The 122,357-nt window shown below is 53.7% G+C and overlaps 3 protein-coding genes, 1 non-coding gene and 1 pseudogene across 15 annotated transcripts; 3 read left to right on the top strand and 2 right to left on the bottom strand.

Moving 5' to 3' along the window:
• Positions 1–12,226: 12,226 nt before the first annotated feature.
• Positions 12,227–13,284, bottom strand: LOC785843 (spliceosome-associated protein CWC15 homolog; annotated as a pseudogene).
• Positions 13,285–18,248: 4,964 nt separating this feature from the next.
• Positions 18,249–20,511, top strand: LGALS7 (galectin 7). The gene is made up of 4 exons (XM_002694975.6): positions 18,249–18,336; positions 18,733–18,821; positions 19,493–19,694; positions 20,327–20,511. The coding sequence occupies exons 1-4, from the start codon at positions 18,322–18,324 to the stop codon at positions 20,438–20,440; spliced, it is 420 nt and encodes a 139-aa protein (XP_002695021.1). The 5' UTR covers positions 18,249–18,321; the 3' UTR covers positions 20,441–20,511.
• A 6,252-nt stretch (positions 20,512–26,763) lies between these two features.
• On the top strand, positions 26,764–26,835 carry TRNAE-CUC (transfer RNA glutamic acid (anticodon CUC)). Its single transcript has one exon. It is a non-coding gene; the product is annotated as a tRNA-Glu (tRNA).
• Positions 26,836–33,811: 6,976 nt separating this feature from the next.
• CAPN12 (calpain 12) lies at positions 33,812–45,966 on the top strand. The gene is made up of 21 exons (NM_001192697.1): positions 33,812–34,048; positions 34,777–34,846; positions 35,027–35,145; positions 35,331–35,464; positions 36,483–36,660; positions 37,678–37,752; positions 37,825–37,910; positions 37,982–38,056; positions 38,809–38,972; positions 39,056–39,285; positions 39,772–39,783; positions 39,981–40,189; positions 40,426–40,468; positions 40,583–40,642; positions 41,113–41,170; positions 41,533–41,603; positions 41,692–41,754; positions 42,577–42,655; positions 45,588–45,704; positions 45,802–45,860; positions 45,940–45,966. Exons 1-21 carry the CDS (start codon positions 33,812–33,814, stop codon positions 45,964–45,966), a joined length of 2,166 nt encoding a protein of 721 aa, NP_001179626.1.
• Positions 45,967–46,378: 412 nt separating this feature from the next.
• ACTN4 (actinin alpha 4) lies at positions 46,379–120,256 on the bottom strand. Of its 12 annotated transcripts, none has more exons than XM_024978283.2 (22): positions 120,044–120,256; positions 75,136–75,250; positions 74,786–74,905; positions 71,250–71,336; positions 70,346–70,433; positions 68,382–68,460; positions 67,078–67,159; positions 66,270–66,355; positions 61,764–61,856; positions 59,938–60,168; positions 59,219–59,366; positions 55,173–55,323; positions 52,708–52,816; positions 52,454–52,594; positions 52,182–52,364; positions 51,940–52,074; positions 50,745–50,924; positions 49,863–50,009; positions 48,931–49,011; positions 48,560–48,625; positions 47,822–47,980; positions 46,379–47,717 (listed from the first exon to the last, which is right to left on the bottom strand). In XM_024978283.2, exons 1-22 carry the CDS (start codon positions 120,203–120,205, stop codon positions 47,559–47,561), a joined length of 2,802 nt encoding a protein of 933 aa, XP_024834051.1. In that variant the 5' UTR covers positions 120,206–120,256; the 3' UTR covers positions 46,379–47,558.
• Positions 120,257–122,357: the final 2,101 nt, after the last annotated feature.

Genomic DNA, 122,357 nt, shown 5'->3' with positions numbered 1-122,357 from the left:
CTGTTTCTTCACATGCTGCCAACCTGTACGTCCAGACTTGTTTTGATGTTTGGTCAGATATTTGCCTTCAATCTGTCATCAGTTTGATTGCTGGTTCACTTCTCATAACTCAGATATGGACACCCTGGATGCATTCTATCAGTTCTGGAATAATACACTTGGTAGCACTTTTTTTTTTTTCACTTCTAAATAAGCTGGGCTTCCCTGGTGGCTCAGATGGTAAAGTGACTGCCTGCAATATGGGAGGCCCGGGTTCGATCCCTGGCTTGGGAAGATCCCCTGGAGAAGGAAATGGCAATCCACTCCAGTGCTCTTGCGTGGAAAATCCCATGGACAGAGGAGCCTGGTAGGCTACAGTTCTACCAGGGGTCCAAAGAGTCGGACACAGCTGAGCAACTTCACTTCACTTCAAATAAGTGGTGAACGTGCTTATTTCCCAAGACTCTTTTTGTTTCCCCAAGCTGTATGTCACATTCATAAATTATCCAGATTTTAACAGAATACTTCCCTGAGCCTTGACAATATACAGACCTGGGCAACCACTACCCCAGTTAAGGTTTAATCAAGGCAGCTTGACCCCCTCCACCTGCCCCAGGACACAGTGTCATTCCTCAGCAGTTAGGAGCCAACGTGTTCATTTGCCATGAAAATAAAAGAAGGATGCCCAGTGGGCCGAGCATGCTGACTTTCCTCTCCTTCAGGAATAACTGGGGCAAAAAATAAATATTCATTACACCCATGGTGGTTGTGGCAATTGACAAGCCCAGGCTCTGTCCACGTCAGCTTCTTGATGACTTCAGGTCAGTTTTCATATTCAGTGAAGATAATTCAGGGGCTGCTTTGGTATTGTAAATTAGTTTACCAACGAGGAAAGTGGCATGTTTTCAAAATTTGATTAAAGCCCTGCCATGCTTGGCTTGCAGGATCTTATTCCACCACCAGAAACTGACCTCGGACCCTTGGCAATGAAAGCACCAAGTCTTAACCACCGGACCCCCAGGGAATGCAGGGAATGCTCCCAAACCTGACTCTTCCTTAAGCAATTAAGTCCATTGGATAGCTTTTCGTTTTATTTATAAAGATAGTAAGTTGTACCAATCCAATCACTTGCTAAGAAGGAGAATTTTCAGTCATAGTTGGAGGGGGAGGGGACTGAGGGGCGCTGCTCCCCTAGGGCTGGATCAGCTGGGATATCAAAAGGAACCCTGAGAAGGGTGCTCAGTAGAGGCTGACCCTCGGGATAGGAGTAAAGGGAGGACCCCAACCCCACCTGGAGGAGGTGTCCATGCAGGGCAAGGGGGCGGCCAGATGAGAGTCGGGGGAGGAAATGCCCTGTGGTTGTCATGGATGGAGGCAGGTACAAATTCGGACCAAAGAAATGCACCATGATGCTGAACTGGAATTTGAGGTGTCCTTTTGAACTAATGATTTCATGAGTTGGGGGGTTTTTTTGAAGGGGGTTCTTTCAATTTTTTTAAAAAATTCTGTTAAAATAGAAAACCATGGAATTTACCTTTTTTTTTTTTTGGCTGCTAGGCTTGCAGGATCTTAGTTCCCCCGTAGGGATTGAACCAGCACCCCCTGCATTGGAAGGTAAAGTCTTAACCAGGGAAGTCCCTTTCAACCATTTTTTAAAAGTTTATTTATTTTTAACTGAAGGATAATTGCTTTATAGTATTGTGTTGGCTTCTACCAAGCATCAGCATGAATCAGTCATAGGTTTACCCATGTCCCCTCCCACTTGAACATTCCTCCCACCTCCTTCCCCATCTCACTCCTCCAGGTTGTTACCAAGCCTCGGTTTGAGCTCCCTGAGTCATTAACGGTTTTTTAAATGTACAGTTTGGACTTTCCCTGGTGGTCTAGCAAATAAGACTCCACACTCCCAATGCCTGGGATGCAGGTTCTATCCCTGGTCAGGGGAACTAAGCTCTCACATGCCAGGCATGCAGGGGTGGAAGAATAAAAACTAAAAAAATAAATGTACAGTTCAGCGGCACTGGTGGTAGAGAATCCCCCCACCAATGCAAAAGATGCAAGAGACATGGGTTCCATCCCCAGGTAGGGAAGATCTCCTGGAGTAGAAAGTAGTAAACCACTCCTGTATTCTTGCCTGGAAAATCCCATGGGCAGAGGAACCTGGTGGGCTATAGTCCATGAGGCTACGAAGATTTGGACACGACCGAACACATGGACACACACACACAAGCATATTCACACTGAATATCCCCAGATGAGGACTTGGAGAGCAATGGCGACAAGAAGAACCTCCCTGGAGGCGGAACCAGAGCCAGTCTTTGGTCTTCATGTCCAGTGGGCTTGATCTATGCCATGGGCCAGTGTCTGCTGCAAGTTTCCACGCTCCCCTGTTTCTGAATAAGAAGCCTCTCCCACCTTAGTGTATTGGGTGTCTGGGCCCAGACTCAGCTGGGCTTGACAAAGAGGAATATGTCTTCCCCCAAAATCCTGGACTCTGTGTTGGACATGGAGCTTAAACTTGTCTGCCCTGGGCAGGGAGGTGAATGGTCTGGGTAGGAGAAGAACAGTACATGTGAATCTCATTGTAGCCAAAGGGGTCGACTGTAGCAGGAAGCTCCTGTTGACCATCCACTATTTATTATCTTTCGTTCTTTCTTTCTTCCTTACTTCCTCCCTCTCTTCCTTATTTCTTTCTTTCTATTTTTGGCCGCACTGCACAGTCTCCACAGTCAAAGCTCCGAGTCCTTAATCACAGGACCGCCAGGGAATTCCTATCACTTTCTTTCTTAGTCAAAGACTCTTGACTCAATCCAGGATGGCAACGTGGCTGTTGCAGTTCCCAGGGTTCCAGTTACTTTGGTTGTGAAGCTGATTGCCCCAAAGCCTTGCAGCTTCAGATGACCATTGGGGGTGGGGCTCATGGCTGCTATAGGTCAAGAGTTTGGATGGGGCACATGGGAATGGCTTGTCTTAGTCCATGATGTCTGGGCAACCTCTAGTGCTAGAGGCTGGGATCATCTGGACCACCTGCACTTACCCTCCCTAGGAAGCCTGAGCATCCTCAGAGAAACCAGACTACCTCCATGGCAGCCCAGGGCTCCAAAAGCTAGTGCCCCTTCAGCTAACCTGGTGAAACCTGCCTCTTCATTTCTTTTTAATGATTTTTAATTTTTTTTAACATTTACATGATTTGAATGGATATTAATATGATGTGTGCCAATTGCTACTTTATTTACTTATTTATTGGAATTTAGTTGCTTTAAAATGTTGTCTTAGTGTCTGCTATACAGCATAGTGAATCAGCTATATGTTTACATCAGTTCAGTTCAGTTCAGTCGCTCAGTCATGTTCAACTCTTTGGGACCCCATGAATCGCAGCACGCCAGGCCTCCCTGTCCATCACCAACTCCTGGAGTTCACTCAGACTCACGTCCATCAAGTCAGTGATGCCCTCCAGCCATCTCATCCTCTGTCGTCCCCTTCTCCTCCTGCCCCCAATCCCTCCCAGCATCAGAGTCTTTTCCAATGAGTCAACTCTTCGCATGAGGTGGCCAAAGTACTGGAGTTTCAGCTTTAGCATCATTCCTTCCAAAGAAATCCCAGGGCTGATCTCCTTCAGAATGGACTGGTTGGATCTCCTTGCAATCCCCTCTTTTTTGGATTTCCTTCCCATTTAGGTCACCACAGAGCACTGAGTAGAGTTCTCTGTGCTATCCAGTAGGTTTTCATTAGTTATCAATAGTGTATACATGTCAGTCCCAATCTCTCAATTCATTCCACCCTCCCTTTGCCCACTTGGTGTCCATACGTTTGTTCTCTACATCTGTGTCTCTATTTCTGCTTTGCAAATAGGTTCATCTGTACTGTTTTTCTAGATTCCTGGTATATGTGCTAATGTATGATGTTTGTTTTTCTCTAACTTCACTTCGTATATCACTCCCTAGGTCCATCCATTATTTATCATAGATTATAAATAAATAATCTATTTATTGCTACTTCTGGATTTTCTGTAGGGGCATTATATATTGACTCCCACTCAGGTGCGACAGGTGACACTGGTTTAATCCCTGGGTTGAGAAGATCCCCTGGAGGAGGACGTGGCAACCCACTCCAGTATTCTTGCCTGGGAAATCCCACCAACAGAGAAGCCTGGTGGGCTACAGTCCATGGGCTCAATAAGAGTCGGACATGACTAAAGCGACTGAACGGGCACACACAAAAAGGGAGAGGGTGTGGCTCTCTTTCATCTCCTCTCCTCCTCCCTACTGCTGGGTTCATGTGCCCTCTTATCATTTACCAACAGACTTTAAAGTCATCATGGCTAGAGTAGTGTTCAGTGTTCACATTCATGTGACTCTGTTGGCACAATTCTCCAGCCAGCCGTGTGATGTATCTGTGAAGGTTCTCCTTGGTGTATAACTTTGTGTTCTCCCTGGAATTAGCGATCATCTTGTTTTGTATTTGTTTAGCTTTCTCTGTGCGTGCGTGTGTGCTCAGTTGTGTCTGACTCTGCGACCCCATGGGCTGTAGCCCATCAGGCTTCTCTGTCCATGCAGTTTTCCAAGCAAGAATGCTGGAGTGGGTTGCCATTTCCTCCTCCAGGGGATCTTCCTGACCTGGGGATCGAACCCGTCTCCTGCCTCTCCTTCACTACAGGTGAATTCTTTACCTCTGAGCCACAGGGGAAGCCCTCAGTACTTTCAGATGCACCCCATTTTCCATCAGTTTCACTTTCTCAGAGATTTTGCCCAAAACTTCCCTTTACTCCAGTCCTCTATTTCCTCCTCGGTGGAAAGGTGGTTGAAGGCCCCAGGTAGCTGTCTTTGTGCACAGCTGTCACTTCTCAGCCTCACATTTTTAGTCCTGGAGAAGCACCTGGTGCCATGGCTTCCTGGGCTGGGCTGTTCGGCAGTTCTGAATGAATGAGTTTCTTCTCCACTTTTTCAACTCCAGCCTGGGATTCAATTCCTGGGGTCTACTAAGTTACCATATATTCAGTACCTAAATCTGTCTTCTCTCTTTTTCTTTGTCCTTGAGGGCTTACACCTTGAAAAAATCCTTTAGGGACTTCCATGGTGGTCCAGTGGCTAAGACCCTGTGCTCCCAATGCAGGGGTTCCTGGTTCAATCCCTGGTCAGGGAACTAGATCCTGTGTACCGCAATTAAGACCCAGCACAGCCAAATTAATTAATTAAAATATGTTCTAAAAGTCCTTTAAAACATAATGATTTAAGGGCCAGAAGTCTGAGATCATTTTTTTTTTTTTTTGGCTCTGCATCTCCTGACTACGTGAACTGAAGACAGTTGCTTTTCTCTTTATGTTGGTGAATTGGGGGTAACAGTGGTCGCTACTGCATAGATAAGATAATATTAGAGTGAGAGACTAAACGGTGAAAGTCGATAAAGTGCCTAGAGCTGTGTGACACACACCAGGATATGCTGTTTGCACTGGAGTGGCTGCTGCTCGTGGATTTCACATTATACATTATTGCTGATTGGCACATCACTCCAACCTCAAAGCTTAAAATAACCATTTCCTTTTGCTCAAGGATCCTGTGAGTGAGGAATTCAAACAGGGTATAGTTTGTTTCAGCTTTTCAATGTCAGGGGCCGTAGCTGGGAAGACTTAGTGGTTGTGGTTGATGTGAAAGCTTGGGGCTGGATCATCTGGAGACTTATTCACTCAAAAGTCCACCTGTAAGTCAATGCTGGTGGTTGACTGGGATCTCAGCTGCATGGACCGGTGGACATGAACACTTTCTGGATGGCTTGCACTTCCTCATAATATGGCTGCTCACATAGCAGCTCAGGGTTCCAAAAGGACCATCCCAGGTCACAGAATGGCAACCTTTCCTGACACAGTCCCACTTCTGCTGTACTCCATTGGTTACAAATGGATCAGAAGCCCACCCTGACCCAAGCAGAGGTGCTGTAGGATACCCATCCCCCCTCTGTGGGAAAATTGCCAAAGTCGTATATCATAGAAAAGCCTGTGGGACATGAAATAGTCTTGTGGCCATCTTTGGAAACTACAATTCATCATATTTCTCAAACGTTTATATATATATATGTAAATTTTTATTTATTTATTTATTTTTGGCTGTGCTGGGTCTTCATTGCTGCGAGGGCTTTCTCTAGTTGCAGTGCGTGGTCTTCTCATCGCAGTGGCTTCTCTTGTTGCAGAGCGTGGGCTCTAGGGTATGTGGCCTCAGTAGTTTTGGCTCCAAGGCTCTAGAGCACAGGCTCAATAGTTGTGGTGCACAGGCTTAGGTGCTCCGTAGCATATGCCGTCTTCCCAGACCAGGGATAGAACCCATGTCTCCTGCATTGGCAGGTGGATTCTTTACCACTGAGCCACCAGGGAAGCCTGCCTTAAAAAAATTTTTTTTTAATTTATTTGGCTGCATCAGGTCTTAGCTGCTCTGTAGCATGTGGGATCTTAGTTACCCAATCAGGGATCAGACCTGGGTCCCTGCAATGGGAGCATGGAGTCTTAGCCACTGGGACACCAGGGAAAGGGAAGTCCCCTTTCCTAGTTTTCTTGCCTACCAGGGCCACAATGCTTGTAGATACTCAAATGACAGCAGATTATGGTCTGCACATCTCTTGTCTTGCCTGACTTCATGATCAGACCTTTGTAATGCACTTTGTTATTGTCAGAAGGTCCCTGGTGGCTCAGATGGTAGAGAATTTGCCTATAGTATGGAGATCCGGGTTTGATCCCTGGGTCAGGAAGGAAGATCTGGAGAAGGGAATGGCTACCCCCTCCAGTATTCTTGCCTGAAGAATTCCCATGGACAGAGGAGCCTGGCGGGCTACAGTCCATGGGGTCACAAAGAGTCAGACACGACTGAGTGACTAATACTTGTTATTATCATTGGAAACATTTTTTCTCTCAGTTAATTGTATATACCTGTAAATTGTCTCGGAGAAGGCAATGGCACCCCACTCCAGTACTCTTGCCTGGAAAATCCCATGGACGGAGGAGCCTGGTAGGCTGCAGTCCGTGGGATCGCAAAGAGTCGGACACGACTGAGCGACTTCACTTTCACTTTCACTCTCATGCATTGGAGAAGGAAATGGCAACCCACTCCCAGGAACAGAGGAGCCTGGTGGGCTGCCGTCTATGGGGTCACACAGAGTCGGACACAACTGAAGTGACTTAGCAGCAGCAGCAGCAGCAGTAAATTGTCTTACTGTAGAGGTTATCAAGCATACAAAAGTCAACAAAACATAGGAAAATAAATCTCTCTGCACCTCCCAACCAGCACAACAGCTGCCAAACCATAGCCAATCTTGCCTGATCTGCATGTGTACCCACCTTCTATCTAGTAAAGATAATATTCTTTATTTTTGATATAATATTAAAGTCAATCTTTTAAAGTGCACAGTATTGCACCAGGAACTCTGTTCAATATTATGTAACAACCTAAATGGGAAAAGAATTTGAAAAAGAATAGATATACATATTTGATATACAATAGATATACAACTTGAAAAAGAATAGATATACATATTTGATATACAATAGATATACAATTTGAAAAAGAATACATATAACTGAATCACTTTGCTATATATTTGAAACTAACACAACATTGTTAATCAACTACACTCCAATATAAAATAAAAAGTTTTAAAAAGTGCACAATTCGGTGGGTTTTGCTATCTTCACAGGTTGTACAAGCATCACCACTATCTAATTCCAAATATCCTCTCACCCCTCAAAAGACCCCACACATAGCAGCAGTCACTCTCCATTCTCCCCTCCTCCCAGCTTTTGGCAACCACTGTCTCCATGAATTTGTCTTTTCTGGATATTTCCTATGGAATCATGCAATATATGGCTTTTTAGGTCTGACTTCTTTCACTTAGCAGTGCTTTCAAGGATCATCCATCTTTCAGCATGGATTTGTACTTCGTCTGTTTCTACTGCTGATAATTTTCCATTGTGTAGATATACCATATTTATACCATTATTTATACCTTATCCATCATTAGTTGATGGATAATTGGAATGTTTTCACATTTTGATAATGAATACTTTGCTTCAACTATTATAAATAATACTTCCATGAGCATTTTTATTTCTTATTATTTGCCAGGCTGTGCAGCTTGTGGGATCTTGGTTCCCTGACTTGGAATTGAACTGAGGCTCCAGCAATGAAAGTCCAGCAGAGTCTGAGCCGCTGGGCTACCAGGGAATTCCCAATATAAAAGTTTTTGTGTGGATATATGTTACCATTTTTCTTGTGTATCTACCAAGAAAGGGACAACAACCAAGGAACGGGGTTGCTGGTCACTGGGTAAGTTCACGTTTAATCTTTGGGGAACTGCTGGAGTGTTTTCTATAGCTGCACTATTTTACATTCCCACCAGCAAATTAAGAGGGTTCCAGTTTCTCTATATCCTTCTTTAGGAAATGTTTACTTATTTATTTGGCTGTGTAAAGTCTTAGTTGCAGCATGCAGGATCCAGTTCCCTGACCAGGCATCGAACGGCATCGAACCCAGGCCCCTTGCATTGGGAGCTCGGAGTCTTAGCCACTGGACCATCAGGGAAATCCCTTTCTCCATGTCCTTACCTGTACTTGTTATTATCTATCTTTTTTATTGTTGCCATCCTAGTGGGCTAAAATGATTGTTTTGTAAGATGTTAACTTTGATGTATTAAGTATGTGTAAAGTTTTAAAGAACTTTGGCATATTAAAATACCTAACTGAATAGCCTTGTGATTCCAACTTAAAGTATATAACTGAGTTATGGTTTATACTTGTGAATTTTACTTTACAATTTCTAAAAACAGTGCTGGGACATTTAAAAGGACTACAGACTACTTAAGATTCACTATATTTTTTCTTCTTTTTTTTAAATTGAAGGATAGTTGATTTATAATGTTGTGTTAGTTTCAGGTCTACAGCAAAGTGATTAAGTGATAAATACAGGTGTGTATATATATATATGAATATATAGGGCTTCCCTGGTGGCTGAGATGGTAATGAATTCACCTGCAATGCCGGAGACCTGAGTTCGATCCCTGGGTCAGGAAGATCCCCTGGAGAAGGGAATGGCTACCCACTCCAGTATTCTTGCCTGGAGAATTCCAGGGACCGAGGAGCCTGGTGGGCTGCAGTCCATTGGGTCGCTAAGAGTTGGACACGACTGAGTGACTTCACTCTCACTTTTCACTTTCCTGCATTGGAGAAGGAAATGGCAACCCACTCCAGTGTTCTTGCCTGGAGAATCCCAGGGACGGGGGAGCCTCATGGGCTGACGTCTATGGGGTCACACAGAGTCGGACATGACTGAAGTGACTTAGCAGCAGCAGCAGGGCTTCCCTGGTGGCTGAGATAGGAGACCTGAGTTCAATCCCTGGATCAGGAAGATCCCCTGGAGAAGGGAATAGCTACCCACTCCAGTATTCTTGCCCGGAGAATTCCAGGGACCGAGGAGCCTGGCGGGCTACAATCCATGGGGTCCTAAAGAATCAGACATGGCAGAGCGAGTAACACTTTCACTTCACTTTCATGAATTCTTTCTCAGATTCTTTTTCATTATAGCTTATTACATGGTATTGAACATAGTTCCCTGTGCTATACAGTAGGTCCTTGTTGTTCATCTGTTTTAAAAAATAATTGTATTCATTTATTTGGCTGTGCTGAGTCTTCATGGCTACAGGAGGGTTTTTCTCTGGTTGTGGCGAGTGGGGGCTCCTCTGTAGCTGTGGCGCTCAGACTTCTCACTGCAGTGGCTTCTCCTGTTGCAGAACACGGGCTCCAGGGCGCATAGGCTTAGCAGTTGCAGCACGCAGGCTCCAGAGTTCAGGCTCAGTAGTTGTGGCAAATGGGCTCAGTTGCCCCTCGGCATGTGGACTCTTCCCAAAACAGGGATGGAACCTGTGCTCCATGCATTGGCAGGCAGATTCCTTCCCACTGGGCCACTAGGGAAGCCTTGTTTACCCATCTTATATGTAGTGGGGTGTATCTGTTAACCCCAAACTCCTAATTCATCCCTCTCTCCCCCTTTCCCCCTTGATAACTATAAATTTGCTTTCTATGTCTGTGAAGATTCCCTATATTTTGATATCACTGAAACATTTGGAAACAATTGGAAACTTACAGAATAGTTTGTAAGTTTGTATTAGTTTGTATTTGCAAATACAGGACTATGTAAGTCAGTTGCCAATAGACAGCCCCACCATCCTCAAATACGCTAATGAGTGTGTGTGAGGGGTACACAAGGACGCTCACTCACACCCACCAACATCAGGGGTTCACCCTAGAGCCCCTACTGCCACCTGACCTTCAGACCCCATTCCAGTTCTGCCTGTGGTGCCACCGAGCAGCTGGTAGCAGAGGACTCAGTTCAGAAACTGGCATTGATTTGGTTGTCACATATTCTTAGTTTCTGTCCCCTTCAGTCTGGAACAGTTCCTCAGTCTTTCTTTCTTTCAAGACCTTGACATGTTAGAAGGTTACAGGTTGATGTTTCCTTGTCCTTCGATTTTGGGGGCAGAAGCGTCACTGTGTGCACCTATGAAGCTGCTCACAACCTCCAGGTATCCTGTTGCTGGTGATGTGGACTCTGAACATGTGATTAGCAGTACCTGCCAGGTTTCTCCACCATCGAGTTACCCTTTGGTCTTTGGTCATTAGTAAACATTTCATAGGGAAGCACTTAGAACTTAGTGCAAACATTCTTCATTCCATTTTTTATCATTTCTCTCCTTTCCTTATGCACATCTGCTATAGACTGAATGTTTATGTTCCTCCCCCTAAATCCCCATGTTGAAACCTAATCCCCAGTGCCATGGTATTTGGAAGTGGAGCCTTTAGGAGGAGATAAAGGGCTTCCCTGGTAGCTCAGACAATAAAAAATCTGCCTGCAAGGAAAAGACCCAGGTTCAATACCTGGATCCTGAAGATCCCCTGGAAGAGGGTATGGCAATCCACCCCAGTATTCTTGCCAGGAGAATCCCATGGACCGGGGAGCCTGGCAGGCTACAGTCTACGGGGTCACAAAGAGTCAGATACGACTGAGCGACTAATGCATACAAGGTCATGAGACAGAGGCCTTATGAGTGGGAGTCTCTTATAAAGGGACCCAGAGGGTCAGCCTTGATGGTCCAGTGGTTAAGACTCCACGCTCCCAGTGCAGAGGGCCCAGGTTTGATCCCTGGTCAGGGAACTAGAGTCCACATGCCACAGCTAAAGATTTTGCATGCCGTGATGAAGATCAAAGATCCTGTGTGCCGAAACTAAGATCCGGAACAGCCAAATAAATATAAATCTTTAAAAAAAAATCCACCTGCCAATGCAGGGGACCCAGGGTCAATCCCCGGTCTGGGAAGATCCCACACATCGGGAAGCGACAAAGCTCTCGAGCTGCAGTGACTGAAGCCTGTGCACCCAGAGCCCGTGCTCCACAAAAGAAACAGCCACGGCAATGAGAGGCCCGCGTGCTGCAACTAGAGAGCAGCCCTGCTCAACACAACTAGAGAAAACCCACGTGTAGCAACGAAGACCCCGCACAGCCAAAAATAAATAAATAAAAATTTAAAAATAAATAAAGGGACCTAGAGAGTGCCTTGACCCTCTAGTCATGGGGGGATCGGTGAGAACCAGCAATTGAAAGGTTGTTGTTGAATCACGCGAAGACACCGGGATTCTTGGCCCCCAGAGGAGAAGAATTCAATCCGGGGCCAGAGACGAGGCCTGATCGCTCAGAGCTTTTGTGTAATAAAGTTTTATTAAAGTATAAAGGAGATAGAGAAAGCTTCTGACATAGGCATCAGAAGCGGGCAGAAAGAGTACCCGCTTGCTAGTGTTAACAATGAAGTTATATAATCCAAAGGATGTCTGAGGTTGTAAAGACCTCATCAGACCCACTCCCATCATTAACATTTTAAGATAACACTGTCCTCAGGCAGGATACATCCTTGTAAAGACCAGGTCTACTCCCATAATTTACCTTTTAAGATAACAGAAGGTTTAATCCAGAGACTGTCCTTAGGCAGGATACATTATTGTTATACAATCCTAAGGAATGTGGAGAAAGAAAAAGGTTTGTCCTTTCTTCCTCCTTGAGAATTCCAGACCCCTCTCTCCTTGGGGACCCCTAGACTCCCTATCAACCTGCCTAGGAAATGACTCTCTCACAATCAGGCTCTCAGTGATGATAATGGCACCTTGGTCTTGGACTTCTCGGCCACCAGAACCATGAGAAATAAATTTCTTCTTTTTTTTTAATATGCAATGTTTTACTAGCTGCATACATTTCAACAAACAAGTTGGGGACACAGATTTGGCTATTTAGATTATTAAAAGTATTTATTACAAGGTTTCTTTTCCTATATTTAAGAGAAAACACATGACTGGAAATATTGAGATGGAAACTGGGTTAAACCAATTCCCAAGTCCTTATCAAGTAATTCATCAATAAAGGAAAATATACTTTAGAACTAAAAATTAGGGAAGCCTATACACAATTTAGATAGGGGTGGGAGAGAAAAATAAATCAAAATGAAGTCAGATCATTTACATTTTATAGCCTTCAATCCAGCACATAAAACTGTACTATTTAATGTATTTCTCCATGAACTTTTTGTGAAATTCAGATCGGAAGCGTATCATTTACAAATCTTTTGTCTTTCTTCTGATCATGTACACCTTTTGCACAGTTCTTGAAGATAACGTCATCATCTCACCTTCTTTTAACTTTGAAGTTGGCCTGAGGCTGGGATGGGCCAGTGAGATTAAGAAGAACGAATCCTTTCTTCTTTAGCCTTTTGTTCTTGTTCCTTCCTGGCCTGCTCTTCAGCTCTTTCTGTTTTAATTTTTTCCAGCTCTGCAAGAAGAGCTGCAGTATCATCATCATCACTCTCCTCTTCAAAATCTTCATCTTCATCTTCCTCATCTGTCAGTGGATCGTCTGCATCAAGGTTGGCAGCAGGAATCTGGTCCAGTCGAGGCTTCTTTGACACTGAAGAGGAGGTTGTATGTTCTCGGGTTGGCTGACCTCTTGTTTTTTTCTCTTGCAGCAGCTCTCTCTCTCTTCTCCAACTCTCTCCTGAAGTCACGGTTTCGAACCTCTTCAGGGGCATCCCGAGTGGTCTGTCTATATTTTATCTTTGTATGAGAGGGTAGGTCTCTGCTTGAATACTGCTTTGACAGTTGGCTCAAATCACCCTCACCTTTTCCTCTTCCACCTCTTGCAGGTTCAAAAGTTGGCCGAGCTGCTGTTGTCATCTTTTATGTTTGGCCGAACTCTGACGCTTCTACCTCCGGAGATCATACAGACACCATCATGACTCTCTGCTCCCCGAGAAATAAATTTCTGTTGTTTGTAAGCCATCTGGGCAATGATATTCTAGGGCTGTCACAGTGGCCCTAGCAGAATAAGACAACATCAGTACGGGCTCATGGCTTCCTATTCTAGTCATGGTGTTATCACTCAGGAGTCTCATGGTCCCAGATTCAGTCTGTGGGAGTCCTTCAAGTGATTCAAGTGAGTTCATACACCTGCCCCAGATGCCCCATCCTTTTGTAAGTGCTTCCTTCTTCTCTGACACAAGCAGTTGTTCCCAGCACATCTTGTATGCTCCCTGTCTGAGCCTGGGAAGCGGTCATTTCTACAGCAGTTCCTTCAGTAGAGAAAGATACGGTCCTTAGGAACCAAGATCTGGGTGCCAGTGTGTGAAAAGGGAAAGTGTTAGTTGCTCAGTCGTGTCTGACTCTTTGTGACCCCATGGACTGTAGCCTGCCAGGTTCCTCTGTCCATGGGATGCTCCAGCAAGAATACTGGGGTGGGTAGAACTCCCTTCTCCAGGGTATCTTCCCCACCCAGGGATCAAACTCAGATCTCCTGCACTGCAGGCAGATTCTTTACCATTGGAGCCACCAGGGAAGCCTGAGTGCAAGTGTGCTCACTGCCATTCAGATGTCTCTGCTCCCAGGCCCTCTGGGGAGACCAGGTGGGAATACAAGAAGTCAAGTGTATGTCCACATATGGTAGGGTAGGCAAAATTTTACCTCTATCTTCCTTTTTTTTTTCTTTTGGCAAGGCCTGAGAATTAAACTGACATACCAAATCAACACAGAAGAAATGAATACACATTTAAAAGTTTTACATGATCCTGGAGCCCACATAAGGAAATAAACACAAAGAAGCAGCTACACCTACAAGTTAAGAACAATGAAAGGCATTGTGGAAAAGTAACTAAACTAATACGTGGGGAGGTAAAGGAAGATAGGAATCTTTTTTTTTTTTTTGGCTGCAATGGCCATGTATGATCTTAGTTCCCCTGAAGTGGGAGTGCAGAGTCTTAACCACTGGATTGCCAGGGAAGTCCCAGACAAGAATTATTTTAACAAGGCCTCCCTAGGTTCTCACCTTGCTGATAAAATTGTTACTTTCTTAGGGCACAAGTAGAGCATCTTTCACTTGGCAGTTTTTATCTCCTGTTTTCAGGAGAAAAGTGGAGATTAGAATGACCTTCCTGTATTTGCTGTTTTTCAAGTGCTGAAAGCTCAAAATAATCCTTATACCAAAGGGCATATTTTGGGTGACATATTTGTCACCTTTCAACACACACAGGTATTTACAACTGACTTTCTCTTTTGTGTGTATATAATGCTCATCGATCACAGAGGGCAAGTATGACTCCACTTATACAAGGTACCCAGAGCAGCCAAATTCAGAGACAGGAAGTAGAATGGTGGTGGTCAGGGGCTGGGGATAGGGGAAGAGAAAGTGAGTGTTTAGTGGGTACAAGTTTCAGTTGGGGAAGGTGAAAAAGTGCTGGAGATGTTGGTGGTAAGGGGTGCACAACATGGGAATGTACTTAAGGCCACTGAACTGTACATTTAAAAAATAGTTAGAATGGGGGACCCCCCTGGTGGGCCAGTGGATGAGAACCTGCTTTCCAGTACAGGGGACATGGGATCGATCCCTGGTCGGGGAACTAGTCCCACATGCAGCAGGGCAACTAAGCCGCAACTAACACCTGACTCAGGCAAGTAAATACATACATTTTTTAAAAAATAAATTAAAAAGAAAAGTCCAATTTGGGGGCGTTTCCTTGTAGCCTAGTGGTTAGGATTCAGAGCTTTCCCTGTCGAGGGCCCAGGGCAATTCCCAATCCAGGAATAAGATCCTGCAAGCCCAGTGCATCAAGGCCAAAAAAAAGAAAAAAATTAACAAAAAAAGAAAACAATCAGATTTTTAAAACGTCATTTTCCTCACTGGGAAGGTAATTTACAAAACCAAAGCAGCTCCTGGGACATCTTCACTGAATATGAAAACCAACCCAAAGTCGCCAAGAAGCTGACACTGACACACCTGGGATTTTCAATTCCTGGAACCGCTGTGGGGGCACTTAGTATTACTTCTGGCCCCAGTTGTTTCTTTTTATTTTTTCTGATCTGGGTCTTCACGGCTGTGTGCCGGCTTTCGCTAGTTGTACTGCACGGACTTCTCTTGTTGCGGAGTATGGGGTCTAGAGCTCTTAGCAGTGGTAGCACACATCGCCCCAGTTGTTTCTTTTTATGTATTTCATCTTTTGGCTGTGGTGGGTCTTCATTGCTGCACCCAGGCTTTCTCTGTTTGCAGAGAGTGGGGGCTACTCACTAGCTGTGGTGGCCAGCTTCTCACTGCAGTGGCTTCTCTTTTATGGAGGATGGGCTCTAGGCACACAGGCTTTAGTAGTTGAAGCACAAGGGCCCTAGAGCGTGGGCTCGGTAGCTGTGGCCCACGGATTAGTTGCTCCATGGCGTGGGGGCTCTTCCAGGACCAGGGATCAAACCAGTGTCCCTTGCATTGCAAGGCAGATTCTTAACCAACCACTGGACCACCAGGGAAGCCCTCCCCCAGTTATTTCTGCAGGAGGTAATTCTGGAAGGTGGAAGGAGAGACACACACAACCTGCTGGGCATCCTTCTTTTTATTTTCATGGCAAATGAACGTGTTGGCTCAATACTAAGGAATAACGGTGTGTCCTGGGGTAGATGCAAGGGGCAGACTTTTTCAGGAGATAAACCTTGATTGGGGTGGTGGTTGTCCGGGTGTGTATATCATTAAGACTCATGGAACTATTCTGTTGAAACCTGGGTGATCTGATTTATGAGTGTAGCATATGGCTTGGAAAAACAAAAAGAGTATTGGGAAATAACTACATTCACCACTTATTTAGAAGTTAAAAAAAAAGATACTAAGTATATTATTTCCAAACTGATAGAAGATAATCAACACAGATGAATAAGAATGCATCCCACATCTGAATTATGAGAAATAAACCAGGAATCAAACTGGTAACAGATTGAATGCCTCATTTGACCAAACATCAAAAACAAGCCTGGACGTGCAGGTTGGAAGCATGTGGAGAAATATCCAGAGACAATGAAGAAATCAGGAAAAGATAAACTGCCAGGATACACAGCAATATACAGAATGACATATACAAAAGGCACATGATTACTGATCAGAATAACAGAACCCATCATTCTGGGAAACTCTCCATCTGAACAGACGTCGATGTCACCGCCTCAAAACCCACAGTCCTCTCCAGATTGAAAAATACTTTTATTTATTTTATTTTGGGTGTGCTGGGTCTTTGTTGCAGTGTGTAGGCTTCTCTAACTTCAGTGTCCCAGCTGAGCTGCCACGTCTGGGATCTTAGTTCACTGACCAGGGGGCGAACGCAGGCCCTCTGCATTGGAAGTGCAGAGTCTTAGCCATTGGACCAAATAGGGAAGTCCTTGTCCTCTCTATTTAAAATCTCCACGAGGTAGGTGTCCTTGGCACACAGATCAGCTCCAGCCCCTGGCCCCGTCCTCCCCATGAGGCCTTGGGGAGATGCTGGCCCTCTCTAAGCCCACTTTCTCTTCTGCCAAATGGAGGTGACTGTAGCCCCCACCCAAATGCAGTTTCCCACCCTTGCTTTCTGAGACGCTTGCCCCCCCAGCTGCACCAACTGTGCAGTGATGGGGCTGAAGGCTGGGAGGCTGAGGGCGGTGGATCAGGTTCTGACTCTGCTTGTCTCCACCCAAAGTCTCCATTCCCGACTCAGCCCCGGGCCTTTTCTCCCTCTGCTGGGTGGGGCACCAACAGGGGTGGGTGGGGTGGGGAGATGGAAATGGAGTGGTAGGCTGCCCGGGCTTCTAGGAGGAGTTTCTGCTCAGCTCCCCAATGCCCTGTTCCCTGCCTTCCAGAACCCTCTATCAACATTCTCCCTCTCACACCACCCTTCATACCTGCATGCCCCTTCAGGAGCCTTGGGCTGTGGGGACTTGGCCTGGGCAGAGGGGCCACCCTTCCCCCCCCCCACTCCCTTCCCTTATCTTGAACACCAGGTAGGACAGAGGAGGCCATTCTGGGAGGTGGAAGGAGAGAGACTCAAAGAAGAGAAATAGACAGGAACATGTGAGAGAGACAGGGCAGGACAGAGACACAGGACAGCCAGAGACTAGGGCATCCTGGAGAAAAAACCAGAGAGGAACTTCCAGAGATGAAGAAAGCCAGACACACAGTCTACATGGTTCTACTTAGTTGTGTTTCTTGGGCAAACTGCTTCTCCTTTCTGAGCCTCAGTTTCCTTATCTGTCAGATAAGGGTGATCAGGGGCCCTATGCTCAGTGGCCTGTCAGAGATCAGTGGTCTCTCCCACATGCTAGGCAAGCCCGAGGCTTTGTCAGTGGCACTTCTCATTATCTTTCCTTCTTTCTTTCATCCACATTTACTGAGCACTTACTGTGTGCCAGGCACTGCACTAGGCACCAAGGATACAGCTTTGACCACTGGGCAGAATATCCTGTCCTCTTAGCTGCCTTTCCTATCATTATCCTGTTGCCATGGTTATTATTATATTACAGGAGCATCAACTGGAATTTCAGGGGAGACCCATCCTTAGCCCTAGGCAGCAGGTCCTAACCTGGGAGAGAGGGCGCAGAGTTTGAGCTCACAGCTTCGCCTCTCAGGACTCAGATTTTCCATGATGGAATGGATGTGAGTCTTCTCTCTCCACCAGGCAGCAGGAAGGTAGGGCTGGAGGGATGGTGTCTCAACAAGCCTTCCACGCTGTGTGCTGTGCTGGTATGGTTATTATTGTTAACTGTCTCTATCACTATTAGCTCAAAGGGGAGGGACCGTACACCTGGGAATCCTCAGGATGGCAGGGGCATCAGAGGCCCTAGAAAGAGGGTGCTGGGCCAGCATGGCCCCAGGGTCTGTGCCAGGTGTGGGTGGTGGGTGTGGAAAGGCTGAGTCACCAGGGCCAGGCACACCCTGCTTTGATTTAAGGTCCCAGCAGCCACGCCCCCACTGCCACTGCCGTCCCGCTGTTCCAGCCATGGCCGGGAGCTTTGTGAGTGCTCGCAGTGTGGGGGCTTGAGGGGTTTGGACCCAAGGCTGCACTGGCAGAGGGGAGGGGCTGGGGCTTGGCTGAGGGCTCCTGTTTCAGGGAGAAAGCGGGTGTTCCGTTGTGCCAGAATGTTCTGGGCTGCCGTTTCTGGGTTCACCCAATCCATCCCCACGCTCTCCCCCCTCCCCCCATTGGTTCCCCTTACTGTCTATCTTTCTGTCCCTCTGAGTATCTTCCTGCTGAGTCTCTGTGTTCCTCTGCACCCCCGGTTCTCTTTCCCGTGTCTCTGTGCCCTTTCTTCTCTCTGATTCTGCTGCTCTGCATCCTGGTCATGTTCTCCACACAGCTGACCCACTTGTCTCTCTCCTCTGCCTCCCTGATCCACTCTGGCTGCTGCAGAACGTCCCCCACAAGACCTCGCTGCCCGAGGGCATCCGAGTGGGCACTGTGTTGAGAATTCGTGGTTTAGTCCCCGACAAGGCTGGCAGGTGAGACCCCCGAGCCTCAGCGGTAATGGGTGGGAGGTTTCCAGGCTCAGTGAACCCCACTTTTACAGCCCAGAGAACAAAGCCCCAGGCCAACTTTGCCCACCAGGATCTTGGAATCCCCAGGCTATTTCTGCCCTCCTGGAATCTGACGTCCTCACTTATCTGTCCCATGACTGTGCAGGTGGGGTCCCTACATCAAAGAATCTGGGGGTTCCAGGGCAATCTCATGACAAGTCCAAGTGCACAGCCACTCTGGAAATAGAACCTATGAATCACAGGTGCCCTGGGCAGCATGTAGGAGGCCTAGGCAATCAATCCTAGGGCTTCCTGGGTGGGGATCTTCAGGATTTCTGAGAATCTACAGTGCCTGGGAATTTGGGGGTCCCTGGTATTGTCCCAGCCCTCTGGGAAGTGGAAGCACCCTGGTCTTCAGGACCATGAGTCCTTGGCATCTCCCAGACTCTGGAAATGAGGGGGACCCAGGCCCTGGTCTAGGTGAATGTGTGTCCAGGTCTCCCACTGGTTTTTGGGTGCCCTGGGATCTGGGCTCCATGGTCTCCAGTCCATCTCCCCTCTTTCCCTGGTGTGTGGCTCTCACGTTCCTGTAAATATGGATGTGCTCTGGCAAAGGGTAACTCCTCTATCCAATGTTCTTCTCCACCACCTTCCAGGTTCTACGTGAACCTGCTGTGCGGTGAGGAACCAGGCAGTGATGCCGCCCTGCATTTCAACCCCCGCCTGGACGAGTCCACGGTGGTCTTCAACACCCTGGAGCGCGGCACCTGGGGCGCAGAGGAGCGGGGCTCAGGCATTCCCTTCCAGCGAGGGCAGCCCTTCGACGTGCTCCTCATTGCCACTGAAGAAGGCTTCAAGGTGTGTCTCTTCCACAGGGCGGGCTCCAACACCCACATCTCTTCCCTTGGCAAGGCCAGGAAGGCTCTTGGCAGAGGTTGGGATCAAAGGCGTGGCCAAGGTGGGCAGGGCCTCCCCAGTTCCTCACCTCCCCTGGCGCAAGCGCACTACTGTCAGAGGGTAGGCGTGTGTCGGTAGCAAGGACGAGACAGTGAGAGCCAAGTGCTCAAAGGGTGGGAGTCCAGCCGGAAGATATGGACATCCTCTATCCTGTTCCCTGTCCACTGGCGTCTGAGGTAGCAGTTCTGGGACAGGGAAATGGACGACTTGGAAGACAGGACCCCGAATAAGTCCCAGCCGGGGGTGGTCATTGAAGACCTTCCACTACCCGGGCTGTTCTTCACTTTCTGTGCGTCCGAGGAAGGCGATGCATCCAGGAATTCTGGCAACTGCATCACTGCCAAAGCTTAAAAAGCACTCAGGTGTCAACAATGAACTCATTTAATCCTCATGACAAGGGGCTTCATTGAATAATAGACCTCTTTCTCAGTGGGGGCTTGCGTGCGTGCCTAGGTCACGCCGCGTGGGCACGAGCCGGGAATAACCCCGCAGTTGCCTGGGGAACCTTAAGCAGTGTCTCCTCGTCCCTGCAGGCGGTCATCGCAGACTCTGAGTACCACCACTTCCGGTACCGGATCCCGCCAGGGCGCGTGCGCGCGTTGGAGGTGGGCGGGGACCTGCAGCTGGAGTTGGTGAAGATCTTCTGAGCCTTCCCAGGAGGGCTGGCGGAGACCCGGGGCAGGGGTCTTGGATGGCAAATAAAGTCTTTAGTCCCTCATCTGTGCGCCTGTCTTGTGTCAGTGTCTCCTTCATATAGACGAGAGCAGCAAGTTCAGAGAGGTGAAGTTAAAGTCGCTCAGTTGTGTCCGACTCTTTGCGACCCCATGTACTTATACATTCCATGGAATTCTCCAGGCCAGAATACTAGTGGGGAGCATTTCCCTTCTTCAGGGGATCTTCCCAACCCAGGGATCGAACCTAGGTCTTCCGCATTGTGGGCGATTCTTAACCAGCTGAGCCACAAGGGAAGCCCAAGTATACTGGAGTGGGTAGTCTATTCCTTCTCCAGAGGATCTTCCTGACCCAGGAATCGAACCGGGGTCTCCTGCATTGCAGGGGGATTCTTTAACTGCACTATCAGGGAAGAGAGGTAAAGACAATGGCTAATGGTCACAAAGTGGCCCAGGTGGGTCCGACCCTGAATCTCCGAGGGCAATTTCTATTCCTGGAGGCTTGGAGAGGGTGGGGGTGGGGCTTTGACTCGCCTTCCTGCTGCACTTTACGGAGGAGCCAGGTGATAACGCGGTGGAGTTGACTGAGGGAGTCTGGAGGAGCCCAAGCCCTCACCAAAGCGATGGACATGAGTTTGAGTAGGCTCCGGGAGTTGGTGATGGACAGGGAAGTCTGGCGTGCGGCAGTCCATGGGGTCTCAAAGAGTTGGACACGACTGAGCGACTGAACTGAACTGAAGCCCTCCCTTGGGCTTCCCAGGTGGCTCAGTGGTAAAGAACCGACCTGCCAGTGCAGGAGATGCAGGAGACATGGGTTCGATCCCTGGGTCTGGAAGATCTGGAGGAGGAAATGGCAACCCCCTCCGGTGTTCTTGCCTGGGAAATCTCATGGACTGAGGAGCCTGGCGGGCTACGGCCCATGGGGTTGCAAAGAGTCTGAGCACGAATTACTACTAAGCCCACCCTTGCCGCCCCCTCTGAGGGTATAACAGCCACCACCACCTCCCCCCCTCTCCACCCCCCCAGCGGTTGGTCAGCCTGCAAACAGGTCCCTTGGAGACCCCAGTCTCGCGGAGATGATGTGTGAATCTCGGCCTCTCTGCAGTTGCCCCCGCTTCCTGGCTCCCCAGGCTTTCCAGCCCTCCGCTGGGGCGGGTTCAGGCTTGGAAGGGATCTGGGCGTTGCCGGCCTACTTTTCTGTCCCCGAGATGGGACAGTCTCCGCCAGTTCGCGCCCGGAGGCAGACGCACACGGGCGGGGTCCGGAACGCGAAGTGCCGGCTCCTGTGTCCCTGCTGCCCTCTAGGGCGCTGTTCTCACACTTCCTCCTTGGCTCGCCTGATGGCCCTGAACTGCCCCTTCCCCCAGGGATTCTGGAGGGGGAACGAGGGGCGGGGTACAACTTAGAAGCCAAGTCAGCCCCGAGTGCCAGGTGGGGATTTTCTGGCCACTGTGGGGAGAGGAGTCCATACCACGGAGTGCCCCCCTCCCCCGCCGACTCCCGCACCCTCTCTGAGGTGCTCGCAGCGGCGGATGGTCTCAAGCAGTTGATGGAGAGAGGTTGGAGGGAGCGTGCACCGCATACCAGGAGTTGGAAAAGTCCAGAGCCGCTCCCCTGGGGGGATGTTTCTCAGCCTAGTACCTTGCGAAGCCAGTGACATGCTGCCCCCTCCTGGCCGCTGCCCACATCGCAATCTTGGGTCGGGGAAGAGCCCCTCGAGAAGGGAACGGCCACCCACTCCAGTATTCTTACCTGGAGAATCTCATGGACAGAGGAGCCTGGAAGGCTCCATAGGGTCGCAAAGAGTCGGACACGACTGAAGCGACTTACACAAGCACCTTGAAGAGGGGTGCAAAATCCTGTGGGCCGGTTCGAGCCCTTTCATGACCCGAACTTATCCTGCACTTTGCAAACCTCCAACTGCAGGTACCTATCCCCATGGCCAGCCTTTCTGAGTATGTTTCTCAGGGACAGTGGAATAAGGGGTCCCCTGCGGAGACCAGTCTGGCATCCACTGGAACTCCAGGGCTCATTGTTAAGTGAATTAATTTTTATTTTATGTATGTGTTTTCATATCGTTATTGAACATTTTAAAATGTTTGTAGATAACATACCAATACGGTACAAATTTCAGAAAATAGAGTGAAAAGTAAGGCATTTTACTGGCACAACCACAAACGTGGTTAGGTTCTGAGCAGTAGATGGTAATGATTCATCTGTGTTAATTTACTGGTTTCATCTCTGCCTTACCGTATAGATAGTGGAGAATGTTCTTATTTGCACAAAATACAGAGTAAAGTATTTGGAGGTAAAGAGGCAATATATTGGTAACTTATTCATAAATTGCTCAGGAAAAAACTGAAGTTTGTATTGTATTTAAAACTTTTTTTTTCATGTCAAGAAATACATATATATATGAATTATAACATATATATATGATATGATCTTATATGTAGGATTCCCTAAAATTTTCCCCGTGCGTGTGTGCTAAGTCGCTTCAGTCGCGTCCAAGTGTTTGTGACCCCAATGGGCCATAACCCACCAGGCTCCTCTGCCCATGGGATTCTCCAGGCAAGAATACTGGAGTGGTCTGCCATGCCCTCCTCCAGGGAATCTTCCCGACCCAGGATCGAACCCACATCTCCTGTGTCTCCTGCGTTGCAGGCAAATTCTTTACAGCTGAGCCACCCGGGAAGCCCAAAGTTCCCCTCACCCTATTGTTGAAAGCTTAATGAATGAATGCAGCAAAGTAGCAGGACACATAGTCAACACACACAAATCAGCTGCATTTCCCTATACTGAGACTTTTCTTCTTTCATTTTGCTGGCTCCCCAGGGCTCCATTGTAAGGAGTAGCACAACTTAGGCCACTTGAGGCCCCATGGATGTCTACTGGTGTCAAAGCATCCCCTGCATGCAAACTGTACTTTAGTTTTTCAGTTTCCTTGGACTTACATCAGCCCAAAGCTTTCACCTTTTTTTACACACTCCATTGTGATTAGAAAATATATGCATATTTACTGTACAATCTTTAACAAGATTTTTTGAATCACCCACAATTTCACCACTCTGAAATAACCACTCGATATATTAGTGTACTTCCTTCTAGGCATTTTTCTGTAATAATTTATCTACATTGTACATTCTGGGGAAGTTGGAATATATATATATTTATATACATATTTAGCTAATATTTCCTGAGTCCCTACTATGTGTTGTTAGTCACTGTGCTAACCATTCAGTCCTTAAAATGACACTCTGAGATAGATAATTTTTTTTCATTTATAGAAAGACAATAATTTTTTATTTTTTTAATTTTAAAAATTATTTATTTTTCAAAATGAAGTATAGTTGATTTACAGTGTTGTGTTAATCACTGCTGTACACCAAAGTGACTCAGCTTTACATACATATATACATACAGATTCCTTTTTAAAATATTCTTTTCCATTTATGATTTCTCACAGGATATTGAATATAGTTCTCTGTACGACACAGTAAGACCTTGTTATCCTGTATATATCCTCTATTAGCCAGCCTATATATAATAGTTTACATCTGCTAATCCCAACCTCCCACTCCATCCCTCCCCCAACCCCTCCCCCTTGGCAACCACCAATCTACTCTCTATTTCTGTGATTCTATACGTCATCTTTCAGATTCCACATATAAGTGATATCATTTGGTATTTGTCTTTCTCTTTCTAACTTCGTTCGTTTAGTATGATAATCTCTAGTTTCAATCCAAGTTATAATCTAGTTGCATCCAAATTGCTGCAAATCGCCTTATTTCATTCTTTTTTATGGCTGAGTAGTATAGTATGGATGTGAGAGTTGGACTGTGAAGAAAGCTGAGCGCCGAAGAATTGATGCTTTTGAACTGTGGTGTTGGAGAAGACTTGAGAGTCCCTTGGACTGCAAGGAGATCCAACCAGTCCATTCTGAAGGAGATCAGCCCTGGGATTTCTTTGGAAGGAATGATGCTAAAGCTGAAACTCCAGTACTTTGGCCACCTCATGCAAAGAGTTGACTCATTGGAAAAGACTCTGATGCTGGGAAGGATTGGGAGCAGGAGGAGAAGGGGACGACAGAGGATGAGATGGCTGGAGGGCATCACTGACTTGATGGACATGAGTCTGAGTGAACTCCAGGAGTTGGTGATGGACAGGGAGGCCTGGCGTGCTGGGATCACAAAGAGTTGGACACGACTGAGCTACTGAACTGAACTGAGTATAGTATCGGAGAAAGCAATGACACCCACTCCAGTACTCTTGCCTGGAAAATCCCATGGACGGAGGAGCCTAGAAGGCTGCAGTCCATGGGGTCGCACAGAATCGGACATGACTGAAGCGACTTAGCAGCAGCAGCAGCAGCAGCAGCAGTAGCAGCAGCAGCAGCAGCAGCAGCAGCAGTAGCAGCAGCAGCAGTGTAGTATAGTCTTATTATTCCTATTTTGCAAATGAGACATCTGATGCACAAGGAAGTGAAGTGACCTGATCAAGGTTACATATCATGTAGATGGTGGAGCAGGGACCAGAGCTGCTCCATACCTGTCCATATGTTTTGATTAAATACCTGGTGAAGGAGATTCCACAGCTTGGGGTCTAAACCACTGGGAAATCATGTTTTATTTCTTTTCTTGTTTCAATTTTTAATATCAGCTTTATTGAGGTGTATTTTTTTTACAATACATACATATTAATGATTTTTGTATGTCTGATTTTTCTTTTTTAAACTTTTTATTGGAGTATAGCTGTGAGGTATATTGCTCATACAATAAAATTCACCCTGCATGTACAGTGCCGTGAGTTTTGACAAATGCATGTGGTTGTGGGGCTAACATCACAGTCAGGGCACAGAATATTTCCATCACCTCTTCTCAAGCGCTCTTAGCAACTGCTAGCCACTGAAGTGTTTACTATCAGCATAAACTGGTTTTTCTTGCTCTAAACTTGGTATAACAGTGTAGGATGTGCTCTTTTCTGCCTGGCTACTTCTGTCAGCTTGTTTTTGGAGTTCTTTCATGTGTTTGCATGTAGCAGCCACTCATTCTGAATGGTAACCATTGTATGACCACACTGCACTTTACCTATTCACCTGTTGATGGATTTTTGAGTTGTTTCTAGTGTTAGTGATTATGAACTAGAGTGGTATGGACAAATCTTTGTGTGGATGTATTTTCTTTTTAAGATTTTTTTTAATGTGTACAGATTTTAAAGTCTTTATTCAATTTGTTACAATATTGCTTCTATGTTTTGGTTTTTTGTCCACAAGGCATGCGAGATTTTAGGTTCTTGACCAAGGATCCAACTTGAATCCCCTGCATTGGAAGGAAAGTCTTAATCACTGGACCACCAGGGAAGTACCTGTCCATATGTTTTGATTAAATACCTAGGAGTTGAGATGCTGCGTCAAATGATGAGTGTATGCTTGCCTTCTAAGAAACTGTCAAATTGTTTTCCAGTGTACTTGAACCATGCTACATGCTTACTTGCCATGAATGAAAGCTCTGGTACCTCACATCCTTATCAGCATGTAGTATGGCCAGGTTTGTTGGTTTGTTTAATTGTAGCCATTCAAGTCGGAGAAGGCAATGGCACCCCACTCCAGTACTCTTGCCTGGAAAATCCCATGGACAGAGGAGCCTGGTGGGCTGCAGTCCATGGGGTCGAAAAGAGTCGGACACAACTGAGCGACTTCACTTTCACTTTCTACTTTCATGCATTGGAGAAGGAAATGGCAACCCACTCCAGTGTTCTTGCCTGGAGAATCCCAGGGACGAGGGAGCCTGGTGGGCTGCCGTCTATGGGGTCGCACAGAGTCGGACACGACTGAAGTGACTCAACAGCAGCAGCAGCAGCAGCAGCCATTCAAGTGGATCTGTATTTGTGTCTCATTGTAGTTTTAATTTGCATCTTTGCATTTTCCTGTAACTACTCACGTTGAGCATCCTTTTATGTGCTTGCCAGCCATTTGTATATTCTGAGACTTGTTTATTCAAATCTTTTGCCAATTTTAATTGGATTGTTTGCTTTCTTCTTATTAATATATGAGTTTTTTATACTTTCTGGATATAGTTCTTTGCCAAATATATGTATTGTGAATATGTAACATGTATTCTTCTTTGGGTAAACAGACTAAAAACAAAAACCTAAAGTCTTTTCATTGTTTATGCCTTTCTCAGAGCAGAAGTATTTAATTGATGAGTTCCGCAATATCAGGTGTGGGGTTTTTTTTTGTTTTTGTTTTTTTTCTGTCATGGTGTGTGCCTTTGTGTCCTATTTAAGAAATCTTTGGGAATTCCCTGGTGGTCCAGTGGTGAGGACTCAGCACTCTCATAGCCGAGGCCCAGGTTCAATCCCTGGTCAGGGAGTTAAAATCCCATAAGCCACAAAGCAACAGCCAAGGTGGGGTGGGGGTGGGGGGGAATGGGACATAGAAATAAGCATAACGAAAAACTGTAAATCTTCCAAATGAAAGAAAAAAAATTTAATTAAAATTTAAAAAAAAAAAAAGAAGAGGAAGAGACCCCAGAGCTCTCTTCTGTCTGGGAAGATACATCAAGAAGGTGGCCATGTGCAAGCCTGACAGAGAGCCCTCAGCAGAACATGACCACACTGACACTCTGATCTGGGATGCTCAGGCCCCAGACCTGAGAAATAACCATTTGTTGTAGGAGCCCATAGTCTGTGGTGTTTGCTATAGCTGCCAGAGGTGGTGGAGATATCTCTGAAGGTTGGTGTGAGGATTACAGTCACAGCAAGTGCTCGGCAAATAGTAAGCACTTGTTATCCTATTTATAACGAATATCTGCTCTCTATGGGATGTCTTCATTTACATGATAGCATTACAGGCAAAACCTTGTTATTTTTTTCAATTTGGCTCGAGTGAATCCTTAAGTTGATGAGACAGGAACACTCTACTTTGCTGGTTAGGTCAGGAAGCAGGGGTAGAAACTGGGTAATTGGCACCGGACCCCTGACTCCATGGCTGTGTCAGATTCCTTACTCCACAGGGAAATGAGTTAATCGACATTCTGGCTGGTGCACCGCTACAGAGATCATGTCAACTGAATTAGGAAGGTTTTATTTGGTTGCTATTTATTTGGTTGACAAAAGAATAAATAAAATAAAAATGGGAAAGAGAGAATTATTGACTCTGTGAATGTAAAAGTCTGGTTTTGAGCACACCCAGATGGAGGCGTTCTATACTCCAGTAAATCTTATTTCTGGCTCTGCTTCACTCAGCGGCGTCCGCATTCTCAGGCAGGGTCTCCTGACAACATGGCCAAGGTAGAGCTGGGCCACTCGGGGGTTTCATCCCCCCTGCTTAGGGGCCTCAGGGAAAGAGAAGCCCTGTCCTCACTTCCAGGCACTGAAACAAGTAACGTGGGGGCCGGGGGTGGGGGGTGGGCGGGGCCGCCGGGGTAGGGGTGGTGGTGGCGAGGCGCTCTGATTGGCTGGCTTGAATCACATGCATTTCCCTGGAACAGGTGGGAGGGGCCAGCCCAACCAGAGCCATGTGCCTTGAGAATAAGGGACCCGTGGGTCCCCCAAACATAATGAGGTGACTGATTCCAGAAAGAGGTAAGGAGTGCTGGGTTCACAAACAGCCACTACAGTAACATCAGTCTGTTTTTCTTAGCTAGGCTGGGGAAAGCATATTTGACTCTGGGTTCAAGGAGAGATTTGGGGAGTGGTAATCACAAGAACTCTTGGTGGTGTGAGCCCTGCAGCATGGCAGCCAGCGGGGAGCTAAGAAGAGCAGCAGCCTGGAGGGGCCTTTCAGGAGGGGCCAGGGAAGAAGTGGGAAGGAGGCCAGGGCATCTAACAGTTAACAAGATGTCAGTCAAGTTTTACTAAAAGCTTTCCCCTAGGACTGACGCTAAAGCTGAAGCTCCAGTACTTTGGCCACCCCTAATTCAAAGAGCTGACTCATCGGAAAAGACTCTGATGCTGGAAAAGCTTAAGGGCAGGAGGAGAAGGGGACAACAAAAGATGAGATGGTTGGATGGCATCACTGACTCAATGGATATGAGTTTGCGCAAGCTCCGGGAGACGGTGATAGACAGGAAAGCCTGGTGTGCTGCAGTCCGTGGGGTCGAAAAGAGTTGGACACGACTGAGCAACTGAACAACACAAGCAACTGTTAGTGATACTTTGGAGCAAATAAAGGGGAGAGCGCTGTGACCTCGTGGGGTGAGAAGATAGAGAACAGATAGGGAATGGTGGAAGTGACCATGAAAATGGCAGAGATGATCTCCAGAGCCAGTGGTGATAGGTGACCATGGTTGGGATTGCAGGATGTAGTCATGACGTCAAAGGTTCATTGGTCACCAACTATGTGTCAGGCAGTGTTCTGAACATGTCCCACACATCAACTGGTTTGTTTCTCAACACTCAGAGGTAAGTCTTATTATCACCCCCATTACAGAGATGAGGAAACTGAGGCACAGAGAGGTTAAGTGACTTGCTCACAACACACAGTTCTAAGTGGCAGAGCTGAGATTTGAACCCAGGCCCTCTGGCTCCTGAGCTTCCCAGGTGGCGAAAGTGGTAAAGAACCAGCCTGCCAATGCAGGAGATGTAAGAGACACCAGTTTGATCCCTGGATCAGGAAGATCCCTTGAAGTAGGAAGTGGCAACCCAATCCAGCATTCTTGCCTGGAGAATCCCATGGACAGAGGAGCCTGGTGGGCTACCATCTATGGGGTCGCAGGGAGTTGGACACGACTGAAGTGACTTAGCACACACGCATGCCTCTGGCTTCTGACCCTGCCACCTGCCTCATGTGAGGGTTTGGTCTTGGCAATTCTATAGGAAGAAAACCTGTTTATAACCCCTCTTTGGTGGGCATACAACCAGGACACAGACAGTATCTTTTGGTCCATCTGGAGAGAAAGATCCCAGAGGGCTGAAGCTCATCTAGTGTCACAGAGAAGATGAGGCTCTGTTAGGGCAGGAGACCCCCCTGTCTGCTGAGAGTGGACAGGCTTCTGGGATGAAAACTGGTGAATTTTGGCCACTTGAAGCCAATTTTTCCCATTTGTCTCAACAGCTCTAAGATGGGAGGATAGATAAGCCCCAGGCTGAGGCGCTGCAGCTGGTCTCCTGTTAATGCTTTGAGATGGGGTCCCAACAGGAGCACTGGGTCCTGATTCTGTGCATTCTTGTGGATTTCCTGGCCTGACACAAGTGCGGAGAAGGCCCTCAGTTTAGAGGAAGGACAAAGGAAGGAGACGATGCCAGCTGGATGCCATCTTGGCTGAGTGATGGGGGCCCACTCCAGGATAAAATATGAGGATCTTGGGCTAGAAAAACAACCTGGAAAACTGCCCCTATATGAGCAACTTAAGTTGCCCCTGGTCTTCTCTGGTGGCTCAGTGGTAAAGAATCTGCCTGCAATGCAGGAGACGCAGGTTTGATCCCTGGCTCGGGAAGATCCTCTAGAGAAGAAAATGGCAACCCACTCCAGTATTTTTGCCTGAGAAATCCCATGGAAAGAGGAGCCTGGTGGGCTACAGTTCATGGGGTCACAAAAGAGTCGGACACAACTGAGCAACAGAACTGCCGCTATTGCGTGCAGCTCACTCTGGGTTTACCTGTGTGCTCTTCCACATGTACTTTTTTTCTCCCATATGTTTTCTCCTCCATTTTAGACAATCCTCTTTAACCACACCCACCAACTCTCAGGAAGGAAACTGAGCCCCTCCTACTCCTATAAGTTTGTATTCCACTGACCGATCTCCAGTCCCCTATGCTTGTTTACAACGACTGGTACCCCAGGATGAGAAGATTAGTCCTGCTGGGGTGACCTAGAGTGGGACTTCCTATCACCCCGGATCAGGGAAAATATGTCCTCTTAAGGAAGTGGCAAATGGTGAAGACACAGTCAAAGTACATGTGTCTTTCTCCTGCTGCTGCTGCTGCTACTAAGTCGCTTCAGTCTTTCTCCTAATAGACTTTAAAAAATACTTATTTATTTTAAAAATCTTTGGTTGCAGGATCTTTAGTTGCAGAATGTGGGATCTAGTTCCCTGACCAGGGATCAAACCCGCGTGCCCTGCACTGGGAGTGCAGAGTCTCAGCCACTGGACCACTTAGGAGGGAAATCCCCTCCTAGGCAATTTTGGTTGTTGTTCAGTCACTCAGTTGTGTCTGACTCTTTGCAACCCCATGGACTGCAGCGTGCCAGGCCCCCGCCCCCGCCTGCCGTCCCTCATTATCTCCCGGATTTCACCCAAGTTCATGTCCATTGAATTGGTGGTACTATCCAACCATCTCATTCTCTGTCTTCTCCTTTTCCTCCTGCCTTCAATCTTTCCCAGCATCAAGGTCTTTTTCAATGAGTTCACATCATGTGGCCAAAGTATTGAAGCTTCAGCTTCAACATCAGTCCTTCCAATGAGTATTCAGGGTTGATTTCCCTTAGGGTGGACTGGTTTGATCTCCTTGCAGTCCAAGGGACTTTCAAGAGTCTTCTCCAGCACCATAATTTGAAAGCATCAGTTCTTCGGTGCTCAGCCTTCTTTATGGCCTTGGTGTACTTAATGATCAAGATCAAACTGAGGAAGAGGAGGAAAGAGCTCAGTTTGAGAAAAGGCAGGCCAGGGTTCAAGCTCAACTGATAGCAGTTGCTGTCAGCCATGTTTTGCAACCTCAGGACAACCCAGTGTTCAGGAAGATTCACCCATCCATCTGGAGGTAAAACCAACAAGGGGGAATGCTTCAAATGTAAGTCAACTTGCCACCAGGCCTGTGGATGCCAGGAGCCCCCCGGGCCGTTCTCAGCCTGCAAAGAGACCAGGCTCTGGAGAAGGGAGTGACCTCAGTCCCAGATGGGAAAGGAGGGGGCTTCTGCTCCTGAAATGGCCGTGCTGAACAGCTAAGGTGCCCCCAGGGATTCCAGCAGCTCCCTTCTTCCCCCAAGGAGATGTCTATCTCCATCGAGGAATCCTGCATGGTCCTTTTCTTTTTTTTTGCACAGAATACAGGAAATTATTTCCCTGAACAGGGATGGAACCTGAGTCCCCTGCATTGGAAGTGGAAAGTCTTAAACAATGGATCACCAGGGAATTCTCCCTGGGTGGTCCGTAACAGAGCAGATAAGATTAATTTTAAAAATTGTTCTAAAGGAGTTTGGGTTTTTTGTTTATTTTATTTATTTATTTTTGGCTGCACCGGGTCTTTGTTGCTGCACATGGGCTTTCTCTAGTTGTGGTGTGTGGGCTTCTCACTGCAGTGGCTTCTCTTGTTGCAGAGCACAGGCTCTAGGGTGCCTGTGCTTCAGAAGTTGTGACCCATGGGCTTAGCTGCCCCCTGGCATGTGGAATCTTCCCAGACTAGGGATCGAACCCCATGTCCCATGCATTGGCAGGCAGATTCTTAACCACTGGACCAGCAGAGAAGTCCAGAAGATCAATTTTTTAATCAATACCGGAGCCATTTATTCCATCCTGATTTCTCAAAATGGGCTTCTTTCCTCTAAATTTGCTCCGTAACTGGTGTCAGTGGGAAACCTTGAACCCATAACTTCACTGTGCCTCTCACTTGCCAGTTAGAACAGCGTTTGATCTCACATGCCTTTCTAGCTCTTCCTGAGCATCCTACACCACTCTGGGGGAGACTTTCTGGATTCCCTCTGGGCCATGTTAGGGTTAAGAGGGGCCTTGGACAGCCCCTTATCTGAGGGGTAGAGCAAAGGCCTGTTCACAGAGTGATCTTCAACGCTTGTCTTTTTAATCTGCTTGTTAAGTTTGCTTTTTCCAGGTTACAGCAATTCAAGATGATGGTGATAGAGGGATTCCAGTGATTCTCTGAAACCAATCCTGACTCTCCAAACCAAACCAAACAGCAGAAGCTGTGCTGGGGCCCCTTGACAAGAGTGTTCCATGGCCCCAATTAGGTAGGGTGTATAAGCCCAATGTCAGCCTGAAGAAGCTACAGAAGATAGACCACTGTACATCATCCTCCCAATAAGATTTGGGGGGTCCACGTCTCTCAGGAGGGATCTGAGACAGAGGATCAGGCCCCAGGCTGAGCAGCTGCAGCTGGTCTCCTGCTGATGCTCCAAGATAGGATACCAGCAGGAGCAGTGGGCCCTGATTCACTGCATTCTTATGGGTTTCCCAACTCAATGCATGCACAGAGAAGGCCTTCCGTCTAGGGCAAGGACAAAAGGAGGGAGAAGACACAGGCTGGAATCCAATCTTGGTTGAGAGATGCGTGCCCATACCAGGACCATATATGGAGATGACTGGCCAGAAAAAAAAAACAACCCTAATAACTGTCCCTATTCAAGCAACCTAATCCGCCCCTATTGTGCTCAATCCCTGTTGCTCTGCTATAAGTGCTTTGTTCCTAATAAACACTTTTATCTTTTTCATTATTCTTGGTCTCTTCACTGAATTCTTTCTTCAAAGAAGACAAGAACCAAAGTCCTTCTTCCAGCCATTCCACCAAGCTCCATCATCCTTTTGGGAAAACACTGCTCCACTGAGCCCTGAGCCACAGATGGGCAGGATGGGGTGTCATGGCCACTGGTGGGCCTGGCTCCCCATCTAGGACAAGTAGGTGCAGAGCAGCCCCTCCATGGTCAACCTGGGGCAACCAAGTTGAGGTCTGCCTTGTAGAGGAGGGGAGAGACAGGAGTCCTGAGGGCTCAAAGTCCCTTTAGGTGACAGGGGGAAAATGGCGAGGGACAGACAGTGGGGCATGCACAAGATAGATAGATACAGAGAGAGAAAGAGAATCAGGAAGAGGTGCAAAGAGAGAAACGGAGGTAGCAGGAGATATAGAGACACAGATACAGATAAACAAAAAATGGAGAAAAGACAAAATGAGCCAAGAAAGATGGACAGAAAGAGACATGGAGGCCAAAATAGAAAAGAGAGTTATGATGGCAGGTAGAGAGAGAAACTGTCAGATGGAGAGACAGAGAGACACAGAGGTAAAGACGTCTCCCTCCCCAAACCTGCCTTCCTCCCTCCCACAGAGGGAGGCACGCAGGGACAAGCTGGCAGAGACACGCCCTCTACACTGACCTCCTTCTAGGCACTCCCACAATGGCATCTGGTCCTTTCTCAGCTCTGCCCACCTTCCAAACCGACTGCTAGTCAAGCCCATTAAGCTGCTACCCTGGCCACACCTGAAGGGCCCACGCCTTGAGGCAGAAACCACTGAAGAGGCGTCCTTGCTCCCTGGAACCCCAAACCCTCAATTAGTATTAATGAGGGAAGGTTCTTCACTGCTTAAAGACCCCCATCTGCATTCAGATAGACGGGAGGCCCCGCCCCCATGACTCAGGAGGTTAAAGGGCCCAACGCCAGCCTGTGAGCCCACAGTGTCTGGATGGCGTGTGGCAGCAGGAGAGTCACCATCCAGTTGGTTAACGAGGAGACGGGGCCTGAAACCAAGGGCCCAAAGCTCTTTCGGGGCCAGAACTACAAAGCAATCCGAGCAGCCTGCCTGGATGAGGGGATCCTGTTCCAAGACCCCTACTTCCCTGCTGGCCCTGATGCCCTTGGCTACGACCAGCTGGGGCCCCACTCGGAGAAGGCCAAAGGGGTGGAATGGAAGAGGCCCCACGTAATGTGTGGATGGGGTTTGGGCTCCTGGTCTGAGGGAGGAGGGGGCTGAGGACTGGGTTCCTGGTCTGAGGAAGGAGGGAGTTGGGAGCTGGGCCTCTGGTCTGAGGGAAGAGGTTGTGAGCTGGGCCTCTGGTCTGAGGAAGGAGGTTGGGAGCTGGGCCTCTGGTCTGAGGGAGGAGGGAGTTGGGAGCTGGGCCTCTGGTCTGAGGGAGGAGGGAGTTGGGAGGTGGGCCTCTGGTCTGAGGGAGGAGGGGGTTGGGAGGTGGGCTCCTGGTCTGAGGGAGGAGGGGGTTGGGAGGTGGGCCTCCTGGTCTGAGGGAAGAGGTTGGGAGCTGGGCCTCTGGTCTGAGGGAGGAGAGGGTTGGGAGGTGGGCTCCTGGTCTGAGGGAGGAAGGGGTTGTGAGCTGGGCTCCTGGTCTGAGGAAGGTTGTGAGCTGGGTTCCTGGTCTGAGGGAGGAGGGGCTGAGGACTGGGCTCCTGGTCTGAGGGAGGAAGTGTCACTCTGGGACCACCTCAGAGCACAGTCAGCCATCCTGTGTCAGGGGAGGCCCAGAGAAGGCCCAGGAAAGCCAAACGCCTGCCCCAGGCTTTACAAGCCTCTCATGGGGCTGGAGGTGCTCATTACTCCAGAGCTGTGAGGGCAGGAGGGGACCCAGGAATCTCACCTCCTGGCTTCTCCTTCCCTCCCCTTCCTGGCTGAGGCCTGGAATCCCTCATCACCCGCAGGAGTTTTGCACTGAGCCCCAGTTCATCTGTGAGGACATGAGTAGAACAGACGTGTGTCAGGGGAGACTGGGTGAGACCTCTGAACCCATGTTGAGCCCCCAGATCCCGCAAGTCACAGTGGGACACTGCAGCCAGCCCACCTCAGCCTCCCTGCCCCACCCCACGCCACCATTCCCCCTCCATCCCCCTCTCAGCCTCTCCCCCTTGTGCCTTCTTTCCCCACTCCCTTAATCCCAGCCTTTCCTCCCAGGTAACTGCTGGTTTCTTGCGGCTGCTGCCTCCCTCACTCTGTACCCCCGACTCCTGTCCCGAGTGGTCCCCCCGGGACAGGGCTTCCAACATGGCTACGCAGGTGTCTTCCACTTCCAGGTAAAGCTCGGTTCCTTTGTTCATGCCTCATTTTCCCCCAGGGTGACATGGATTTCATAGCTCACGCTGTCCCCTTGGGGCTGGAATTCCTGGACTGGTACAGCCGGGTCAGGGGGCAGGGGCTGGGGGCCCAGCAGGGTTGGAGGAGGGAAGTTGAGCCCCGGCCCTGCCCATCCCCCCACCAGCTCTGGCAGTTTGGCCACTGGGTGGACGTCGTGGTGGACGACAGGCTGCCTGTGTGCAAGGGGAAGCTGATGTTCGTGTGCTCCGATCAGCGGAACGAGTTCTGGGCTCCGCTCCTGGAAAAGGCCTATGCTAAGTAAGGACCCTGATGCCCCCAGCAGCAACCTCAAGTCCTAGCCAGCAGCCCTCAGGCCACAGGGGACCCCTGGAGCCCCCTGACTTCTGGGATCCCCAAGACACTTCGCCAAAGATCTCAAACCAAGGACCCTCATGTTACACCATCACCTAATGACTTCCAAATCATGAACACTTCCCTCCATCCATATTTTACACAAAATATTCTTAGATACCCACTAAACACTCGTAATTGGAGAAGGCAATGGCACCCCACTCCAGTACTCTTGCCTGGAAAATCCCATGGACGGAGGAGCCTGGAAGGCTGCAGTCCATGGGGTCGCTGAGGGTTGGACACGACTGAGCGACTTCACTTTCACTTTTCACTTTCATGCATTGGAGAAGGAAATGGCAACCCACTCCAGTGTTCTTGCCTGGAGAATCCCAGGGACGGGGGAGCCTGGTGGGCTGCCGTCTCTGGGGTCGCACAGAGTCAGACACGACTGAAGTGACTTAGCAGCAGCAGCAGCAAACACTCGTAATTCTGAAGGAGCCTGAAATATCATATGTCAGGCCCCGGTGTCACCCTTGGAGAACCTGTAATCTCAGTCTCTCCTGATCCATCGAGAAACCCAAGATACCTCCAAAATATCAGGTGTAATCCCCGGGACCCTCAGGTCTTTGCTTTCCCCATTCTGCGGCTCTGAAATCCCTGACAAGGCCCACAGGGATCACCCTCAAAGCAGAAATCTCCCACAGACTCAAAATATCAGACACAGCCCCCAGGAAGTCCAGAATTCTGACAGAACTCTCCTATGAGCCCCAAATCATGCAGTCCTGGTGGCCCCAGGAGCCACCGGCCTGATTTTCCAGGGCTTCTAGGATGTGCCTTCTTCAAGAGTCTGCCAATTTCGGGCATAGTCCCCGGGACCGCAGACTGGGACCTCACAGCCTGGGCCCCACCCCACCCTGCACATCCCAGGGGTTGCCCGAGATGCTCATCATGCCTCAGATGTCTGACCCCAGACCTGCTCCCACAGGCTCCACGGCTCCTATGAGGTGATGCGAGGCGGCCACATGAATGAGGCTTTTGTGGACTTCACAGGGGGCGTAGGTGAGGTGCTTTACCTGAAGAAGGACACTCCAAACCCTCCGGGCATCTTCTCCATCCTGCGCCATGCCCTGGCCAAGGAGTCCCTCGTGGGGGCCACTGCCCTGGTGAGAGAGTCAGACTCCCATGACGACCGCCCCCACACCAGGATCTGAGCACAGTCATGACTAGAAGGAGGCAGTGTCCTGTGTCCTTCTCCTCTCTGCTGCTTTCACTGTTGGCTTATTTTCTCCCACAAATATAACACGAGCCAGTCAAAAGGACATCTGTTTGCTCTCAGAACAAGTTAAGTTTCAGCCACAGCTGGATCCAGGTGCTTAGTGGATGTTGTGAATGTTTTTTTTTTTTTTAATTCCTGCTTCTGGGTTAGAGTCACTTGCAAACTTTTCTCTCAAGGGCACAAAAGTGACCCCCACAGAGGCAGGTTCCTCCTACTGCTCAGGTGGTATGTGCTTAGTTGCGCGGTCATATCTGACTCTTTGCGACACCCACGGACTGTAGCCTGCCAGGCTCTGTCCGTGGAATTTTCCAGCCAAGAATACTGGATCAGGTTGCCAGTTCCTACTCCAGGGGATGACTCGGGGGTCTAACCCGAGTCTCTGGGGTCTCCTGCATTGGCAGGCAGATTCTTTACTACTGCACCACCTGGAAGCCCATACTCAGGTGGGAGGAGGGTGAAAAAAAAGTGCCTCTTAGAAGTTCCACGAACGTTCTGTGATTGCTTTTCATGGGCTCAGTTTGGGTCATATGTCCATCTGTGACCTGATCCCATACTCATACACTGAGCCAGTCTAACTCATTCATTTGCTTAATCCTCTGCTCAGTGATTGATTGTCTTGTGCATTTCTCTGCCTCTTTTCCTCTCTGTTCTGTATTTTTCTTTCTGTTCTTGTTCTGTATCTTTCTTTGTTCCCATTTCTCTGTCTCTCTCATCTATTTTAGCCTCTTGTCTCCATCTGCCTCTCTCTCTCCCTTCTCTTGCCTTCCCTCCCCAACTCCCAGACCCTCTCGGAGTTAGGTGCTCTGGGTGACTCTTGTCTTGGTGACAGGAGGTGGCAGTGCAGAAAGGAGCAGCCACCCTCCTGTCCCCCACTGTGGTTCACTGTCCCCTGTCCTCTGCCCAGAGTGATCGGGGTGAATACCGGACAGAAGACGGGCTGGTGAAGGGACACGCATATTCAGTCACGGGCACACACAAGGTGAGGAATCCCCAGGGTGGGCTGGCAAGGTGTGTCTGGGCACCAAACTCCCCACTGACCATGCCTCCTTAGGTGTCACTGGGCTTCACCAGGGTGCGGCTGCTGCGGCTGCGGAATCCATGGGGCCGAGTGGAGTGGAATGGGGCCTGGAGCGACAGGTGGGATGGATCTGGGGTGGGTGGGTGGCTCGGCTCCCCCCCGCCAACCCCTTACACCTCAGTCTCTCCAGCTGCCCACGCTGGGATGCGCTCCCTACAGAGTGGCGAGATGCCTTGCTGGTGAAAAAGGAGGATGGTGAGTTCTGGTGAGTGGGGCAGGGTCCCAGGTCTGCCTGGGCAAGGGGTGCCAGGCTACTGGGGTCAGGGAGGGGGCAAGCCCCACTTGAAGGGACACGGGAGAAGTTCATGGGGATAAGTCCTAAGTGGCAGAGAAACTGACCATATCCGTGGTAATTTGGGAAGCTGGGTTCTATTTTGGGGAGCTGAAGAATTAGCAGTAATATTAGGGGAATTGGGAAGCATAGTAATCTTCAACAGGTTGAAGAGATATTTAGCACAATTGAGGGAGAGTTGGTGACATCGGGGGCATTTCTTGAAATTGGCAAATTGAGGGGCTGAAGGATGCTTGTTAGTAATAGAGAGTCTGAGGTCTCAATATCTGGGGAGAAATCTAGGGGAGCCGGTGGCGCTAGTGGTAAAGAACCCACCCGCTGATGCAGGAGATAAGAAACCTGGGTTCAATCCCTGGGTCGGGAAGATCCTCTGGTAGAGGGCATGGCAACCCACTCCTGTATTCTTGCTGGAGAATCCCATGAACAAAGGGGTCTGGCAGGCTGCAGTCCACAGGATCACAAAGAGCGGGACACCACTGAAGTGATTTTGCACAGCATGCACTAGGGGAGCTGGAGGGGTCTAATTTGGGGGACTGATGTGTAACTGGCAACATTTAAGGAATTCAGGGGGCTTTGTGATTGAGGGGGTCATGGGATAATTTGGGGGACTAGGGCCCTGGGGAGGTGAGGGCCCAGGCAGGGTCTGACCACCAGCCACCGTCCAGGATGGAGCTGCTGGACTTCTTCCGCCACTTCGACACCATCCAGATCTGCTCGCTGAGCCCCGAGGTGCTAGGCCCCAGCCCGGCTGGAGGCGGCTGGCACATCCACACCTTCCAAGGCCGCTGGGTGCGCGGCTTCAACTCTGGCGGGAGCCAGCCTGGTGCCGGTGAGGCCTGAAGGGGGCCCCAAAGGCAAGGAGGGGTGGGGCTGTGGCAGGCTGGGTAACCCTGTCTCTTTGTCCTTTCCTAGAAACCTTCTGGACTAACCCCCAGTTCCGGCTGACGCTGCTGGAGCCTGATGAAGAGGATGAGGAAGAGGATGGGTCCTTGGGGTGCTGGGGGGCAGCAGGGGCACGGGGCCCCGCACGGGGTGCTCGCACCCCCAAATGCACTGTTCTCCTGTCACTCATCCAGCGCAACCAGCGGCGCCTGAGGGCCCAGGGCCTCAGATACCTGACCGTGGGCTTCCACGTGTTCCAGGTGGGACCCCGGGCTGAGCAGAGGCAGTGGGGGGCGAGGGGAAGACACAGAGGCATGGAGGTACAGGAGGCCAAGGCGGGATCCGAGGGGGTGGAGAGGGGCTGGAGAGGCCGAAGGGGTAGTGGATGGGGGCCAAGGGTCAGGGTCAGGAGACAGTTGAGGACGTCAGAGATTCAAGGAGAGGCTGAAGGGCTAGGGAGTGCGCAGAGAGAGACTGAGGGGCAGAGGGCAGAGGGAAAGGAGTCAGAGAAAGGGCTGGAGAAAAGGCTGAGGATTTGGGAGTGGACCCAGGAGCAGAGAAGGCACTTGAGGGCACAGACGGGAGGGGGTGGGCAGGAGGGGCAAGGTCAGGAACTAAGGGGCAGGGCCTTTAGAAGGGGTGGGGTGGGAAGAAAAGAGGCAGGGATGTGGAGGCAGGAGGAAGGGCTCCGCCGTCCCTTGGCTGCCTCCTGGGGCCCTGACTCCCCTGGCTCTTCCTTCTTGCAGATCCCAGAGGAGGTGGGTATCAGAAAAGACCCCAGATTCCATCCATCCCTGAACCAGCCCCAGCGGCTCCTACAACCTGGGGGCCTGAGGCGCGCTTGGGGTGATCGGTGACCAGTGGGTTTGTCCAGGGCGGTGTGGAGGGTGCAGTGGGTCGGAGGTCGGATGGGGTGAACTGGACGGTGGTGGTCACGCTGCCTTATCCCCCCCAGCTACTGGGCCTGTGGGACTCCCCGAGGAGTCGCGCGCATTTGTCCGGCCTGCTGCGCGCCGACCGCTCACCATTCTGCGCCCGCCGCGACGTGAGCCGCCGCTGCCGCCTGCGCCCGGGCCACTACCTGGTGGTGCCCAGCGCCGCCCGTGCCGGCGATGAGGCCGACTTTACGCTGCGCGTGTTCTCTGAGCGCCGCCACACTGCCGCGTGAGCTGGACACCCAGCCCCGCCCCCGGGATCCCCAGCCGCGCCCCCGGGATCCCTAGCCCCGCCCCCGGGACCCCCAGCCCCGCCTCCTGGGATCCCCAGCCCCGCCTGCGTCAGCCCCGGCCCCCAGGATCCCACCTAAACCCCACCTGAGTCTCAGCTGAGACCCCGAGTGCTCCATATCCTCAGCCGTGGGGTAAGAGCCCCCTCCCCCATCTCCCGTCTGTAATTTGCAGGGAGGTAGATGACGTGATCAGCGCCGACCTGCACGCCCTTATGGTGAGGCGCGGCTCTGGGAAAGGGGCGCTATGGTGTGTGTATGTGGGCGGGAGAGGCGGGGGAAGGGGACGGCGTGGAACTTCTTGGCCAGAAGTAAACTACCCAACCCCACAGGTCCCCTACATTCCCCTGGAGCTGGAGTTGCAGCAGCTTTTTCAGGAGCTGGCAGGAGAGGTGAGGAGGTGGGGCAGGGCTAAGTGGATTCCCTCCTCTTCCCTCCCTCGTCATATAACATCTCATTTTACTTTAGTTTCCCAGTCTCTCTGTGCTTAAATATCATGAACTTCTTTTGCCAAAACCCTCACAGCTCTTCCCTGCCACAGGGCCTTTGCTCCGTCTGTATCCTGGACTGCTTTCTCTCCCTTCACAACCCCTGCCAGGCAGAGGCCTTTTCTTTCCCCAGGCTGGCCAGCCACTTGCCCTGTGAGAGTTCCAGCAGCCCAGGGCTTCCCCACTGCAACCCTGACCTCTCTGTGGACACGTCTCTCTCCCTCCATGGACCAGGAGCTCTGCCAGGCCCGGGGCTCTCTCAGGCTCTGCCATGTCCCAGCACCTCCCCGCATGCTGTCTGGGCCCCCCTGCCCTGGGCTATTTGTTGAATGACTACCTGAGTGCAGCCTCACAACCCTCTCTGTCCTCGCCAGGAGGAAGAACTTGGCGCCCCTCAGCTCCAGATCTTGTTAAGCATCGCCCTGGAGCCTGGTGAGTTGGGGACCAAGAGTGGATCCCCGGAACCCCCATGTGTGTCCAGCCACGATGCTGCTGGGAGAAAGGCCACGGGAACCCTGGCTTCAGCTTGCCAGCACCTCCCCTGTGGCCAGAACTGTGGATCCTGTGATGGGACCTGTGGCCAAGGCCATGGCCACTCATAAGCCTCCGTTCCTCTAAGGGAGAAGCAGGGAGTGTCGCTGCCCTAAGCACTGACTCAGACCGCCTTGCCTGGGTTCAAATCCCAGCTCTGCTAGTTTCCATCAGTTGCAGGACTTTCAGAGATAACAATAATCCTGAGCACTTACCATGATGACCAGGATGTGGGAAGTGCTATCTTTTTGTTTTCCCTGTAGCCAGGGCCCATGCCCAGACCCCCAGAGAAATCGGGCTCAGGACCTGTGAGCAGCTGCTGCAATGTTTTGGGGTATACGATGGGGCAGTGCCCAGGGAGGGGGAATGGCCTCGGCTCCCCTTCTGGAGACACTCACCCTAACCAGATGCTCCCTCCCCAGCATGGGGGAAGCCTGGACTTGTACCACTTCCAGCAGCTCTGGGGCCACCTCCTGGAGTGGCAGGTAAGGTGGGGCCCTGGGCAGGGCACCTCCTCCTGGAGGGCCAGGAACCTTTACTAATAGACCTAGGTGCGCTGTGGGCTAGCGGGATCCCAGGGGAGAAGGGGGAACCGGCCAGCACCACACCAACCTCAAGGATGCCCCTGCCCCTACCACCCTAGTTGCCCCTTTGCATGTGTGTGCCAAGTCGCTTCAGTCGTGTCTGAGTTTGTGACCCTATGGACAATAGCCCGCCAGGCTCCTGTGTCCATGGGATTCTCCAGGCAAGAATACTGGAGTGGGTTGCCATGCCCTCCTCCAGGGGATCTTCCCGACCCAGGGATCGAACCGCGTCTGTCTCCTGCATTGGCAGGCAGGTTCCTTACCACTAGCGCCACTTTGTCCCTTTAGGGGGCACTAAAATAGCTCAAGGGTCAAGAGCAAACTCTGATCCTGGGCTGGAACCCCAGCTCCCAGCTCAGCCCCTTGCTGGCTGTGTGACCTGAGCAGGCCTTTGCTGGTGTATGGCTGGGAGGCTGTCATTCCTGCTGCTCTGGACTTCTGTGAGGAGAAAACGGTCGCAGGCCTTCACACACACAAGTGACAAGCTACTGTTCATGAGCCCTTTGTGGATAGAGTCTCACCTTGTCCCCACAACCCCTCTATTACCGCTGGTGCTGGTATTCCCACGTTACAGAGTGGGCAACAGAGACCCAAAGTGGTTCAGCTGCTGGCATGGAAAAGCCAGGAAGAAAGGGAGACGGGTGGGAACTCAGGCCCGCTTTCAGCCTTCTTGTGGGTGCTCTGGGACCTGGGGGTGGGACTGACCCAGACCTCCCTGCCCAGGCCACATTCGATAAGTTCGACGAGGACGCCTCTGGAACCATGAACTCCTATGAGCTGAGGCTGGCGCTGAATGCGGCGGGTATGGACAGAGGTCCTGGGGGCTCCTGGGGATGGATCTGCTCCCCTACCTCCCCCACACCCCTCCCCCGCACCCACAAAGCCCACACCTTAGTTTGTGTAGGAACTGGGTGACCCTAAAAGAGGTCCGAAGGGGGGACTCCTCTGTGTGGGGGGAGGAGGGCGCTGTGGGAGTGGGGCCTTCCCCAAGAGGAAGGTGAGGCCTTGGGAACTGGTGTCTGAGAGTCCCCAGCCCACAAGGCCTCAGAGTAGAATGTCCTGGACTCCTTGGGTGGCCCTGGGCTCTTGAGTCCACCTCCTGGAGCTTCTGTTTTCCTCTCTGCAAAATGGCTCATACAGAGGGTGGCAGGAAGGAACCTGTGGAATGGCGCCCACAGGGCTTAATGCTGGGAACTAAGCTTCTGTTCACTCAGGCCAGGTCACCTAAATGAAGGCTCTCACTGGAGCCTTCCCGAGTTCTTGCAGGAGACATAAAACAATCCCCTTCTATTTGCGTGGGAGCACAAATCCCTAGCCACGGCACAGAGTCAGAGACCCACACTTTTCCAGGGCCACACAGTTAGAAAAGGTGTGCGAGTGTGATTTGCCCCCCATCTCACCTTGCATGGAAGGAGTGGAGGCTGGGGTCAGGCACAGAACTGCCAGACCCCACCCCCCACCCCAGGGCTCATCGGCCATAGCAAAAGGAAGGATGCAACATGGAGGGATGGGAGGCTGGGGGGATGTGACCCAGAGTCTGAGAGGCAGAAGGGCGGGGTCAAACGTCCAGGGAGATACAAGAAAAGAAAGGAACTCAAGAGCCGACTCATTAGAAAAGACCCTGATGCTGGAAAAGATTGAGGGCAGGAGGAGAAGGGGACGACAGATGAGATGGTTGGATGGTATCACTGACTCGATGGACATGAGTTTGAGCAAGCTCCAGGAGATGGTGAAGGACAGGAAAGCCTGGCGTGCTGCAGTCCATGGGGTCGCAGTCAGTCAGACGTGACTGAGCAACTGAACAAGAAGACAGAAGGGGAGATGGAGTCAGAGAAGATGGGGAGATGTGAGCCTGAGAAAGAGCCCCAGGTAGACAGGAGGGGAAGATGGAAGGCTGTGCTATTCACTCAGTATCCCTCGGTAGGGGGTTGGTGTCAGTCTAGGCAGAAAAAAGTGCTCTCATAAGGCTGACATTCTGGTGGTGCAGATACACCAAGCAGAATGTCCGCTGGTGAGGAGTTCTGTGGTGGAAAAGGAAGCAGGCCAGGGTGCTGGGACATGTAGCGAGTGGGGTGTGGGTTGAGACAGGGCGGGCAGGGAAGGCCTCGCTGAAGTGATGGTTGAGCAGAGATCTGAAGGACGGGGAGTGAGCCTCGGGGACGCTGAGGAAGAGCCGTCCAGACAGAGGGAAAGGCAGTGAAAAGGCGCTATGGAGGCCAGTGTGAAGACAGAGGAGTGAACGACTGGGCTCAATGATGGAGAGGACTGAGGAGGGGTTGGGGGGGATGGTATGGCTGGGGCCAAGTAGGGAGGAAGAGGTGGTCAGAGAGGAGATTGGTGGGGGAAGACAGGAGAGCCTCGGGAGGACAGCTCTTTAGTACTTATCAGCCGGAGGAGGGAGAGACAAGTCCAGGATCAGGGTGTGTGTGAGGCTGGAGCTGGCAGGCAAGCGGAAGGCTGCGTGTAGTGGAGGGAATGCCAGGGAGTGGCCAGCAGGAAGCCATGGCAGGAAGACCCTGGCAGCTCTGCGCTGGGGGGCCTGGCAGAACCTGCTCTGACCTTATCCTGTCCACTGCTCCAGGAACACTCCCGAATCCCGCCCTGCTCCAGGCCCTGTGCTGGCTGATGCTGGGGATTCTGTGGTGACCAGGCACCTTTTCCAGACCTCTCCCCTGCTTATTCCCAGAGCCACTAATGCCAGTGACAGTCACTAATGCCAGTGACAGCTGGGAAGGGGTATGGTCAGGGCAGGGACGTGGAGGCGCAGGGAGCTGTGGGAGCCCAGAGGGGGAGCTTGATGCTGCTTGTGGGGGTGGGGCTGAATATCTGAGAGGACTTCCTGGAGGAGGTGTGTACCAGAGTAGGACATGGTGTTCTGGGCGGAGGGACCATCAAGTGTTGAAGGCAGCAAGACAAAGCCCTAGGTCAAGTGGGGGTGGGTGGGTGAAGGGAGCAGGAGATTAGGCATAGCCTGTGTGGGCCACCAGGTGCCTCGGGACAATGAGGGCCCTGGGGAGGGGTAACCAGGAGGTCATGGTCACTAGGGCCCAGCAACCTTAGTAAGGGGGTTCACAAGTACCAGCTTTTAAAGGCCTCTCTTGAAATTCCTTGTCAAAGAAGCCTTAAATACATACACACACACACACACACACACACACATATATATATTTTTTGCTTTATTTTTGGCCATGCCTCATGGCATGTGGGATCCTAGGTCCCTGACCAGGGACCAGAGATTGAACCCATGCCCCGTGCAGTGGGAGAGCAGGAGTCTTAACCACTGGCCCAGCAGGGTAGAACCCCAGAGATATTTCTAAACTCCAGAAATGGCACCTGATGTGGAGTGTCAAGATATTGACTCCATATGGGACTGGCAAAAATGCTTTGCTGCACGGAGGTATTGTCCAGTGTCTATTAGCAGAAATTCTCAGAGTTTAAAGGGATAACGACACTGACATAGTTAACAATGTGCTGGCGGATACTGTCCTAAGCTCTCGACATCTAACACCTTCACACGCTCATGGGGTCAGGGCTGACCTAGTTCCCGTGACAGGCCCAGAGAAATGAAGGGAGTTGCCCCAAGGCCTCAAAGTTGGGATGAGACAGAACCGGAACTGCAGAGATGGGACCAGGCCCCCTGAAGTGTGCCTGCATTCCCTGGGTAGTCAGAGTGGGTGGTGCGACCCGGAGGTGGGCTCAGGGGGCAGCCGGGCCTCAAAGGTGGCCTCCCCCAGGCTTCCACCTGAACAACCAGCTGACCCAGGCTCTCACGAGCCGATACCGTGACAGCCGCCTGCGTGTGGACTTTGAGCGCTTCGTGTCCTGCATGGCCCAGCTCATCTGCGTCTTCCGTGAGTGCCCTCCCCGGCGCCGATGGGGCAAAAGGAGGTGGTCTCCGCAGCTGCGGGACCAGGGAGGTGGGCCCTCACCTCACCCCTCTCTGCACAGGCTACTGCAGCCAGCACCTGGATGGGGGCGAGGGGGTCGTCTGCCTGACCCACAGACAGGTGAGCCTGGAATGCAGGGTGCGGGTGGGGGAGTGCCGGGAGCCCCCTAGCCTCATCTCTGCTGTCTCCTCTCGCCCAGTGGATGCAGGTGGCCACCTTCTCCTAGATCTCAGCCCCTGGAGCCCTGCCTCTCCCCCATCCCAGCCTGGACCGCGGGGAGGGAACAGCTGCTCTGACAGTGGGCAAGCGCGGCCTTGGGCGCCAGCCTGCCTGGAGCGGATTTCAGGCCCCACCCCTCACTGGCTGGGTGACACTGGGCAAGTCCCTGCACCTCTGTTTTGTCCTCGGGCAGGGTCATGGCGCCTGCCCTGTGCGGGCTGCATGAGTCTGCCCACATTACACGCTGAGAACAGTGGCTGGCCCAGAGTGGGTCCCCAGAGGCACCCCTATGCTCACACACTCACGGGAACAAGGACTAGGGCGCGCCCAAGCCCCCACTTCGCTCTGGGAAGGGGTGCTCCGTCATCACTCTCCAAAGAAGTGGAGAACAGGGATAGAAAAACAGGACGCTGTAGGAATCCTTCTTAAAAATATTACATGTTTTATTATCTTGTTCCCAGAAGGGAGGTTTATCCAGAAACCGGGGGAAAAAAAAAAAATCAAGAATAAACTCAAAAAAATAAGGCGGAGGGTGGTGGTTAGGGAAGGGAGAGCAAAACCATCCACTAACAGGCAGCTAGGGCAGCAGCCCACCCTCCACCTCAGGAGCGTCCCCAGAGACCCATGCCCGACGGCAGACATCAGAGAGAATCGGGGAGGGGCTGGGGGAGGGGAGCCAATCAGCTATGTCTTCATTATGAGAGCAAGAGGCGGCGAAGATATGTTGCTAGGTGAATATATATTTATATAATAAATCCGTAAGTTAATAAAGTAAATAGGAATTTTCTGAAAGGTTGATTTTTTTTTTAATAGCTTTTGTTTTTTTGTAAATTTGTGTGTGTGTGTGTGTCGGGAAGGGGGGTGGTTTGGGGAAGGGAGGTGGTCCTTAGAAAATCTGAAGAGATACACAGGTCCAGACAAAGCAAAGAGGGGGGTGTCTGGGGGTGAGGGCCGGAGGCTGCTCTGCCTGGCCCCACTCCTATCGCAGAAGAGGAGGAGACTGAGCTGAAGCCCCTCACGTCCTGGCAACACCAAGTTGGAGGGGAGGGGAGACGGAGCAGGCAGGTCCTCTTTCCTGCCGGGCGGCCCGGGCACCCTCTGCGGGGCCCATCGCAGGCTCGGCGGTTCCTGGACAAGGCACGTCGGGCTTTGGCCTGGATGTGGGAGGCCGTGAAGGGACCTCGGGGGAGAAGGGGTGGGGGTGCCGTTTCTAGGGCTTGGAGGGGGCCTGTTTTGCTGTGAGGATCCACTGTTCCCTCCACAAAGTTAGGAAAAAAAAAAAAACCCAAAACGAAACAATACATCATATATATTTACCAGACCAGAAGCGCTGACCCCGGTAAGCCTCCCGGCCCCCATCCAGGGGGAGGGAGAGCCTTGCGGCCGACCACAGAGAGAGAGGAGAGAGCCTGCCCCAGCCCCTCCCTGCCCACCCGCCCCCCCAGCAAGACCGACAGAGAGTGCTTTGCATAGATACAGAGTCAGAGGAGCGGGGCCGGGGGCCCTCGTGGTGGGGAGGTGGGATGGAAGGGCTCCCCCAGCCCCTCCGGGAGGCTGTGAGGAGGGGGGCGTTTGGTCGGGGGTTCTCCGAGCGGGGCCTCACAGGTCGCTCTCTCCGTACAGGGCTGTGGAGAAGGACTTATAGTCGAGGGCGCCAGGCACGGCGTCAGGGCCCTGGTAGGGCGCCATGCGGGCGATGCAGTACTCGGCCTGGTCGGGCGGCAGCTCTCTCCGCAGCTCCTCGGCTGTGATGAAGTTCTGGGGGGCAGCAGGGCAGGAATCTGGGTCACCCCCACCCGCCCCTGGCATGTATGCTGGCCCACCCGGCCCCCGAGTGCCTGCCTGCTGGGTGTCTGGCTCACCTTGTCCCCAGCCAGGACCTTGAAGGAGGCGATGACCTGGTCGGCCGTGTCTGTGTCGGTGGTCTCCCTCGACATGAAGTCGATGAAGGCTTGGAAGGTCACGAGGCCGCTGTGGTTGGGGTCCACTACGCTCATGATGCGGTTGAACTCGGCATCGCCCTGCGAGGGGGGGTGGGCGGGGGACAGGTGGCTCTTGAGTAGCACAGGGCAGGCCGGGCCTGGCCCAGTGGCTAGAACGTGGGGCCGGGAGAGCAGGGCCTAGCCCCAGCACACGGGACCGGTGGCATCGGCAGGCCTCTGAGGGTCCCGGTTCCCCCAGGGCCCGCCGCCCCATGCGCCCTCCGCTCCGCCCCTCCCATGATCCTGGGAAGTGGGGAGTTGGGGTGAGGATCAAACAGGCCTACTGCTCCTCAGCCCTGGCTCACAAGTTAGCTCTGGAGGGCGAGGAAGAAAAGAGAGAAAGAGAGAGAAAGAGAAGCGGGGAGCGTGGGAGGCCTGGCCTCCTCTCTCCGGAGATTTCCAGGGCAGGAGGTGGGAGGCTCTGGGGGGCGGGGGCGTCGTCGGAGGGACCCCACCCAGCAGAGGCAGCGGAGGAGGAGGAGGAGGGAGGCCAGGCTGCGCTGCTCTGGTGGAGGAGGGTCCCCGAGGACACGGAGACTCTGGAGGCGGTGAGGAGGGTGAGAGGGGGGCAGGGGTGGGGGGGAAGGCCGAGCAGCAGGGCAGGCAGAGGCGGCATACCAGGCTGTATCCTGTGGAGATAAGCAGAGCCCTGAAGTCATCGGAGTCCATGCTGCCTGTCTGCTTCTGCTCCAGGACCCAGGGACAGCAGAGGAGGCCGGGCCCAGAGTAGGCAAGAGGGGCGGCCCCGTGCGCACAGCGGGGAGACAGGACAGTGGCGGGAGCAGGGTAGACAGAGGCGGCCCCGAGAGACCAGGTAAGGGGGCAGGCGTCCGGAGAGACACAGGGCAGGGAAGAGGAGGCAAGAGAGCCGGTGAGATGGCACACGATGGTGAGGGGTGGGGTGGCCAAGGGAAGGGAGACAGAGAGAAGGAGAGAGAGAGAGAAGAGCAGTTAATGCCACGGTCCGCTGGGGCCCCGGGGGCGCGTACCTGCCGGTCGTTCTCCACGTCGTAGCCCAGGCTGATGAGGCAGGCCTTGAACTCCTCCGGCCCCAGCGCCCCGCCGTGGTCCTGCCGGCGGCATCCGGAGGCAGGTGTGCACGAGGGGTGGGCGGTGTGGAGACCAGGCCGGCAGAGGCGGGGCCGGGGGCCGGGGTCACATGCAGAGGGCAGGGGAGGGGGACACACGGGGGGAAGGGAAACACAGAGTTAGAGGTGACGAGGACACAGTGATGGCCGGGGTGGGGGCCTGGAGGGTGGTCAGAGGCCTCACCCCGCCTCCTCTGGGCCAGGGCAGGGGCGGGGGCTGAGAGATGCAGGACTCAAGACCCAGGACTCCTGGGAGGGAACGGGGGAGCTGTCCTGGCCTCCAGGATCTGGGGTGGGAGAGAGGGGACTGCCCCTCCTGTGTGGAATGCAGGGCCCTGCTAACCCCTGGAGTACATCCTTCCCACGGAGGGCAGGCGGACGACACCTCAGGTCCAGCAGGGAGGGCCTGGGGCGAACTGGCGTTCGGGGCCCCTCTAACGGGGCTACCAGACCACGTCTGACTTTTAAGAACAGTGAGTGTGTGTGTCTTGGATCCCTGGGGGTGCTGGCACTTGTCTGTGTGTCTGTCTGTCTTGGATCCTCGGGGGTGCTGGCACCTGTCTGGATGTCTGTCTGTCTTGGATCCCCAGGGTGCTGGCACTTGTCCGTTCAGGGTTGCCCTGGCAGGTGGGTGAGGAGACACAGCCCCAGGGACAGAGCCAGGGGTTCCCCTTTCTTCTCCTGAGGGAAGCTGGGTCCCTGTCAACCCGTGAGTGGCCTCTGATACTCAGGGACCGTGATGTGAACAGACAGACAGATGTGAAGACGGAGGGGGCGGGGTGGGAGGTGACAGCGGGGAGGGAGGGAAGACGGGGGCTGAGGGAGCCGCTCACCTTGTCGAAGTGGTTGAAGGACGCCCGGAACTCCTGCATCTGCTCCTGGCTGATGCCCTTGGCGTCGCGGGTGAGGATCTGGTTCTCGACCTCGTTGATGGTGCGGGCGATGGTGGTGAGCAGCTGCTCCCAGCCCACCCGGATGTGCTGGGGAGGAACCAGGGCGTGAGTGCGGGCTGGGCCAGTGGTACCACAGTAGCTGCAGCTCAGGGGGGTCAGACTTGGGTTTCTCCTAACCCTCTCCCAGTGCCAACCCAGCCCCACGCACTCCCGTGCACACAGGGACACAGCCACACGCCTGCCTCTGCCCAACCACCAGGGCCCTGGTTCACGTCCCGCTGTGCACGTCCCGGTCACGAGGCAGCAGAGGACTGGGGCCTGACACCCATGCCAGGATCCTCGTGGGAACTCTGCAGAGATGTTCCAGGCAACGCTTATCTAGCTTTCTGGGGAAACTCCTCTCCATTCCTTTTATTTAGTGGCACCCTCGGATTTGCATGGTCTCAGGGCTTATCACTGGGGATCATTTCAAGCTGCCAGTCTGACAGCAACCAGCCCTATGCTGGGACTTCTGCACACTTTGGCTGGACCCACGCCCTCAAGCAAGAACCAAAGGATCAAATGGCTGAGGCCATATGAGGGGGCAGGTGCTGCTGCCCTCCCGGCTCTCCAGGAGCTTGTCCTGAAATGTGTGTTATCGTGGTGATGGGAGAGTACTGGTAAGGAAGTCAACTTTTCAAAAAATATGAACATGGGATCCAGTCTCTGCGGTCAGAGTGAAAGAGGAGAGAGAGGAAGCGGGAGCCGGCTTTTCTACAGGGCAAAAACCACTCGGAAGAAGGCGGCAGCCTGGCTCGGGCTGGCAGGGCGAGCAGGGCGCACCTCCATGGTATAGTTGGTGTGCTTGTTGTCGAAGATGAGGGCCTCCTGGATGAGCTGGTGCTGCTGCTCGAGCAGGTCCAGGTTGGGCTTGTAGTCCACAATGCTGCGCTCATACTGCTTCAGGTGGCTCAGCTGGTCCTCCAGCGTCCCATTCATCTCGATAGAGATGCGCCCGATCTCCTGCACAGAGGACGGCGGCGCTGGGCTGGGGCTGGCGGGCCCTCGGCCACCACCAGCCACCAGGAGGAGGCCTGTCGCTGGCCACCGCAACGCGGACTGGTGGTGGTGGTGGCGGCAGCAGAGAGGCCGCCTCCAGCCTGGGGGTCCTCTCCCAGAAGGCCTGCCGCTCACCGACTGTCCCCCCAGCCCCGCCCTCCAGCGCAGCAGCAGTGATCAGTTTCTGCCCCAGCGCTTCACAGGTCCACCCCCACAGCTCCCTCCCTGTGAAGCCCAAGCCTGGGACAAGCCCCTTCTGCAGAGCTGGAAACTGAGGCCAGGAAAGGGCAGCTTATCACAGTACAAGGCAGAGCCGGGCTGGGAACCCAGGCCTGGCCCGCTTCAGAACCCAGGCTCCTGAGCGCCCCCACGCCTCGCCCCGCCACGGCGGCTGGTACTATGCCCTGGGCTGCCTGCCCAGACCTCTCGGACTGGTCGTGAGTTTCAGTGACGCCGCTTGGTCAGCAGTAGCCCAAAGGGCATTGAGGGGCATGGTTACAAGCGTCCCCGGGGCTGGATCACCAGGGCGGAATGCGTGTGCTCATGAGGGTCTGAGCTCGGACCACCTTGGTCACAGCGACACCGCGGTGCTCACGATGGGGCTGGCGCAGGGCGGTGCCCAACTGTTCGCTGAGAAAATGAAGTAACAGTCCCCGTCCCCTTTCAGGGATGACAACACTGAGGAACAGAGGTTACATGTGCCTGACTCCAGAGCAGCAGCTGAGGGCAGAGTCGACTTGAGACCGCCTCTCCCTGACCCCTAGCACAGTCTTGCGCTGGACAGCACTGCCATTTCCATCGATATAACCTTCCCGATCCCATGAGGCCCCCAAGTCCACTGGCCCCACAGAGCACTGCGGACCTCCTGCCAGGGGTGGGCAGCCTCCCATTCAGCGGGGGCTCTTGCTCAATTTTGCCAAGAGATTCTTGGGGTGTGGCGGGGGGGCGGGGTAGCAGGGCTGGGACGACTGGCCCTCACCTCCATCTTCGTCTGGATCCAGGGCCCCACAATATTGGCCTGGCTGGCGAACTGGCGGCGGAGGTGCTCGTTGGACTGTTGTTTGCTCTGCTCCTCCAGGAGGGCGTGGTCCCGCTTGGGCACCAGCTGCTGCACCTGGTGGGGGGGAGGGGGGCATGTGGGCAGGGGCAGTCAGGGGTCAGCCCTTCGCCTGGCAGCCCCTCCTCGGCATGCCAGTGGATGGGTGGTTGGGTGTCGCCTACCTTCTCCCACTTGGAATTGATGATCTGGGGAGTGACGGTGGTGTAGGGGTTGCTGCCCGAGAGCTTGATGTGGTTGCTCTCGGCGATCCGCTGGGCTTCCTTGTGGATGGCCAGGATGGCCTCCCGCTCCCTGTCGGCATCTGGCAGCGTCGACTTGAACTGGTCGTGGGCTGAGATCAGACCCTGGGGGACATGAAGAGAAGGGGTGAGGGGGCAGCCCGGCCCCCAGAGGGCCCACGAGCCCTGAAAAGGGTGGAGGGCCGGGGGCGGACCTCGATTTCCTCGATGGTGTGGACGATGAACATGTCCTGGAGGTCCTCCATGGCGCTCTCCATCCAGTTGTTGAAGGGGGCTGCCCGCTTGGCGTACTCCAGGTGCAGCTGGTCGATGGTCTCTAGCTGCTTCTCCGTTTTCTGGTGCGACAAGGACAGAGGAGGGAGGTCAGTGGGCCAGCAGGGGCTGTGCATGGTGGGCTGGGATCTGGGAAGCTCTGAGGGCACCCACCCCAACCCCCGCCACCGCTCACCTCCAGGGCTTCCCTGCGACTGTGGGTCAGAGAGCCAAGGGCGTCCCACTGGTCACAGATCTTCTGGCAGCGCGTGTTGACGTTGTGGGAGTCGTAGTAATCCAGCTCGCTGTGGACCGGGCAGAAGGTGGTGAGACCCGGTGCGGGCAGGGATTGCCGGACCCGCCCACCCACACGTGTCCCAGGCCCTGGTGCTGGGGGACACCACCCCTCTGGGCTGAGGCAGGAGGAACTGGCGAGGGGGTTGGCGGGGAGAGGACAACAGAGCTTCCTGTCAAGAGCCGCTGACGCAGGGCTCCCAGACTGTGACCCTCAACCACGCCTTATCTGGATTGTTTTTTGGGCTGTGCCATGTGGCTTGTGGGATCTGAGTTCCCCGACCAGCAGTCAAACCCAAACCCGCGGCAGTGGAAGCACAGAGTCCTGACCAGTAGACCCCCAGGGAAGTCCCCTGGACTTGCTTTTTCCATTTAAACAAAGTCTAGCAGGGCATGCTGGTTAAAGGACAAGGCTCTGGAGCCAAGTTCCCTAGGCGTGAATTCCAGCTCCTGATTTTGAACCTGTGTGACCCTGGGCAAGTGAATTCCCTCTGGATACTTCGGTTTTCTCATCTGTGAGACGGGGGTGGGGTTGTGAGGACACCAAGTTACTTAACACGTGTCAAGTGCTGAGAGCAGTCCTTGGAGCCCAGTGGGTAAAAGCAGGAAGTTAATAAAGGATATGTTTTTATGGGTATTAGGAAAAAAGTGTGTGACTAGCCTGCAATCTCATGCTAAGCAACTAAGAATATATTCAAGAAAAAAAACAAACAAACAAGCTGATCAGAGAATGGGTATTACTGTTGCCTTGACTGAGGTTGGGAACACTGAGCTGATACCATAGCTCTTGCCCCCCGACCCCACTCCTGAGCCCCAGGCCTCCTGCCTCCTGGGGTCACACTTGGGCACTCCCAGCAGGAGGCTCCTAGTCGGTGCACAGGTCTAGGGTGACCAGACGGTCAGGCAGGATACAGAGGCCAGGGGAGCAGGCAAGGGCTGGAGAAGCAGCCAGGCAGCGTTCCACGCAGGGGCCGGGCCGGCCTGGGTTCCACTCGCATCTCACTCACTCCCTAGCTGTGTGATCCGGGGCAGGCCCCTTGGCCTCAGGGTGCCTCAGTCCAGCTCTGTAACAGACGATCAATGGGACTGACGAGCTGGCACATGGAGGGCCCTGAGTGCTCTGAGCTTTCGTCATTATTATTATCAATCGATGCCCAGCCGGTCTGCCCATCCAGGCTCAGCCCAGGCGGCCCTTGGCCTCTGACTCATCTGTAGGGGAACGGACGGCACCCCATACAACCCTCCCCCCTTCCTCCAGGGCAACTGTCCAGAGAGTTGCCTGGGGGACCGTCAGCTCCCTGGCTCAGGGCGATGGGTTTCACATGGCCATTCCCAGTGTCCGAGCAGTGGGCTGGCCTAGCGCTGACTGCAAGTCTGTTGCCAACCAGCGTCCAGGGGCTCGCCTGTCCCACCCCCACAACCCCTGCAGATGGTGGGCGTCTGTATCCGTGACCTCACTCTCCTTGGCCTGGACGTGCCAGGTACAGGGAGCTTGATCCTAGAGGAGCTGCAGGACCCCCAACAGTGCCCAGTGAGGGTGTGTGTACCCAGGACTGTGCCTGCTAGTACTTCTGCCCCTGGGCAAGCACATGGGGAGCCCCAGAGCAGCTGGGCAGTGCGGAGGGAGTGAGTCAGGGAGACAGCCCTGCCCGGTGTGGGGCTCCTCCAGGCCTCGCCGCTGGGCCCCCGCCTTGGAGGAACAGGCAGAACTTCGGGGATGACTGTGACAGGGTGGGAGGTGTCTGTCGAAAGGCCAACTCCAGCCAAGGATCCTATTTTTGAGCAGACAGCTATTTTGGGAGCCCTGCCGCCCCTCCAGGGCCTTTGGATTTTCCATGAAGTAATGGCTGGGGCCTCCCGCTCCCTGGGCCTTGCCTGCTGCTGGCCGCTCCGATGGGGGAATAAGGCTCCCTTTCACTGTGCTGGAGACTCAGTGTACTAATTGTGTGCACGAGTTTATCTGACTGGGGTGGGGCGGGGAGGGCAGAGAACCGGCTGCCTGGAAGCTCTTACAATAAGTGTATTCTGAGCAGCAGAGGGAAGAGGCCGGGCCGAACAATGGGCTCTCTGTGCAGCCCAACTCCCTTGGGGAGCCATGGGTGGGGGCCGTGGAGGTTAGGCCGCCCACCACCTCAGGGGGCCAGAGACCTCCCTTCTGCTGGGGAACGTAGATCCCACTATGGGTCTCATCTGGGGTTAAGACAGGCGGACAAAAGGCATCACCCCGTAAGGCTCCTTCCTGGCATGGGAAAGGAAGGGGTGAGGGTGGAAAGGACCAGGGGAACCCCTCCACCACTGCCCCACCACCGCTCTGGGCCAGGCGCTGGCAGGGAAGCAGATGACGGGGGACCGTGAGCCCACACATACTTGAGCTCCTGGGCGATGGCGGCAATCTGCTCCACGCGGTCCTGGTGGGCGGCCAGGTCGCTCTCGAAGGCTTCGTGCTTGCGGATGAGGGCCTTGATGTCCGACAGGGTGGCCGTCTCATAGTCCCGGTGCTTCAGCATGGCCTCCTTCCCTGAGGTGGGGCGGAGGGCAGGGGTGCTTGGTCAACAGCATCGCGGGCATCCAGAGGGGGTGTCCAACCAGAGGGAGGGGAGTGGGGTACAGACCCCATGCCCTGCCTTAGCGAGGATGCTGCCATGAAAGCCGGAAACCCCGGGAACCTTTTCCCTTGCTCCTTCGCAGGTATTTCTAAGCTATAACACCTCCTGGATGGGGCTGGGAGACACTGTGGGGTTGGTGGGCGTGAGTCAGATATCCCAACTCAGGCTCTGTATTCTAGACTTAGTGTCTTTTATTGGTGCACGCCAAGTCGCTCAGTCGTGTCCGATTCTTTATGACCCTATGGACTGCAGAACACCAGGCTCCTCTGTCCATGGGGTTCTCCAGGCAAGAACACTAGAGTAGGCGGCCATTTCCTCCTCCAGGGGGTATTTCTAACCCAAAGATCAAACCCACATCTCAACGTCTCCTGCATTGGCAGGTGGGTTCTTGACCACTATGCCACCTGGGAAGTCCTTTATTGGTAGAATGTAAGAATCTGGACAGTGCTACCAAGGCTGGAAACATCAACACCCACCTGCAGAGGGCCTAACTGGGCCTCAGCAGTGCAGGGGGGTGGCGGGGTGCAGAGGGGAGGGGAAGTCTGACTTGGGGCTCTTCCGGGATCCTGACCCCTATGCCTGCTCCCTGGCCCTTGGGCGCCACGCCCCCTCAGGGAGGGAGTCCTATCACACATCTGCTCCATGCTACCCTAAGGGCTTTCTGTGTGCAGTGAGGCAGGGCCCATGTCAGGCCCTTTGAAGGAAGGGAGGAACACTGTTATTAGGCCCGGAGCCTGGCTAATTATACACCCTGGGACAGAAGCTCAGGCGAGGAGCCCTGCACACTCAGTACCGCAAAGAACTGAGGGGGAGATGCTGGGACCCCTAACCTCTAAAGCAACCTCGGGCTATCCCCAGAGTGCATACTCAGAGACCAAACCCTCCTCAGCTGGCACCAGAAAATCCCAATAGCTGCCTGCCGAGTGCAGCCAAGCAGGCAGTCTCTCCTGGCCTGCTCCTTCTTCTGTAAAATGGGGCCAATGCCAGCCCTTGGCTAAAGCCCCAGTGAGGTGATCTCGAAAAGGGTGGGCACCAGCCAGGCCCACCCCACCGCAGCCGTCCCAGGGATGGAGCCCCGAACCAGCGGGCAGAGGGTGGTGCGGCCTGGGAGCCTGACTCCATGGGGCCCTGCCGCCCCAGCCCCGGGGCAGTGGGCCCAACCACAAAGGCAAGCTTGCAATTCCCTTCTCCAGATCGCTTTCTCCCAAGGGTGGGAACCAGAAATAGCAGGTTACCACTTCTCTGCCTCAGCAGAGCTGCCGCAAGGGAGCTGCCAGGGGGAAGAAGGGGGAGGAGGGGGCCGCGGCCAGGGCTGCCTGGGACCCGGGCCAAGGGGCAGCCAGGCCGAAGGAGGGGGGGGGGGGGGGGCTCATTTTTGCTTTCTCCCCAGACAATCTGAGACCCTGTGAGGAGCCTCCACGTGGAGGCTCACACACTCCTGCAGGCTGCAGTGGATGGTGAGGGGGTTACAGGGTAGCGGCAGCTCAATCTGCCCTCTGCCCCCGCTGCACACACAGGTAAGGAGCCTGCTCCACCCGATCCCAGGGGTACAGCGGGGCCGGTCTGCCCTGTGGTGTGTAATTGGTGGTTCAGAGGATGGAGGCTTCAGGTCTCGGGAATGAGAATGGATAGCCCTTCCCAGTGGCTCCGGGCCGACGCGAGGGGGAGGGCTGGATGCCAGAGTGCCTGAGGGGAGGCGGGGCCAGGGCATGTGAAGGCCGATGGAGCGGCTGGGCCCTGGCTGAAGCCTGGACCCACTTCTAAACGCCTTCAGGTGAAGGCCGGCCAGGTTCCAGGGAAGCAGCTCTGAGGGCCCATCACCCCTCCTCCCCTGGGCCTCAGGAGACCCTCTTCCAGGCCTCTTGGAGTCCCAGGAGAGAGGCTGAAGGGCTGACAAGAGGCCCCCAGGAGGCAAACACACAGGGATGGTCCTCAGAGACCAAAGAAGGATGATGGAGAGAGATGACACGGATAATGGCAGATGGTTCAGTCCAAGTGGGGGACACGGGTGCTCTAAAACCCACTTAAACGACAAGGGACCTCTGACGAGAGAAATGGCAAAACTGGCTGGTCTCTGAGCTCCCTGGGCAGGAACCTTTCCCCACCTGGGAAACTGCTGAGCACAGCGAAGGGGCTCGAGAGATGTTTGTTGACTGAGTGAATGAAGAACCAACAAATGAACTACACGTCAATGCCCCTCCCCTCAGGTCTGAGGGGCAGAACCCACGAGCGTGGCTTCTGCGAGGCAGAGGGAGGCACCTGCCTCCCAGCACGGACTCTGTGGTCCTCGCCTGGCCTTCCAGCTCCCCCTGCTCTGCATCCCTCCCCTGGCACAGGAGGGCCAGGATCCTCAGGAGCTCCTGTGAGGAGGGCATTCGCTGGGCAGCGGCCAGGAACATGGATGACATGGGCCCCAGTCAGCACAGCCCACAGAGCCTCGTGTCCACGTGCCGGCAGAGGTGGGCAGGCTCCATGTGGGCGCCTCTGGGTGGTCTTAGCAACTGGCCAGGGTTGGGGCTGCCTGCCAAAGGGCTTCCCAGGTGGTGCTAGTATTAAAGAACCTGCTGGTCAATGCGGGAAATGCAGAAGACCCAGGTTTGATGCCTGGGTCGGGAAGATCCCCTGGAGGAGAGCGTGACAACCCACTCCAGTATTCTTGCCTGGAGAATCCCATGGACAGAGGAGACTGGTAGGCTACAGCCCATGGGGCTGCAAAGAGTTGGAACAACTGAAGCAACTGAGTATGCAAGCATGCACACCAAATAGCTGGGCGGTGGGGGTGGGGGGGGTGCTGGAGGAGCCCCCGGGGGCTCAGTGAGGATCTCGTGGGGGACCAGGAGGGTGGGAGGAAGAACCCCACTGAGCAATACAAGGAAGCATGAAGCCAGTTCAGCAGAGTGGTGGCAGGAGGACAAAACAGAGCGGGAAGGAGGCGGCCAGAGTGGGAGGGTGGGAGCCCCGTGGAAGGCCCTCCGCGTTCCCAGGCGCTGGCCGTTTCCTGAAGGCTCTCAGGCCCTTGGGATCTGGGATCTCAGCCTGGTGTGGGTCCCAGCTGAGGGCCAGGACGTGATGGAATCCCGCAGCCCGAGCCAAGAGAACAGGCAGCTGTGGAGCTGCCGAAAAACTGGAGTCACCGCAGCCCTTCTGGGAGAAGGCATCCCGTGGGGGGCAAGCCCCCCAGGGGGAGGCACGGGATGGGGCGGAGGTGAGAAAGAGCTCCCATGGGGGGCCACACCGAAGGCTGGTCAGTGAGCGGCACCTGCAAGTCGGGCAGCAGGGCCAGGAGGTGGCTCTGTGGCCCGGTCTAAGGACCGTGCTTTGGATCCCAGGCTGGCCAGGACAGACTCTTCAGCGTGAGGTTCATGGTCTCAAAGGGTGAGGGGGGCGGAAGGCAGGCTGTGTGAACCCAGGCTGCCGGAGCAGGGCGAGCCTGCCCCCGGCCCCACTGGCCTGGAGGGGTGCTGTCCTCAGGGCAGACGGGCAGGCCTGGGGGTCACGTCCCTAAACAACCAACCCAGGGCTGCATTCTCAGATGACCCAGGAAGGGGCCCACCTGTGAGTGATCTCCAGGCCAGAGCAGCCTGGGGAGACCTGGCCCCAAGCTGTTCCTTGCTGCCCAGGACTGGATGCACCCAAAGCGTCATTTGTGACACGTGTATTCCGAGGCAGCAAAAAAGGGAGCCTAAGAAAGAGACAAACCCTACACAGGCAGCAGGGGCTCTGTGTGTGCAAGTGTCTGCGTGTATTGTGAGCACGTGCGTGTGTCTGAGAGCCAGGAAAGGAGGGCGGGAGTGGGGAGGGCTGTACCATCGGTCCAGGCCTCGTGGATGGAGGCCTTCTGCCGGAACTTCTCTGCCAGGTGGTCGAGCCGCTCCAGCCGGCGGATCTCGTTCAGCAGCCACTCCTCGTAGCCCTTCTCGGCCTGCTCCAGGTGCTGCCAGCCGTTGTTGATGTCCTGTGGGGGCAGGAGAGGGCGGGGCTACATGGGGGGCTGGGGTACCCAGCGGGGCAGTGCCTCCCAGAGGGATGTTCACAGAAGGCAGAGAAACGGGCCGGGGTCACACGTCACCCTGCTCTGCTGTACCTGCACGCCTGCACAGGGCCCCACACGAGGCAGGTGCAGTCTACACTTTCCGATTAAACGAATGAGTGACAAGGAATGAATGAATGCCCCCATGGTGCTATGGGAGTCAAAAGGTGCCTGTGCAGTGACTATCACCCTCTCCTGGAAAGGGATCTCAAGCACTTGGAGGTCTGGGAGTCCCAGCTAAATGAAGGTCCAAATTCAAATGACTCCAAACTATGGTGTGGTCTTGGGATGAGAGTAAACCTCCAGGGAGTGATGCGGGGAAACGAAACAGTCAAATGCCAAGTGTATGCCCCACGGCGCCTTGTACCCGGATCTGTGCGTTCTAGTTCAGAAAGACTGCAGGCCAGACAATACGCCTGGGGTTGGCCTGGAGCTGCCCCTCCACCCCTCACGGGGCCTCTGTGGCTCCGTAGGCCTCCTGGGCCCCGGCACTCACCGACACCATCTTGCCCTCGGAGGGCATGAAGGCAGGCCGGTTGCTGAGGCGCAGCTTGGTCTGCAGCGTGTTGAAGTTGATCTCCAGCTGGCACTTCTCCTGCACCTTCGGCGGCTTGTGGACCCGCCGGTAGTCGCGGAAGTCCTCCAGCTTCTGCTGCATCTCCTGGATGGTTTTCTGCGGCACGCGGTCCTCCAGCCAGGGGATGGTGCGCCGGATCCACTCCAGGAGCTGTGGGCCCACGAAAAGTCCGGGTGACCTTTGCAGGGGACCGCCGACAGGTGACGGGGCTGCCTCCAGCTCATGGACATGGGACCTGGATCTTCGAGGATCCCATCTTGGGGGATCACCCCTGCTGTCCAGCCTGACTTCTCCATGATTCCCCATGGGCATCCCATGGCCAGGGATTCTGGGAATATCACTCCTGCTGGAATCACAGTGCTGTTCTCTGGCTACTTTCTGCTTCTGCCTTTGCTCTTGGTCATCCTCCCTCCTCTAAGCAGGATGGCCTCAATTCAGACATCCCTGTGGGCGCACCGCCCCCATCAGGCCCGCACAAAAATCCACTGTCGCCATACGCAACACTATTTGAGAACCTTGCTGCTTCCCGTTCACCAACTGTAAGCGCCCCAAGGCAGGGCTGGCCACACGCCTGGCTCAGTCTGGGGTGGTTGGTGCCAGGCGCAGGGCCTGGGCACAGGAAACTAGACGGTACAATTGAAAAAGAAAGTGACCTGTACTGTTACGAGCCACTCGTGTCTTTGATGGAGCGAAGACTGGGTACAAACGAGCAAACAAACTGGACATCCCAGAACAATCCCAGGAGAGTGAGACCAGTCACCATGCAGGCAGACGTGCCAGCCGCAGACAGGATAAGAAAACCGAGGCCCGAGGCCTCCATGGTGTTCACTACTGGGTGCCTGGCACCGCCTGCCCTCTGTTGGGCAAGGCTGGGACTCTGGACACAGCCCCTTAACCTTTCCTTGGTGTTGGCAGCGATGGTGGTACCAGGTGGTAGCTTTCTCTTGTTTAAAGTATCCTTAACTTTGCAAAAGAAAAAGTTGGCCACTATAGGGGGCCTGGAAATATTTCCCAAATATTCCTGGTCTGTGAAATCTCAGAGTCTGGGGAACACTGATCTAGAAGAGCAGTCAAACGGCTCCTCCTGGGCAGCATAGATGCCAAGAGGGTAACAGGAGTTCCCTCCTCACAGGGGACCTGCCGTGACAGACAGCCATCCTGTCTGTCGCTGTATCGGATCTCGGGTGTCTCTCCATCCTACCAAATCAGGCTTCTGTGTGCGGGACACGGGGATAGGAATTTTTGCATAGGGGTGGGAACTTTTAAAAAAGCTCCTTTAAATTTTTTTTTAAAATAAAGGGACTTCCCTGGTGATCCACTGGTTAAGACTCTGTGCTTCCACTCTAGGGGGTGTGGGTTTGATCCCTGGGTCAGGGAACTAATATTTTTTTGCGTGGCGTGCCCAACGGATTTTTAAAAAATAAAATAAAAAGCTCCCCAGCTGATTCTAATGCAGTGGGAAAAACCCTGTCCCTAGGTATCTCTGTAGGAAGGCAGGCTTGGGGTGCCAGGAGCCAATAAGCTCGGTGACACATCACTCTGACCCTCAGTCCTTGAAACCACGAGCACTGACGTGGTCAAACTCCGCTCTGTAGCCCTGTGACCTTCTCTAGAAGGTCTTGCTGCCATCCTTGCTCTCTGCTCTGCAGGTGTCACAGGGACTTGAGCCAAGGGTAATGAGAGGGGTCTGATCCCTCAGCTCTGGCGGGGCCACCGGGGGAGGGCGGGGGTGAGGGGTCACTCACGTCGCTGGCCAGCCTCTCATAATCTTCCATCAGGTGCTCGTTCTCCTGGTTGACGGCCAGCACCTTGCAGATCCGGTTGGCAGCGGTCTCAGCCTGGGTCGGGGGACGGGGTTGGGGGGGAAAGCGCACACAGTCAGGGCTGCCTGGGGGCTGCTGACCCTCCCTCCTGACAGGCAGGTCCCCTGAAAGCTGGCACGTCCGTGGCCCACACAGAAGGCCCCGAGGCGGGGAGGAGAGGAAGCACAGAGCCAGCAAGAGGGTGCCCTGAACGGCTGAGTCCTGACAGGCCTTGCTGGGGTCCTTGAAGCTGACTGTTAAGGCCCCTGCTCAGGGAGCCAGGCCTGTGTGCTCTCTCCGCTTGGACCCTGGAAGTGTTGAAGCGGGTGGGGAGTACCCTAATGTGGGGGAAATGGACTCAGAGGCCCACAGAGAGGAGGCCTGAGTGAGGCTGAGTAGGGTCCTCCACGCAGCTGAACCCTGGAAGGACCCGCCCCTTGGCTGGGAAGGGAGGCTGCACCAGGGAGCCGTGGGGTGTGGGCAGAGGAGGGGGTGCCGGTGTCCCCCAGAGCAGGCTGGTGGTGGGTGCATGGGCAGAGCACGCCTGGCCCCTTTCCTATCCCCCCTAGAGAAGGCTGCCGCTGGCTGGGTGGGCAGAGGTCCTGATCCACAGGGTGGAGGGGAGCCGGGGCTCCTGAGAGCGGGACGCGGCGCCAACAGTGACTAGTCTCTGCCCCGAACTACAGGGTGGGTCCTGCTGGGGGGGTGGGGGGCGGGGAATGCAAGGACAGGAGGAGGAGGGTGAGGGATGGCACACAGAGACCAGGTACCTTTCAGGAAGCACAGAAAGCCTCCAAGAAGAGTTGAAAACGGCAACAGAACAGGAACAGAAATAGTGAGGAGGGTCTACAGAGCGGTGGGGAAGGAAAACAGAGAGGCTTGGGGATGGCTCCAGCCCTGCTGACGCCCGCCTCTCCCCTCCACACACAGGTGGGGAGGGGAGTGGGGGGCCAGCTGCGGCTGGTGTGTACACACACACATGCACACGCACACCTGCTGCATGCTGCAGGACACTCGCCGACGAGCCCCAGAGGGGAGGCTCGCGAAGGCCTTGGCCAGCGAACACCCAGCCCTGAGTGAGCGCAGGAAGCAGAGCCCAGGTCGGAGCCTGCAGGGAAGTCCCTGACCCCCAGCCTGGAGAGACGACCAGACCGGTCCCCCAAGTTCAGCTCCACCCTGCCAGGCAGGCCCCGCGAAGGTGCGGGCTGATGGGCAGGAGTGTTTTGTTTCGAGGCTGAATTCCTGGCACCCGGCTTGGGGCTTGGCATGTCTGAGGGACTCAGAGCTGATGAATGAATGAGCGAGCAAAGGACAAAGAGCAGATGCTTTCGTGAGTAGAAAGAAATAAACCAGCAGGAGAGGATGGGCATACATGGGGCAAGGACTAGGGCTGCCCTGCATTCATGAAATGAAACAAAACCCTGAGAGCACTCTTTTAAGGGGCCTGATGGAGCCTCTGGGGAAAAGACGGTGGCAATAACACAAGCATTACGGGGCTCTCCTGAGAAGTAAACAGGCTGGAGGAAGCTGGAGAGGCCTGTATGCTGCATGTCCCTGGTGACCCACAGCTCCCCAGAGGCTGGCCTTTATTTCCTCCCTAACGAGAGAGGCCCAGCTCCCTCAAAAACTCCCAGATGTTGGGGCTTCCCTGGTGTCCAGTGGTTAGGACTCCCTGCTTCCACTGCAGAGGGCGCTGCTCTGGGAACTAAGATCCCAAACTCCTAGGAGTAAAGAACACCAAAAAAACCTCCCAAATGCTCTGACCTGGGCTTTCCGGCCGGCATGCCCTCCCACAGAGCCTCCAGGCCTCTGGTCCCCCACTGGAGTCCTGCTATAAGCACCAGAGGGCAGTCTGGGCAGAGAGAAGACACGCCCTTCAGGGCAGTGTGGCAGCAGCGAGGCTGGCGAGGGGCCCGTGGAGCAGGGAGGCCCACAGCAAACGTGCCATCAGTGGGGGTTTGCGGCAAGAATCTCCCACCCCACCCCATTTTCCCTCTAGGGTGAGGGGTCCCCTCCACCTCCCTGCCTGTGCCAAAGGCACCCCCAGTCTCCCCACCACCAGGAGAACACATCAAACACATACTCCAGCCACGTGCTGGGGAGGCTGCTCCCACTGCCAGGCCGTGTGCGGGGCGCTCATGGGGCCAGACACTGTCCTGAGCCCTTGGCCTGCTCATTTCACCCTCAGACGATCCTGAGGAGGGCGCTGGTCTGCTCCCCATTATACATGTGGGAGAAGGGAGGTGAGGGCCTTCTCTGAGGTCACACTGCTGAGCGGCGACAGAGCAGGGACCCCTGGCAGACTGCCCACAGGAAGGCCTTGCTGGACCTGGGGTTCTGAGGCAGGCAGCAAAGTCCCCATCCCGTGACTTGTGTCCCCTTCTTGTAAGTGGGGATACCGGGGCCCGCCACTCCCGGCGTGGGCATGGGCTGCTGACAGCCCGTGCACATGGAGTGTCTGGAGGTCCTAGCACGCAGCTGCGGGCGGGCTACGTTGCTTCAGCTGTGTCCAACTCTGTGTGACACCACGGACTGTAGCCCGCCAGGGATTCTCTAGGCAAGAATACTGGAGTGGGTTGCCGTGTCCTCCTCCAGGGCATCTTCTCGACCCAGGGACTGAACCCACGTCTCTTACGTCTCCTGCACTGACAGGCGGTTCTTAGCACCACCTGGGAAGCACGAGTTACTGCTCAATAACCAGCTCATCTCTTGGTCTGCTCTCTGCCCAACTGCTAACCGGGACACAGAATCAAATTGCTGGGAATACACTGCAGGCCAAAACCAGGCATGCAGGAGGCAGGAGGAGGAGACAGAGGTGTCCAGGCCTCCAGGCAGCAGGGGCAGCTCTGGTGAGAGGTCAGCTGGGCTCGGGGAGGGCCACCCCAGGGAACAGACACTTCTGACTCCCTGCTTGCGGTGGTGGGGCTGCTGGGGGCAGGGGCCCTGTGACCTGGGCCCCTGGAATCAGAGACAGGCCTGTCCTGGGGTGTTTGCTGGGGGAAGGAGCCGCAGAGCAGGGCAGGAGAGCCAGCATTCCCAGTGGGGACATGGCCAGTGTGGCAGGCGGGTGGCCTGGCATGGATCAGGGAAAGAGGGGGACAGCTGAGAGCAGGTGCACAGGCCCCAGCTGCGCCCCGCTGTCTGAGGTGATACTGGGACTCGACTGCCTTATCTAGAGAAAACTGGGACCAGCCGCCACTTCACAGGGTGGGCTGTATCCATGGAGGGACTCGTGGGACTGTCTGTGGCGTCTCAGCCCTGGACCAGTGCTGGCTGGGTGATGGCCATGGAGGCTCAGGGTCACAAGAACCTTCCAGGCTGGGTCAGTCCTCAGCCCGGACACTGGGATGGTGGGATGGTGGTGGGGGTCGGGGGTTGGCAAGGGTGAGTCTCCGGCCACAGCAGTGAAGGTGCTCCCGCCCCCAGCTCACCTTTTGAGCCCCTGAGAAAGCGTGGTAGAAGCAGGACACGTAAGTCATGATGGCTTTCTCATCTGGCCTCAGAGTGCCTACAATATCTGCGCAGAGAGAGAGAGAGAGAGGCAGGAGAGAGTGAAAGATGCAGGAAGGGCGGCTGAGGCCGGGCCTGAGGCTCATGCGGGAAGGATAGCGCTGGCTCTGGACTGGAAGCCAGACCCCGGCTCCAGCCTGCGTGGGCACGTCTTGCCAAAGTTTTGCAGAGGGGAAGGGGGCGACATCTGAGAGGGACAGATTCCTTTCCTAACCAGACCTGGGTTTGGGACACAGCGGGAGCCTTGGTTGGGGCTGGGGGGATCTTGCTTGCATTATTTGATCTTTCTGAAAACATACGCAGGATCCATGTCCTGTGTGACCACCTACCACCTGAGCATAAACCCCTAATCATCTCCTGGGGTCTCAGAATGAAACCCAAACTCCAGGACTACAATGTCTCCCCAGAAGGTCTCTGTCACCTTCTCTGACCTCACCTTCCTCTGCTCCCCAGCCATTCCTTGCATAAGCCCCGCCATTGATGCCTCAGGGCCTTTGCACTTGCTCCCCCCTCTATCTGGAACACTCCGCAGCTCCTGCTCATCGCCCTCTCCCCGCCAGTGAGGATCCCAGTGCCTCCCACCACGCTGTCTGTGCTCTCTCTTACTCCTCTCATGTACATTACTTTCTCTGTGGACCTGCTCGTTGTCTGTCTTGCCTACTAGGCTGTAAGCTCCATGAGGGCAGGGGCCCTGCCTGACTCGGTCACTGACTGTATGTATTGCACTGAAGGAGGGGGGTGAGCTCTGAGGCGCTCGAGAGATACTACGAGCAGGGAGAGGCTAAACGGGCGGTGATGCCAAGGAGCCGGGGGGATGGCTTCCAGTTGGAGAGAGGCCACTGCCGTCTGCAAGAGAAATGAGGTGAGTGCGGGAGGAGAGAGGCAGCAGCGGCATTGGGCGGTGGCGGCGAGGTGGGCCTGCCTGGCCCTGCCCGGTACCTTCTGCGCTCCCGAAAAGGCATGGTAGAAGCTGGACACATAGGTCATTATGGCCTTCTCGTCGGGCCGGGCCGTGTTCACGATGTCTGTAAGTGAACGACAAGGGTTAAACTGCCCCAGCGGGGGTGGGGACGGGCGCTCACGGAGATGCACGGGCTCCCCAGGCCACAGCAGGAGTCCTGGGAGAAGGACCCTCGGAGCCGATTCCATGACCCTGGGCAACTCCAGTGGGCTTGGCCAGCCCCTTGGCCCCTCCATCCCCCATGGTCACCGGAAAGGCCAAGGCTGTGGGAAATGCGATTAAGACGAGGCCACTTCCTCTCTCTGAGAACGGCCTCAAGGGGCTGGTAGACGGTCAGCCCCAGGGGCCGCCAGAGGCCAGAGGCGGGGGTCCTGGCTGGGGTGGTGCGTGGCTGGGAAACGGAGCAAAGCCGGAAAAGGAAAACAACATTCCACTCTGTGGGCTCCAGATCCCTAGCCTGTGGCAGGCAGGAAGGTGGAGGCCTTGGTTATTCACAGAAGCCGACCCTCCCAGTGACTGAGGGGCGGGACCAGTCAGGAAGGGCTATGGCGGGGGTGCCGGGGCCCAGGCCCCAGGGGCGGCCCTAAGAGCTGGTCCCTTCAAAGACCCCTTCCCCACCAACTCCAACCCAGGCTGCTCCCGCCTGGGCGCCCTGGGTGACGACACCATTATTCCCGGTTCGAGCAGATTTGCTCAGGCGTTCCGGCTGGCTCCGCCAGCTCCGAGGTCACCCCAAGACATGCCCGTAAAACAGCGTGCTGACAAGAGCAAGAGCGATGTACTTACCCTCTGCATCTAGCATCTTGGGGATGTCGAGGTATTTCTCAGCCACTTCGAAGGCATTGTTCAGGTTGGTGACGGGGTCGTCCTGGGGGAGGGAGGCGAGAGAAACATGGTCAGGGGCAGGATGCACAAGCAGAGGGAACAAGGGCTGGCCCCAAAGGGAGGGATCCTGGGGAGGGCTGGAACTGGAAATGTTCCTTCAGGCAGTTCTCAGCCATGTGTGCTGCTGCAGGGAGTTGGGGGCGGGGCAGACACACCTGGATAAAGGAACACTCCTGGAAATCTTTGGGGGGCTAACTGTGCACCTTTCCTTCAGAAAAAAACACAGGTGTGCTCTTTCCTTAGAATTTCCAGCCATCCCTGGGTCCCAGATCAAGACCCCTGCCCTGAAACACTGATCCAGACCTGAGAGCACACTGGGGTGTGGGCATGGGGGTGGGGAGCAGAAAGCCTCCGAGTTCTAAGCTCAGTCCAACTCACAGGATGGGAGCCCACTTCACATTGACCCTCCCTCATGGGCCTCTCCCACTCTCCAGCTACAGCCCAATTCGATTACTTGATTAGTGGCTGTGGCCTGAGCAGGCTGAGTGCAGGCCTGGGCACCCCCATCCCCCAATCTGGGCCCCCATCTGGGATGATGCTCTTTCTCTCTGGCCCTAGGCTGCCTCCCCCATGGGCCCTGCCCCACGAGGCCAGCTCAGGAGCGCCTTCCTTCTTCTGTAGCATGGGTACCCCCATGATGGTTCAGAATTCCTTACCGCTCCCCACTGGGCAGAGCGTGAATGCTTCCAGAATCTAGAGGGTTATGGAAGGGGAGCTGGGGACCTTCCTGGTGGTCCACTGTTAAGAATCCGCCTTCCAATGCAGGGGACTCGGGTTCGATCCCTGGTTGGGGAACTAAGATTCCACATGCCAAGGGGCAGTTAATTAATCCCGTGTGCCACAACGACTGAGCCCTCATGCCACAACTAGAGAGAAGCCTGCCCGCCCCAACTAGGACCTGATAAAGTCATAAGTAAATAAATAAAAAGGAAGCAGAACTGGAAGGCATTGTCGGCCAGGATCTCCCATAACCCCTGGCAGCTCAAGGAGGGAGAAGGGGACAGGTCCCAAGGGGAGCAAAGAAGGCGAGATCAGCCACCAAGCCTGGGTTTCCTGATGGCTGGCACAGGGCCCTCCTGGCCTGCCCATCTGAGCACAGAGTTCAGCTCTGGACACCAGCGACGGATGGGCTGGGGGAAGTGGCCCAGAGTCAGGGTCAGAGTTGGGGTGTCTGTGGGCCACCGAGGGGAGTGAGAGATGCGTACCTTTCTCAGCTTGTCGTACTCGATCAGCTCTGGTCTGTGCCGGTGGATCAGGGCATTGAAGGCAAGACCATCCTTCCAGCTGGGGATGGAAAGGCCAAGGTTGTGAGGAGGGCCCCCATGGTCATGAGTGGCTATGGGCCGTGAGCACACAGGAATGACTACCTCCCACTTAGCGAGGGGGTCTAGAGAGTGTGCCCGGCTGGCTGTGAGCCTGGCTGCTGGAGCCAGACCGTCTGGGGGAAAACCCCACCCCTTCCGCTGTCAGTGCAACCTTAGGCAAGTCCTCTAACCTCCTGCTACCTCAGTTTCTACATCTGCCAAATAGGGATAATACAGTGCCTATACTTCATCGGGCTGTTGTGAGGATGAGTAACTGTGTGAGGCTTAGGCCAATACCTGCCACGTGACAAGTGCTTTATGACTGCTTGTTACCGGGGTAGCTGTGCCCCGCTGAGCACTGCCGTGCGTGGCCCCACTGAACCGGACAGGCCCGTGCTGCGGGCCCTCTGCACCTTGGCTGACCTGACCGGTGTGCTGGCTAAATGCCAGGATGTGGCCTGGCATGAGGGGCTCTGTTCAGAGGGAAGTGACAGCTGGTCACAGGCCAGACTGGTCACATTTCCCTGCCCGGAAACCTCTAAGGCAGGGGTCCCCAACTTCTGGGGTGTACACAGGTACCTCCTATCAGGTCAGCGGCAGCATCAGGTTAGAAATAAAGTTCACAGTGAATAGAATGGGCTTGAATCATCCCAAAACTACGCCCCGCCTCCCACCCTCAGAGAGAGGAATGGTCTGTGGAAGAACTATCTTCCATGAAACCAGTTCCTGCTGCCAAAGAGGTTGGGGGCCGCTGCTCTAAGGGCTGGCTCTTCTGGAGGTCAGGCTTTCTGGCGTCTCACACAGACCCCGTCTCTGAGCACGGCACTCCTGCTGGTTACCTTCTGCCACCTCATCCTATTTCGTTGTCTTTCTTCGGCCCTTCTCACTACTTGGATTAGGCCGGTTCCTGCACACCTTTGGGAACTGCTGGTCCCCGGCTGAGGTGTGACCTTCCAAGGGCAGGGACTTGATCTTAGCGCTAGTGTATTCCCACTCTTGGCATGGAGTAGGCACTCCACAGGTACTGAGTGACTGAATAAATAAACGAATGAGAAGTGCACGGAGGACCAGCTAGCTGGGAAGGAAGGAGACGTGGAGGAGATCGAGGGAGGGACTGCACGCTATGAATGGCTGAGCACAATGGTCCCCGATGCCCAGTGCAGGGCCCTGGGGAGCCCGAGGACACAGCAGGACCTCCGTGGACGATGGAAAACCCCGTTCTTCATCCCTGTGTTTGCCCTCTCCTTGGACCATCCACCCCAGAAAGACAGCAGAGGCTCAGAGGGGTCAAGTCACGGTCATGTCAGATCTGGTCTCAAGGCCACCCAAAAGCCTGCACGCCTAATCCCCAGGCCGTGCCATACTCCCAGATCTCCCACTGACCATGCCTGCCTTGTGGACACACTCATTTTCTGCCCTGACCAGAGGGAGAGCAGGCTTATTGTGGCTGAGTCCTGTTCCGCTAATAGACACAGGGCACATTTCCCCCGACACTAAACTCACGGGGACGGCAGCTCCCTCTTGAGATGTCAAAACAAAGGAAGAGCTGTGCTGCTGCTTCTGAGTTACCTGACTTGGGGAAGAAGACTCTACAGGGCCTCCCAGAGGTGCTGGGCCACAAGGCCTTCAGCCCGGGACAGTGAGCTGACTGCCACCTCCCCCAAGGCACGCAGGGACCTTCCCAGGGGTTCATGGAAGCCAGTTGTGGGGGGGCACTCCTGAGAGCTGGCACCTCACAGACCCTGACAAAACCACAGGAAGAGGGCCAGGGTGGGGGTGGGGGTGGGGATGGGGCCCGCCAGCATCTCGAGTCCTGGGAAGCAGCGTGGGGATGATGTGGGCCAGGCCCTCAGCCAGCCGCTCACCTGATGTGGAAGTTCTGCACGTTGACATTCTTGTACGGGGCCGTCTTTCTCTGGCACCAGAGGAGGAGCCCCTCCTTGGCAGAGGTCTCTGCAGAACACACGAGGACAGTAAGCCCAAGCTCACAGCTAAAGGCACAGCACCCAGGGCAGGTGGGTCACCCTTGGGGCTCAGGCATAAGGGGCAGAGAGAAGCTGGGGGAAGAGGCCCTTGGACGGGGCAGCCACAGTGTGGGTGCCCCTTCCAGATCCTAGCCGCACGCCAGGCCCCAGAAGCAGTCACTCCCCTGGGGTCACCCTGGAAGTGACAGTGACAGGGCAGTGTCAGGGCCTGAACCTGAGCCGTTTCTGACCCCAGCCTATGCCTGGTGGGACACACTGCCCAACAAGCGCCTGATGCAGGCCCCGGCTTCTGAACAAGGCCCCAAGGACAGGCTGCCCGCTCAGGGGCCGGCTGCAGCTTTGAGGAAGCAGGTGGGAGCGCCCCAGGAGGTCCCTCCGTTCCCCGTGGGCAGCGCCCTGTGGACTGTCCTCAGCAGACTGGGCGTGCTATGAGGGCAGGTACCACGTGTGTCCTGGTCACCGCACTGGCCCGTCACCAGGAGCCCCTCCACACGCTGGCCCCGTGGTTTCCCACCCTGTGCTGGCCTGGATCCTGGAGGCCAAGTCCAAGGGTGGGAGGTGGAGTGGAAACATGGGTGCTGATGCCCCGCAGAATGAGGCCAGGCCTGACTCTATCGCGAGTCTGATCCCAGACCACCACATGGCGCGGTGATGGACTCAGGAAAGAGCCTCGAGGCATGAAGACAAAACACCCGAGAGTCTAACCAAGTCCCCAGAACTCGGGTGGCACCGGGGTTGAGAGAAAAGGCTGCTCTCTGCTGGTCGGCAGGCCACCGGCTCTCACCTTCCACAGAGATGTCCTGGATGGCGAACCTGAGGATGATGGTCCAGATCATTCCCAGGGTCATCTTCGCGTTGCCGTCCACAATCTCTGCACACAGGGAAAGGCGCAGAGGGTGAGAAGGTTGTTAGAGCCAGAGGGTGACTCCCCAGGTGGCCCCCGGCCCTGTCTAGAGTTCAACTCCGTCATCTGACAGAGCTGCCCAGGCCTGTCCTGCACCACCTGTGCTGGGAGGTGTCCCTCAGCAGGAAGTGTGGTCCCCAAAGCCTTCTGCCGCTTGGCACCCTCAGGCTTCCTTCCACACATGTGTTCTTAGCCTCACAGGCCTCCTCCTCTTCGGGCAGCTGGTCCTCGTGACCCAGTGCAAAGGACTGCTCCCAGGCACTGTTGGGCCTGTGTTTCCGGCCCCGTCAGGTGCAGGCCACGCTAGTGTTGGTTGAGAATCTGTCCCCTTCCTTCCAACCAGTGCTGCCACCTCAGTCCAAGCCGCTGTCGTGTCCCCCAGATCTCGATGCACCGCCTCCTCCGTCCCCGTGATCCACTCCCACGCAGCAGGGTGGTCACTTTAACGGGTGTGTTGGATTTGTGTCGAGCGCCTGCTTCAGGCCCCACCGTGCCTGACACAAACCCTGTGTGCTGGAGGCGGGCTCACAAGGCCTGCTCTGCGTGACCCAGCTGCTCCCTCCCTGGCACTCTCTAAGCTCCGCCCTCTTGGCGAGTCAGAGTTTGCTTGCTTTAAGGATCTCACACCTTCTGTCCCCCCAACAAAGTGCACCCCTTGCCCCCTTCCTCAGAAGGCTGGTGGTCCTTCCCAGCCTGTTCTACGTCACCTCCCGGCTTCCCTGACTTCCCTGGCACCTGCTCTTGCCCTCACACGCACACACTGGCTGGTCTGTCTGCTAGTTCCGGGGCTTCCCAGCTGGTACAGTGGTAAAGGATCTGCCTGACAAGCAGAAGTCATGGGTTCGATCCCTGGGTCAGGAGGATGCCCTGGAGAAGGAAATGACAACCCACTCCAGGATTCTTGCCTGGGAAATCCCACGGACAGAGGAGCCTGGTGGGCTACAGCCCATGGGGTCACAAAAGAGTCAGACATGACTGAGCGACTCAGTGGCGGCAGTAGCTGCCTATTCCTCGTCTGCCTTGTCATCAGTCCTGCACCCCCAGCACCTGGCCCAGCGAGAGACAGAGAGAGACAGAGACAGAGAGAGAGAGAGAGAGAGAGAGAGAGAGAGAGAGAGAGAGACGTGGAGCCACGGGCAGCGGGGAGCAGGGGGCACAAGGGCCAGCTGCCAAGCTTGCACTTCCTCAGCTGACCGAAAACCACTCTCTCAGACTCCTAGGGGTGAGAGAGAAGAGTCTGGACCACACGTTCCTCAGCTTCAGCAACTTGCAGAAAAACCACTTCTGTGACGCTCAGGCACTGTGGGGCCTGGGGCCGGGTGGAGAAGTGCGTACAAGCAGCCGCAGACCAGAGCCCATGGGCCTGACATGCTTGTGGCGGTCCTCTCAGGCCTGTAGCCCACTGCGCCTCTCACAGCCCAGATGCAGGAGGGAGGCTGGGAGAACAGAGGGAGGCTTCAAGAGACTGTGCTCACCAGCCTCGAGGACAGAAAACTCTAGGTGAGCCTAATTTGAGGAGGAGGGACGACGGTCCCCCAGAGGATGGGGCCCAGCCTTCCCAGAGGACACACTCACCAGGAGGGGGTGGGGTGGGGGGCTCTTTAGTCACTGGAGAGGCTTCCCCCAGTGAAGCTGTGGGCTGCCGGCTGAGGGGGGCTCTCCGTTTGAGGGTTTGGGGAGAGGAAATACATGCAGCTGGCTGCCTGGAGGCAGGGGAAGGACACGGTGTCCGTGCGCACCTTGCCCAGGGCAGAGAACCCCAGGCCTGGAAACTAGGGTGAGCCTTCTCATGGGGTGAGAGCAGGGATTTGTCTAGGAAATCCACGCTGCGTTCCTCCTGGGTGCCGGCCGCAGTGCCCGTTCCCAGCTGGTGCCCGAGAAGGCTGGTCACGGAGGGCTTAGAGAGTCCCTGTGACGGGGGGAAGGTGGCCGCTCTCATGACACACCCACCAGCTGCTCCCTGGACCTGCAGCTGTGCCTCCGCCTCCTGACCCCACTCACAAGCCCCACAAGCAAGTCATGTTCCTGCAGCTGCTGAGACGGTGCAGAGGGACAGGGAGTCAGGGATGGGCGGGGGGGCTAGATCAGGGCTCTCAGGTACCCCAGAGATCTCAGAATGACTCCGGCCAGCTGCCCACCAGAGGCCCAACGGCCACGGGTGCTGGGAGCTAAGCGGTCTGGTCATGAACAGAGAACGTTTTTAGACTGAGTTTTTCTCCAAATGAAAACTGACGACTGCCATGGGTCTTCTCTCACCCTGTCTGTGTTTACAGGCTAGCATTTGAGCAAAATAAAAAAAAATGCAGCTGTGAGAAGCAGGAGGCTGGAGGGGAGCCAAGAGGAAAGATCCATGCAAGGACAGAAAATCTCAGGGCCTGATTGAATTCGGGCTTTTTTGTTTTTTTTTTAAACAAACACCAACCACCTCGACCGTCGCATGCGAGGCTTGGCACCCCTCCTTGGAGAGGGCCCGGGCCAGGGCAGAGCCTTGGAACACGGGATGTGCATTCCTTGGCCTGGAGTCTCAGCCAGACTCTCAGAGCCCTGTCATTAACAGCAATTAGTTTTCTTTGTTTTTCTAAAAGCTGGGACAACATGGATGTCGGGGTGTACGAAACCCTGCTCTGACTAATGAGTAAGACTGTGAGCCCAGGCTGATGGGGACCTTCTGGGCTCCATCAGGCCTTGCCTGGTCTCCAAAGGCGCTGGGAAGCTGAAGACAAGAGCTCCAGCTGCTGGAGCGAGGGTACGCCGCTGCTCCCGCCAGGGCCCAGAGACAAGGTCAGGGTGCTGGCTGGGCACCCACATGGGGCCCAGAGGGGTCCTGGGAGTCCCGTCAAGAGGCCACACTCTCCCAGGCCACGCAGCCAGCAAGGTTTGCTCCCTGACCTCTGGACCTACACTCCCTGCCCCAGAGCCCGGACACTGGGCTGCGAGCCTCCTCCCCTCCTCTGAGCCCCTCCTGCCCGTGGACACCAGGCAGGGCCTAAGGGCAAAGGTGCCGCCGGCTCGAGACGGCGGGTCACGTGTCAGGCCCAGCACCGGGACGGTGAGTGAGGTGTCCGCGGTCCGAGCAAAGCCATTCCTCCCCTGTGTCCCTCGTGACTGGGTGAACCAGATTCCCTGGTCTTGGACTGGATTACTCTCTGGAGGAAGGAAAGCAGGGGTGGGCTGTGAACCCAACGCCACGTGGAAGGCAGTCACTGTGGGCACCACGTGGTGTATCCGGCACCCCCATCTTGACCACCAACACAACTTCTTTTTTTTTCTTTCCTGGATGCATGGCTTGTAGGATCTTAGTTCCCTGACCAGGGATTGAACCCGGGTCCTCGGCAGTGAGAAAATGGACTCCTAACCGCTGGGCCTCCAAGGAATTCCCGCAGCGCCACTCTGCTCCGGGCCCCACCCAAACTCACCTTCCGCCCCGATGGAGACCAGCTTGACCCCTTTGCTGGCGATGAAGTCCAGTGCCTTGTTCACGTTGTTGATTTTGTGCACTCTCATCTTGCCCCGCTCTGGCTTAGGTAACCGCTCCCCTGAGGGCGAACACCGTGAAAGGGAGAGAGGGGAGACTTAGGGTCCCTGCTGCTCCCCAGAACAGGCCGACGCCGGTGCAGTGTTGCTGCAGCTGGTAGAGGCCTTGCTCTTGCCTGGCAGCCATGGGCAGGGCGGGTGGTGTCCTGGGGGCACCTGCAGGGTGGCTGGGCGTGTCCTGGGGGCACCTGTAGGGTGGCTGTTGCGGGGAGGTGGGGGGGTCGGTGCTCACCTGAAATGACCTCCAGGAGGAGCATGAGCTTGAGCCCGTCTCGGAAGTCCTCATCAATGTTCTCGATCTGTGTGCCGGCCTTCCGCAGGTGGGAGTTGCACCAGGCTGTGAAGGTCTGGGGAGGCAGAACAGAGGGTGGCCAGGAGGGTCAGTGTGGCTGTCGGGGCTCTCCAGCAAGAGGGCCGGGCTGCGGCCCTGACTCTGCATCAACAAGGCCACCATGGGGCCCTCGCCAGGGGTCAGGCCCTGGGCCCAACCTCTATCTACACTGGCGCCCATCTCCACAGCGACCCAGGCAAGCTGACGGGAGGAAACTGAGGCTTAGGCTGGTTCCCAGACCACCGCTTGGTCAGCGGGATAATGAGTGGCAGAGTGTGGACTGGAACTCACATCAGCAGCCCAAGTCCTGAGCCAGAGCAGAGAACACCGGAGGATGGGGCCCGGGCGTGGCGTCCAAGGTGACTGGCGCTCAGCCCCCTGCTGGCTGGGGCCTCTGTCGTCATCGACTCCAGCGCCAGGGAAGTGCGTCACATCAGTTAAGGTGGACGTGTCCAGACACCTTCCGGGGAGACCGGCCCACGCAGCCCCAGCAGCAGGGTCTGGGAAAAAGCCCACGCCTGTTTCCCACGGGAGTCCCCTGCCCTGTCCCCACCAGCCTGCAGGCCCAGCGTGGACCTGGGCCGATGGCCAGGAATGCACGAGAGCTCGCGCTGCGCCCGAGTGTGGGCAGAGGCCGTGTGGGGGGCGAGGGGCTTCCAGGGAGACACTGGCCAAACACCATGTGTTTTGACAACAGTCACCAGAACAGCTCATTGGAAGACTCAATGCGAGGCCCCTCGCAGACAAAGAAGCCGCCTAATTAACATGCCGCTAGGCGGGTGTAAGCGAGGGTTCCCTCCAAACGCAACGATCCTTCCAAACCCGAAGAAAGGCGGAGGGTTGCGGGCGACTAGGGTACCCCACCCGCCTCCCACCAACAGGAAGAAGAGCTCCACCGCCACCACCCTGGAGAGACAGAAATCTGCCCTCGGCTGCCCCTCCGCCCTGCTCAGTCCACACCTACCCCTCCCTCACCATCAGCCCCTCTGGACACCCACCCAGGCTGACTAGCCTGCCCCACCCGATCCTGACTCAGATGCCTGCCCCTCCTCTGTGCAAATCTGTCAGAGGACCACTGTTTCTTCCCCCCCCCTTTTTTTTCAGTATTTTTATTTATTTGGCTGTGCCAGGTCTTGGTTGTGGCATGCGGGATCTAGCTCCCTGACCAGGGATCAAACCCAGGCCCCCTGCACTGGCAGCGTAGTCTCAGCCTCGGGACCCCCACCAGGGAAGTCCCTCTGCTTCACTCCTAACAGGTGCGTGCTGTTTTCCGCCTCCTGGCAGCCGTGAGCTACTCTGGAGCAGGTTCTCAGCGAGGTGCGCACGCATCCCCTCCCCCATCTTACTTCCCTCGCTCCTTCCCCTGAGCAGCTCTGAATTCGGACAAACCGGGGCCAGGCTGCTGGTTACACCATTCCTGCGGGTAGGTTACCCAACCCTCCTAACGCCCGTTTCCTCATCTGCTACGTGGCAGTGAAGACACCACCCGAGTCACGCACGGTCAGTGCAAGGGTTCACAGTGGTGACCCTGTGGAGCTGGGCCACACAGCAGGTGCTCGGTTCTCCACACACCACGCTTCCCGGGGCCCCTCCTCCTCGGACACCCTGCCCGCCCTGGCCACCACACACAGCCCTCGGCATCTCGGACAGCATTGTCCAGTCATCTGGGGTCTTGCCAGATGCTACGTGCATATACATGTGTGCTCCCGGGGGTAGAAATTTAGTCTCACATCACACATGTCTTTAGAATGCCCAAAGCACAGTGGTCTCAGGCCTGGGCAGTTGGCAGCAGCAGGCCGGGCTGGGACAGGAAGTGCCAGGGGATGCTGGGCCTCTGCTGTCCCCTGTGCCTGAAAGATGCAGTGGGGCAGCAGACTGGCCACCACATCCCTGGCTGAGGACACAAGAGGGCAGCTCCCAGAGCCCGAGCCCCCGGTGCTTCTGGGCCGAGCTCTAGGCACCTGGTCTGCGGGGAGGGCATCTCTCTCCATCAGCCTGTTACACCTGAGGCAATCCTTCAGGGCTTGAGTGCCGGCCCCTCAGCTTACCTCTGGGTTGCAACCAGGTGACTTGGCCTACCTACACCTCAGCATCCTTCTCTGTAGGACGGACTTATCAGAATTTACCGCCTGTATCTGCTGTGGGATTAAATGTGGGAGGAGGGTGGAGAGGAATGCTTTAAAACATCGGCCACAGAGCTGGGCGTCAAGTCCCGAGAACTCGCACACCTGGGAGCACACGCACACCAGTGGCGTCCCACTCCATCCCTGGGAAGGGTGGGACCTAGTCTCTCTGCAAAGGCCCTGAGCCCAGCACCACGGTTTGGAGGGGAAACGAGATCGCAGGACATCCTCTCACTCCAACCTGGGCGGGCTCTGAATGAACCTGGCCTCACTGGGCTCAGGTCGTCTGTCCTCAGAAGATCACAACACCGCCCGCTCTGCACACATGGCCCATCTCCACACCTTTGCTCACCTTCTCTGGGCAGGTAACAAGAGCTCTGGCTGGGGGCTCACCCAGACCTGCCTTGCCCACCGAGGCCACCTTCCAGGGGGGTAACCTCAGGCAAGCAAGGAGCCTCAGGCTCCGTGCTGGGTGAAATGGAGGCAGTATTCTCCCCTCTTAAACGATGATTAAACAAAATAACGCAAGTAAATCACTTAGGACTGTGCCTGGCACAGATGAAGTATTCAGTGTTAAACAAATGTCAAGGGAAGGACTACTTTCAGATAAATGGTAACTCTGCCTGGCACTCCGTCTCCCTGGCCGGAAGCAGGCGGAGGCCCAAGCAGAATGCAGAGTGAGTGCTCGGGGAGAATACCGACCAGCGCGGCCTTGGTGGCGAGGAACCCGACACGTGACGGACGGGAAGGCCGCCGACACACCCCACGCCCGCACTCCATGGCCTGTCCGGCCGTCTTCTCCTCCCAGAAGACCAGGGGCATCTGCTGACACCAGAGACTCAGGGGGCCCCGAGCCCAGGGCACGGTGGGCAGGAGTCACAAGGCCCTCCTCGGGATCAAGCCCACCACTCGCAGCCCCAGCTCCATGTGGCACGACTGTGAGTAGGAGCTGGAGTTCCAGTGGGACATGAAAAATTCATAGCTGCTTCTACTTGGTTACAAAAATAACATTCTGCTTATTCACTCCCTCTCCCTGCCCGGTTTAGACTGAGATGTGCGGGGTGGGTAGTGTGGAGGGTGGTTTCTATAGATGGAGGCCTCGTGGGTCTGCTGTGCCCCCGCCACTCTGCAGCTCTGTCACACAGCACAAGTTGGGGAGTGCGGCCGGCCCTGCTGGCTCTGCGATGCCCAGGGCGCCGTGGGGCGGGACACCCACTCCCGAGACGGGCATCTGCTGCCTGCCGGCCAGGGGCAGGCCTGGCGCTGAACCCACCATGCTGAGCAAAAGCAGACCCAGGCTGCACGCTAAGGAGCTTCCAGTGTGATGAGGGACAGAACTGATCTCATTAACCAAGCGATGACTCAACTACAGAAGTGACACCCGCAGGAAAAGAGGGAACGGTAACAACCACAGCAGATACTCCCATAAGCTAACTATGTGCCCCGCGCTGTTCTGGGCACTTTGCCACATGTTAATAACATCTCTCATCCGCACAGCTACCTTGTGAGGCGGTTGCCATTTCTGCCCCATTTAACAGATGAGGAAACCGAGGGTCTGAGAGGTGATGTGATTTGCCCACAGGTAGTCATGTACCTGTAAAGTCACAGAGCAAGATTTAAAGCCAGGTACCCTGGCCCAGCTTCCCAGGTGGCGCTAGTGGTAAAGAACCTGCCTGTCAATGCAGGAGACATGAGAGATGCTGGTTCAATCCCTGGGTCAGAAGTTCCCCTGGAGGGAGGGCATGGCAACCCATTCCAGTGTTCTTGCCTGGAGAATCCCATGGACAGAGGAGCCTGGCAGTCTACAGTCGGAAAGAGTCGGACACGACTGAAGTGACTTAGCACGCGCCCTGGCCAAGCAGCCACACCCGGAGGCATCACCTTACATTTGCCCTCCTCCCTCTCACCTCTCAAAGAGGGAGCTCACCAAAGTGTTTAGGATGCTGGTGGGGGAGGGGAGGACATTTCCCTGAGGGGCCAGTGGTTAAGACTCCGCAAGCCCAATGCAAGGGGCCCAGGTTCAATCCCTGGTCAGGGAACTAAGATCCTACAAGCCACGTGGTATGGCCAAAAAGAAAAGGAAAAAGAGAAGGAAGCCCTGGGGAACAGCTCCTGACCTTCTGGCCAGGCAGACCCGGGTAAGTTCCCCTGTGGAGAATGAATGGGACAAAAATAAGAAAGACTTTCCAGAAAACGGGACCAGCATGTGCAAAGGCCCTGCAGCAGTGAGAAAAGAGCCTGGCCCTGGAGAAAGGGAGGGAGTGAAGGAGAGCAGCCTGCGTCATGAGGCTGGCAGGGCCACCCTCATGGGGCTGCTGCTGTGTGGGGACTGAGCCAGAGGGGCAAGGGTCAATGTGTGATGACAGGGGGTGGTGGGGAGGAAGGGTAAAAAGCTTCTTTTAAGAGAAACTTGGCAGGAGGAGGAAGACAGAGGAGCCGTGTTAAAGATGCCAACAGTGGTAACCAAGCAAGGCACACTCAAGGTTTTGGCTTCACCTGGGAGGGTCTGGGACTGCTGGCCCTCTGGGGGAGAAGGGAAAAGCCATAAGCATCTAGAGCTCATCTGGGTGGGGCTGTCAAGGTCACTTCAGGGGCAGCACTGGTTCTGAGCAGTGGCATGTCCCTAGCGCCTCATCTAAGAGCCCCCAGTGCAATCAACGAGCCGACAAAGCCTGACCTGGAGCCCAGATTAGGCACGGGAGGAAGTGAAGCAGACACAGAGCTTACATTCTGGTGGTGACGGGCGGTGGGGAGGTGGCGGAGAAAGGGTCTCACTGAGGCTAAATGTACAGTAACTGTTGATGGCTAGCTCTTACCATTTACACGGGCTTGCCTTGTAGCTCAGTTGGTAAAGAATCTGCCTGCAATGCAGGAGACCCAGGTTCGATTCCTGGGTCGGGAAGATCCCTTGGAGGAGTAAATGGTAACCCACTCCAGTATTCCTGCCTGGAGAATCCCACGGACAGAGAAGCCTGGCGGGCCACAGTCCATGCGGTTGCAAGAATTGGACACGACTTAGCGACTAAACCACCACCACCATTTACACGTGGGAACAGTTTAAAACCCCCAACCCTGTGGTCATGTGAGACACGTCATCTCCACTTTACAGGTGAGGAAACTGAGGCGGGGGGGGGAGGCTAAAAGACTTGCCGAAGGTCACACAGTCAGTAAACACAAACACGGGGCGGACACCCATTCCTCTGAGTGGAATGTTCCCTACCAGCCCGGGAAAGCAAAGTCAAGAAAGGTCCTGTCCCCATCTCGGTCCCCAAGCTGGAGCTGAGCTCGCACGGCGAGCAGAGGCAGGCAGGGCTCTTCCCCTCAAAGCCCACCTGCTTTTTTATTAATTCTTAAAAAAAAAAAAAATTTGATCAGGCTGCATGGCACACAGGGTTCTAGTTCCCCCACAAGGGATGAAACCCACACCCCCTGCATTGGATGCAAGGAGTCCTAACCACTGGGCTGCCAGCTACGTCCCCCACCTGCTTCTTAAAGGCTTGGCCTGAGCCCAGGCGGACAGTACCAGTGGCGGCCCTGCCATCTTGTGAAGCGAGCCTGCACACAGCCCTTGACCCACCTAGTGAAGAAGGAAGGATGTGGACACTGCCTCTGAGAACACATGTGCACAAAACCACAGAGAAGAGCTTTCAGAAGTTGCCTCTGCACACTGGCAGCCCGTTAAAGATTCTTCTCCGGTTGTTAAAATAGCACAAGGGTGTGGGGGAGCGGGGGAGGGCGCGGGGTAGGAGAAGAGAAGACTTGGTTTGGGCTCCACGGGTGCACTGGAAGGCAAGCCTCGGGAGCACCCCCCCAAGCTGTTTCTGCTTTCTCACTGTGTGTTGGAAGGGGAGGGCAAGGCCAAGCATCACTGGTCATCAAGTCCTTCCTGTGTCACAGGGGCCCCTCCCAGTGGCCAGGATGTGGGGCGGCTGGGTGAATGAATGATGGATATTGTTCGGGAGGTGACCTCAGCGGCCAGGAATGTGGCAGCAATGGGCTTTAATGAGCCATTCATGGGTGACTCCCTCCCCCAACCCAGAGAGGTAAACCTTCTGGACTCTGGGGCAGTCCCCAGTAAGAAACCAGTGGCCCCCCAGCAGGCAGGGTGATGGCACGGGCCAAGGGGAAGGATCCTGGCGGGATGCGGCTAACCCAGCTGAAAAAACTTTCCTGCCCTTGTCTTCTCAGCGACTACGTGTTACAAGCCATGTTCTCAGTACTGGAGGGGGTGGCGTGGAAGGAAATGTCGGCTGGAGGCTGGAATTCCACTAAACCCAGACTGAAGGGAGTCTCCTGCAAAGTCAGCTGGGACCCGAGGCTCGGGCTGGGGCGTGTGCGCTGGCTCTGATGATGGCTCTGGCGAAGGAGCTCCTGACCAGGGCTGGGGGGCCGCACTCGCCTGACCGCCAACGGACGCTCACATGTGGATTCCATTGACTCCACGCTGGACAGGGCTTTGGGAAAAGCCGCTGGCTGCCTCACGCTGCACCCCCGCCTTCCACTCTTTATACCGCCCACCCCCTTAGCCAGACGTCCCAGGCCAGCAGCCTGACCCAGAAGGACTGGTTGCCTAGCTGAGCCCCGGCAAACTCTCCCAGGGCACTGGCAGGCAGGACGGGGTTCCCTGGGGAGCTGGGAGTTGTCAAACCTTGCCTCTGCAATACCGTGTTGGGTTTGCCGCTCCGCTGGGGCGTCGGCCGCTTTGAGGGGGAGGGCACCATCCCGCCTCCTGAACTCCCACCTTGCCCGCTGTGGCCTCGGCCGCTGCCCATGGTTCCTGCTTCCACGGGACCTTGGGAAGGGTGTCCAGGGCTTGGACACAGGGGAGGGACAGCTATTTATTCCTGGGGTAGGCACCTACCCTTCTTATCGCCCATCTGCCGGCTACTGCCAGGCTTCGGGCAAGGCCTGGCCCCAGCGGGGCATCTTCTCAGGTCCTGAAAGCAGAACCTGCTCCCCTGGCCCCTGGGCTTCACCAAGCCTAAAGGTGCTTTCAGGGTCCGAAAGCTAAGCCTTCCGGAATCTGGGTTACCAGTGGCCCAGGTGAAAAGGTGACTGCCCTGGCAATACCCGCATGGATCCATCCAGGAAGTCTGTGAAGCCTCTGGAATGGCTCTGAGATTACACATGGGAGGGCTCCTTTGAAGTAGCCTTTAGCAGATTCTAAAGATAAAAGCCAGGGAGCAGGTTGAGAGAAGAGAAAATGAACTGGTCATGATGACATGGCCACGACCAAGACAGGTGCAGCAGCGTGGGGCTCGGATGGCCCCGCCAGCTCAGGTCATCAGGGCTAGCGGGGCAGGGGCGCGGGGACACTTCGGTTGCCCGTCCGGTTCCCAACTGCACAAGCAGCCAGGGACAGAGCTGAGTGCTTTGCCCCTTGACGACAGAACCTAATTTGAAAGCAATTACAGGGAAACAAGGAATGCTTCTTATGTCCTAGCCTGCCGTTGCCTTATTCGGAGTTTTTCTCGGCCTACATGAAAAAGCTGACTTCCCAGTCGGAGGAGAGGTATAAATACCGCAGAGTGGAGCAGCAAGCATTCCAAAGGTCCTGCGTGTCCATCCAGAAACCATCTCTTACCCCACCCCCTAGTCCCCTCCCGGTAGCCGGCGTCCCTGCCTCTGCCAACCCCCCGCGAGGCGCCAGAAAGCAAGTGAGTCGTTGCTGCCATGGGCTGCCTCTGGAGTGCTGGCCCCTCCTCCTTGGAAACGCTGGGCTAAGGCTTTCTTCTAGGTCTCTACAGGCTGCTTAGTTCTCATCGCGCAGGGCTTCCCTCAGATGCCACAGTCCCAGGGAGCCTGCCCTGACCCTGCTATTATCTCCACCATGCTATCACCTCCCTGCTTGTTCACCCACTCCACTGGTCACTATCGGAAACGAGGTTCTTTGTCTGTAACCCGTCTCCCTCCCACGTGCAACAGAAGCTCCACGAGAGCAGGGTCCTGCTGGCTGCAGAACCTACTGCCTGGCATGGTACCTGGCGCACAGTAGGTGCTGTGTAAATCCTAGCATGAATCAAATAGGGCTGGGGCTTCTCATGGCCAGTCGCTTAGGACTTCACGATTTCTAATCCCATTTAGACTGGTGAGGGTTCCTACTTAGGGATAAGACTGCTTGCTCTCTTTCAGGAGCTCACAGAAATAATCCTGGAGCTGTACACGTCCCTAAAACAAGCCAGGAAAGACAATGCTGTTGGTGTGCCACCCCCAGGGAATACAGTTGCCTTTGGCAGCCCTCTTCACTCAGGCATCTGAGGCCACTGGACATGCAGAGGCCCTGGTTCCAGAGGAGTTGAGCCTTAGGACTTCCCTGGGGGTCCAGGTGGTTAAGACTCCACGCTGCCAGTACAGGAGGCCCGGGTTCAATCCCTGGTCAGGGAACTAAGATCCCATGTGCCATGTGGCATGGCCAAAAGATTTTTTAAAACAAATAAGTTTTTAAAAAGAGAAGCTGGGCCTACACAGGGGCGGAGTAGTAGGTGGGCTAGGAGGAGGAGGCTGAGGAGCTGGCAGACACGTGAAGACATCCATCTGCCAGGGTCTGCAAGGCGGAGGGGTGGACAACATGGCCCAGTGCTCCAGAGCAAGGGCTTCCAGTCTGAGCAAACGTGGGTCTGAATCCCTGCTCTGCCACCCACTGTGTATGGCCACAGAAGATGACCTTCACCTCTCTAAGTGTCAAGTTCTTCCTGTGTAAGATGAGGATAACAGACATGTGGGCACTCAACAGGGTAACAGAAAAAACACGGCACACACAGCCTGTCAGAGTGGCTGTTCAACAGTTTCTATTAATTACTGGTGGTTTAGTTGCTAAGTCATGTCTGAATCTTGCTACCCTATGGACTGAAGCCTACCAGGCTCCTCTGTCTGTCGGATTCTCCAGGAGTGGGTTGCCATTTCTTTCTCCAAGGGAGATCCCAATCCAGGGATCGAACCCTGGTCTCCTGTACTGTAGCCAGATTCTTTACCAATTGAGCTACGAGGGAAGCCCCTTTCATTACCACATTATTCCTGTTCAGGAAAGTGCCATCATTGGTATCAGCCCTGCAGTTGGTACAGCCAGACCTCCCCCCTCCGCCCTCAGGATTCACCAAGCTGGCTGGCTGCTTCCCAGTGGCTGACACACAGCGGTCTTCCCCCAAACCTTCCCTCCCCTTGCCTGGCCACTCGACTACCAAATGAATAAAGGAATATAATGATCAGCTCTCGTTATTCTTGCTTCAGAGAGCCTTCCAATCCTGAGGTTCACAACCCTGGCTTTACAACAGAATTATCTAGGAACTTTCCTGGTGTATTTGCATTTTCTCTCTCTAACATTTACTGCCTTCAGCCATTAAGCTTTGAAAAGGCAATTTGTTACGCAGCAGTAGGTAACTAATACAAGTCAAGTAGCTGGATCACAGGCATGATCTCTTTTTAAGCATGTACTCTTTTTTAACCACATGCAGTCTGGTAAATCAGTTTTTTAATTGAATTATAATTCACATATCATAAAACTCACCCCTTTCAAAGTACATATAAAGGGCAGTGAGTTTTAGCATATCCATGAGACTGAAAAACTATCACCTCTGAGTCCAGAACATTTTCATCACCCCAGAACTGTGAGCAGTAACTCTTCTTTCCTTCACCCTCCCTCCCCAGCCCGACAACCACTAATCTACTTTCTCTCTGAATTTGCCTCATGGAGACATTTCACACAAATGGAATTATACAATATCTGGCTTTTTCTGGCTGGTTTCTTTCATTCAGCATGTTTTCAAGGTTCACTTACACTGTAGCGCATTCCTTTTTGACTGAATACTCCATTGTATGGACATATGACATTTTGTCCATTCACGAGTTGATGGACATTCAGGTTATTTCTACATTTGCTATTGCATACATCTGCTATCATGAGTAATGCTGCTACTGACATTTATGCACTAATTTTTGTGTGAAGATATGTTTCCAGTTCTCTTAAATATATACCTAGCAGTGCAACTGCTGGGTCGTATGGTGAATGTATGTATGTTTGATCATTTGAGGAACTGCCCAACTGGTTTCCAAACGGGCTGCACTATCTCACATTCCCACCAGCGGTGTATGATGACTCCAGCTGCTCCACATCCTCACCAGTTCTTGCGATTAACTGACTTTTTGATCACAGTCACCCCAGTGGTTGAGGTGGTATCTCGTTGTGGTTTTTGATTTGCATTTCCCTCATGACTAATGACGCTGGGCATCTTTTCATGTACCATTTTCTAACTGTGTATCTTCTTCGGAGAAATGTCTGTTGTAGTCCTCTGTCCGTTTTTAACTGGGTTATTTGGTCTTTTCACTGTTGCATTATGAGTTCCTATATATTCTGGACATCTGACCCTTACCAGATGTATGACTTGCAATTATCTCCCATTCTGAGGGATGTCTTCTCACTTTCTTTTGTCCTTTGAAGCAAAAAGTTTTCATTTTGTTTTTTTAAATTTTGGAGAATACCTAGTTTTCTTTAATAGCTTATGTTTTTGGCTTATCTAATAGACCATATCTAATATCTAACGGGCTTCCTTGGTGGCTCAACTGGTAAAGAATCCACCTGCAATGAGGGAGACCTGGGTTAGGTCCCTGGGTTGGGAAGATCCCCTGGAGAAAGGAACGACTTCTCACTCCAGTATTCTAGCCTGGAGAATTCCATGGACCATATAGTCCATGGGGTCACAAAGAGTCAGACATGACTGAGCGACTTTCACTTTCACTTTCTAATAGACCACTGCCTGTTTTCTTCTAGAAGTTACATTTAGGTCTTTGATCCAGTTGGAGGTACTTTTTGCATACGCTATGAGGAAAGGGTCTAATTCTATCCTCCACATTCAGTTGTTTTGGCACTATTTACTGAGAAAGCTATTCTTTCCCCAATGCATATGTCTTGGACCCTTGTTGAAATCCAAGCTACAGTAAATGTACAGGACTGGAGAGCTTCTTAAAAAAACGCCTGAACTTCACCCCAGGACAAATGAGCCAGATTTCTTGGAAATGGGTCCCAAATACAATATTTTACAAATCTCTAACCAGAAGCCAGGGTTGAATCTAACAGAAAGCCAGGGTGGAGAATCACCACTCAGATCTAACCTTTTGTTCTAAAAATGAGGAATCCAAAGCCCAGGCAGAACCAGGGAGCCCTCGCCACTGCATCTGTTAGACTAGACAGGACTCTTGGAGAAGCAGGGGACAGGCAGCCCAGGGTACAGAGGTGCCCCAGTCTGAGCCTGTCTCTGTTCTCAAACGGACCTTTCTGGAGTCCTCTCACGCATGGAAAACTGAGCCAGCAACCCATAGCTGCTCAGATTACACTCCACAAACTGGGTCCTCCCAGGGTTGGGGGAAGCCTGCTCCCCCCAAACACACACACACACACACACACACACACACACACACACACAGAAGCCTGCTCCCCCCGAACACACACACACACACACACACAGAAGCCTGCTCCCCCCGAACACACACACACACACACACACACACACAGAAGCCTGCTCCCCCCGAACACACACACACACACACACACACACACACGCAATCCACAGGGAAGCAAGGGTCTGAGCTACAGGCAGGCGGAGCCCACGGGGTGGAGGTAGAAGGCAAAGCTCCGCTTTCAAAGGAGGCCTTCTCAGCAGGAAGAGGAGATGGGTGAGGCCTACCTTGAAATAGCTACCTTTAAAAGAGAAAACTTCCACTCCCAAAAGGCAGTTTTAAAATTAGGGCAGCAGCAGCAGAGGCTGGGGCCCTGCCCTCTGCCTCCTCTGGCCCCATCTGGCATTCTGCTGTGAGACAATCGAGCACAGGAGGCCCTTCACCTGGAGAACAGGGAGTCTGAGCCACAAAAACCCCATTTATTTTCAATGGCTTACAGCTGGGCTCGGGTTTCGGCCTAGGGAGGGGAGATTAAAGATCGTCTGGTTTAAACTTTGATCCTTCAGAAAGATAGCCAAGTGAGCCAGTTCTGGCCTCGAGACTGTGCGGCCTGGAATCTGAACAGGTGCCTAAGAGGACCGGTCTTTAGCATTCACACCTCAGCCGGGGCAAATCCGCCCATTGGATGGGCTTGTCCAGGTAACAGGTGTTTGGTATTTGGGGATAAAAAGTCGGCGAGGGGGAAACTGACGGGACACTGATGGGACCTGAGTGTCTTCCGCCCTGGGCCATGGCAGCCCACCCCAGGAACTCCCCAACAGAATCCAGGGGTGCAGAGAGTGCTGAGGGCCAGGGCCACCCGACGGCAGGCACGCCCATTCCCCCATCCTACCCTCATTCACCTTCTAGAAGACAGCTTGTTTTCTGCTGCAGTTTACATGATCCCTGAACTGGGCACTGCTGGTAGAAGGGCAAGCAACTGGGGCCGGCCCCGGAGTGATCCCTAATGGTGCTGCTGGTTTCGCCTTTGACATCTGAAACTCCTCCTCGGTGATCCCTTTCCTTTTTCCTGTTTTTGGGATATTCTGATTCATCAGTCAGCCAGTCAGGACAGAAGCCTTCTCCCGCTCCAGTGCAAAGCAGGGAGGTGGGCGACACGGCCAGGGTGGAGCGGGTTGGGCTGGAAACCTTTGCTCTGGACACACCGGGGGAACCGGAGCTGGGCCAGTGCTCACAGACGTGCACTGTTTCCTATATGCTTTGTCCCGCTGCCTTCTCGCTCTCACAGCCTGGGAGCAGACAATCCCTTTGGGAAGCAGGGCGAGCCTTGAGGCTGCGTGAACGCAGGCATTTATCTGCAGGACCCATTCTCCTCATCTCGGAGTGGACCAGCACCGGCAGGGGCACCGTGGAGGTGCTGGGTGCTCGTCAGCCCGCCTGCCTTTTGCTGAGGCTCGTACTGGAGAAGACAGTGAATGAATCCATCGATCAATACGAGAGGTGCCTCAGACCAGAAATTCCAGGCCTGGAGTTTGAAGTTTGCCAAGAGGCAGTTGGAGTTGTTCAGAATTATCTACTCTTGCCCTGTGTCCTACCTCGCTGGCTCTGTGTCCTGGCGGGGTACTAGAATGGTCCTGGGGGTGGGAGGGGGAGGCATCATTTCTGTAGGGTAAGAAATCACTCTGGATTTGGATTCTTTTCTTTTTTTTTCTTTACCATAGGCACTCCTTCTCAGACCCCTTGGACACACAAGATGGACAGTGTCTTAGGAAGATTTTAAAAAAGGAAAAACCAAAATATGGTTCTATAGCCAAAGGGTAATTACAGGACTGGGAGGAACCAGCAGAGAGAGACTGAAACCTCTGACTCATAATTGCTCTATTAAAAACGGTGAAACCGTTTGCCCTGGCGGAACGACAGGGCTAGACTGTCACCCTGGCTCGCCCAGCCTACAGGCCTTCCCCTGGCTGGTGCAAAGGCCTAGCTGAACCACACGGAACCACAAGGCAGGCATAAGGGGCGGCGGCTCCAGGGGCAGCGTGACGTCACAGGACAAAGGCGCCCCTGCTGCTCTCGGCTGACTCCTGGCCCTGAAACGACAGAGTGGCTTGCTCTGCGTGTGTGTGGGAGTACACATGGGGGGAAGTCAGGGGATGAGGGGGCATTGTGAAGTTGTGAGTTCGGTTTTCCAGGGAGGGACTCTGAGGACCAGCTCAATCTGCCCCATTAAAGCTACTAAAGGAGCTGAGCCTCAAAGGAAAACAGCAGAGGTGTTTGTACAGTTGGGTGGGGTCTACCCTGACACAACTGCGTGGATGACTCACAGTTACTGAGCGCTTACTATGTCCCAGGACTTGCTCTGAGTGCTCTACATTTTACAGATCAGCCACCTGCCTGTGGTCACACAGCTGGTAGGCGTCAGAACCGGGGCCCACACGTCTCCTAACCAACCTAGAGTCTGGCCAAGGCTGTTTTCCGTTTCTGCTTTTCACTCTGGCAGGGGCAGGGCCCTCTGTGAGGTACCTCACTTAAGTTTCTTTCCTTTGAAAGCAGACACACAAGTGAGCGCAGTCCTGGAGACCCTCCGCCAATTCCACCCGCCACTGGGGCCACCAGCGCCCCACACCCCCCACGGCCGCGTCGCAGGGCTAGCTCGCGGGCTGCTGTGTGAGTCACGGAAGAGGGAGGGCTGGTCAGGTGACCCACGAGAATCAGAGCTATGCTGAGGTGGCCTGGTTACCTTGACATTCCTGAGATTCTGCCAAGGTAAAAAGTAACCCGAGGAGTTTGCCTTATATGGGCACAATGACAGATTTCGACTTGACAACGTGTTAACTGACCCTGTATCAAATATCAAATCCGTTCCCGGACTGCATAGGAGACGCCCGATAAGAGCCTCTCTGATAGTATAGGAAAAAACAATTTATGACGGGCTACGGCCAGTGACTCATACAAAGGTGCAGCCATTGTGTGCCCTGACGAGGAGGAAGAGAAGGCTGGTGGTTCTCCGGCCACGCAGCTCCATCGCTCTCTCCCCGACACGTGATCGGGGAGGCCTGGCTCCCAAGCCTCCCTCTGTTCACAGGGCTTGGCTCAAGGCAGGGCCCGGAGGGAATCAATTTCAGGCTGGGGTAGAACAGCAAGTCCTGCCTGGACTCTGAGCACCCGGACCACCTGCTTCCTCCCAGAGGAGCCCCAAACAGGAGAGGCAGGGGCCGAGCTGGAGGCTCCAGGGATGACAGGGCTAGGTCTGAGTGCCCCGACACTGCCCGAGAACAGAGAAGCTGGCCGGACCCAGGATCCCAGAGAGTCATCTGGGCCTGGGCCTGGGCTGACGTTGCTGGCATCAGACCCCTCCTCCAGGAGGGGGAGACTCATGGCTCAAGAGCTTCTTCCAAACTTCACTCATTCATTTCCAGTAAAAATGCTGCCAACTCCTCAGCACTGGGATTAAACAAACATCCCTGCCCTCACGGAGTCTACATTCTAGTGGAGGGGATGACACGGAAGGAAGGAAGATGGTGGTGGTGCAGTAAAACAGGGTTACGCAACAGACAGAACTGAGTAACTGGGGAGGGAGTTCAGCCAAGTCAAGGAAGACCTCTCTCTGAACCAACAGAAGGGGCCAACCAGTTGACAGCAGGGGGGAGATCATTCCAGGAGGAGAGACCCCAGGTGGGAACAGGCCTGGACGGTGTGGTGGAGCACAGAGAGCCGAGAGGAAGAGCAGAAGCCTAACAGGCCCCTGGAGGAGGGCTGGGGACTACGAGTCTAAGGGTTGCTGTTTAGTCCTTAAGTCATGTCCGACTCTTGTGACCCCCGTGGACTGTAGCCCACCAGGCTCCTCTGTCCATGGAATTCTCCAGGCAAGAGTACTGGGGTGGGTAGCCATTGCCTCTTCCAGGGGATCTTCCCGACCCAGGCATCGAACCCACATCTCCTGCATTGGTGGTGTGTTCTTTACTGCTGAGCCACCAGAGAAGCCCGTTCTAAGAGTGGCAGGAAGCTTTTGTGGGGGAGGGGGCCGTAGCATGACTGGATTTAGGTTGTGAGAACAGCCCCTGGTGGCCGTGGGGCAGCAGGGTTACAGCAGTGAAGATGGAAAGAACTCTGAAGGCAGAGCTGGCAGGACGCGCCCATCCTGTGTCAACGCCCCCTCCTTCCCAGACTCAGGTGACGGTTACTCCACAGCTTCGTGCAGACGCGGAACCCCCCCCACCGCCCCCACCAAGTCATCTTCTTTAGAAACACACAGGCCTGAGAGTGAACCCCAAGAGGCTTCACAAAGGGACAGTGGACCTCCTCTCTCAGCTGAGACACAGACATGATGCCCAGGGGCGATTTTCAAACAGCATTCTGAAAGAGCTCAGCTGCAACGGGTGCCGGGTGGGTAGGGAGGGAAGCTGCCTCCCTACTCACATTTAACCTCAGCAGCTATTTATTCGATTTTATAACATGGCAGATCCATGTGGGATTCGACTTGAAAGACAGCTGTGCCACTGGAAAAATGTCACTGCTTTAAATCTTAAACCCCCCGTGCAAAATCTATTTCGAATGGCTGCAGCCCCTTCCACGGTAGCCCCTGCGTCCCACGGGAGGGAAGGGGGGCAGACGGGGCAGGAGGCGACTCTGGCTCCACTGACGAGGACCCCGTCAGTCCCATCCCCTCCCCTGCCTGGGCCTTTGATCCTCTCTGCGCTGTGGGTGGCAGGCGGCTGCAGGAAGGCAGACACGCCATGTGCTGCCGTCCTGTCTGAGATGACTGAGGCCCGCTCCCTTCGCTAAGGTGGGGCTACAAACAAAAGGAGGATAAGAAGGCCTATATCCCAAAGTGCACCCCACCACCCCCGCAGCAGCTGGCCTGTGGCCCACAGATGGAACCTGTTGCATAGAACCACCGAAAAGGCAGCCTGAATTCACAACAGAGTGACCAAAGTGGGCAGCTGTTCCCCCTCACCAGTGGGAGCGAACCCATGCCGTGAGTCTCTAACTTCTATAGCATCCTCTCCTCTTGGAAAAGAAAACAAAGAAAAAAGGAAGTAATGGAAGGTGGAGAAAAATAAGAAATCCCCTGTTTACATAATTAAACATCAACAAGGGTGACACTGGCCTTCAGGTAGCTTCCCATCTCCTGGAGAAAGAGATTCAGGACAAGTAAAGGGAATCACAGCTGAGGGTCTGGGGAGACGTACAGAACCTGCCGCTCTGCCCTGGAGGAGGGCGCGGTCCGGCTGGAGAGGGACACCAGTGAGCCAGTCACTGCGGGGCAGTGTGATCTGAGGACAGCAGAGGTCAGGCGACACCGGATCCGGGCCCTGAAAGAGGAGCGCTATTCTGATAGGTGGTGACCTGGAAGAGGGTCGTCCCACATGGTGGAAACATCAAGAACAAGACAACATTAACGTGCAAGAGATCTTTGGGGAACTCCTCAGGGAAAGATGGGCTTCTCTTGTGGCTCAGCTGGTAAAGAATCCGCCTCCAATGCGGGAGACCTGGGTTCAATCCTTGGGTTGGGAATATCCCCTGGAGGAAGGAAAGGCTACCCATTCCAGTATTCTGGCCTGGAGAATTCCAAGGACTGCATAGTCCATTGGGTTGCAAAGAGTCGGACACGACTGAGCTACTTTCCCTTTCAGGGAAAGATGCAAGAGACGATGGCAGCTGGGGTCAGAAGGTAGAGAGGCTAAGGAACTCAGAATTTGTCCTCTGGGAAGATTCCTCAGAGTGACCTGGTTAGATATGAGTCATGTTCATGGAGCCACCGAGATGAACTGGGAGACTGGAGCGAAGCCAGTTAGGAGGCCGCTGTGGGAGACCTGGCCTGGTGTGGCCAGGGTGTTGATGATGGAGCCAACGTCAGAGCACTTCCTGTGTGCCTGGCAGGGTGCAAAGGGCGCATAGCACTAACTCACGGGAGACTCCCCACAGGCCTTGGAGGCAGTCAGTACCCTCAGCGGCCCAGGCGTTTCCCTGCTGTCACCCAGCGCAAGGTACTGAGAGCAGCAGTACTTGCAGTTTACCCCCGCTGGTCTGACTCCAGAGTCTGCACTTTTCAAGTGCTCACTAAGTGGCCCTGCGTCAGCAGTAGCTAAGGACAGGAGGAGGGTCAGGATTCTGATACTTGAGAGAAATAAATAAGTAAAATCTGGTGCCCGTGACAGGCTGAGGAGTCAAAAGATGATTCCCAATGTTTTTGACTTGGACGTCAGACCCGGATATGAAGAACCCAGGGAGAGGGGCTCGAGAATGAGTCTGTCTGCCTTGGGACACGCTGAGTGTGAAGTATGTGCATGCAGCACAGCTACTTGGCGTGTAAGTTTGAACTTTCATCTAAAACTCAGAAGAAGTGGTTGAGAATTCAAATGCCTTTCAACGCAGGGGACGCGGATTCGATCCCTGGTCAGGGAATTAAGATCCCACGTGCCGTGTGGCAACTGAGCTTCTGCGCTGCAACTAGAGAAAGCCTGTATACTGCCATGAAGAACCCGTGCAGCCAAAATAAAAATAGCTTTAAAAAAACTCAGCAGAAAGGCCATTTGTTTGCACATGCATTCACTCAGTCATTCATTCGAACGTGTTCTGAGCTTCTCTTAGGGTGGAAGAGGGGAGAAGGCGATGTCGAGGAAAGCAAAGGGCAGAACTTTTTTTCTTTTTCCCTGAGACACACTCAGAACCATCCAGTACAATGGTGTGTGGCTCCGTCAAAAACACAGACACCGTATCCATTAGAGAAACATACGGAAGCAGTTAGGGGTGACGTCTGGGGTTGCCTTTAAAACAGTCTGAGGGGGTTGTGTGCTGGGAGAAGCTGATGAAATAAGTTTGGCAGAAGGTTAGTAACTGTTGATGCTGGTGATGGGTACATAAGGATTCCCTCCGCTTTTGTATATGTTCATGAATGTGCTGGGTGTGGGGGGGAGTTCAAAGGACCACGCACTGCAGAGAGGTGGACAAAGAGGGCCGGGGCCCCTGCCGCAGCCCAGCACCTAATACAGCTCCTGGCACTAAGGAGGCACCTAACACATCCCGAATGGGCACTACTGTGCCCACACCCTCAGGGGTGGTAATTAGCCAGTCTCTGGAGATCTCGGAGAGGACTGTTCGGGGGAGTGGCTGGGGTTGGACAGTATTTGGGAAGTGAGGAAATGGAATCAGCCAGTAGAGGCTGATACATTTTTTAAATGCATCGCGGCCAATAGCCAAGCATATATCTTTCCCCCAGGATAGAACCCAGCTGTTGGACCATCCAGTACTATTCTACTTTCCTGTAAGAGACAGACGACCAGGCTGCTCTGAGGTGAACTTCTCCCCCTCCCCTCACCGTCCCATCTCCACTCCCAGCCTCAGATTCCCACCAAGTCCCCTGTGTCCCTCTCCTCTCATTATCCAGCAAAGGCTGCCGGGCAAACAGGCCCTTTTCAAAGGTGTATCGAGGACACCTCACTATCGTCAAACGAACAGGCACTTCTTTCTCACTTTTCTCCTTTCCTGCGGAACAAAGTTGCATTAAAAAGGAGAAACAATCTCAGGTTTTGTTCTCCAGAACAGAGAGAAGGTCCCAGGGGCCTGAACTCGGAACACGGAGCAGCTCATTCCCCAGGCATCGCTCACACGGACAGCGAAGGAGGTGTGGAGGGATGAGGGCGGACAAAGCCCAGGGCCAAGGCCGACAGCAGAGACCGGGCGGCTGGGTCGCCCTGGGTCCCGTGGCCCCGAGAGCCCCGAGGAGCTATCGAATTCTGCCGGACCACACCACGGAGCCTCTCTCTTTCTCTAGATTTTCCACGGTCCTGACTTCTCTGCCAATGCCCCACAAATAACAATGGCCACCAAAGATAGCCCAGACCGCGCTTCCTCTCCTGGTACCCCGCATCTCTGGGCTCCGCTCAGGACACGGAGGCGAGTGGGCTGCCCCAGAACCCGGTACCACAGTAGCCAGGCTTCGGGATGGCGGCCAGCAGTGAAACCACAGGGCTGGGTTTTTAACGTCTGTAGCTATCTCGAGAAACAAAACACTTTATTGTCTCTTGCTATACTGAGTTAATTTGACCTATAGGTAGCAATCTCTGTATAAAAGGGAAGAGTTAAAAAAAGAAAAATTTAAAAAAGGTCTCCCTGTGTTTAGCCGCATTTTTTCGGGGCAGGGTCCTTCTCCTGTGTTGTATCCGGAGGCCTGGACCACTGCCTGGCACACAGCATGTGGACACCTAGCTTGGGAAGTGTTTGCACAAAATGGGATGAATTCTGTCCCAACAACGTCTCTCCCACTCTCCACTGACAGTGATGTCTCCCCTCCTGAAAAGCATCCTCTTTGTGTTTCGTATCTGGCAGGCACTGAGGCAGAAGTCAGCCAGGACAGCTGGCTGACCCACTGGGTCTGGGGAAGGACGGCTTATGACCTTCCAGAGCACATGGCTTACACGGGGCCTGCAGAGGGACTTCCTTCCCAGAGGAGCTGAGGGTGAGCAATCTTTTTACCCTTAACACCAAGCTGCTCCACAGGAGGCACTCAAGTAAGTGGGTGAACAGACAGGTGGCAGGTCCATCTGACCTGCCTGATGGACTGGCTAGTAAGTAATCTATGCAGCACAGATACACTGCTCCGATAAACATACGTTTACACTCTGTAATACTCTGTAATATATGTTATCGGAGCACCTGTATCTGTTCCACATGCTAGGAATACACACAGCAAGAGACACAGGTGAGTCTACTCTCAGGCCCTCACAGTGTCACGGGAGGGTGGAAAGATCAAAACACGGGTAGAGCTAACAGGAGAAAAGGAGGTGACAGGCGCACCCCTAAGGCAGAGACCCAGCCTGGGCGGGACGGCTTGAGTGTGACTTGCTGAAATGGTGGTGGAGAGCTGCAGATCTCAGGAACCAGGAGGGGCTGCGTGGGAACCCGGTGAGGGAAACAGAGCTCTGCAGGTAGGAAAGAGTGTGGTGCAGAGGCAGCTGGCGTGCCTGAGCACAGCAAAGCGAGCGGGGGGAGGCGGAGACAGACAAGGCTGGGGAAGGAACAACAGACCCCCAGGGCCCCGGGGCTTCCAGACTTGGGATATGGATCAAGATTTCAAGCAGGGCATTTTCTGTCTCCCACGAGGAGATGGGATGGCGGGGGGCGGGGGCGGTTATCGTTGCTCAGGCTTCAGGACGGGCGCTGGGGCCACACTGGTTCCGCTGCTGCACAGGGACAGCGAGGCTGCTTCAGGGGAGCCGGTGGGACCTCAGGGCTTCCTGAGATGAAAAGCCACAACCCGGGCCTTTCCGGGCTCCACTGCGGTAAAGAGCATAAGGGCTGCCTGTTTACCTTTCACATCCGGCCCCGGAGGCCCTGCCCGGGTGGAAAGCTTCCCAGAGGGAAGGACACATGGAGCGCTCTGCAGGATACACAATGCCGCAGGGAGCCTCCCTGAGGCCCGCGGGGCCCCCTTGGCCCACTCGCAGGACACCGAGGCAGTAAGCACGTGGTCCTCCTGGCTTTGCTTTCTCGCCCAGAGTCCGCCCATAAACCACGGGGCTCCACCCTCCACCCTGGGCCTGAGACTATTAAGGATGAGCAAGACACTGCTGCCCCTTTCTAGGATCCTTACTTCCCAAGCCCCCTTCAATGCTTAACACATCCATATCCAGCAACTGAACTTGTTCGATCTCTGAGTCCATCTTCAAAGAGCAGGGGTGCGGGGGGGCGGGGGGGCTCAAGAGGAAGAAGATATAAATATATAAGATTATGACTGATTCGCAATGTTGTATGGCAGAAACCAACACAACACTGTAAAGCAATCATCCTCCAATTAAATTAAAGGCCTCATCTAGATAAAAAAAATTTTAAGTCGGACAATGAATATTAGTGGGAAAAAAAACACTAAAACAAAGAGCAGCTGGCTTCACACTGGAGACCATAAGAAGCGCTATCATCCTAATTCTCTGGCTGCTGTTTCCGAGTTGAAGAAAGGTTCCCGGCACCCCCCACCCCAACCCATCACTCCTGGTAGGACTCTAGATCCCACAGGAAGAGACCTCTCGAAGACTCCGTCCTAACTGCCCACCCCAGGAGACAGAGTCTAAGCAGAAGAGCCGCCATCTCTGCACCTCGGCAAACATGCCCCACCCCATCGCTTTACTGAATCCTGACCCTGAGGTCAACACATCACTGGCTCCATTCTGTAGACGAGGAAACTGGAGCTACCTTGCCCAAGGTCCAGCCAGCAGTAAGTACAGCACCAGGGTCAGCATCTGAGCCTTACTCTGGCTCCATGGCCTGTGTTTATGAGACGCCATGTCTACAGGGCAGGGGTGCCGGGGAGCACACGTGGGCCCAGCTTTGGCCTCTCCATGCACCGCAGGAGTCCCTGCGTCCTGGCCTTGCTCTCTCCCTGCTGTGAGGCCTCTTGATTGAGTGATGAAGAGCTGGGTCCATCCAGCTGACCTTTTATCACCAAACCCTCTGGTGGCAGCTGCAACCTCTGCCCAGCACCTCATCAGCCAAAGTGCGCCCGATAGCAGGGTGGACTTGAGCCCTCGAGGGCTGGAGGCCTCGCTGTTGGCCAGAAGAAACGCAGCTGGAGGCGTTCACAAAAGATCCTCCTCTCTTAAGAGGTATTTCTGGGCTTATTAAAAAGCAACAAAGTGGAGAAGGCAACGCACAAGTCAGGCTGGCTGTACCCTCACCCTGTGCTTTTCAGGCCACGATTAATTCTTTGGCTGGTTTCAGACCTTCGTTTTCAAAGATATCTAGTTTGTGCTTGTCTGCAAAGGAATGTAGCTGGGCACCTCCCACCAGCAACACAGAAAACAACTCCTCCTGCCATCACCTGTTCTCTGAGGCCAGGCCATATATAGGCAGACGGCACCCAGAAGGTTTGGCTGGGGAGCTACATCAACTCTCCAGCTCTGAGCCACCATTCAGACAAGTTTCGCCAGACGTGTGGGGCTTGGCTCCCACCCAAGACGCCACGGTCAAGGTGAAACGCACAGCTCTGGGCTACTGAAGCTGGGACGTCACCAACCTTGTCCTGCAACCTGCACGACCCACGTCGTAGGTGACTTGATGCCCTCGCCTGCCTCAAGTCCAGGGATCACCAGGAGCCCCTGATTCATATCACCAGGAGCGTAAAGTCACAGAGAGGAGAGAACCAATCCCTCAGCCCTGATGGGGGAGAAATCACCTCGAAGGAGAAGGGTACGGTTTGATTCCTGGTTCTGTCGTATATCGGCTAAATGACCCTGGGCAAATCACGTAACTTCTCTGAACCCCAGTCTCCTCATCCATAAGGTGGGATAAAAACAGGCTGCTGCAAAGTTTTGTTTTGGCTGTGAGGCACAGCTGGCAGATCTTAGTTCCCCGAGCAAGGATCGAACCTATGCCCTTGGCAGTGAAAGCACAGAGTCCTAACCACTGGACCGCCAGGCAATTCCCAAGGACTATATTTTAAAGTGCTATGTGCTTTATGAGCTGTCGCAGGATCTGTCCCAGCATCAAAAAAGAACACGCTTCCATGGCGTTCCACTTGACTGGGAGCCCCAGGAGGGCAGGGGTGGTTCTGTTTTATTTTTACGCAGCTACATAACGCAGTGCCCCAAACACTGACTTCTTTAGTCGCCTAAGGACTGTAGCCTGCCAGGTCCCTCGGTCCATGGGATTTCCCAGGCAAGAATACTGCAGTGGGATGCCATTTCCTTCTCCAGGGGATCTTCCCGACCCAGGGATCAAACAGGTGGATTCTTTACCACCAAGCGGCACCTGGGAAGCCTTGTGACCCCATGGACTGTAGCCAAAACAGTGACTGCCGTCAAGGAAATTTTGGTGCAACCAATGCTTTTTCGTTCATTTAGAAGAAAACCCAAGATCCTCACTGGAGGCATGTTCTGGTGGCTGTCACCTTTCTGTGAGGCTCTTACCTCACACCACCCTCCCTGCTGGGCCCCACTGCCCTGGGCTCACTCTCTCTCCTCCCATGCTTCTCAGGTCCTCCTGCCCAGGACACTCTTCTCCCAGGGTGGCTCCTGCCCAATCCACGGCACTCTCCTAAAGGGCTCTGCTCTTTTCCTTCAAAACGAGGATCACCACTTGGAATACTGTACGTTTGGCATTTTTATTGTTTTGCTGCTGTTTAATGCCTATCTTCCCCATTGGACAGGAGCTCCACGAGGACAGAAAGGACTATCTCGCTCACCTCTCTTCACCCAGTACCTTGTTTATGGCACAAGCTGGAGAGATGCTCAGTAAAGGCTGCAAGGGTGGATGACGCCACCTCCTTCATCAATCGTGCTGGGGTCGATTACTTAAAACTGGCGTTGAGAGCGTCTCCTCCTTATCTGCTTGACCTCCCTTCCCCTCCATAATTCATCTCCTTCTTCCTGCATTCATTCCAAATCCACCAAAAAAGATACACATCAAAGAAACCAAACAGAGCCTCATGTAACAAACACTCCTGGGTGGCCTGTATGGCTGGCAGTGAAGCCCACTGATGAGAACCCCTACCGACTTGCTCTCTATCCTAAAGCACCTTGGGCTGCCGACTGGTGGAAAGCCGGAAACTTTTTCAGCCCAGGCCCTGAGGTATGGCAAGAGCCCACTGGAATAACACGGCAGACCAGCCGAGGTGATAAGGTCTTCTCCACCCAGCCGTGTTCCTGGGTGGGAAGCCCGTATCCTTGAAGAGAGAGAGAATTTCCATCCACCGGACAGGCAGGGAGCAATGCAAAGCATTACAACCATTTTTCCTCCAGCTATTTCGAGGCACACAAATAACATCTAAGGACTCAAGGCCAGCTTGAGAAAACAATCGAGCCAGGAAGTACTCAGACCAGAGAGGAGGTAACGGAGCCCAAAAAAGTTAAAGTTGAGGGCAATGCCTTTATGGGGAGTTTCCTGGCCTTTCCCAGCCAGACAGATGCAAAGCTTTCCCAAATGCAAAGCTTGATAAGGATCTTTTTTTCTGTGGGGCCATTAATCCAATAAACAGGGGACTTAATTAGAGCTTAGGGAAAAAACTGCATGAATTTTCCAGGGATAAGTGTCAATTTTTTTTTTAAGTTAGATTTATTATTGCACACCTATGTCCCATTTTTCTGAAATCCGTCAACTCTCTCATCAGTGACTAGTGCTGTGTTCTGGCTTTTCTATCTACACAGATCTTAGAATTGATCTCTTTCACAAAACCCGGGCTGCCAAGACCTTCCAGAAGTCAAATTTAGCTGAACAATCCTAAATGAGTATTTCTGTACGACTGCCACTGGGCTGCAAAGTTTGAATTGGCAGTTAATTCTGAAGGTCGGCATTGTCCACCAGGTCATTGTGTGCGAGAATAGCTGCCTTTGTATGAATGTTGTTTGGAGCCTTCTAAAACAAAAACAAATGAAAAACAAAAAACAACTTTCCACTATTTTTGTTCACAGAAATGTGGAGCCAGATCCTAAAAATCCATATATGGTGAGAGGAATTTTGAGGAGCCGATCCTTTTATCTACAGTAATGGGGAAAAGAGTCCAGAGAGGGGAAACCAGACAGGGCAAGCCCTCTTTTTTAACCACCATTCATTTCAACCACCTTTTATCAGAGCTGTCACCACCAAGGAGCAAAAGAAAATGGATTTTCTCCTTCCCGGTAAGAGGATTAGCAGCAGCAATCCAGTTGAGAGGAAAGAAGGAACTAAAGGAGAGAGAGGAAAATGAGGCCGTGCAGACGTTCGAGGTCAGAGGTCACAAATCCCTAGCTCTGGGGGCCCGTTTCATATGGCCTCCAGGTTTGGGGGCTCGTATTTTAAACTGAATGAACTGCCCTGTAAAACTCTGGATTTCCAAACTTCTGGAAAATGAAGTTCCAGGCCCACAATCAGCGGAAACTGAGTGGTGGCAGCCCTGGTCCCCACCCAAGCTCCTCCACTGGTTTTTGTCACCTGCCCTTCGATAACCCAGACAGCAGTCTCTCCGCTCCAGAAGAAAACCAGGAGCACTCACATCCCGCCCCCCGCCGCCCCCAGTGGCCCAGAAGACAGGGCCACCCACCCGGAGGGACACCCTACATGGCCCAACAGAGCCAGCCCCGTCCTGCCCCTCAAAGAGGACCAGAGCAAAGCTGCCCTGACTCCGCTCCCAGCCTCCTCTGACCACCCCCCTCAAGTCCCAGCATCTTCTATGCACCACAAACAGCCTGAAACTCCGGGTGGGGTAGAGGGTGTGGAAACCCCACATTTCCTGGGAGATCTAGAACACACGCTTTCCAGGCCCCAAATGATGGGGCTGGGAGGCTGAGATGGGTGACACGCAAGAGAAAGGTAAGGTCAGGAAGACATTAGGAACGCCAGACACACTGGCTCCGAGGGGCCCTGGAGGAACAATCCCCTTCAGCTGCCAACACTTTCCAGTTGGTGCTAAGAGTGAACAGCTATTTCCACAAAAGATCAGGAAAGCACTGAAGTTTTCCATATACGTTGGAGATTTTTTGGCTGGGCTGCACTTATTACCTCTCCCTCCTCCTCTCAACTCCTGCTTCGAGACACCTAACGAGCAAGGGAGCCAGCAACCCAAAAGAGGATTTTCACCACAGTGTCCCCAAAGGACAAAATCCCGGGGCTCCGCCCATGCAGCGTCAACCTGCCCTTCGAAAAGCAAGCAGCGCTAACCTCACCAACTTCCTGAGGCCACAGTGGGCTCAGCTTCCTGGCAGTTACCACAAGAACGTGGCTCTAAGCGCACAAGTCAGCTCCGGAATGGAGCTGTAGCTCGAGCCATCCAAAGGCAACCATCTCCCCAGGCACTGGTGTGGTCGGCCACCAGCCCCATCACCAGCTTCTCCCCAGCTGCCTCATACATATCCTCCATCTGGGCAAAAGCAACAGGCCTGCAGCTTCCAGACCTGTCCCCTATCCACCCACTTCGGACCGGACTAGGCCACTGAAGCTTTTCCCACATAGATGTTCTAGAAACGCCACTACTAGGGGAATGCCTGCCAACTCTGGTTTCCTTGGCCAGCAGGGGCCTCCTTCTTGCCTAGATCTGTTGGCCGTTTCTAGCAATGTGTCCCACTTCAGGACAGTTCCAGGAAAAGCAGGATCCCAAGGTGACTCCTCAGCCCTGGGAAACTTACAAAACCACACACCAAGAACCAGACATTCAGGACTCAGCTGGTAGTGGGTTTCTAAGGGAGGCAGCCGGAACACCTGAGCTCCAAGACACGTAGGGTTTGTTGGGAAGACGCTTTCTGAACCCAAGGAGGCAATGTCAGCGGGCCTATAGACTGCAAACTCATTCTACCTATGGCCCACCTTCCCCTCCACGATGGACCTGCTATGAGGCTGCGAATTAGGCTGGTTTTCTTCCCTGCTGTATCTCTAAACCTAACCCTGTGAGTGTCTGGGTAAATGTTAGTTGAGTGAGGAGGAAAAAAAAAAAAAAGAACACTAAGCGATTACAGGATGTGAACCACAGGAAACTTACAGCTATCTTATTCAATCCTCAAACTTCCTTCTAAAGCTGTTAGGATGTTTTTGAAGGAGGGGAGGGTGCGGGGTGGGGGCGGGGGCCACTCTGAACTGTATCCTGATCCTGCATTAGTATTTCAGAGGTTTTAGCCAGAGACTGAACTGGGCAAAGCATGAAACTAGACACAGCATTACAACCCCTGGGTTGTTTGAAATTCTAAGGAACAGGCACCTCAAAAGACATAACCCTCCTTAGCCCAGGCCTAGATCTCCTGATGACTGCCTTGTGCCATATAAATAGTAAGCCGGCTGGCATATTTTGCATTAACGTCTTCACGCAGGGCTGGTTCGAGTTTATTTTTGTTGCTTTCATTTGAAGACTCTGTTTATGCCTCTCTGTTAGACTTCCGGCCAGCAGAAAAAAATGACAAGATGCAAAGCTTTGTCCTTTTTTTCATAGATGCTCCAGACACTTCCTGGAGGTACATGGGAAGGTTAGCGGCTCATAGATGCCCACTTGCTGGCATTGGGTGGTTTTCCGAAATGGTTTTTGTGGCAGAAGCAGATATGGTAATCTAGTCCCGTGTCTCCATTTCCACACTCAGCGATGGAGACTCTCCTCCCGAGAAAAGCAGTAGCAAGCATTTACCTGGTGTCTAACTTCCTGCCTTGTGGGCCACAAATCCCAGAGTGTAACAGCCAGTTACCCAAGAAAGCACAGAACGAGGAATGGCTCAGAAAAGGCTGTTTCTGAAAAAGCAACAGCATTTTAAGGAGCAAACATAGTAACAGAGAATTTTCTTAAATTTGGAAAAATAAGGAAGTTGAACCTAGCTCAGAATATTCCAAAGACCTCCCCCCACCTGTGATTTCTCTCCCACCCAGATTTTCAGTTGACTTGCCTCTTCTAGACAACACACACACAAACACACTTTCTAATCTCACCAGCCCTCCTCCCCCAAGGCCAGGCTTGGCGGTGACAGCTTCGAACAATGACATCACCCAGGTCTGCCTCCTTGGCAGGGTCACCAATATTGTTTGCAGTGAATTTCCTGTAAAGGCTCTTTCGGCAGGAAACTAGTCCTGTGCCTTGAGTCCTCCGCCTGTTCTAAGCCATCCTGTCAATTCAAAACAAAGGCTTTTTTGTGTTTTTCCCTTTAATAAAAAAAATAAAATAAAATAGAACCTCCCTGCACTTTTAATGAGCACCTTAATTACAGCAAAAGAATTAGATGTATTTACGGATAACCTCATGCCTACTGATAATTAGCCATTTGAAAGGCCTGGCACATCCTTAGGCCTGGTTCCTTCTTCATCCCCTCCCTGAAGCGTTCAGGTTAATTACTAAGCTTGACCTTCCCAAACAAGCAGGTCTGGCTCAGCCAGTCCCCCTCCCTGGGGCTCCCCCGCGGAGAGGGGTTTGTCCCTCCTTCCATGGAGAAAAGGGAGAATGGAAAGGGTTGGTGTGCCCCGGGATAATGATGTAGGAGGGGTGACAGGTTTTGGGGGAGGGGGACCACTCTAAGTGTCGACAAGTTTTCATTAACGCCAGGGCTAATTTAACTCTGGCACAGTGGAGGGGAAGAAAACTGCTCATCTCAGAGGCAGAAAGGGTTAGGATCTGCAGAGTCCCAGTTGCAAAGGAGGGGAGGTGTCTCCGAGCACACGTGTTGTCCCCGCCCCACCCCAGGCCTGCGAGTCCCAACTGGAGGTGCAGCTGATGTTACTTTGCTCTCACTTCAGCGTGTGAGCAGGGTGCCAACCACTTGATTTGGAAAGTGCAAACCAGGTGGCCCTCCCGCAGGGTCCCGCCTGCGGGCCGGCAATGGGCAGCTCTTGAAAACGGGCCCCACTCCCACCTCCCACCAGTGGGTTGTTGCTCCCGTTGTAACATTTTCCAAATTTGCTGCGGGCCTGCGCCCTGTTAGGCGAGAGGCTGGGAGGCGGACATTCTCCTCATTCTTTTTCCTTATTAGGTTGTGGATTTGATTGCTTTTGGGGGGGATAGGGGCTAAGTTGAGGAATGGCATCAGGAAGTGACCTCGGGAAGGGGAGGGGGGTGGCAGGAGGCAGGCGGAAAAGAGGATGGAGCTGGCCGTGAGAAGTGCTTGGGGGAAGGAGGCGGGAGCGCTCCTCTAAGCCCTCTAGAACAGGCGTCCCCAACCTCTGGGATCTGATGCCTGATGATCTGAGGTGGAGTTGACGTATTAATAATAATAATAAAAATAGAGTGCGCAATAAATGTAACGTGTTTGAATCATCCCGAAACCATCCCCCCTCCCCGGTCTGTGGAAAAACTGTCTTCCAAGAAACCGGTCCTTGGGGTCCAAAAGGTTGGGGACCGCTGCTCTAGAAGGCCCAACATTCTGGACCAGCAGCTGAGCAAGGCTCCTGTCTGACTGCACTTTGGGGCGGTTATTTTGGGGCTTATCAGTGGGAGGCCATTCTTCTTTCTGCTTGATCACCAGTTGAAAGAAGGTGGCCTGACTGGCTGGAGGTTGTTTCTAACTTGAGTTGATAAGGATTTTTTTTTTTTTTTTTTGCTTTGTGGGGAAGGGGACAGGGAAAGAAGAGGACCTGAGAAAGAGCCCCTAGGCTGACCCTAAACTTAGTAACAAGCTGACTTACAAAAAAAGCCTTGCCAGCCCTGCCTGTGGCTCACGCAGACACAAAATTGTTTAGGGCTGGCAACTCAGAAACACGGAGCGACGTCCCGGGTAATGAGGCCCAGATGGACACAGAGGCTGGGGACAGGGCTTCGTCATGTCACTTGCGTCTCGCATTCCAGTTGCCCCTTGACAGTGGATGCTGCTTTGAAGTCCCTGGCTGGGTTCAGGGTTCAGAGCTCCCTGGGGGAGGGCTTTAGGAAAGGGGATACATTACATTTTGGTTTTCCACTGAGCTGCATGTTTCAGCAGACCCTTCCAACTCCTTTGAAGAGGAGATGCCAGCAGCAAACCCCACCTGGATGTAGGATGGTGAGCTGCCGAAAGAATTCTGAGAAGCTACATGAATTAGGACTGACAAGGTGCCAGGCACTGTGCCAAGCGCTTCAGACACACTCTTTCTCTTATTCAATCTTAGAATCATCCTGTGAGGTAGGATGGTGGCCCTTTTCAAAGGAGGACACAGGCTTAAGCCAGCCCACAGCCACGCAACCAGTAGGTGGAGGAGTCGGGTACTGAGCCCAGTTCTATCCCCCTCTGAAGGCTCTGCTCTGACCCTCTTCCCACCCCACACCTCTCACTGCCTCCTGCTTCTGTCGCCAGAAGCGCCCTCGCACAGGAGCAGCAGTGCTCTCGACACCCCCTCCCGGGTTGCAGCTGCTGGAGACAGGAGACAGCCTGGATCCCAGTGACATCTGAGCTGCCTCCTGGCGTCTGGTGGGCGGGCTGGGTGCTATCGGCTCACCCACCCACCAGCTCACCCACTGGCTGAGCGGGCATCTCTTTCCAGAGCCTGGGTTCCTGCAACAAACTTTCTGTTCCTGAATACTCTGCAACATCTCCTCCTCCCCAAAACCTCTCCCCAAGTGTGGGTAGAGCAATGTAGATTCCCTACTACAAATGAGTGAGCCCCTATTCTCTCCTGGAAGGAAGTCCACCTCCCTCCCCTCTTCTGCATTTGAAAAGCAGGGAAAGAGACACCTCTTAAGGACTAAGACAGACTCCTCCTGGAAACCATAAGGAAACAGGAACTGGCCATGCTAACAGCCTGCAGCTCTGACAGCAGAAGCAGTGCTTCAGGGCCCAGGCTACAGACTGGCTCATGACAGGTGACACCTGCCACCCTCACTGACCCCACCAAATCCTTCCACGGCCAACCTCCTGATCCCGAGTGAGATCGGAGAGATGGTTGCCAGGTTCTACTGGAGGATTTCAGCCACGATATGCACGAGCTGCGCTGTCGTGGCTCTCAAGCATCATCTGAAGGAAGGAAAAAGCCCAACCTGAAACCACACACATAGTCTAAGAAAGAGGCCTGGGCCAGCTACCCCAACCTTATCTCACAGTAAGGCCAGCGTGCCACTCGAATATGTCAATTTTGGGAAAGCAAATGAAGGGCACTGCAGTATTTGAGTCACACATTTGGCCCAAGAGCATCTGAACGAGGAGAGTTTGTTGGTTTTTCTTTTTTTTTTTTTTTAAACACACTTGAGTGTTTCCTGGGATGGGAACTCTTACTTTGCACAAGCCAGTTAAAGGCATTTATTTAAAGAAAAGAATAGCACCTGGAAGCTGAGCTGGCAGGCAAGAATAAACTCTTGAGGCAGAACACTTGGAGGCTACCCTCATGCCAGCAATAGTGTGTTTACTGTGGTGTGCCAAGCCAGCCAGCCCGCGGGACTCGACCCCATTCATTTCCGTGATCAGCACAGAACCGCTGTTCCCCACTTTGAGTGTCATCTGGACTAGAAGGCAGTGCCGAGCATCACCTACCCAGAGGTAAGGAACAAGGCTTGAAGAAACCCTGGGACAGAAGAGGTCAGGAGAAGGGGATGGTCCTCTGCTCCTCTTTCCTGAAGCCTGTGCTTATTCAGAAGGGACCGTCAGCAAGCTGAAAGCACATGCCTCAAAAGGAGTAGTCAGAGCTGAAGCCCCCTGGGGAGAAGGGTCTGGCCTGCCCCCTAGATCGCTGAAAGCCACAGGACCTGTGAGTAGATAGGGACTCAGAAGCTGGGGTCCTGCAATACAGAGGTTCAAACGCATGGATGGCTGAGACATACTGAACATGGTGCCTTGCCTCGAATGGGAAACTCCCCAAAGAGACGGCTCAGTGAGGGGAGGAACTGGTGGGACTGCTCACAAGAGACAGCTAAGGAAGGCTGTTCCAACTGCACATGCGGGATGGGATCCCCTAATGCCTGCCCCCAGACACCTGCCCGCCACCACACTCACCTCCTTTATGAAGGCTTCCATGACTGACCCCACCTGCCCTTATTCACCCTTCTCCTCTCCTGGGACACAGCTAGAGTGCTGTGGGCTTGTCTGTGGGCCGCTTGGTGTCCTCCTGAGGTCTCATGTGGCTCCGCTCTCGCCCCAGCTACCCTGCCAGCTCCTTGAGAGCACAGGCCAGGTCTCCGGTTTCTCTCATACCCCCAAAGGCTCGGCACAGAGCTCTGCTCTGCACAGGGGCCCAGTGAAGGCTGTTGAGGGCCCTGGCGGTCATGTTTCTACCTGAGCGCCGGACTCCAGGGCCCTTGAAGCCCCAACTCATGTTACACAAGATGCTGGTTGGCTATCAAAAGCAGACACGCTTCGGTCAGCGGCCCCTAACACTGCTACCTGAGTGAAATCATTCAAGAGACCTTCCAAGTCTCTACTGCATGGTGGAAAGAGACAGCCTCCTCCCTCAGAAAGCCCTTTCTATCTGTGGGGACAGCTTGGAGCAGGTTCACCTCAACATAAACGCATAAGAAGCCACCCACCCATCGTGGAAACTTACAGCCATCTCCCAATCACGGGGTATGAGTTCAATATAATTGGACCCGTTTTCCACTTGCCGTAGACATTCTTCCCACTCTGAATCAGTTTTATAAGGGGAAAGTTTTATTTTTATATTTAAGGGGATAAGGATAAAAACACACACCTTTATCTCCCCTCCTATACAGCTACTTAAAAGATTTAACAAGTTCACATGGATGTGCTGCCAGGAAAACGGAAACCTCGCCGTCTTCTTTCCAGCAGAAGCAGCAGGGCTGGCTGGGCCGTCACAGGCCACCTTCATGTTCACTTGCTCCTTTAAACTCTGTCAGAAGGGATGGTTTTTGCTGCTGGATCGCAGCTAGGGCAGGACAGAGAGAACTCCAGCCCAAGCTCACCTGATGGATACCGCATGATCCCTGAACTTAGCTTCCTGCCCGGCTGTTGTGTATGGAGTCAGGAGTGTCCATGGCTAGCCCCGAGTGCTGTCAGCGTTCCTCCCTTGCTGAGTCAAAGCCACACAACTAGTCTGACAAGGTGCGCCTTCCGACAGGGGAGCCACGGGCCGAATGCAAACTACGGGGTTCCTGGACCGGCCTCCAGCGGGGGACAGAAAGCTGGACGCCTGAGAATGAATCAGCCTGCAAGTCCGCCCCTCTTAACTAGAGGCGTCCTAGCTACAGCCCCGCCTGACCAGAGGAACCGACGGTGAAATACTGAGTAAACGAAAGAGGTTTACAGCGAAATGGAGGTGCCTAGAAGAGCCAGGTTAAAAAAATAAAAATAAAAAAATCGGGCTTCCTGGCTTCCCACTTCAAAGAGGGAGATACAACATTTTTACCAAAGATACCTTGTGAATCCAGCAGCCTCTTGATGAGCCAGAAGGGAGCTGGAATTTGATGGTGAGGAAAGAAGTTAAGCTCTCTGAGAAAGACACGACCAAGCCATATGAGAACACAGTGCCATAAAACTCCAGATTCAAAAGTTACCAAGGCTTTAATCAAACACAGGTGTCTACTAGAGCAGTGATCATGGAGATAATTGAAGCCTTTGTTTGGTTTAATGCTCCGTGGTCTGGGGTTCCCACTTTAGAAGTCAGGTCTGGTTTGGCCTGTCTAGGGGGCCTGAGGGGAAACCGTTGGCAGGGCCAGAAGTCTGGAAGCGTGAGGTTGCTGGCCTACCGGGGTCTAAGGAGGACTGCACTGACAGACCCTGGGCCCCATCACCACTTCCAACAAAGCTCCAAGAGAGCTGGCTCTGCCCACCTTCTCTATCGTACATGCCCTGCTCTGACCATCCTGAATTTTCTGTTGCTCAGGGCCGCCAAGCTTCCCTTCCCTCTGCTTGGAACAGCCGTCCCCCAGTGCTCTCCTGGCTCATTTATTCTCATCTCCTGTGACTGTTGCTGTTCAGTTGCTAAGTCGTGTCCGATTCTTTTGTGACCCCATGGACTATAGCCCGCCAGGCTCCTCTGTCCGTGGGAATCTCCAGGCAAGAACACTGGAGTGGGTTGCGATTTCCTTCTCCAGGGGATCTTCCCAACCCAGGGACTGAACCCAGGTCTTCTGCATCTCTTGCACTGGCTGGTAGATTCTTTACCACTGAGCCACCTTTCTCACCCTTTCAGTTCAGTTGCTCAGTCGTGTCCGACTCTTTGGGACCCCATCTCATCCCTTAGGGAACAGCTAAACTGTCAAGTCTTCAGAGATCTTCCTCTCAATCCGAAGTACCAGCATTGCCCTCCTCCCCTGACCGACCTCTCCCCAGGCTATTCCCAATCACCAGACTGTAGTGTAGTGTAGACATGGCTTGAAAGCCAGACCCCTTGGGTTCAAATCCTAGCTGTGTCACTTGGGCAAGTGGCTTCAACTTCAAAGGATTCATTTCCACACTTGTCCTGTAGAGGTGACAATACCTATCTCACAGGATTACATGAGTCAATCCACATAAAGCTCTTAGAATAATACCAAGCCGAGTCCTAGCTAGCTGCTATTATTATTATTAAATTCATAGGGCATAATCCCATCTGAAATTACCTTGTTTTATTTACGTGCTTGCTGTCTCCCCACCAGCCTGTGAGAGGATCAGGAACATAAAGAAATGAGTTGGGAGATGGTTCTCATTTGGTCATCTGATTTCCTTGGTGGCCAGGGGCCAATCCCAAAGTGGGGAACCAAGCTCCCCGAAGACCCTCAACTGCCCACACTCTGACGTAACTGAACCCACGAGGCCTGAACTGCGACTCACAAGTCTCATGTTTAAACAATGCTTGGAATGTTCGATAGGAACATAGACTTATTTTTAGGCAAGAAAGTTGTCTCCTAGGCTCACCCGGTGGCCCTGGAGCAGGCCGTATTTGGCAAGGCCGCCTCTGTGGCTGTTTATAAAGAGGCCCAGAACTTTCTCAAGTCTAAGGTAGCTGCGAAGAGAACTCAATGCGATGTGAGTAGCGAGTCTTGTATTTTTATGGTCAAAGCTGGTTCCCTTTGAATCTCTGGGGTGTTTCCATACGGCGGGTAGGAGCCCAGTGCCACTCCCTGACCTTCCACGGCTCTGGGCCATGATCCATCAATCAACCATTCTTGAAATGGTTCACTGCTCCAGCGGACTGAATTCTCTTCCATGGGTTGTCCCTGAGTCACTGAGTCAGTGAAAGTTACAAAAGGAAAGGGAAAACTTGCTTCCCAAAATGGTTAAGAAGGTTCCCCCGGGCCCAACTGGTCTAGGTATTTCCTCTCACTCCACCAGTACACTCGGTGCTGGGTGACTACAGGCCTAACATCTTGGAAAAACACATCTTGATACAGACCTTTCTAGACCTTTCTGTTTTACAGAAAGTCATATCCTACCAGACTTGGCCGCGTAGCTCCAGTGATCCCTCCTCCTCCCGCCCCCAACCCCACACAGGAAAAACTGCCTGACGATGCTGGTGATGTTTACCGGCTGGATACCTTCCAGGGCTGGTTAGCAGACAGCCTGTAAGAAGGGTTGATTCATCAGACTGCCCTCGAACTAGCCTGGCAAGCTGGCTGTTTCCAGACATTTTGAATTTTGAAATGCAGTTTATACTTCATAGGCCAGAACTGGAAGATCATACCAGCCTGTAAAATTTCTTTAAAAATCTGACTCTTCCCCACATAATCCATGCCAGCAACAGCCCAAGAGGCATTTAATATTTCCATCAGACACAAAGGTTTAATGTAAAGATACCCATTTCCTTAAAGAAAAGAGAGCGGGGGAAAGAGGTGGGAGTAATGGGGGAGAAAAAGGTTTATTTACTGGCAGAGTTGGAGGAGGAAGGATGTGGCTTGTTTAAAAAAAAAATGTTATCATGGGATGAACTGTGCTTGGGATTTGCTGGAAACTTTAGAGTTCTTTTTAAATTTGTCAGTGTTTGCGAAAGCAGGCAAAAGATGCAGGCACATTTTGCCCTGCTGTTAAGAAGTCACATAGCTGAGATTCCAACTCTAAATGCCTAGAGAAAAAGCACTCGCCTCAGCCACAAAGCCAACAGCGGCTTTCACGTGTACTCTCCTCTCTCTCTTACAAATACACACACTCCTCATCGATAAAACAGACTGGGCTGACCCGTGCCCCAGAGAACAGAGGTCCCCCGACCCAGCACGGCCACCACGTACGTGGACACTTTCCTGGAGGCCGGCTGGCAGCACCACGTTTCTACCCAAGAGCCCACATTCCTCCACCGGTGCTGGCTCCAGTACACAGGCACATCTCTCAAGTACTAAGCAGTTGGGTTTCCATGATGATATCAACTAAAGACCTTTCACACACACCTTGACCGAGACTGATCAAAGCGCACCGACGTGTTGACGGTTGCACACGGGCATACCGAGGGTGCACACCGAGGCCGGTGACACTGACTGAAGCGCCAGCTTCCAGCACTGCCCGCGGTGCTTGGTAAAGGGAGGCCTGTTTTTTCAATAACACCAGCTGGAGACCCACAGAGTCTTGGTGTGACACCCCCTCAGGCAACCTCCCAGGGTGGCTCTGGTAGCTCACTTTCAGGCTTCCTCCTGTGGTGTTTTCCCTAACTTCGAACTAGCCTTCTCTGCCACCAAAATGAAATGTGTATGTAAAAAGAAAAAAAAGAAAGAAAAAAGGGGGGAAAAAAAAAAGAAGAAATGCATTTATTTGACTTCCTGCCACACCCCCATCCTGGATGGCTGTTAATTAAGACATTCTTGGAGCTGGAATCAGAGACTTTACTGGTCAGGAGGTAAGATATGGAAACTCTTCATCTTGGGCTCTTTGGAGGTTGAAAGACCAAATGCGTTCCCATCACACCTGGGGAACGAGAAGGAATGCGTACGGCCTGCCTTCCGCGCTGCCTCCCATCCACCTAGACTGCGGCTTCCACCCACTCTCACCAGCCCTCAGGGAGGGGGGAAAAGATGAAAAGAAAAACCCACTAGAAAGCCAGTAACAGACATCACTCAGCCCTACACCTTTTGCTGGGGGGGGGGACTTTAAAAAGCATAAAACAAACCACAATGTCTTCTTTATTCCTGCCCAAAGCTGAAGACACAAATTCTATTGTATTGCTGGTGTTCCAGCATCCCATTCAATCGTTTCAACACCATCGACGATATTTCCCGAGATGACTTCACTTGTGTTCTGTGGAGCAGAATCTGCCACTTACAGCTACTTCTGCCCATGTCCAGAGTTCCACTCGGAGACAGAATCTGTTCTGTTCTCTTAGTTGGAAGCAAAACATTGAAATCAGCCTTTCTTAACGCGGCAGGAGGGCACTGCTTTTCCTTTCCGAATTGAGGATGCAAATACCCAGATGGGGCAGCAGGGTGGTTCACAAGTAGAAGAGCAGCCAAACTTCAAGTGTGTTTGTGTAAGGAAGCTGGAGCCTTAAAAAGAGAAAGCAGGGCTTCCCTGGTGGCTCCGTGGTAAAGAATCTGCCTGCCAATGCAGGAGACACGGGTTCAATCCCTGGTCCAGGAAGATCCAACGTGACACGGAGTAACTAGGCCTATGGGTGCACCCCAACTATTGAGCTTGCGCTCTAGAGCCCGGGAACGGCAACTACTGAAGCCCATGCTCCCCAACAAGAGAAGCCACTGCGACGAGAAGCCTGCGTGCAGCAACTAGAGAGCGGCCCTTGCTTCCGCAACTAGAGCAAAGTCCACGCGGCAACAAGGGCCCGGTGCAGCCAAAAATAGATGAATAAATAAAATTTAAAAAAGAAAAAGCAATATGAGGAACAAGGGATAAACCCACAATTATTTTATTTAGAATGTGGCCTCGCTTTAAAAAAAAAAAAAAAACAAGAAACCATAATATTTGAATGCAGAGAAAAACCCACTGCCACTCAGTCCTGAGACGTGTTCATGGGTAGTGCGGTGGGAGGCCGGGCAGGCAGGACGGGCGGCATGTTCCTGGCTGAGTCACTCTGCCCTGCCACTCTCGGAATGTTGCCAGGGTCAAGTGAGATAACGTTTTTTCCACGCATGGCAAGCACACCATGGGAGATTTTAAGAGTTATCCACGCTCTCCACTGAAACTTGAATGACTTAGAGAAGGTTTCTCCCTTTGATTCTCTTGTCTACCTTCTGAATACATCAAAGAGAAAGTCTCTGCTCGGTTCTCTGGGTCTCTAACACCTCCCGGACACTTGCCCATCTCCTTCTGACAAAGGAGCAGGCCTCAGGCCTAGACCCTGTAGCTGGCTAGAACTTCACATCATTGTTTTCTTTCCAGCCTGTTTATTTGTGCAGTTTCCTTCTATTTATGGCCAGGGAAGCTGGGGTTTCCATTGGCAATACTCATATAAATTTCCCCAAAATTGACTTAGAAGAATATTATTAAGCATATAAAAGCAAACGCGGGCCATGGAAAAAATCACAAATGACTGAAGTTTAGGAAGTACGGAGCCAAGCACGATGCAGGGGATGAGGAGGGCCGCTCTGGCTGGAGAACCACTGTGCCTTCTTGGAAACACAGGATGGTCCTCACTCCTGGGGAAGCTGGGGCTCATCCCATCCCAGGAAGGCAGGAGCCAGTACAGAAACAGGTGGCAAACAGCAAATCCCAAGTTAAAGCTCAATTCACTTGCTTTTAGAGGCTACTTCAGTAAATTACATCTAAGGGAAAAAAGGCCTCTGGCCTCTTCTGGAGTAACTGCTGCTCAGACTAAAGAGATGGCAACCAAGTTACACCAACCGGCTTTCAAAGACTTTCCGCGGACATTCCAAGTTACTGCATCTGTTGTTTACGAGGGAAAGGGGAGGGGGAAGGACATGAAGGGCACAACACCAAGACAAATGTCTCTGGGGTTTTTATAAGCCCAGAGAGACTGCTACTTGGATTCTGATACGAGGACATGTTTGCCGGTTAAATGTATGCAGAGTTTTCCCTTTTCTGGTGGAGGCGGATCCTTCTCCTCCCAACCGGTCGGTTAATTTTTCCTCCCAATAAGATCACTCTTTAAACAGAGGCTGGACTTTTTATATGATTTCTGTTTTCGCTTGACTCACTGAACCTTATACTCCCTGATACCTGGGTCACTAACTAAAATGTAACTCATAAACCTTCCTGAAGAAAAGCAAGTGCTACTTGTGCCGCAGACGCTTTATAACAAATTCTGGTCTAGACGGGCAACACTGTAAAACTAAGTTTCCTTATAATTGCGCTTGAGGCTTTGATGTTTGGAAGTTGAACTTCATCCTGAAGGAGACTGATCTGGAGTTCTCAAACTACCGGGGACATAAAAGTCTTTCAAACCTCCCTGGATGACAGGATCTGTATCAAATCAAGTGGAAGCTTCCGCCCACCTTTTAGTAGGTCAGTGTTTCAGTTACCGCTGCCATTGAATTACCAACTTGCTCTCACTCACCTCCTATTTCCATGAAAAAAGAAGGGGGTGGGGGGCAGGGAGGAAGACTTAAAGTAACATGAGTGCTTTTGTTATTCTGTAAAATAAATACATAAAATAAAAGCCACAGAAGGGAAGTGACCAGACAGATGAAAACAGGGACATCACTAAGAGAAGGAAATAAGGATAAAGCTGGGAAAACCATTGATCTAGAACATTCCGAATGCCAGAGAAGAGATAAACATGCTGATTAATTCAGCCATTCAGAAAATTTGAATAAGCAAGTGACACTACAGCAAACAGCTGTTCCTTAATTATCTTTGCCCTTTCCCTCTCCTCCTCCCCCACAAAATAAAAGGGAATCCTTTAAAAAAAAAAAAAAAAAAAGAACAACCCTAAGTCTGGTCAAAGGCTTGTACAATTCCCGGCACATTATAAATCAATATGTCGAAAGCCAGAAGTGTTCATCTCAACCGTCTCAGAAATTCCCTGAGTCTTCCCAAATCGGTGCCTTTCTGGCTTCATTCTCTCTGCTGTCATCTGCTAGACCCGCGCTGCCAGCTAACTGTACTACTCACTCACTTAACTCTGTAAAAGGGGGCTGTCTGGCCAAACTCAGCCGTGACTGGAGTGTATGTTTAAACAGTAGAACTCCCCACCCCAGAGACTTGAGCCTGGAATCCAGCCTTGTCCCTGATCCTCTGACATCCGATTCAGAGGACATTTTGTGGGGCTGTCGTTGTTGAGGCTGTCGTGTGCGCTCAGTTGTGTCTGACTCTGTGACCCCATAGACTACAGCCAGCCAGACTCCCCTGTCCATGGAATTTTCTAGGCAAGAGAACTGGAGTGGGTTGCCATTTCCTACTCCAGAGGGTCTTCCGGACCCAGCGATCAAACCCACGTCCCTGGCATCTCCTGCACTGGCAGGCGGATTCTTTACCAACGATGCCACCGAGGAAGCCCTTTGGGGGTGCAAATCTACATTTTCACTGACCTCCTGGACTGCATCTCAGGAGTTAGACAGCACCAGCCGCACCTGGATGTTAAAACCCCATCCTCATTTCCAGGGTTGTTTTCCTCCAATACTTCTCACCAAACTTTTCCCATGAGGCAGCCTGCTCGAGGCCAGGCCGTCAGCTGCCATTAAATGGAACTATTTAGCACCAGTTCCAACTGCACAGTGAGTCAGCTCCCCACTGCCAAAGGAGCCTCCTGGCTGGACTCAGGGAGGGTGCTTCAAAAGGCAGAGGGCAATCCTGCCCATGCCCTAGAGCGCAGAGAATGAAATGAATTAGACGAGGCAGTAGGCGCCACTCCACGGCACCAACTGGATTGCAGCCCTTGGCTGAATGGCTGTGAGTGGCTGCAAGGGGCGCTGCGCTGCGGCCAACCTCCCTCACCTCACCTCTGAGGCAGGCATCAGGAAAGCCCTGTTTCTCGCTCTTTTAATTTTCACTGGAGTACGGCTGCTTTACAACGTTGTGTTAGCTTCTACTGTACAGAAAAATGAATCATTTTGTAAAGCGACTCCCTTTTGGACTTCCTTCCCATTCAGGTCACCACAGTGCATGAAGCAGAGTTCCCTGTGCTGTGCAGTAAGTTCCCATTAGTCATCTATTTTCTACATCGCACCAAGAGTGTATGTGTCGAGCCCAATCCCCCAACTCCTCCCACCCCTTCCCCCCTTGGTATCCACACATTAGTTCCCTTCGTCTGTGTCTCTATTTCCGAGAAAAGCCCTGTTCTTAAAACCTGGGGCAGGGGGGAGTGACCGAGGACAGAAGCTAGCAGCTGAGTGCCTTTCCCTACCCCTCTCCCAGGAAGGCAAACAATACCTGCCCCCCTTCTCACATTGGTGTGTGTGTGTGTGTGTGTTAATCGTTCAGTTGTGTCCGACTCTTTTCGACCCCATGGACTGTAGCCTGCCAAGTTCCTCTGTCCATGGAATTTTCCAGGCAAGAATACTGGAGTGGGTTACCATTTCCTTCTCCACCTCACATAGGTACAGTCTTTAATTCTAGATGACAACTGAGTCTGGGTTTTTTTTTTTTTTTTTGGTTTTGGTTTTCAGTAAGTAACTTATTCCATTTTTAAAAACTGCTAAGGATCTGCTAGTCTCAGCCAGTTCCTAAGAGGCAAGCAATTAAGAGTAATGGAACAAAATAACAGATGGCTACTTTGAGGTCTCTCTCATCAGCCTAAAAGGAAAAAAAAGAAAGAAAAACAACCCTACTTGGAGAAAAACAAGACACCATCAGAACGTTCAAATAATTAACTCAAATCCAATAGAGCCCAAGCCAAAGGTCAGGGTCTAAACACTGAGGCCCTGTGAGCAGTCAGGGATGTTTCCACGACCACGCCAGCTTAGCAAAGGAGGCAGTTCCTCTCGCTGCGATGAGAGCTTCGGGAGTGGCTACCAAGTGCCCTCACCTGTCCAGCAGAGCAAGGGTGGCAAGGCTACTCAAGCCTCTTTCAGAAACTGGGAGAGGGAGCTCTGGCCCAGAGCTATAATTGCTCAAGAATTTGCTCAAAGACCAGAACAGTCCTTCCCCCCACACCCCTGGAGAAAACATGTAGAGCCTTCCCAGATCAGAACTGTTGCATAACCTACTTATCAGGTAATGCCTTGGTTACAAGGGTCCCCAGAAGGGCTTCAGGTAGATGTGAGAACCACTGGGAACCACAGGCACCCTCTGCCTTGGGCCAAACCTTGCTTAATTCCTAGAAGAATTCAATTGCCACGCGCTTTAAGGGGCCTACAGCTGTCCTGGACACAGCCTTTTAGAGCGGGAGAGTACGCACAGCACACTCACAAGACTGCCACCCTCTCTGTGGTCTGTGGCTCAGCCCTAGAGGGGCAAGAAGGGCAATCCGTCACTTGCCAAAGTGGCAATGCCGGGCAGGAAAACCCAGTCTGGGGGGGATGGGGGTGGGGGTCCTCTTAGAAGGAAGAAAACAGCACAGACTCGTCTATACCTTTCCATTACTCCTTCTCCCATTTCAGAGAAGATGCCCGCCCCAAAATAGGTAGGCGCACAGCAGTGAAATGATATTCCCCCCAAAGTACAGTTGCGTGTAAATATTTGCTACACTTGTATAAAGTCGGACACGCTAGGATCTGGCCCGTCTTGAGAATCTAAAACAGCTGGTCTGAGAGGGGCTGTGAGCCACCCTTTCCTTCCACCGTGCCTGGTCCCTGAGGACGGGATGCGGGGGATGACACAACCGCAGCCAGGCCTGGGGATGCCAGTGAGTCCTGGTTCCTGCTCCAGCCTGAAGGGTGCCCTGGCCTCACCCAGCAGGCAAGGGAGACTATAACCACGGAGGAGCACACACCCTGACTCCCAGAAGGGAGTGGAAGCAAGCAGAGGGAGTCACTGTGGGAGGGGTAGGAGTCAGCAAGGGACAGGGAAGGAAGGTCCCTACTCCCCACCACCTGAGTCAAGAGACTCCACAGCTCATTCTCCCCCAGCACCGGGAGCTGGAGAAGGAGCCCAGGTTTTCTCAAAGAAACGACCCCATGGACCCTGCCTTGTTCCCTTCCCAACTTCCCAGGTCTCTGAGTAACTCTTAACCTTTTTCAACCCGGCATTGCCTCCGGCAGTAAATTATTGTTGAGACTGGAGGCTAGGTCTCTCCCCTCAGAAAGAATTTTTATGTCAGATTATCTCAACCTGCCCACCCGGAGGTAGGTGGGGCAACAGATAAGGACATCTCCACAGAGCTGCCACCCCCCCCCCCACCACCGCCCCCACCCCCCACCCAACTACCGATGAGGAAATTCAAGCAGAGGTTGCTAATTTACCCCACGGTTAAGCCAGGCCCCACCCCAGGCTGCCTGGCACAGCTGTTCCTTTCACCCTTTCCCCGCCAGCCTGGGCTGCCTGCACGGAACCCCCAAAGCAAAAGCTCACACCCTCAAGAGGCTTCCAGCCACACTCAAACCCCTTGCTACTCTCCCAACACCATACACATCCACCCTTGTAGAATCACAGAAGGGACTCCCTCGACCCCTCCTCATTCCACAGATGACAGAACCACACAGATCAAGGGTCTTGCCCAAGGCCACATAACTGGTAATGAATCCAGAAAGAAAATTCAGGTGTGACGAACCTACCACATGCCTCTAATAGTAAGTACCTCCCACCCTCTTCACACACTTTGAAACAGCCCCCTCCCAAGACACACACCCACCTCAACACCTTCCTTTCTTTAGCTCTTCCTGCGCACGCTAAACCCTCTCTTCTAGCAGCTTGGAGCTCCCTGCTCTCTACCACCTTGGGTTATGTGCACACACGTACACCTATACACACACAGAGATACACACAGACACACACCCGACCCTCTCTGCACCTCCCACTCCTTTTGATCTCCCTTTCCCCACTGTGAGTCCCCCCAAATTGCCTCCACACCCCAACATGCCACCTGAAAACAGACCCTGCTTTAGAACGAGCTCCTCATCACCACCCCCAAAAGACAATTCTGGACACTCTCAGCCCCTCCTCCCCAAACAACTTGTTCTCCCTTCACAACACATAAACACACTCTCCAGTCCTGGGACGGCACCTCCAGAAGCCCTCACGCCCAAATTCCTCTCTCGGTCTATCCATCACACACTCCCTTTCTAATGAGACTTTCATTACTCCGCACACCTCCCTCCCACCATCCGCCATTCCGACCTTTCTCTCCCGCCTTTCTCACCTCATTCAGGCTACCTTTGCCTCCGGCAACACCAACCCTTTGCTGAGCTTTGTCTACGTTCCATCAATTCTTCAGAACCCCTTCTCAGAATACTCCAAATTCTCTCTATCCCCCTTCGGCCTCTCATCAAGGAGGCCTTGGCCTCACCAATACCTCTTCTATCTCCCAATCTTCTCCTCTTCCCTGTAGGATAGGGCACCCCTGATAATATTTCGCCCCTTCAAAACCTCTTATTCACAGCTCCCTGACTTTTCCCACCAGTGCCAGAGTCCAGACCTCCTTAGCAGCCTCCCCATCCTCACCCACCAAGCCCTGGGTCCCTTCACACCCACTTCCAGAATCTTCATCCCCTTTAGAATGAAAGGGGCTTCATCCCTGGGGGTCCCATAATTCCAACCCTCTTCAGAGGATTCTGTAATCCAAATAACGCCCTCCATACTCCAGCTCCTCCTCGGACTCCCCTGATGCCGAATTCTATCCTGACCCACACATTCCAGACTCCCCCTTTTCCCTCTGACCATCTCCAGTCCATCCTGACCCTTTCATCCCGCCTCAGACCCAATTCCGTTCTTGAGTCTCCTCCAATCATCTCGCGATTTCCCCTCATTCCCAGGCCAGACGCTCCAATTCCTGCCTCGGGCTCCCTGATTCCTAGTCTTAGATTTCCATATCCCCTACTAAGCCGCCAATTATTTTTTCAGACTCCCAATTCCCCGCTCAAGTTCTGCAACTCCTTTCCAGGACTCCAAACCCCTTCCCAGACCCGCCGATTCCTTCTCAGGACGCCCAGTTCTCACCACAGACCCTCCGATCCCGTCTCAGGGTCTCCAAGCCCCTTCCCGGCCTCCAGCCTCTCTCCGAAGCCCCCCTCCTCCAGCCCGTCCGGCCCAAGGGCCGCGCACCTTGCGCTGCTGCTTCTCCCAGGCCGGGTCCAACAGCAGGTCCCGGTCCCAGTCGTCCTCCTGGGCCATGTAGTCTCCCATGGTACCCCCGCCGCCAGCGCCATTGCTCCCGCTGCTGGGGCCGTACTGGTACGACTGGTTCGCCGCGTGGTAGTCCACCATTCCGCCGCCTCTCCCGAGCCCGTCCGCTCCAGCCTCTGCTCCCGCCCCTCTGCCCGAGCCACTGCCGCCGCCGCCGCCGCCGCTGCTTCAGCTGCTCCAAGCCCGCCCTCCGCCGGCGCCTGCGCACTGCCCGCCGCGCCTGCGCACCGCGCCGCCGCCGCCGCCGCCCTCCCGCGCGCGCGCCTCCTAACCCAAAAGACCCTGAGACTCCGCCTCGGGGCTTTCGGAGCCTGCGCAGAGCGCGCTTCTCCCCCGCCCTTCAGCTCGTGGACGAGCCGCGCCCCCTGTTCCCGCGTGAGCGCGCCCGGCCTCTGCGTGTGGGCGGGGCCAGATCGCGGATGATTCGTAAGGCGGGTCTCGCCGTCCTACTACGAAAACCCGCTCAGGCGTGGCATGTATCCCATTCAGCAAGAAAAATTCAACAAATATTTATTAAGCGCCTGCTGTGTGCGTTGCCACTTAAACGAAATAGATAAAACTCCCTGCCCTCGCGGAAGCTTCGAGTGACGGGAGACAACAAACAAAAAATTTTCAGTACATAATATATATGTTAATATATTCCAAGGGGATTAGTGTTATGGAGAAAAATCAAGCTGAAATGTAAATGGAGTAGTCAGGATAGGCTTTGCGGAGAAGGAGGACATTTGAACAAACACCGGCGGGATTCACGAAATGGACCTGGGAGTTAGACTGGAATAGCTACTGGCTGACTTGAAAGTTATCAATAGAAGGTTTTGTGGACTTATCTATCTTCATTCACTCAATAGACACTTATTGAGCAGCTACTGTGTGCCAGGCACTGTTCTCAGGTGCTGACGATACGGTTCTGAGCATAAGGGTGATCAGTTCTCAAGTTGCTAATGCGGGGGGTGGGGCACAGCAATAAATAAATAAATACAGATAAATGATATTGTCACATTAAGAGGTGTCTCGAGTGTAAATATCCAAAGCTGAGCCCCTGATCTTCCTCTCAAACCTGGTCACCCCATGATCATCCCTGTCCCAGAGAATGGCGCCTCCATCCTCCCAGCTTGCAGGCAACAGAACTTGCAGTTACCCCGTGTCCTCTTTCTCCTCGCACCCTACATCCAGTTCTTCAGGAAATCCTGTCAGTTCCATCTTCAAAGTATGTATGGAATCCACTCACTTCTCTCTCCCATGGCCACACCCTGGTCCTGCCCACCCTCTCCTGTCTTCACTCGGACCTCTGCCGCAGCCTCACCATCTCTCTGCTCCTCCACTCACCACCAACTCTCTTTCTCACAAGAAACCAGAAGGAGCCTGCAAACACCTGAATCAGGTCAAATCCCTCCCTTGCTTGCTCAGAACCTTCCCTTGGTGCCACACGTCAAAGTCAAGGAAAGGAGGAAAGGCTGCTGGGGCCTTCCTTGCCCTGACCCAGCCCAGCCCAGTTTTTTGTTTTTTTTCTGGCCCAGCTTTTGAAACCCCTGAGACTCCTGGGGTTTCAAACAAACCCACAAGGTCTTTTTTCCACATCCTGATCATGCTGGTCCTCATGTCTCTCCCAGCTCCCCTCCTACTCTCCCCTCCTTTCTGAACTTTCACCACGGTTGGGTCCAACTCTCTGCCATGCTATGGACTGTAGCACACCAGGATTCCCTGTTCTTCACTATCTCTCAGAGTTTGTTCAAACTCATGTCCATTGAGTCGGTGATACCATCCAACCATCTCATCCTGTCGCCCCCTTCTCCTTCTGCCCTCAGTCTTTCCCAGCACCTGGGTCTTTTCCAGTGAGTCAACTCTCCTCATCAGGTGGCCAAAGTATTGGAGCTTCAACTTCAGCATCAGTCCTTCCAATGAATATTCGGGATTGATTTCCTTGAGGATTGACTGATTTGATCTCCTTGCTGTCGAAGGAACTCTCAGTGAGAGTCTTCTCCAGCACCACGGTTCAAAAGCATCAATTCTTCAGCGCTCAGCCTTCTTTATGGTCCAACTCTCATATCCATACATGACTACTGGAAAAACCACAGCTTTGACTACATAGACCTTTGTTGGCAAAGTGATGTCTCTGCTTTTTAATACTCTGCCTAGGTTTGTCATAGCTTTCTTTCCAAGGAGCAAGGGTCTTTTAACTTTATGGCTGCAGTCACTGTCCACAGTGATACAGGAGCCCAGGAAAATAAAACCT

Source organism: Bos taurus, chromosome 18 (assembly GCF_002263795.3).
Source record: "Bos taurus isolate L1 Dominette 01449 registration number 42190680 breed Hereford chromosome 18, ARS-UCD2.0, whole genome shotgun sequence".
NCBI lineage: Eukaryota > Metazoa > Chordata > Mammalia > Artiodactyla > Bovidae > Bos > Bos taurus.
The sequence above is the reverse complement of the archived record's forward strand: the minus strand, read 5'-3'. Positions and strand labels throughout refer to the sequence as shown.

Coding starts and splice junctions, on each gene's coding strand:
- ACTN4 (XM_024978278.2), bottom strand. CDS start 75,948: ATGAGCTGTTCTGGTGACTGTTGTCAAAACACATGGTGTTTGGCCAGT. Junction 68,461..70,345: donor GTGCAGAACTTCCACATCAG/GTGAGCGGCTGG, acceptor TTCCATCCCCAG/CTGGAAGGATGGTCTTGCCT. Junction 52,817..55,172: donor GCCATCGCCCAGGAGCTCAA/GTATGTGTGGGC, acceptor CCCGGTCCACAG/CGAGCTGGATTACTACGACT.
- CAPN12 (NM_001192697.1), top strand. CDS start 33,812: ATGGCGTGTGGCAGCAGGAGAGTCACCATCCAGTTGGTTAACGAGGAG. Junction 40,190..40,425: donor GAGCGCCGCCACACTGCCGC/GTGAGCTGGACA, acceptor TGTAATTTGCAG/GGAGGTAGATGACGTGATCA. Junction 41,171..41,532: donor AAGCATCGCCCTGGAGCCTG/GTGAGTTGGGGA, acceptor TTTTCCCTGTAG/CCAGGGCCCATGCCCAGACC.
- LGALS7 (XM_002694975.6), top strand. Junction 18,822..19,492: donor GTCCCCGACAAGGCTGGCAG/GTGAGACCCCCG, acceptor ACCACCTTCCAG/GTTCTACGTGAACCTGCTGT. Junction 19,695..20,326: donor CCACTGAAGAAGGCTTCAAG/GTGTGTCTCTTC, acceptor TCGTCCCTGCAG/GCGGTCATCGCAGACTCTGA.